Below are 143348 nucleotides of genomic sequence, written 5' to 3'. Positions count from 1 at the left end.
TATATTGGTGAGATTTTTACTGTTAAAATTCTTCATATGGATGGTTTCACACTTTGCAGCAGAACAATGACAAAAAAATTGGATTGAAGCATACCTGGAGTTTTTCATCACCAAAAAGTGGAATTGTTTGATTGACCAAATCAGTCCCCACTTAAACCTCACTGAGCACCACCACAATGCATCACTATGAAAAATATCCCATCTCTGGTGAATGCCTAGACTTTAGGTTCTGATGGATTATGAACAAACATGATGGTTTAATTGACTCAGTATGGATGGAAAAATAATATCTTTAGCAACTAAGGCATTCATTAAATTTAATTTATGTTCCATTATTTAAAGATCACCCTATACCAATGGCAGTCACATTTGTTTCGCTTTAGTTGGTTAATAACTTTAAAATAACAGACCAGTTAAGCAAGCAAATGATGTAATGAAGTTTTGAAGGGGAACCTGGTGGTTAGAAAGTGGATTTATAGTGTGAAAACACCAGTTGTGGTCACGACATAGCAGGGGTGACAGACACTGGTGGGTGAGTCATGAGACATTGGCTGATAGTGTTCTGATGACATTTGCTCCCTCTTGTTTAGAATTGTTGTGAAGTGTTGGCTGCTGAATCCTAACAGGGCCTTGGTCAAAATCCCATGTTCCTGCCTTTGCTTTTTTTCTAGTCTACTCTAAACCCGAGGTTTACATTGAAATATTTGTGATAGATGTAGTGATTATGGGGTTAGTCTTTGGTAGGTGCTGTATTTTCATTATTCCTGTACAAAGTTGTGCTGCACTGATGTCACAGGGGCACACTGCAAGTACAATATAATGTTGTTTATTAGCAGACATTTCAACATTACCAAACATATGAGATCAACATTACCAAACCAGTTTTCATGGCTAGCTTCTTTTCTTACTCACCATTTCCTGGTGACATATTGGCTGGGTGACAAGCATGATGGCATTCAGGTTTTTATTAGCAAGACAGATGAAGCTTTGGTTGATCTGTTTGTGCAGAGTGTACATATGAGGAGATGAGAAAGTCTAAAGTACTGCTTCATTGGACTTTTAAAGTGGAGATGATTTCTTATTGGCACCATCATCAGCAAACAGCATTGTCAGTGATGTAGGAAACTGTTAGCCAAAGTGAAAATATATAAACTTCTCAATGAAAGAAGTTTAAACCAAAAAGAATTAACTCAGAATTTGATGTTTAGTCTTTAGCGTAGTTGAAGAACATATATTATATTTACATGTAGATGTGTTTATTAATTTAGAACTGGTACTAAAAACCAGATATCAAAATGGTCAGACAAGAAAAACAATAGGGGTTGATGATAGAAACATTGTAAAAGGTGTAAAAACCAGTCAGTGACAATTATCAACTGCCTCCACAGTGAATGGGTGAAGGTATCTAAATCTACCATTTGAAGAATGTTTAAAGAGCAGAAATATAAAGGCCATACCAAAGATGCAGACTGGAATTAGCAAAGAATTACTGATGTGTTGTAAAAGTTCTAGAACAAAGAATAACCTCTACCGAAGTGATGGAAAGTCCAAAGTGTGGAGAAAGAAAAGATCTGCTCATGATCCAAAACAATCTCATTAGTCAAGAAAGGCAGGGGTAATGTCATGGCTTGGGTTTGCATGGCTGCTTCTGGAACATGCTCACTAGTTATTATTGCTTATGTAACCCCTGATGGTAGCAGCAGAATGAACTCTGAAAATGAAAAATTCTGTCTGCCAATCTACAGAGAAATGTATCCAATATAATTGTGTGGGACTTCATCAGCAAGACAGTGATCCAAAACACACTGCCAACAAAACAAAGGAAAGAGATAAAAATAGAAGGATTTAGACTGACTAACTCAACTGGGCATGCATTTCACCCCTTGAGGCTGAAGGCAGAAACCACCGCAATAAACAATAGACAAATAGTAAGTGTTAATTACTTTTGACTTAAACATCTTTTCCAATATTTTTGCTCACCTAAAAATTGGTCTGCATGTTGTAAGAAAGCTGAAAATCTGATCATCACATTCATATACATCTTTGGTCTTAACCTAAATGTCTTCAGTGTACTTAAGGACTGTATATTGATTATAAACACTGACATGCAAGTTAACCAGAGTGGATATTTTCTTATAATTTCCTAAATAATAAAAGGATAAATTATTATTTATATTATATTAATGCTAATGCATTAAAATATTATTAGCTCCTGACTGAGATAAGATTCTAGATTCTGAACCTTAATACATTTTTATGATGGTGTGTGAGACGAGAATGATGTTTTTTGGCTCCACCATTCAAAAGTAATACCTAATTGAAGCCATTATTTAATTGGAAGCTACTGTTTGTATGATTTGTCATCAGTAACTGTGAAATTATTGCTCACATAAGATCTTTTCTCTAACTTATACATATTTTCTTTTTTTTTGTATCCCACACAAATGAGTAACTCCCACTTTTGTACTCACACTTCACTGTCTCTCTTTCTTGTTATGTCTCCTTTTTGTCTCTCTGTTTTACTGTTTGTTTTATACTCTTTTTAAAGATTTGAAGCTCTCATTGCTGTAGTGTTTGGCCTTTACAGGAAAAGGCCTTTGCACTGGAGTTATGTTAACCACCTGTTAGTAATCCAGGGGCATTAATCGATGAGTGGAAGTTGCGTGTGCCGCCTGTGGTTCAGACATTCCCCAGCTACGTATGGACACCCTCTCTCCAGGCAGTAAAACTGAGACAGCCATCAGCCATGGAGACATGCCTAGGCCTGTCCTGCTGGAGAAATTAAAATGTCAGGATTAAACACACACACACACACTTTTCTCTTACATCTCCTCATACCACGCGTGGTATGGTCTAGAGTTGTTAAATTCTGTGGCTTCATCTATCCATTAATTCAGGTGGAAATGGGTACTTGCTTCTGCGCTGAGATTTGAACGTTTCCTTGAAGGCTCAGATGATCTGGGTGGGGTCACAAAATGTCCTGCAATTAGCCATTATCAGTCATTAGTTTGTACACTACTGTTAAACCATTTCCTGAAAGGTTTTCTCTTTAAACTCCCTGTGTGAAGTGCATGTGGGGGCCCACATCAGCTGACCCTCAACTTTTATGTGAACACACGAGAACACATTTGTGAAACTTAAGGCTGGGTGCAATGATGGGTTTGGTAGGATAAGTGGTTACAGCATGGACTCTTTGTAAATTCAACATCTCCTTTGGGACTGACTTGATGCTATGAGAAATCTGTACAGGAAAAAACAAACACAAGAAAAGATACATCATGACAGCAAAAAAGCCTTTACTGAGACAAACCCAAGATTAAAAGCTTCTGCTCAAACATCTCGTAGCTGAGTCTTGAGTTGCCAGGTGACTGGAGCGAGGCCTTCTAGAGGGCTGCCCATCCCTAAATAAACGAAGATGGTATGAAATCAGTAGCTGTGTGTCTGTATAGGGCTGTAAACTGGAGCCTGCTGTCTTTGCCCTAACCACAGGTTTTAACCACAGCACATACAGCAGGCAGTTGAGGTTGAGGCTTCAGCAGGCAGCTCTTCTGTGGAACCTGGAAAGGTTAAATAAAAAACAAGACAGCTAGAAAATTATGAGGAAGGGTTGGTGGAGAGTTAAATGTACAATTGGGGATCATTCAGTGCTTTTTAACAGTTTACATTTATTTTATATTTTCGATTACTTTTAATTGTTTTACCATACTTTGGGAGTTATTCATTTTTAAGCAGAAAATAACAATACACCTGCCAAGATTTCTTTGGAATTTTCCACAATTTTGCAAATTCTTTAGTAATAAGACAAATTTTGGAACTGTAGAAGGCACTCAAAACAAGTTTAACTCCTTGTGATCCATTTTAGATCAAATCCTCCGGAGTGTCATCTGAACACATGCTTTACTAGAAAAGATTAGACACTGTGGAAAATATGACCACGTGTACGAAGCAGTTAACATGGTCAATATCATGATTTTCTGTCATTTCAGACTTTTTGACTCCACAGTATGTACAACTCTTTGTATGTGACAACATGAACTCTACTCAGATTGAACTATTTGACAATGTTCAAGATTCAAATTATATTCTACTTCTAGTTTTCTACTTCAGGCTGAATTTACATTGAAGTCTCTCTATTTTAATGCACTTTTTCATGAATAGACATGGCAAAAATGTTTGTTTATCATTATTGTTAATGTACCATGGGAGAAAGAAATGCAAACAATTCATTTCTAAACCATAAAAGAGCATATTTCTCTTGGACATGACATAGGCTTTGTGTGTATGCCACTGAGTGTGTTGTAATATTTAACATTAGGTCATAAAATCCGGAGAAATAGCATAGAGCATAAGGGAAAATTTGAAAGCATCTTAAGGATTCTTTACTGTTGCCCTGTAAGGCCATGGCAGGGTGTCAGAGGAGGAGCCTCCTGGTATGATGTGGAAGGTGTTAGTCACGGATTGTTGTCTCTCACTTCGCACGGCATCGCTGTTTATGATGGTTGTTAGGGCTGAGTGCAGAGATGACATCACTTGCCAAATACAGATCCTTACATGAGCTGTCCAACACCCAGACACATGTGAGCTGTGGGTGTTTGTTTTTCAGCTCTATGTTTGCAGGTCAATGAGTTTATCACTCTCTCCTCATCACTCTTTGCCTATTTGGTATATCTGTACAGCTTTCATTTTGTGTGCTCGTGTGTTTGTGTGTTAGCATTATTAGAGATATACAATGCAGTGGTATGTGCATGTGGATGTGTTTGCGTGTGTGGATGTGGGTGTGTGTGTGTGTGTGTTTGTGTCATCAAGTCTGAGGAAGGATTAGATTTACCTGTTGGTTTGCATGTCATTAAGACTTTTTACAGTAGCCTGGATAAACCCTTCTTTCAAAATGTGTCACACCCTGCACACACCATGACAAACTCTTAACCTACAATTACCATCAAATGTCAGATTCTTTTTGTAAACACTCAGATTTGCAGTGTTTCTCTTGTATTCCTGACACAAAGTCTTCGAACACTCCATACTCTCTGACACAAATCACGGACATAATTAAACTGAAGAAAATAATACATCGTGCGGGAGATCATTACATCACCCAGGGCTTACTGTATAATCATTAACATTGTTGGGTTGATCTGTTATTTTAATGACACACGCCATCATTTCAAGATAACAGCTTATCAATGAAGGCTTTTTAATGAGCAGGATATGGCTGGACTTTGGCTGAAATGAGCCTTGTCATGATTATGGATATGTTATAGACAAGCAGGTGATTACTGTTAGGCCATTATTGTTATTATTTATTGTAAAATAATAAATTAAGAAAGGTGTCATTTTTAATGTTGTTTAAGATATCAAAATCTTATGCCAAGGATGTCTGCTGTATTGTACATAAAATTCAGAAATGGCAATACCATAGCACAATGGTGTCACAGGGGAAAATATCAAATGAATTTCACACATAGTTATATGATTTTATCATGTAATATAGGAGCGATATGTGATTACATGTGATTACAATAAAATTGACATCTTGTGAACAAAATGTGACAAAATAAAAGCATTTAAAAATAAATTTAAAATGGGAAAAAATCATTCATGTGACTCTTCTGTAAGGATATTTTTAATGGGTCATTTGCAGAAACAGCTGCTTTCAAATCTTTTAATGTAAGTTGAGCTTTTGCATAGTTTGCAAAACAATTAAAATTCCAATTCCATGTATCATAGTGTTGTTAACAGTGAATATGAAGTTTCCTCTATTTAGTTTTAGTCCTTTTCACTCTTTTTAATGCTTGACTTGTATAGTGCTAACTGCTCACAGCTAAGAAAGAAGCTCTATTTATGTGTCTTTGTGTCATATAAATAGAGCCTCTTTCTTAACCGTGAAAATAGATTGCAGAAACTGCTATAAACACCATCGTATGGCAACAAATCTGCCAACATGTACAGACTGATTAATAGCTCTCATAAAAATACTGATGTTTTAGGGCAAAATTGAGTGAGCAGCAAGCAAGTCTGGAAAATCAGGTAGAACAAATGATTTAAATGGGTGGAATAAAACAACAGACAGGAGTGCTGGTGGAGAGTTTAGCAGGGCTAACCTAGGCCACTGTATTGGCTCCACCCATGTCAAAGTCTAACACACATGCCAGAAGAAAAGCTTAGTAATGTTTGTTTCTGTTTCGTTTCTGTTGGCAGTGTGCTTAATTGCTGTTGACTGGAGACTCCCTGTCTGATAATGAGATACTGAAATGGCAGCAGATATATAAATAGATCTGTTATCTGAAAATGTCCTTATAACACATGCCTGTTTTGAACTGTAAAAGGCATTGTGCACGCAATGCCTGAGATCATAAACTGAGATTATACAGTGGAAGGTTTCACACAAATATCCTTCATCAGGTGTGTAAGTGTTTACATTTGTATACGTAAAAAGCCTAAGCCTAAGTTAAATAATAATAATAATAATAGAATAATCTCTCCACACGTTGCTTGCTTTCCTTTTTTAAAATGCTCTAATGGCGTATTCGACAAGGTGACTTTTCTTAAAGGTGTAAATAATAGAACAAAGCCGTCTCTGGGCCTGCCTCAACTTTATACGTCCTGCACAACAGGTTTTATACAACAATGTGTAGAAAAAAAGACTATATTTTTTTCCCCATTACAATATAGCTACAATATGGTGTCTGTATATCAGTTTGAGGACAGTACTATCTTTTGCAGACTGACAGGAGAATAGATTGATTACCTGTTAAATACTCCAGGAATGTGAAAAGCCTCTTTAAGATATTGTGACAGCAACACATAGTTCTTTTTATCACCCATAGCAGAACATACTAAACCTTCAACCGAGACAAATCAGAACAAATAAAAAAACAGTAATTCAGCTTAGCAGTTTTATACAAAAGGTGACATGCATATGATTTCAATGCTCTTTGCTTATCAATGCATAAATTTTTGATTGTATTTGTAAGTACAACGTCAAAAAGCATTATGTACATTTAAAGAGCATATGAAGTGAAGTATATTAAATAACTAAAAACAAATGTGGCCAAATGCTTATTTCCCCTCGTAGCTGTATATGTGAAGAGAAAAGATTCTTCAGCTCATCCATAGCCTTCTTAGAAAGAAGGATTGCCTGGTGCTCACTAAGCCTGCACTAAGAATTCTTAATAGGCATTACGTAGTGCCAAAGTGTGGTCTGTGGCTTCAGCTCCAGGTTTCAGCCTCAGAGCCATGATGTGGAAATAAAACATGAGCATTTGCCAGTGCTAAATATGTCTAGTAATAGCCAAGACAGACTGAAAATAGAACGGGTAGGCTATCATTAACATTAATGGTGTATAAATTTGTCGTTTGCTTCATGTCAGAATATAGAGCATTTTAGGTGTTCCAGTGACTTACAAAGGGTAACTGCAGCATGAGCCACAGAGCTTCTTAAATGACAAGGATCTTTTTCAGATTTGTGATTTACTTCCATAAACTGCCCTGCTTATTCACTGCAATAATTGCCGACAAGCATAGTTACCACTTAGTTATGCCCTACTTAATGAATCAATGCTTAGTTAATCCTGCTGTTTTAAAAATGTGGCCTTTAAGAATTCATACCTAAGTTCTCTTTGCAGTCTTACTCCTTTTGCACCAAAGAATTGAAAAGTCAGTGCTAATGTCCTTCAGGACCAAAATGGTTGCCATGACTGCTTGATGACCAGTCAACAAACATGAAATATTCTGTGGAAGCATTCTCTGTCATTTTGTCTTTTTCGTGTAAGTTTCCAACCACCCCACCCTTTTTCAGTGCCACCCTCAAATGGAGAACCAAAGTAAGATGTGAGATGAATGCGAGCATGAGAGCAATTGCTCGCAGAATACAGCTGCTGTAAACCGTAATGGCTTGTACAAGGAGTCCCCCATATGACTTTAAAGTATTTCTCAAGTCATCATGGTAATTTCTGTGTGGCATATTTTAGTAAGAGCTGAACTCTGAACAACTTTTATGTGATTTTCACTTTTCACTTTCATTCATAAAATCATGCATGAGTGATAGTATCATAATAAACAAATCATGAGGCTTGGCAGGGTATTATTTAACTTTATTTAACATATATTATTAAATAATAGGACTGTAATTCTATTTTTTACATTGTCTTTGATTTTAGACCCAATGATGCAAAATCATCCCCCTGTGTTGAATTAACACCTACAATGTTTATATTTGTCTAGGCGTTATGAACACTCCATGGTTTTGTTTTGAACAAACTGCAAGTGAAAAAGTCAGATCACGATATTAAAGATTTAGTGTAATTTGATGACTGCTGATGTAGGAGATAACCAGAAGAGCAACGCCATTGGAAAAATGGGTAGTTTAAGAATAAATACATGATCACTGTAAAAGGGTAATGATTTAAAATCCAATACTAGGAGTCTTCCATATATCAGCCATTATCAGCCATATATACACCTGACTGAAATACACAGGTTTAGGCCTTAAAGCCAACACACAAAAAAGAGAGACATGAAATATATTACATTTACACAACCCAAACAACACTCAAAATAAAATAAAGTTCTTCAAATTTAAAGAGAGTTTACAAACCACAGCACCATCTTGCAATGAATTCGAGTAAATAATTTTTTTTTTCTACACACACATTAAACATTTCCATAGTGACTCTAGGCAATATGTTTTTCAAGTTAAATTTTATTGCTACATAAAATAACATCCCCATTATTTTAACAGATTACTCACATTCCAGAAGTAAGTTGTAAAAAAGTAATAGTTCTGTCTTTCATAATTGTAACCAACCAACTTCATTTAATGACACAGTCTAGTGACTTTGAAATACAGTATATATTGAAATATATATATTTAAAAAAATGTTTTGTCTGTCTGTAAAGAATCTGTCTGTATGTATTTTAAGGAAACCATGCCAAAAGCATAGTAATTCATATTTAAATACAAAATGTACAAACAATCATTTGTAATATAGTACTATATAACTAGCACATATTCCCTTTTTTGTCCTCACACCATAGTTACATGATCTATTTTTTTTATCACCTTAGCTATTTTCTTTACAAAAGGTTACAGAAGTTATGTTGTTTATATGTTCTTTCCATGGCCCTCCACTTTTCTCATAACAGTACACTGTGAATTTGATGACAAACCTAGTAATGCATTAATCATTGGAAAGGAGATGTGGTTAGAAATAGTACAGTAAGATTAGGTGTCTTAAACTCCTGGGTCATTTTTGCCTTGTTTCCTATGAGGTGAATAAACAACATGCTCTACCAAAACACAGCTGATGGTCATTTTTAATTACAACAAAATAGGCATGTCAAATAGGCAAAAATTTGACAACATGTTCCAGGAAAACCATATTGTTTTCACTGGTATAATAAACTACTTGCTCATCCTATTCATGTTTATTTGAGTTTTGGATTTTATAGGGTACAATAAACAAACTTATCTGTCCCCAATTAGGTTACCTGTTGCCCAGTGCCTTGTTAAAGCCATAAAGATATAAAAAGATGTCTTTAGACCTTGGTCCAGCACAAAAAGCATTACACTGACAGCCAGTGAATGTTATATATCAGCTATAAACCTGAATCATGATGTTGGAAAGTTTCTCTGTCTCAGGTGACTTTTCTGAGCTATTCTTTAAAAGAGCAGCAAAAGAGAGATTTTGTGTGTGTGTGTGTGTGCTGGCTGAGCTGGGTGGGTGAGTGGAGAGTACAGTGTGCGTACTTGGGTGTGTAAATGTGTATCATGCACGCAATGTTGATATATGCTCTCCATAAAAACTGCCTATCTTGGAATAAACAGGCATAAAGTCAATGTGACAGACATTTAGATGTAATTACTACTAAATTAGTGGCTTTATTGCTACTCTCATTACATAAAATTTGCTGCTCTGGTCTGCAGATAAAGTAAAGTATGCAGTAAAGTTATACAATAGTGTAGAATATAATTATAAGGCATATTAAATTGTAGGTATGACAGAAATTACAACCAGCATTGCAGATTTAGGGACAAGAAAGAAAGAAAGAAAGAAAGAAAGAAAGAAAGAAAGAAAGAAAGAAAGAAAGAAAGAAAGAAAGAAAGAAAGAAAGAAAGAAAGAAAGAAAGAAAGAAAGAAAGAAAGAAAGAAAGAAAGAAAGAAAGAAAGAAAGAAAGAAAGAAAGAAAGAAAGAAAAACACTAATTACCTGTAAAGCAAAATGCTCTATTATTGATTTCTTTGTAACCAAAATGTCACAGTCAAGTCTGAAACAATTGTCAGCATTATCATCAATATGAAATAACTAACATACCATATGTATGTAATGAATGTTGAATTTTGTACTTAAACATGTAGGTACACTGTATACTTTTATTAGAACACAATATTGTTCACACAAATGATTACTAAGTATTATTAAGACAAAATGGTGTTTTCTGCAATGTTTGTGGTAGTTTTTCTTACTGAAATATCAATCTATGGCCAAGTACTAACCTCTTGGCAGAGGTAACTAGACTAACAGTTGAAATGCCCTGGTACTTGGCAATTTATAGATCAGTTAGGAAGCCATTGCAAGTATTTGCTAAAGTAAAATCAATATAAAGTGTCTTACTATGGTTAGGAACACCATTAGCTGTCAGAAAAGCTGTCCTTGGGTATGAATTCTACAAATTTCTGAAACTATATTTGAGAGATGACCACAAATCTTCTGAACTGGTGTTTTGATAATCATGGTGAAGAATGTTGTTCAACACATTGGTCCAAAATATCCAATAGAATAGAACAGCGGCACTTTAAAATATTTTATTAAGGACAACAATTCCTGAAATGCATAATTTAAACATTTCAGTGTTCTAATTGTTTATGAAGGAATGGACTGCTAATCAGTAATTTTACTGTCTTCTACAAATTCAGACATGGAATTTATCTCATTTAAAAAAACAAACAAACAATCAAACAAACAACATTTAGGCCACTTATACATTTGAATGTTGTTTAGTCTGCACTGAGCCCAGACTCTGATCTGACTCTATCTCTCTTCCTAAGCAGTAGCCCAGAAGAAGCAGATAGTTAAAAAGTGGTCATTTCATTTGCTTTTCTTTCATTTTTTATTATTGTCTTATGTGAAAAGGTGCACAAGCAACAGTCTAAAAGTCATTTCATTTAGAACCTGGTCAAATTACAGGAACAGTTCACTGTTGCAGGCCAAGACTCTCTTTGCAGTGCAACAGTCATAGCATGTTAGACATAATCATGGGATAGCGAGCTATCAAAAAGAGTCTAATGACATCTTCTTTCTGTCCTGCTTCTCCAGCAATAAGCCGCCCCTCTCTTGTCATGATGATAATCCAGGATTCTGGTGTACCTGCATATCTTTGAGGGCCTCGTCCTCACCATTTGGCTGCCCATTCTTACTGGAGAGGCCCAGCTGGGCCAGTGTGGGCTATATTTTGTTGTGCGAGAGCCAGCTGGATTATGTGACCGTTTAAAGATCCATGCTCATTTCAATTCCATTTAATTTCTACAACACTTTTAACTATAGGCATTGTCACAAAAAACAGCAAATAGAAATATATAAATGACTTAATTCACAGTGTAAATTTAAATTTTATAATTCAACACCAGAGGCTCAGTGTGTGTCAGAATCATGGCACTGGTTGTAGGGACCAGCCATTCAAGTAGGTCCAAAGACCCCTTCATTTCTGCAGCCACTGGATGATATCTGACCCAGTGCAGCCAGAGATGATTGTAGAATGGAGTAATTCATCACCTACCATCCAGCTAGTCAACTTCAACCTCATATTGTTTCCCAGCTCTAGCTCAAAATTAGTCACCAAGTTTCAAGAGGTCTTTAAGATCACAGGGCGTTTTGGTGAAACTGAATATGAGGTATTGCAAATGGACTGGAGAAACACACAGCAGATGTGCCATATCAATGTCAAGTGGAGAGAGATGGCCCCCGTTACCCTGGAGAAGGCAGTTGCAGAGAGATGTGAGTTAGAACCATTCAGAAACATTTAATCCCACTCCTATTCCACTTGAAGACCACCTCTCACCATCCCAGAGAGCAATGAATACATAGTTGAAGCACTTGTTTTTTAGCCTGCCTGGGAGACTGACCCCATAGAGCACCACACTAAGATTCCTGTAGTGTGGTTGTGTGCAGCCACTCACATCACTTTCCTCAACACAAAAAAAACGTTTTTGAGGAGTAATTTGGAAAATTGCTAGTGATGGCAACAATACTGGATTCCCATAGCCTTACTGTACACAATTTTTTGTGTAAACTTATGCAAGGCAGTTGCTCTTTAAAAATTTGCTGTGTATACAGCCTAGATTTAGCTGGGTGAAGCTCATTTTTAATTGACCCAGGATTTGACCAAGGGCTGTTGGCAGATTCCCTTATCACCGTAGTCCAAGTACAAAAGGGGATGTCTTCAAACTGATCAGTTTACACCAATTTGTGATGGTTCTGATTTAGCTTTTTGGGGCACAGGCACCATTTCAATGACTATACTCCTGCTCAAACATGCATATGCTGCTTACTCGGATGTCACAATAACACTTGTCAGTATCATGCTGTATGTCTGGGCAGTCCTAAGCCTTTAATATGTGCTGGCCTCACATTCAATCCTGTGAAGTCCTGGGGCTGTTACTATGTTACTATGTATCCATGCAGACACAAAAGTAACACAAAGTACACTCAGTGAATACAATCTCAGGCCTCCGATGTGTGTAATGCACATAGTTAGCCAGGATGTCTCCATTACTATATGCTTCCGTTACATTTAATAAGAAGGGTAAGTCTTGTGGAGGCAGCAAGAAATAAAAAAGTGCTTAAAAAGAGACTCATATTTCGCACTGAATATACGTTTCAAGTTAGCATGCATCTGGTCACTGGGGATTTTTTTTCTCTGTAGTGGAGATGGAGAAAACTAATCTAATTCCAACTAATCCAACATCCCACTGACATTTCAAAGATAAATGCTATGTTGTCAATGGTTGTCTAACAAAGCTTGACTTGCCCAGTCCTGTTTAGTCATAACTCCAAAAACAGGCTTTCAAGGTTCTGTCTCCACACTATTCTATAATGTGTATTGAAATAGAATATCAAAAAGGAATCAACTATGTCCATGTGTCAGAACCATCACAGTGATGCCAGCTCCACATTTATCTCAATACTGAGACTCAAGACACAAGAATTTAACCTGTGTCAATGTTGTCCCTACACCAATCATAGAAATGTTGGATGTTTTTAGGGGTCTAGCTTCCTAAAAGTGTTTTCTTGGAACGCTGAAATTCTACATTGTTTATCATCTTGTATAAGATTTTCCATGGATGCTACATGGATCCTTCTAAGAATCTATCACCAGGTTGATTGCTGTATGATTATTTCAGATTGCATGTCCTCTATGAAGCACTTCTGAGAGGTTAAAAGAGTTTAATTTTGTTTTCTGTATATGTTTTCTGTATAAAGCAAATAGTCTTTTTTGTGTTTATTGCTTTAATAGTAAATCTAATTTATTAACTTACTAAATACATCAGATTTCTATTTTGTCTTTTCATGCCATCATATTTTATACATTACAATGCTTTCATGGTAAAGTAACATTTCTTTTTCAAACAATGCATTAATTAAAAAATAAAAGAATAAGTAATAAAAAAACATTAATTATACTCTTTTAATTGAAGTATGAGTGGAGAAGCAGCAAGAAAATGAAGAGATACCAGAAAATAAAATATTTTACACATAACTAAGAAAAGACCCCCCCCTACACTAAACACACACACACACACACACACACACACACATGCACACACACTTCTCCATGTGGCTCCAGTCAGACTGCTGTTACTGCTTTAATTAAATTACTGAGGGTTTATGAGCTGCCCTCGAACCCACTGAAAAAGGCCCTCAATAAACACTAATGCCATCACTTTCATCTAACTGCTCTCTGGAATATTCTTGCCCTGGGCATTAGCATGACTCCCATGCTTTGGGACTTATGTCTGTCTCTCATTTAGGCCTTAGACCCAAGGTTAAAACCTACAGCTGGCAGTAAAATCTTCTTTCTCTGATTTTTGTGAGGTATATTTTGGAGAAATAAATATGTTTTGGATGATTAAATGTCAGTCCCATGGAGGGAGCTCTGTGGACAACTTCCTGTTGTTGTTGTTGCCGGGCAAGCAGCATCCCTGCAGACATAGGAAATGACAGTTTTATGACGTGTTTTTGTTTAGGTTGATCTATGTTTTTGTCATAGCAGTGGTTTTCTTTTCTGCTCTCTTTGTCTCCATCTTCCTCCTTTGGTTATTTGTTTTGATGCAGACCCCATGAAGTCCCTTCAGTTGACATATTTATATTTTGGATGTTATTTTCAAAGGCTGGCATTTTTAGTTACTTCTGGTTATGGTATCTTGGTTTTCTCTATGTCTGTAAATAGTTCCTGTTATTAAGCCAGTCATCATGTCATCACCAGAGAAAGAGTATGCAAAATCATATTCAGGGTAAATACTGATAGTAAATGTTTGTGTGTGCAATTTTTGTATTGGGTTTTGATGATCATTCACTAAACCATATGTTCAGCAGGTAGACTATATCCAATAAACTTTATAGGCCTGTTACTTGTATATAACCATATCATATATCTATTAGATTGATCAGAACAGGGGAAATTCACTGTGTTGTAATAGGGTTACGTAAGAGGAAAGAAATGTGAATAGCAAAAACGAAACTGTATTGTGTTTCAAGTCAGTCTGCCAGAGAGTTGCTTGGTCATGTGGTAGAGGGAGAGTGTAGAAAAAACAATCCAGCACTTCTTGTTGTTTAGGGGGAGTCTGATATGTGAGGTTTATTGCTTTCCAAAGGTTGTGCATGGCCCCTTTAGAAGAATGAAAGCAAGTGGCCATCCGTCACAGCCATTATTCCTCAGTCCATTCAAACTAGAGTAAACAAAGACATCAATGTGAACCCGCCTAATTGTGTTGACCAACAGCCTGTTACAACTGTTGGTACTCTGAATGTTGTTTGTATAGTACTGAAATTGTATCTATCTTGTGCTTTTGTTTTCACTATTGCTTTAGTGGCGGATATTATATGATAGCAAGATAATAGCCTGATCTCCTGCAATAGCAATTCTCCTGAAAGTTCTTCCAAATGTACCAGATGATTGGCCTGTTGTATCTGTTAGATATCATATCCTATGTTATGTAGTGTCACAGAGAAAGCAATCTGAAACAGTTCTTGAGTGATGTCTGTTAAGGAGTCTCCAGTCTTGCTTGAATAATTGGTGAGGACTTGTAGAATAGAGTAAGTAAAGAGAGCATAAATGAAGGGGAGAGTGTTGATTTAGCAGGGAAGTAGCTAGGTAAAATTCAAATTCATGGTTTCCATGAGATGAGCTCAAGGTTTCTCTATTGTGTTGGAGGCTACTGGCAATATGCCTAAGGGATTTTTTTTCTCCCTCGTCTTCCCTTAATCTCTCTCATAATGAGTGCACTTCACTATTTGCCAATGCCAAGACATTCCTTGAGTTGGTAGTATTTTTGCTCCTCTGGCAGCCAACCCCATGTTCTTCTACTCTATGAAAAGGGAGACTGTGGTTTCATATATCTGCTCTCTATTCAGAGACATTCATCTTTTTTCCTGGCTGGGCAGCAGTGAGAAACCACCTCCCCCCTTTTACACTGTGAATCCTGCGTTGAGGACATGAATGATATTAGGTACACCACCCTGGGCTGAACCATAATTACAGTTGTTATCAAGCCAGCCCACAGATAAGACGGATTTTAGATAGGAATGTCTTTGTCATTCTAACAGACAACCTAGGTTTTCAGAATTAATGCTGTCTGATAAATAATTCTTTATGCAGTATGACTACACTCTCCTCTCTTCCAAAAGAGGGCAGCATTTTGGTGTCTCATATTCTGAATTTGGCCGCAGATTATATTGTTAAATATGTAATATTTCACAGTCAAAATACTCTCAACATTCTTTTGGGTCAAATACATGTCTCACACATATCAGGTGGAACATTACTTTAGTTTTGTGGGTTAAATTAGATGTTTGGTAACTGCTGTCTTTGTTCACTGTTTTTCCCCTAATCTTGATCAAAATGAAGAAGGGACAGTCCACCCATTATCACTTTGTCCAGATTTAGTTTCGTAATAAGTAAAACAGAGGCTACAGCTCCAAATAAAATCCCCCACTGACAACATGAGGAATTAACCATGAAAGGAGAAAGACACACAAGGGAACAGATCCTATTCTGAGTGACACCCAATAACTGGATTACAAATCATAATCATATACATAACAGATGTTCCACTAGCATATTGTGAATAGGTGTCAGAAATTATTAGAGCAATTAGAGTCTTTATGATTAGAGCAACAGGTTCATATGTACAAATATACAGTATCCAGGTAAGATTCTTCATTAAATGGATGGTAAGGTTTGGACATAAAACGCAGTCTTTATTCTATCTATGTGGGAGTGCCTACAGCAGCCATAAAAGTAAATAACAAGTGCAGAATCACCAAGCAGGAGAGCTATCAGAATGAATTTGGCAGGTCCAGAGGGTGCCACAGCAATAGAAGTGTGTCTGGCACTAGCAACTGGCATCCCATCAGGCAGCAGGAATACAGACAGCTTTGACAGTGAGATACGAGAGAGAGAGAGAGAGAGAGAGAGAGAGAGGGAGAGAGTGAATGAAACTCATTCACTGAAAATGATCACATTATGTTTGGTAGTTGAATATTTGAGTAAAGAGTAAAACAGCCTGCATTCTGTGAAAAGTGTAATCAGCACTAAATATCTGTCAAATCATAATATTGAACAGGTGGATATTTGCATCAGTATTATTGCAGAACTTTAGCATGCTGCATTGCTTTATAATCTGCTTTCATTTTGTGCAATCTCTCAAAATGAAACATGTAGTCAGTGAAGTCTCTGTTGTTAAAAAAAAACAACCATGCCCCATGAACATGATTTATGCATCTTTTATTTAAATTGCCCTTAGATACACTCGAGAACTTCCAAAAGGTTTAATAGTTTCCCACCCATTAAATTGTAGTAATTCAGCACAATGTATGTTTGTATATGTAATATATTTTGAATAGTATATGAATGTATATATTTCAACAGGTTAAAAGTTATGTAATGCTACCAAAAGAAAAATAAATAGTGTAGTTGATAGAGAAAGCCAGATGAAAATATTGCTGATTCATTTGACTTGAAGAGTGCCTGCACACGTACCAGAGAAGTGGAAAATGTGGTGCAACTGGTCCAGTTAGTTTTACTGTGTTTATTTTGTCATTGTGCCAATGTGATATTACTATTGTGGTGTGTTGTCAAGAGGTTAAATTTGTAGGCTTGCACTTAGAGTTACGTCAACATGATGAATATCAGTTCCTCCTGTTGTGTAGGAGTTGTTTGCATCAGAATGTGTCCAATATATTAATTTCACCAGAATGACCATGATATATAAGGTCATGGTCTTTGGGGCTCTACCTTTATTTAAAGTAACATATTCATGGACTTTGTGTGTGAGTGTGTATTCTTAAGCATATCACCATTTCCCCTTTCTCTATCGGTGGTTTATTTTAGTCAACTTATATGATTGCTGGGGTCATATTACAATGCAAGGGCAGAAAATGGATTTTTTTTTTATCTGAATAGCATCTTTGTTTTTTTATATGTCATTGGGGATTTGAGCTATACCCATGAAAGATACCCATCTTTAGTGGATGAAATTCCAGATTGCACCATTTTTGTCAGTGATTCCAACTTATATGTTCCTAATATTTATTTCTATGTCTTCAGAAAGGCTGGACTGTACTTTACTTGTAAAATTGCCATTATGCTGATGCACTGGCTTGTTTTTATTTAAAAAGAACCGTTAATCGTGTGATCTGGGTGTGAACTGTGGCTTTGCAGCCCCAGACATAAAACATGGTTTCGGTTAGATGTAGGTGTTTGCTCTGCATAGTCTGTCTCCATCTGTGGCCACTGTGGGCGTGGTGCCTCTATGTGATACAGAGAGATGTCTCTGCTGTCTCCTCTCTCTCTCTCTCTCTCTCTCTCTCTCTCTCTTTGTGTGTGGTTTAATGGGGTGATAGATTTAGCAGACAAAGCAAATACATAAACTTGTTCACTGGCTTAACTAGTTAATGTTATTAGAATCACATCTTAATTTTAATTCTGGATAGATTAAAACAGGACTGATCTACTGTTTGGTTGGTTAAAGGGTTTAGTTGGTGTGATACTGAAGTTACCAATTTGCCTTATTTGCAGCTCTCCAGGTCAGTGTAGGTGGCATGTTTGCTGGTGCATGCATCTTGCAAATTGTGCAGACAGAAACCAAGTTATAAAGAACGTGGGATCTGACTATTTCTAAGAAGAAAGGTCAAAGCATAGCAGTATAAATGTTGTTCTAGATTACCATAAAAACCCATAAATATATTAATGGTTAAAAATTTCATCTCACTGACTTTGAGCATTGCATGATTGTTGGGTTGGTTTGATATTACAGAAACTGCTGATCTTTTGGGATTTTCACTCACTTTTCTTTAGAATTTCAGTAGAAACACCCAAATGAGATTTTTTACTGTTTTACAGAAAAATACCTTGTTGTTGAGAAACATCAGAGGAGAATAAACTAGTTTTGAGCTTTCTGGAAGGCTCAAATATCCACTCTTTATAACCAAAATGAGCTATTCATTTTATTATATGATTCATCATATAATTATTTCCTTATATAATTCATTCATTCATCTGCAATAACTGCTTAATCCTGGTCAGGGTTGTGGTGGATCAGAAACCCAGGAACACACCCTGGATTGGACATCAGGAGAGATTTTGTGTAGCCAGTACACCTGTTTTTAGGAGGTGTAACGAGAACCCAGAGGAAATGTACACAGACAAAGAAGAATGTGAAACGCAACACAGACAGTAACCCAAGCACAAGATCAGATGCTACACAGCTTTGTCAACATGATATATATACACCGATCAGCCATAACAGCTCTTGTGGGGTGTTCCCAGTCTACAGTGGTCAGCATCTATCAAAATGGTCCAAGGAAGGAACAGTGGTGAACCAGCAACAGGGTCATGGGCGGCCATCCAACAAACAAACTACTGTTGCTCAAATTGCTATAAAAGTTAATGCTGGTTCTGATAGGTGTCAGAATACACAGTGCATCGCAGTTTGTTGCGTATGGGGCTGCACAGCTGCAGACCAGCCAGGGTGCCTATGCTGACCCCTGTGCACTGCCATATGTGGCAACAGTGGGCGTGTAAGCATCAGAACTGGACCACAGAGCAATGGAAGAAAGTAGCCTGGTCTGATGAATCACGTTTTCTTTTACATCACATGGATGGCTAGGTGCGTGTGTGTCACTTAACTGGGGAACACATGGCACTAGGATGCACTATGGGAAGAAGGCAAGCCGGTGGAGACAGTGTCATGCTTTGGGCAATGTTCCGCTGGGAATCCTTGTGTCCTGCCATCCATGTGGATGTTATTTTAATATGTACCACCTACCTAAGCAATGTTGCAGACCATGTACACCCCTTCATGGAAACTATATTTCCTGATGGCTGTGGCCACTTTCAGCAGAATCATTTTTGCCACAAAGCAAAAATGGTTCAGGAATAGTTTGATGAGCACAACAATGAGTTTGAGGTGTTGAGTTGACCTCCAAATTCCCCAGATCTCAATCCAATCGAGCATCTGTGGGACGTGCTTGACAAACAAGTCCGATCCATGGAGGCCCCACCTTACAGTACTTAAAGGATCTGCTGTATGTATATATAAATATAATATATATATACTGTTATTATATATATATATATATATATATATATATATATATAGTTTTTTTTATATATCTTTTTTTTTGCATCGTATGCGGAAAGGTCATTTGCCATGTTTCTGGGCCAAGTGGTATTCTGTGGACTGAAAAGAACAGAGAATTGGAACATTCAATCTTAAAATATATTTCAGTTGAGGTTTGGGGTTGAAGTTAATCATAATAAAGTGCACATAATCTGGTGCAAAAAAAAACAGCAAAAAGGGTATTGTAGATGTTCCTGTTGTTCCCAGACCACATTAAATGCCTCTTGCTATGTGAAACACTGAAATGTTATTTCTGTCAATAAAGCTAAATGACCATTGATACTTAAACCATGTGCATTTCACACTGTCTTTTGTTGAGTCTAATGATGTCTTTTGACATAAGCACTAAACATCTTGCTAATTAGCTAGCTAGTAAATTATTATCTTCACTTATGATCCTGCCTTAAATATCTACACAATAAAGTAGCTAGACTTTATTATAATTGTCAATATAATCATATAAACTACAACTTTAGTTTACTTTACTTGGAACACAACCTAATGAAGGGAAAAAGAGTAATTAATTAGTATTTATTTATTTATTTAACCTTTAATTTAACCAAGCAAATTATTCTTATTTGTTTCCCCTTCAAGTGGTATATTGCAAAGCCACTTAAAGAGGATGGAAACAAAAAGTGGAAGGAAAAAGAAAAAAAAAAAAACTACAGAGAACAAACGTACAACAAAAGGGTGAATAAAAGACAAAAACAAAGGCACTGTAGCAAGTCTATAAACATGCTTTGTAGGAAAGAATACAAGTACATTTTCCCTATTTCTAGAATGCAGAGTAAATATTTTTAATGGTTTTGTAGCATGTCCCAATAAATTGCTGCAGCAACCTGAAACTATGAGAAACAAAATGAAGTATTAGATTTAAGAAACTATTTAGCCTAGTGATATACTTAACAGACACTGGATTTAAGAGGAGACATAATTAAGCAAGGGACTGAGCAAGAAGAAACTTATGAACCAGTGAATATGGTGACCATGAAGCAGTTACATTTGTCTAGGAAGTATATAGAGGAATGATGTGTTTTGCAAACAATATAGAGGAATGGCTGTCATGCCTTTGTAATGCACTTTACATGCATATCTATAGGCCTGGTCACGATAGTCAAATAGAGGAATTATTGCCATTTTAACAATAGTATGTTTAGCCGCAGATGTGAAAGAGGAACGATTTCTATACATCCCTTCATTGTGGTGTGATGATGTTTAACTTTGAGGTGTTTAATTTAGAGTGTTTTGAAATCTAGAGAATATGGGGGATTTAATATAGACCCCTGAGGGACATCTTTAGTGGAAATCAAAAGACACAGAAACAGCTCAGCATTGAAAATATTCCCTATTCAAAATCATTACATTATGAATTCTTTTTCATTCATACATACAAAATAATATGATTGGGATTAAGGTGCCTGATGCCCCTAAATTTTCAGAATGCCCAATTACACACTCACCTTGCCTTTTTTTCCACACACACAACACACCTGTAAGCTGCATTGTTCCTTTACAGCTATCACCATCTCCATCAACAAATCATAATCAAACACATTATCACACTCAGTGCTGACATGTTTCTGATTACAAGGCTAACTTATTTTGATCACGTCCAAGGAATGCACTTGTGGGTGCAGCCTCAGTCTTTGCTCCTAGAATAAAAATTGTTAAAACTAGAGGGTAATACTACAGAATCTTGTCACCTGGGCAGTAAGGGCTCTCTTTTATATGTTTAGTTTGAAGTATGTTACTGCATATTAAAAGCTGCATAATTGTACTGTAATGGTACAAAATCTACCTGAATAGTACCATTTGTAATAGAAAACACTGTTTTCTTTCTTTTCTTTCACAAGTGTAAGAGAGCAGAGCTTTGGATGCCAGAGGCTTTGAAGCAGCACAATAAAACTTTGCCTTCTAAACACTCCATCAAGCACATCAGTGATGTAGCAAGTTAGCAAATTTAGAGATTTACACAAATATTTAACCAAATTTAAAATCTAAATGTTGCTGAAAATTACACACATACTTCACATACATCTTATTTTGTTTCTTTAAAAAGTAAAACTACTATTTTAAACATTTCTTAAATGAAAGGTTAAAAACTAGCTGTGTTTAGTGGGAGTGGATCTGATATACATCCCATGTCATTAGAACACACACTGTCAATTTGGATGAAATTATGGTATGGCTCGTAACAGGATGGCATTAATAGGATAATACCTGTAATTTCAGTAATGTCAGTTCAGCCTTTGTAATTTATCTCTGATAGTTTTTGATATTTTCTATATTTCTATGACATTTTAATCACTATTATGTTATCATTTATTTTCTACTTGTGAACAAAGAAATCAGAACTGCATTATACAAGGGGCTTGTCTATATGATCTTGAAACTTGTTTGCAATTAGCAGGAGCATGGCATCTTCAGACCATGATCCTGCACACCCCTACACACTTATAATGCCATCAAAGATAAGGAGTAAGTTGAAAGAATGAATCGGTGTAGTTAGAACAGAGTAGGAGTCAGAATGGGAACATTCATTACATCATCAACAGATTTCATGGTCAACAGAATTGACCATGAAAGCGCAACACACGGAACAATCCAAAATCAGACATACATCTGGGGTACACAGCAAGATAAGAGGTCCAATGGCAAAGGGCTGTTTAAATCATTTGTTTGTGCAGGTTAGGGGGAAAATAAGCACAAGTACCAGCCAGAGTTGGTTACGCTCCATGCCTGGTGCAGGTTTCTTGTGGAGCTGAGGGGCAGCCAGGGCACATGACTCTTGGGCAGACAGACATGGAAAATAAAATGCTTTATACAGTCTCATAAAAATCACTCATTAATGACAAAAAACATGAGATGTTGCAGATCCAAAATAATACAGGCATTTGCAAATGTTTCTTTCCCTGTGGGAAAGCCAAATATGACATCATGTTTGGATCTGCACAAAATAGCTAATAATAGGCCCAGCTGTAAACATTTTCCGTTTTTTCTGATCACTTTTTTTCATTGTCTGCCATACTATTAAATTAGCAGTCTCCTAATTGAGGAAATGTTGTGTTACTATCACTGAGTCTTCACTGTTATGTTAGTGTGTTTCTGCCCCCAGTCAAGCAGCAGTTCTCATAGACTATTTCCTTTTTGGGCCTAGAATTTTTTGAGCATTCTAATAGAGTAACACAAAAGAGGTTAGCAAAGGTGAATGAATGAACACTGTCCTCTATCTTTTCTGAGATCATATCTGGCAGGGTATGTTGTAGTTGATAGAGCTCTGTGGCATGAAGTGCTGAAGTGCTGGAACTGAAGTAACTAAAGGTGAAATGTAAAAAAAAAAAGCACTGTTCCTATTGTAGATGATCATATGAGTTGGGTATGATTTCACGTCTTTACATTAAGAGCAGGCATTGTTTATTTTTCAGACTGTACCATTTTGTGAAAATTATTCTAAAACACCGTTAACCCACAGTGGCTTAAAACTAATTTAAGAAGATATGATTTATGCTATAGGCTTCTATAGTGAATTTTTAGAGTCAAGACAACATCATGCAGTCATCTAGTCAAGTAGTTTGTTTTGAAAGGTTTTTAGATGAAACTTTGTTCAACTGTATTCCATAAATCAGGTGTGTTTCCCATTGCCAAAGAGGGGCACACAGAAGAGCCCAACTACACAAAAACTACACCACAGTCCCAAACTACCTAAAATTGTTCAGGCCTTGGAATATGAAGACACATTTTTCCTAATCTTTGTGTGCAAAACAAGGTCACTGTGATGCTCACACATTTTTGATGATTAAACATTAGCTCTTTCTTCATCATTGCAGTATTAATTTAAAAGAAAAATGGTTCTGTACATCATATATCATATTAAATGTATATCTGAATATAATCTACCAATCAAGTATTTTAAGCTAGTCCAATCTGGAGTAGAAAAATGTGATCTAGTTAAGAACATTTTTGACTTTTGCTCTGCTCTTGAGCATGGGACAACGTGATCCCTGCCCAATGAGCCTCTATTACTGCTTGTTGTAGTTTATATTTTGGACCACTAGGTGCAAGAATAACTTCAAAGTGGGGGCGTGTTGCACTGAGCACTCTTCCTTGCAATTGCACAAATACTATAGTAAAGTTAAACAAATCTACAGAACATTCTAACAAACAGTTTATTTTAAAAAATGTTAGTCAGTCAAAAGAGGTAATAGCATCTAAATGGAATTTTAAAATTAATGGAGTTTTAGAAAATTCACATTTGTAGTAAAAAATAAAAAAAAGTGTGCAAAATGTGTAACTTGCCCCTATAGAGAAATCACCACTACTTTAACAATTTATCTAATAAGACCATTTTAACTGTGTTCCAATGAACTGGGCCCTGATGACAGGTTGCTTGGCATCATCTGAATTTTTGAGTAGATATTAAATGCATTTTGATCCTAATTCAGATCCTAGGCCAAACATCTGTTGTGATTATTAGCCAAAATATCTTCTTGTGTAGAGTATAGACATAATAGATACCATCTGAACAGTCATGGCCACTACTATGTGCTAATATCAGCCAGGTTTGCTTTCAACCAGATGTAGAGCATTGATCACTCTTTAAAACATCCTGATACTAAAAAAAAATCATCCTGGGTTTCCAGTTAAATCAGGTTTAGCAAACAAATGTGACCCCATTTTAAGCTGAGCAGTGAGACAGCTAACGTGACCTACTGAACCCTAAGCTCACTGACAAATACTTTCAACTCCTGCACAAATACTGATACTGATATACTGATACTGAGGTGTTCGCCCTGATTGCCCCATTGCTCAGATTATAGAGATCTGTAAATCGACTGACTTTGAATTACTTAAGTTAACTTTTATTTGAAATAAATGTATTACCTTATACCTATTTGAATACACTGTACTAACATTTTTCCACACTAAACCTGTCTAAAATTTGAATATATGTTAACAAATACATATTCATGCCAAGGAGTGTATGAAAGTATGTTCATGTTTTTCACCTAGCTTTATTAAAGAGATGCTTACATTTCTCACACTGTGCTGAAAGGTTAATCCAAACCGTCCACAGACATATCTTTTGAAGGTGGGAGTAAATTGACATAAAAATCAGGATTGTGAGCTGCAACACTACCTGCTGCACCACCAACTATTTATATTATTATTAGAATTAATTTCATCACAAGGGCCATTTCACCGTCCATGTATCCTGACTAATGATATAAAGTACATGGTCACTGTATGGGAAGCTACAAATATCTCCAGCAAAAATAGGCAGTAGTAGAATTCGGTATCTGTATTGTGTGTACTGTACTGATCGAGACTTTAACCCGTTTAGTGAAACTCCTTCGTATTGATGGCTTTGGTATATCATGTAGGAAGTTGAGGTGATGATGCGCAAAATGAATTTAAAAACGACCTCCTGCGTTCTTTGTGCAACTTTTGTACACGCTTCAATACAGACTATTTTTACATTTGCTGCTGGTCTCACCGCGAGCTTTTTTATTTCATCAAGCTGCAGATAGCCTGGGGCTTTAAGCGCTCATTCTGTGTGTCAACCACTGCTGGTTTTGCAAGCGTCAGCAAAAAAAAACCCTCCATAAATCTAGCCAATGGTGCTGGGTTCGGGACCGTGCTTTAGCGGAAAGGACATCCTGTACCGACTCGCACGCTCCGGCGGCAAACCCGCAGCACAGGCGAGCTCAGTGGCTGCCGCCAGTGGTGTGCTTTCCTTAAACCCGGTCTGATTGGGCGAACCAAATGTCAGTATCCTATCTATTTTTTTTCCCTCCTTCTTCTTTTTCATGGGACGTGTCCTTGTTTTTCTCAATCGAGGCAGGCAGGGTGAGGGCAGGTTCCTGCGCGCGCTCCGAATGGCGCCTGGAGTAGGCTGTGCACACAGCGAAACACTTCATTGTGTTTCCATTCACCCTTCAGTTTTTCGCATATAAAATATATTTTCGGCGCGTTTAAAGCGCAGTAGTGGGCTTTAAAAGCCGAGCTTCTAACCAAAGGTCAGGGCGCAGAATCACCTACGGGCTTCCTGCGTCCAGTTCAAGTTCAAAGCTGCCTATAACCGGGAGCACACACACATGATCGCGTCTTTGGGCTATAGTGTAACTTATGAACAAGTATTTTTTAAAGGATGATAGCATGCAATCTGAATTTATTACTGTTTAAAGCATATACATGTATAGCTCCATACCCACAGGTAACTGTAGGTGTTCATACCCTTTAATTATTCTGGATGCAGGTAAATGCAAATGTAGACATATACTGTTATTGAGATGGTTTCCAATGTCCTTACACTGAAAAATATCCACCTGTATAACAAGAAAACACCCTTCCCAAGTAAAAAGGGTGTAACCATTTGAAGCTTCATTATATTACAGGTGTATAAAATATAAAATATACAAAACATGATGATGCTTTGCTTACAGTAAAAAAAAATCAACAAAAAAAATTCAAGGGATTATATTTAAGCAGCATATTTTTTTATTGTCAAATGTTGTGTATTAATCATCAATTATCTCGAACAATAGGGAAAAAAGGGATTTACTGAATTAATTCAATTTTTTTTTAAATGTAAACCCTTACATTTTGTCATGCATATTGTGTATACAAAATCGAATCAAATGTTGAGTGTTTGTCATTTTTTTATTAATCATCTCTTTAAACGAGCAATACAAAATCCACATCAAAATTTAATATAGGCTCAGTTTGCAACCTTGCACAAATTCTTTCCAAAATTTGAAAATAAACTTTTCAGTTAAAAAAAAAAGAGTAGTTTAAAAATAACACAAATGCCACTTTGGATAGTCATAAACAACAACAACAAAAAAAAGCTTGACATAAATAAGTTAGTATAATGTCCTCAGTGTTTTTACAAGCAATATACACAGGTACACTTCAGAATTTTACACATGCAGTGTAACGTCTAGTTTTTATTTTTTGTATTTTTTTTTTTTTGGGGGGGGTAGTGGAACATCATGTTCAACATGAATACCATGTGTGATGGCAAAGGACTGGATTTGTGGACTATTTAATAAAAAAAAATAAAAAAAAACACAACTTGGACCAGTGTTTAAAAAAATATAATCTAAAAGTCTGCAGCACAGCAATGTAAGAGAAAAAAAATAGGTGACTGAAGAAAATTTGCTGTTAATTTTTAGTTTCTTTGTAAAATTATTATTTACTCAGTAGGTTTTGTCATTCATAAGCAACTTACAAAACATAATCTAAGGGGGAAACTAGTGGAATATCCCAGGGATATAATAATACTGTGAAACACTGTCAAAACCATAAAACCACACCCTTAAAAAAGGAATATCCCTGCCTGAATGTGTTGCGACTTTGGCAGATTTTAAATAAACTTCACATAATTAAGTACCATACACACTTCTATGGTATCACAAACAATACCTTAAAAAAAACAAAAAAAACACCCACATTTAAGTACTGGTGTCTCAGATGGTTGGTTCTCTTTAACCATGAACATATTTTTCCTATGGGGAATAATTTCAATGATTTCTTTAAATTGATCCGACTTATAATGTGTTATACCCTGACAATATTGATATCTGTTAATAAATCTTAATATTTTGTTTTTTAATCTGGGAAGATTATTGGGGGTTGTTTTGAAAACTGCACAGCAATTCTTCAAGTCATTCACACTATAAGATTTTTTTCTCATCATAATGTTATATTTTAATATGCTACATATAATTATGTACATAGGTAGTAAAGACAAAAGCAAAAAGGGAAAAAAACCATTTGCACACTGCTACATTGTCTGCTTTTGAGGCAAATGTCTTTTTGAGTGCCAAAACTTTAGTGTAAAAAAAATAATACAAAATTTAAAAAAAAAAAAAAAAAAAAAAAAAATCAGTGCTTCTACTGCCTTGCACATCCTTAGAAAAGGAAATGCATTTTTTTCCATTCGTTGTTGTCCCTGTTTACTTCATAAAGCTCTTTGATGGAGAAATGCACATTCTTCTTCTCTCTGCAAGAAACAGAATAACAAAGTCTATTTAGCGCCAAAAAGAAGGATCAGCAAAACAATATACACAGAAATAAATGGTGATCACAAATGTATGCACTGCACAAAACCTGCATCGTCACTACACATATCAGCATAGGTTTTTTTTTAACTGGGCTCACAAGCCTCTTTAGCAAATGAAAATGTCTTTTACAAAAGGTTATCAAGGACCACGTTAATAAGCGACAGTCAATGCATGGATGGATGTATGTGTACACTGTTGCACACACACACACACACACACACACCCATACACACGCCACAGTGTCGATGACGTGTTACTACACTGTAGTACTGCAGTCCAAAGGCGTTTGTTTACAACACCAAAGTTCCTTTTGCAATGAAACACAGGCTTCCTGTGAGAACCTTCCACGTGCACGACATGTTTGACCAAATTTACATTTTAAGCTATTTTCCCCCAATGCACAAGTAACAGTAGCAAAGTGGTAAGCTTTCTAATATGTTCTTTGTAAATCTACTGAAACCCACCTTTGCCTGCAGGTCTCGTTGTTTTACGTGCTGGCATCTGATTTTCTGGGTGTCTGCTCTGCTCTTTCTTGACTGCTGCTGTCTTCCTCTCCACGGTTCACTCTTTTACTTTGCCGTGCACAATCTGCGTTTGAAAGGGAAGACGCGGTTAGACGCGTGTGTGTGTGTGTGTGTGTCTGCGCCACTATCATTTCAAATGCACTCTTTCGGTATATATTTTTTTTCTTCGTCTCGAAATAGCACTACTTCCTGGTGTTCTTCTACATAAATCTTAATGCAACAAAGGATTTAAAGGCAATAGCAAAAGCCAACAGCAAAGGCTGCAGCAAAAAAACATATATATATATATATATATATATATATATATATATATATATATATATATATATATATATAGATTACGCAGGAACTATAAATGCAACGATGTTACGGTACGGTCGCTCTTCAAACAAAAGGCAGCGCGAGCGTCGAAATGTCAAAACAACTCAGCCAGATGTTTAAGAGCTCGTGCGCGCTGCAAACCGACAATGTCACCGAACGTCAAGAAAATAAGGAATACAATTTCAGAAGCGGAACACTCCTACATCCCACTGCATTTACCCGCGTCCTCCAGGGAAGGTCTTTTCTTCGCGGCGCTTTGCGCTTTTTGGCAGTCCGTCTGACTCCCGTTAAGATCCACCCGTTTGGTTTTGCGCGGCGGCCTGCTGTAAACCTCGGGCGCGTCTCTGGCGTCCACAATCTCCCACTCGTATCTGCCGGGCTCAAGCGGCGTGTCCTTCACAAAGTCGTAGTTATATTTCTCCCTGTACGCTGCTTCCGACTCCTTCAACTCTTTCCGAAACGCTTCGTTTACATCCCCCGGGTCCGGCGATCCGAACAGGTTCCTGCACACCGAGGGCTTGGTGTGTCCCTCCGGTCTCGCGTCCACGCGCTCCAGCGGCGGACTTCCATTAGAAAGACGCACGTCCGACATTTTGCCACATGAAACTCGGTACGAAAACAAACAAAGTAGCTGCTGTCGAGATTACACGTCAGATCACAAACACGGAATGATTATTCCCGTAATAAAAAAAAAACGATCAGACAACGAACAAGCATGAGGGCAGGCATGCCAAAAATAAAAATTAAAACCCGCAAAAAAAAGCAACGCAGTCAGTGTGGCATAAGTAACAAGTGATTGCATGAAAGTGTGCAGCTCTGAAGAAGTCACTCCCGTCTACTCCCGTCTCGTAGTAATTCCTAAAGAAAAAAAACACCAAGTCATCCGAGCAACCAATATGGCGATTGCAAGCAAAAGCAACTGAGGGGGAGAGAGCTAATGACGAGGGCTATTTAAACACAAGGAAGCTTTCATTGGTTGAACAGTACGAACCGCCCATTTCTGTAAGAGAACCAGAAGCTGAAGGGATCAGCTCGGAGTGAGACGAGTGCAGCGCACATTGTATAGTCTTATCCGCTTCGGGCTTTCATCGCCATACAGCTACGTGCGAAACGCGCTCTAACGTCGCGTCAAAGTGCCACGCAATCCAAATGATAACAACAGCAGAATGCACACTGTACAGTAGTGCGTAATTTACACATCATCAAAAGTATTACTAGATGTTAGAATATAACATTTGTGATCATTAATAACAAAACATCCGAAAGGGCTTATATGAACTGGAAGGTGGTAAACAAATTAAACCAAATAGAGCCCAGTCTAAAACAATATTATGGGCCACAAGATCCATTACGCAACACGAGAATTGGTTTTTATAATGCGGTGGCCTCCATATTACTCATCCCTATCCTTTAATAGTAACACCATGTGTTACATTATAACACATAATATACAGTGTGACATATTTTTATATTTTTACACACACACACACACACAATATCCATTATGCAACACAATGCAGTGGTTTATATTATACACGTTACTCAACTAAAGTAATACAGTGTGTTACAAAAAAACCCAACAAATTCACTTGCTAATATTAAATAGCAGATGGTTATTTAAGCACACTCTAAAACAATCAAGTAAGATTTCACCTTAGAAGAAATTGTAAAAAATAAATAAGTAAATAAAGAGGAAAGTTACTTTATCCAAATTTTGGTGAATATAACATGTCTTGATGTTTGTTAGGTTTGAGACTTGTGTAATTTACTTAATCAAATCGAGTTATTTAACCATATAGGATGAGAAATTAAAAACCTTATAATGTCATTATTTGCATTTACATAATTATTATTTTTTGTTATTTATTTTTCAGTCATTTTTGTGAGTGTAGCTGATTTTTTCCCCCCCAGTACTCTAGATTCAGTTTCATCTATTGTGTATTTGGTGTATTGGTGTACAGTGTGGTGTATTAAAACGGCACTTCTTTTAAATGTAATGTAATGAATTATCGTGTTAACTCTTATAGACCAGACTACTATCCTCTAACTTACTGTGCTTTTTCACTGTGTTAAATCTTTTTTGTGCCAGGTCTGAGGTCATAGTTGGCAGCGAGCTTATCATGGTCAGACTTTGTCACTATCAGAAGTAGTTCGGATCACTGAGTCCTATCAGTTGTCCTTCAGTGCTGAATTTTTTTTTTTCAAGCTACACTAATTTCAGAAGGTCACAGTGTTGAAATGTTTTGATATTTGTATGAGAGTATGCTACATTAATTTATTCATTGCTGTTATGTGGATTGTGTTTTTGTGGGGTTAATTAGAAAAAATGGCAGAAAGGGTTAAAAGAAATAAGGCTCCAATTAATGCAACCTTTTAAATGATCAACAAAACCACAACAAAAAGCTTATGCAAATAATGTCAGTACTACAGCCTCTTGAGTGTAAACACTGCATTAGTAGTTTTTATGAGGTTTTTCCAAAATAGATATCTTGAAACCGTGTCCATTTCATATATTTAATTACATTTAATTATGTTTTTGAGGCCATGAGGAGAAAGTGGGCCCTGGTGACTCATTTAAAGTCGATGTTGTTGGATGTTGTGTCTCTTTGTAAGAAGTGCATTTAGACATTAGCAAAGAATCCCAAAGTCCTTTGCACCCAAAGCGAAGCTGGAAACAAGAAACAAATCCAAACAACTTAAACCTTATATCTGTGCTTTTTTTTAAAGATGCTTTTCGATCACGACACCATTTTCTTTCCTTTGTATTCTGTAAATAGGAGTTTCTGTACCCGTCTCCACTGCTGCAAAGTGAGGTCAAGTTTTCGGTCACGAAAGAGTGAACACAAATGCTTCTACTGACAACTACTGGTCAAAACAGAACATTGACTAAGAAATGATCACTGCTGGCTTGTGTTTATTGTTTTGCATTTTCAGGTATGATAAAAACCGTGACACATGAGATGAAATCTCACAAATTACTATCTGCAGTATGGTCAAAATGCACCTGAGAACACTACTATTTGAATAGCATCAATGATAGCAAAACAGTACATCATTTGTAAATATGAAGCCCATTTGACTCAGCACAACTGCACTGTGTTGCTGCATTGCACTCTGGGCTCCAGCATTTTCTATTACCATTATATATACATACGATGTTCAACATTATATATAATTCTCATGGCACTCAATTTTACATGAAACAGAGCAATTAATTTCTAATAACAAGTTTTATTACTATGCAATACACAGGTTATCTGATAGTAGCCTCTTAAGTAATGGGATCATTTCAAAGTATCCTCTGCTGTATGTTCTCATAGTCAGCACTTGTAACACCATGTTTCATGCAGTAACAACAGAGTCCATCCTGCATTTCCTTTGTTTACTGTTTGTGAATTTCAGATGTGTTCTGCATGTTGCTAAAGCATACTGTCACTTCCTGTGGCATCCTCAATGTAAATCCAGGACAATTCACTGTTACAATTTCTGAAATTAGGATTCATGAATCAAATCAGGCTCTTGAATTCCTATGAAGCATCCCCTTATCAGCAGATTCCTTTTTTTTGTGAGAAAGAAATCAGTGTTTAGTCCATATGCAAAAACATATTTAGTTCAGTAAACAGGGCAGGGTTCACAACAACAAAAAACTCCATAGTCCATAAGCATGTCTCAGTGTCTCCGCTTGATGTTAACTTTTCTGAGCTGTTTTTTTCTTAGCTATTTCTATTTGAATCTGCTCCGGAAACTGCTCCAAGTTTTTCCTCACACATGGTAAGCAGAAGCGCTTGGTGTAGAAGATGCTGCAGTCCTGAATAAAACATACAAACATGCAAAAATATCAATGTGTCTTTCTGAATAAATGCCAATAATGAGATGAGGTTTTTCATACAGTGCTGCAACAAATCATTAAAACAGTTGTGGTAATTATAAACCCTCTTAATGCAACACAATTTGAACAGACATAACAAATTCAGTGTACTAGCTAACCATGCCAATGAAAGAAGTTATTTTGAGCATACCGTGCCAACACATACAGTCTTCTTACACAAACTGCACTTGGAGCCCAATATAAGGAATTTGTCCTTGTTTGGAGTGAAAGGATCACGCATGCCATAGCAGTCTTCCAAAAACCTGAAGAAAAAGGGCGTAGGCAAACATTTAACAAGGGCACAGACATGTACAATGGGTTATGTGTTTACATGGTACACCTACTTTGCAAAGACCATCATTGGTTATTTTATTAGTTGCCATTTGTATAAAATAAATGACTGCATTTCATCTGTTGCACAGTAGCACAGCTGTATGTACAGTTTGCCAAAGATCCCTGAAAATGTGAGTTGGCCTAATGCACAGAAAACAAGCTCCAAAAACATGCATTATACTACTATCATACCTCAGACCATTTAAAATTATCTGCAATTATTTTACAAGTTTAATATTATTCTTAAAATATTGTTAGTTGATTTATTAAATATATTATTTATTATTGTCAGTACAAAATATCATTGCTATTATTTCTTAAATATCATTCTACTCCATTTAACAGACCCTGAACTAGATCCAGCACTAACAGGTGAAGTGAATAACACTGATTATGTCCTCATCATGGCACCTGTTAGTGGGTGGGATATATTAGGCAGCAAGTGAACATTTTGTCCTCAAAGTTGTTGTGTTAGAAGCAGGAAAAATGGGCAAAAGTAAGGAGTTGTACGAGTTTGACAAGGACCAAATTGTGATGGCTAGACCACTGGATCAGAGCATCTCCAAAACCGCAGCTCTTATGGGCTGTTCCCGGTCTGCAGTGGTCAGGCCTATCTATCAAAAGTATCCTTTAAGTCCTGTAAATATCCTTTAAATCCTGTAAGTGGCTCTTAGAGGCCCCACCTCACAACTTACTGGATCTAATGGATCTAGTGCTTACATCATGGTGCCACATACCATAGCACACCTTCAGGGATCTAGTGGAGTCCATGCCTCGACAGGTCAAGGCTATTTTGGTAGCAAAAGGGGGAGCAACACAATATTAGGCATGTGTTCATGAACACCAAGAACAATTCCTAATACATGTAAGAATATACAGCAAATGAAATTATTCTGATACAGCCTGAAACAGTCAGAGTCAATGCTGGTTAGCTGGAGAACAGTCCACCATCCACATAATATCTTTTAAACCATGGCTGCATGGAGTTTTGCATGTTCTCCTTATATCTATCTCCATCTAGGGTTCTTTGGTGTCCTCCATCTTTAAAAACAGTACACTAACTTGCTCCTAAGAGTGAATGAGTGTGTAAGTGTGTGTGTTTGTATCGTGCCCTGACTGGAGTGGTGTCAAATTAAGTAAAGTGTAATCCTGCCTGGCATCCAGAGTTTCTGAGCCGGCTATGAGTCCACCACAACCCTGATCAGGATAAAGTGCTTAGTGAAGAGGAATAGATGCAGGTATGTTGACAGAGATAATAGCAAAACATGTATGTGTTTATGATTTGAACTTCATACATGGATGGGTTAAAATCTGATCACACCAAATTGTAAATCAAATGTTTTATAATGGAATAAAGGAGATGAATACAATGTTTGTGATACAAGTAACATTTAAAAATACAACAAACTATTAAACAACAGGACAGTTAATATTTAGACCATGAAAAAATGTTTTTACATAAGGCTGCCTTTAGGGTTTTATGTATGAGTGAATGCCATTTTCCTTAATGAGAATTATTCTTGAATTAAAATGCTCCACATGGATTAGACCCTTTGATTAGTCTATTTTTACATACTACATCAGAGTATGAGACAAAGACAAGATAATCAAGTTGTGTTAACTTTATACTCACCCGATGGCTCTGGTGTTTGGGGGTTTCCTCCCGTAAAAGGTGTATTCAGTGGATAACTCGCACAACTCGCATGTAAACGTTCCTGTCTGAGCTTCCTCAGTGTCCTCCATGTTAGTGGCGGTGAGTGCACTTCTGCCCCCTGCTGGTGAGTAAACACATGTGCGTGGTCGTTAAAAGCGGGAACTCGTATTTCGACTCAATGGCTCTCAAAACGGTATGAAGACGTTTTCAGTCGTTTGAAATTGTTTTTTTTTCCAGTTGTGTCACTGTTCCTGTTTTTAATAATAGCTTAAATGAAGTAGCACAAGGACTTTTGCGTTGAAAGGTTCAAACCGGAAGCAGGGAACGAGTTCCGGCTTCACATCGCTATGGATGCCATTGGTAAGGAGGGAACTTCACACTTTGCATGTTTTCCTTTGGCAATAGAGTACGTTTATCAACATTGCGTTAGCGATACAGGGCTTGCGTGTGAAATCTGGGATTTTTAACGGAGTCGGCGACTGGAGATAATTTATCCTGTTCACAATTATTGGATTTTTTTATGCATAGTGGATGATTCGGCCTTGAGGTTAGCATTAGCACTAGCTAGCAGATAGAGACGATATGGGCAGAGATGTCCGTTCGTAAATTACAAAATTATTTTTCGTCTCTTATAAGAGTATGGTGGCGTGTAATGTTATTTAAATCATGGCTCAGGATAACATAGCTACGATTTACGTACTTACCGTGTTCTGCTGGTTGTTAGCTAGCTAGGTATTCTACGTTACAGACGTGTTTGGGCGTGGCCACTGTACTGCGCTAACCATGAGGCGTCTGTAAACCACGCCCCCTTTATCGCCCCGCCCGCACCGTGCAGTTTGTTTGTTTGTTTATTTATTTATTTATTTACTTACTTACTTGCAGCATTTTACAGTGATCAAGGATGATCCTCATACTACACTGCACGAGCTCCTTGCTTCTTGTTTCTAAAACCTATATGATCAAATATGGGGCTACAGATCAACCGTGTTTAGACATTAGATTCACAGGAAACTCTACTCTGAAACATTAAATATGTTTGTATTGAACTGTTTGTGAAGTAATTAATGGGGTCTCGTGCAGTTATACTAGCTGATGCTATATTTTCGTGTACTTCCTGTGGGGAGTAAGAGGTTGAATCCCATGCTCACATCACAGGGGAACATTGCTGGTTCAGTTACAGTAGCATTTAATAGGATGACAAAAATGAGCATCTCAAATCTAAGCGACAACGGTCACAATTTGTATTACCAAAGAGCTTCTTTTCCCCACAAACCAGCAAACAGCAAATGCTGAACTCTAAGAACAGCAGACACTCAACTTGGCTGTTTAGTCATCTGAATGATAATAAACTGATTGAATCTTTCAGGAAAAGCACTTGCTGATTATAAAAATTGAATATGCAAGTCATTCAGGGTGGATTTGTCGTTTAACGCTAATTTAGCAAATAGTTTACGAGTGCACATTAGCTTTAACAGGTATCTAGTAGGTCCTCAACAAAATTTATTGTGAAATGCAAAGACAGCAGCGTGTATCGTACAACTTACTATGTTTAAACCTATATATGATTTTAAAACCAGTCTCAACTGACCAATTTTTTTTATTTGCAGACAGTGACATGCAGGGAACAGAGGGGGCATTAGGAGGTCCTGATGTCAGAAGGAGGATACCCATCAAGCTTCTCCCTAAACAGGCTAGAAGTAAGGGTTTTCATATTTCGTTCGTAGACACACACAAGCCTTCCACTCATTCCCCATTGCAATTCGGATTATGCATAATGTTTGGAATAGTAATTGTCACATTGTGTTTCGCTTAACAGAAAGCTTTGCCTACAAGCAGGAGGAGAGGTTTGACTGTGGGGTAAAGGCTGGAGATGCTTATGCTAGCCAACGGCGGTATCCCCAGCCATTGTTTTGGGATTATAAGGTTCAAGATCTATGTCTGTTTCTTTATGAATTAATCCATCAATTAATTTAAACATAAATAATTGGTTTCAGTTTAATTAACAGCATACCACTACTTTCTGTGTTAATTTGGTTTATTTTTCCAGCTTAATCTGATTGGTGAAAAAGATGAAACTCCTGTCCATTTTTGTGACAAGTGTGGTCTCCCCATTAAGACTTATGGACGCATGGTGAGCTTTGTGTATACATAAATATACCCAATAGTACTGGTTAATTCATTTACAACTGCCATTATGGACTGTTTTTTTTTTCCCTTCGCAGATTCCATGTAAACATGTTTTCTGCTATGAATGTGCAGTACTTCATGAAAGGAAAGGTGATAAAATGTGTCCAGGGTAAGTTTGGAGGAAATTTTTCTACTAAAAATTTGTAGTAAAAACAAAATAAATCAGAAGCAACATTAATCAATATTTCATCCTCGTTATCCTTTCAGTTTGACACTGTACAGCTGTACAGACCCAGTTCAGCGGATTGAGCAGTGCCAGCGTGGTTCTCTCTTCATGTGCAGCATCGTTCAGGGCTGTAAACGTACGTACCTCTCACAGAGAGACTTGCAGGCCCACATCAACCACCGCCACATGAGGGTGAGCAAGACTTCAGCCGGCCGCTCTGATCCTCACCACCTTCCCAGCTCTGAAGTTTCAGAGCGTTTCCGTGTGCCCCCTACTCACATGCCCAAACCCCATGTGCTCATCCCTCCACCTCTGCCACATGCCACTCACGACCCCTACACTCAGCCACCTCCCACCTCTCACGATGACCTCCGGCCCCCTCCTGGCCAGGCTCCTACACCCGACATGGGCCCTCCTCGCTCTCTCGGTCAAGAGACGTTCCGAATTACTACGGTGACCACACGGAAGCACAGCAACCTCATTACGGTCCCCATTCAGGATGATTCGGCAAGCTCTTCCTCCCGTGATCCTGTGAATGCCCCACCACATCACCACCCAGGAGAATATCCAGGGCAGCCTGTAGTTTCCCATCCACACCACATGATGGCTCCACCCCAGCAGCGCTACGGGCCTCCACCTCCTCCACCCCCAATCAGTCATCCAATGCAGCATCCAGCACAGGTTTTCAGCCAAGCTCCTCCTCCACCTTTATCCTCAGTTCCTCCTCCCATCACCCCTCCTCCTGGACACCTCATGAGTCAGCTGCCACCGTACATGAACCATCCTCCACCTGGCCCTCCTCCTCAACACGGTGGTCCAGTAAATGCCCCACCACCTCACCATTACAATCCTCAGTTCTCTGAGGATAAAGGTACCCTCAGCCCACCATTCAACCAACCAGGAGGACTCAGTCCTGGGATGTGGCCAGCTCCCAGAGGACCTCCCCCACCCAGAATGCAAGGTCCTCCACCGCAGGGACAGATGCCTGGTCCTCATCACCCAGACCAGGGCCGATACAGACCCTATTACCAGTAGAATGATTTTTTTGGTAGCTTTGAACATTGCTCTCATAAGTGAGTCTGTAGTAGGAGTTTGGAGGTTGATATTTGTATAGTTGAGTTAGAGTCTAAAAACGAATAGGTCTGCATATGTTTGAAGAATTTGCCATTCATTTCTGATGTTAGAATATATACTGTTAATTATGGCAATATTTTGGATTTAAAAATGTATTTGGCAAAATTTTTAATAATTTGTCGAATGTGTTGCTTCTTGAATGTACTGATAATTAAATACTCTTTGAGGATTGATTTTATTATCAGTGTTTTTCTACCTTCTGGGTTTTTTTTTTTTTTTTAAGTTTGGCTGAGCCATTAAAATTTGCTAGCAAATGGTGTTGCCCTTGATTTCAGTGAAAGGTATCTACTGGATATAACCTAACCTAAGAAAAACAATAAGCCACCCTTTTATTTGGGATAACACATAAATCTTCCTGTTAAACTTGTACTCTTCAACTACAAATTAACTTAAACAGATTCTTCTGCTTTATTCACTCCTGAGTCACCAAATACAGTGAGGTGACCATGTGTAATCCTACAGCACCCTGAAGTCTATAGCATCTATCAGTGTAAGAGGTTTCTGTAGGTCTTTTTTAGAAGAAATGACAGTACAGTGGGGACAGAATTTTGGAATAACATTTATTAAAAAAAAAAAAAATGTGTTTGATTGGGTTAAACTTTCCTCAATCATGATTAAATTCGCTTTTTCGATTGTCAAACTGCGTTCGTGAGCAATGTGTACTAGTGATGTGTCATTCTCAAGCAAGCCATAATCTGAAAATTCATCAGCATTCTGTATTCTTGAGTTTCAAATGCCTTTAATCATATATTGAATCCTATCATATGTGCATATGAGCTGATTGTTAATGTTGGAATGTTTGCTGAAAGGCAAACATCCTTGTTAGTTTTACACTAGGTCTTATAGACCTTAAACTGTTAAATTATAAACTCTAAAACAATTCAAGCAATAGATTTGTGAAACTGGCAAGATGCCATTATGGTGGCTCTTATCGGTGAACTGTGACAAGTGACTCACTAAAAACGGCTGGAATTTCCATCACTATAGTGTAAAAATTCATGAAGAATTCTTTTTATTGGACAACACTCACTGTGTTTTTGCACACTACTGCCTAATATTCTTGTTTTTGTGTTATAAATGTGGGGCTTTTTTAGTTTTTGACTTTGATGGTCACAAACACCTAACACTCAACGTAGTAATAAACATCTGAAACAATAAAATTTTATGACATACATGTTCATTGTGTGTTCTCTGTATTTTTAGTATTTATATAAAAATATCTATAGACTTGTAATTCTTGCATTTTCAGTTTTCCGTTGATGTAATCCACTAGCCTGGACATTTGACACTTTGAAGTAGGTTTCCTGTAAATATAAGCACACAGGACAGCCATAGGTCAGTGTTTATATCATGAGTCTAGTGTTTTCAATTGACATTTGGTACTCACAATAAAAAACCATGAACTTATTTAATGTTTAATCTGTAACGCATCAGACAGTCTTTAAACTGTTGAAGTCATTTGAAATGGGAGTTTAATTTAACATGATTTGGACATTGCTTATATTCCTGTACCTTCTCCTGTAGATTATCTGGGTGCTTCTTCAGAATGTGCAACACGGCATCATGAAGAGTGGGAAAGAACATGGACGTCTTGATTTCATCGTCAAAAAACATGCAGTTGTGAAGTTTCTCCAAGATGTACACTACAAAAACAGTCCTCATGAGGTTAGTGTTTGACAAGGGACCACTAAAAATGTAATATCAAAATGAAAAGTATAATTACCATCACATGAAACAATGTAGATTTCCACATCCACTCGAATGAATTCCTTTAAAATCTGTAGAAAGGAAGATCCCATTTGGGCCCAGCAAAAAATGCTAAGTTAGCAGAATTTTTTTTTTTATGAATGTTACTGTCTGGGTGTTCAGAAAACGTCTTGTATAATATGTAAACGTTCCTGTTAATATTACATATACAAAGTTTGCAGCAATATTGAACAGCTGCTTATATATTATATGTATATATTCTTGCAATCTTTGTACATGTAATATCAACACAAACATTTTCACAATGTTATGTCTAGCATAGCCTGTGAGGACTTTCTATTAAGTTTGTGAAGCAAACCTTGATTAGCTAGCAGAAGTTTTAACAATATTGCAGGAATGTCACAGCCCAGCCTTCTTAGAGTGAGTTCTAAACTTAACACTTTTTACCTAAGGTCAAAAAAAGGAATTTTGTTTGGTTGTGTCCATTTTCAGCACTGCATTTCTTTGCCATGTCACGCTCTCTAGTGGTGGTTAGTGACACTCAGCGTTTAAGAATTTGTAGTTTGTTCGAAGTATTTCTGTTTTACTTAGCCTAGCAGGGGCAATATATTCATTATCCATTCATTACCCATTTCTGCTCTCTGTGATGCCACAAGTGCTTGTTCATAAGCATTAATAAAATTGAAGGCATTATATTTAACACTAAAATTCTGTGTAAGGTTATTCAATTATAGATAAAAATGTCTCACACTTTAAGCTAACAGTATCATGACTCATGACTCTAAGCTAACAGTATCAGACTTACAGTGTTCAAATAATTCACTTGTTTATACTGATTGAAAAATTCAGATAAGTCAACTTTCATTCCACTGGCAGATTGGAATATCAGTGTGCTGGTAAAAATGGTTAATGAACATTTTTTGTTCACTGGGTAGATATACCCGAATACCCAGTAGATTTTTTATTTTATTTTTTAAAATAGATTTATAATTTTTTCTTTGGTAAAACTTTGATAATATAGAATTTTCCTTTGGTAGCTTAACAAGCATTTAAATTACAGGTAAATATTTAGCAAGACAAATCACCATTTTAAGGCCTTTAAGTGCTGAGAGGTCAAGGAAGGAAACAGCAGAGAAGTCCAAGATGAGACTGTGAATGTTCACTTGAGGAACGGTGATGTTGGCAGGTAACTCTGCTTTCCAGTTCACTTGAATAGGAAGGTCTGAGAAGTCTATTGGTTGATCTAAGCTCTCCATGTTGCTCTCATCCTCTGACATCTCATTAGTTGAGCACCCAATAAGCTCGAAGCCTCTCTGAGTCGGACAATATCAAGAGGGAAGAAAGAATATTACAGTTCAAGAGGGCAGTGTTTGTATATCTTTACAGAAAAACTGCACACATTTTACATGATCATAACTTTGTTTGTGATCACATGATGAAAATGGAAAAATGTTTCATTTCAGTATGTAGTGCTTTGAATCTGCACATTTGAACTCAAGTAAACATGTGACATCATGAGAACAGTGTGATCTGAAAATGGTAAGGTTCTATCTAAATGGAAGTTAAAAAATTAAAATAAGAAATCTTGCTAAACAATACAGCACAAATATTATATTATTAGAATAACTAGCTATTTAGGACTCAGTACTTACAGGTGATATATGCAACTCTCCATTTTTTATCATTTTTCTTATAATTCGCAATGCTTTATTCCTCTTTCTCAAAACTCTGAGTGGACTGAATCCCACCTGAAAACAAAACAGGGAAGTAAAAATGTGAATGTGTGAAACTGCTTTAACTGAGATTGAATTCACTCTTCCATGATGTTTGCCTCCACCCAGTTTGAGACTTTATGTCTCAATCTTGACTTGGACTTGGCCATATGTAAAAATGTATCTTAAATAAATTTTCCTTCAACTCTGTCCTATGGTGCAGTCTTCTGTTTAGTTTCTGCTTAGTGCAGAAATATCACCATCTTTGTTTATAGTGGTATTTGCATTGTGGACGTCTTGACACAGTAGCACAAAGAAAAGAAAAGCAGGGTTATTTACTAGACAAACACAAAAAACCTCTGCAGAAATGTCTAAATGTGATAACTAACTAATTGCTATCTCGTTTTGTTTAGATACAAAGATCTTTGATCTTGGTCTTGTTTTTAAAATTTGGCCTTGTCTTAACAATTAAGTCTTGATCTCAAACAAATACAACATATGGACCACTTACTGCTTGAGTTACTTTGTCCCTGAAGAACTCGATGTTTGCAAAAAATAGTGGTGAGGGGATTCTGAATATTTTAACTCCATGAGGTTCATAAATCTGCAAATGAAGAGAAAAAATGTACAGCATTTTATTTTACTGACAGTGAGAGTGTTGGCATATTGGATAAATAATGAGCAGAAACTCACAGAGGTGTAGTCTTTGCGGTCTCTATAGAGATCTGTGCCTGTGATGTTGGCCAGTACAGAACAACGTGGACTGGGATAAAAATAAACATGCAATATTGGTGCTCAAATAATGCTTCATTTATTTTGGCCTTCATGTTGCTAGAACACTGCATATATAAATATCCAAACTTACAACTGAGTACGGAAAACAACTGTTAACAGCTCCACACCAAGACCAACAGCTAGTCCCAGGTCTAGGCTCAGAATAATAGAGGCTGCACATGTTGCAACCCAGGTAACCTGAAACAGGAAAGATTATAGAGCAGAATACAGTCAAAATAGAGAAATCATAGTATATAAAGCCCAAGGTTACAGATTTTTATTTTTTCTTGGATGGATGGATTGATGGATGGATTGATGGATGAATGGCACATAATCCAACTAATGCTTTGGCAAAAAAGTGGAAAATTCAATATTTGGAAAAATAATAATTGGTTAACTGGATGGGGAAAAAGGGGCAAGATTGAAGTGTTTGGGTGACTGTGATTTAGCTTGGCTCTACCCTGCGAGGGTGGTGCAAGCGCCAATAAAAATACACACATACGCTCTTACACTGGGCCATTTGTGTTCTCTGAGATTATTGCCATGGGAAATTGTGCAAATATTTTTTATACTGTTATAGATCTTGAAGTGGATTTAAAAAGAAACAAAGAGACTGCTCACAAAATCGGCTTTGTCCTTTTTCCAAATGGATGGAACCTCTCTGAACTGCATCAACATGCCTTTCAGGTTCACAATCACAAGAGCTCCCAAAACAGACTAGAAAAACAAGTAAGACAGTGTAGAATAAATATGCAAGAATGTTTAATTGTTTCTAAATTTATGTAGGGTGGAGGTAGTGCATCTCTTATGTCCTCTATGCTTGTAATAAAACAAGCATTTACATTTTATATTATTTTTATATGATGATATTTTTATAACTTTGAAATATACTTGACAACTATAAACTTTGATAACTATATAAAAAAAGTGAGTAAAAAAAGATGACAGTATAAAAATGTGGACAATATCTGTTGAGAATTTCCATGGTGCTTTTTATAGTTTTCCTTTTCACTCACCCTGGGCAATGGCTCAAGCAGGAATCCTATTCCAACTGTCACGATGAGCACTATAATTGCAGAGATTAGACCTGCTATCTGTTAAAAAAGAGTTAATGTTTCATCTCTAGTTCTCATATGAGCAATAAATCTCACAAATGATAAACAGAACCCTTTATAAACTTTAATGACAGTGACCCTCATAAACTATAAAAGCATGTCTTAAGTGTACAACAAGCCTAAGATGTAAATTGAATAATGCAATAGTGCCAACATGAACCTTTGATACATCCGGAGTCTTTCACACCTTAACTACCAGGTTCAAAGACAGTGACTGGTGTAGTAAAAGCATCAGTAGAAGCATGTACCTGTGTTTTCCCCCCTGTGCTTTCTTGTACCGCTGTCCTTGAAAGTGCAGTGCTGGCTGCAAAGGATCGAAAAGTTGCTCCGAAAATATTACTTGCTCCAAAAGCAATGAGCTCCTGGTAACATGAAAAAAACATTGGTTTATTTGGCACAATGGAAAGCACAGTCACGGTTTTTTTTTTTTTAAATTAGTCCTATCTTGGATCTTTTTTGGATTTTGGATTTCTTACCTGATTTCCATTAATAACATAGTCATGCTTGACAGAATAGACTTTAGCCACAGAGAAGGCCACAGCAAAGCCCACTATAGCTATAGGGAATGCATCTACTACAGTTTGTTTCATCACTTCTGTATTTGGAGCAAATGGAGCTTCAAATCTAAATATAAATGGCATATAAATATAAATAGATATAAATGGCAAAACTTAATGCCTTGTATATGCAGAGTTCTCCATTCCATACAATGCCACTACTACACACAGTATATATGAAATCCTTACATGCTCCTGGATCACTCATTAGAGGGTAACTTTGATCAATATTAACATATTACAGATTTTTGTCAAGTAAATGTGATACATCCTTACCCGTCCACCATCTCTCCTATCACAGTCACGTTAAATCTTGTTTCAAAATTAAATCCATAAGAGCATCCACAAGCAATGATAGTCTAATGGAGACAGTATAGTAAACATTAGGGCTTCTAAAATCTCATTTGTTATCTGGGAAATGCTACAATGTTAAAATGTTGTCTCTCAAGCAATACCCACCATAATGATTTCAATTGGAATGGGCACAGGTAGCTTGAATTTGTCATTTAGCTCCTTTACTATATACACCACTACCATGATTATAATAGAGGTCAATAAATCAGCCATATTTGTCATATAGAGCTGTGTAAAAACTTTCTCCAAAGTCTGAAATAAAAAGAAAATTACATTATACAAGTATTATTCAAACCATTCTTTCAGTTTAACTAGTCAGATGTTTTAATATACTAAACCTAGCCCTCAATTAGTAAAGTAAAAGAAAGGCCAGAACATGTTTTTCCTGCCACTAGACCTTCACCCACAACTGAATAGCAGTGCAAACTATATTTATGCACCGTGAGGAGAATACTAAACAGCCACCTTTGCTAACCAGACATCCAGTTTGTATGTTAAATAACGACAGGAATATATAGCCCACTGTCTCTCCTTTACCAACAGAAATAAGATTAACAGAATACTCTGGGATATGAAATGGTCACTTACATTTAAACATGTACATTACATGTACAGCTTCACATTTAAAAAAAAGGCAGATTGAAAAACATATTACTATGTTATTCAACATCAATTTGAACAGAACATGCCAGATTTATGACTATCTTTTTAATTCAATTTCTACTCACAAAGAATATGTTGAATGCTCCACTTTTGCCTGGTACATTCAACCCGAGCACGAACTTAAGCTGTGACACCAGGATGTGTACTGCAGCAGCAGTAGTGAACCCGGATACCAGGGTATCAGACAGGTAAATGACTATGAAGCCAATCTGCAGTATCCCCATGGCAAGCTGAGGAAAATGATTTATATTTAAATTGAGAAATCAATATATTTAAATATTCATTCAATGTATTTTAACTGTTAAATGTTATATTATTATATTAGATTATTATTCCAATGTATTTAGTGTTTCCCTGTATATGTTTTTTCTTTTAATACTTTTGTAGGCTAGCAATTTGTTCTAATTATATTAGTAAAGGATTCTTCATGTCATCTGTATATTGTGATAATATGTAGTTGAAGTACTATTTATATAGGCTACCTGGAAAACGCCCATAAGAAATGTGATAGAAGAGGCAACTATAACTCGTTGTTGTTCCATGGTCAGTCCCTCAAATCCAGGAATGTTCAGAGGGTCACCTTCATCAGGTACAAACCTCTCTACAACACTGCCAACCATCAGACTCAGAACGGGAAAAGGACCTGAGAGAGTCAGATAGAAAAGCTTAAGTTTTGCAGATAGAAAAGCTATGAGTTGCTGAGATGTTGTCAATTCTACATCAGAGGTTGCACACCTACGGACAGGTGTCTGGATGTGCCCAAGAAGAAGTATATCAATACAGGAAAGAATGCAGAGTATAGTCCATATCCTGGTGGTAAGGCAGCCAGCAAGGAAAATGCAAGTCCTGGAGAAATATAATAAATGTTATTATTATCTGTGAGAATTTTCTACACTATATTCTCACTTTCACTATGAAGAGCACTTCCTATTCAATTCCTATTTAAAATTTCACACAGAACTAAATATACCCTGGATAGAAACTTTTTCTTGCAATTATTCTATCAGCCAGTCATGTGACAGGCACACATTGCATACAATCATACAGATACAAGCCAGCAGCTTTGGATTATGTTCACATTAAACCTTCTGCTTGGGAAAAAATGTGAGCTCAGTGACTTTGACTGTGACATGGTCTTAATACCAAATACTTATTACCAGTATCTTAAATCCTAGTTTGAGTATTTCAGACAGAAAAAGGACTCTGAGCTAACAGTTGGCAGAAGCTCACAAAAATGAGAAAAAAACTGAAGATTGGAAAATGAAAGCAATGGTTTTACTCTGAAATTTCTGAAGTCTGAAATTCTGAAATTTTATTCTTTCATGCTCACCGCAGTAATAAAAAGTGATTATTCGAGCAGGTGTACAGGTGATCCTAATAAACGTGTTTTATAGATGCACAGTTGTTTGGCATATGATATGGTAGATGATATATGTAAGAATACTTCCAGGCCCCACTGTATTAGTGTGGCATAATTAGTACTGGTAAAATAGGAACTATTTTCCTTTATTTTATGTCCTTCCACCCACTAGTCCATCAGGCAGGCATGCATTAACAAACAATACAGTGAATATGCATCATAGGTGATAAGACTAACAGGATAAGCAGCAGTGTTTGACGTTTTTACACCTACAATTATTAGAGAGGTAAAATGTGAGACATGCCAAGTTTTTTTCATTAATTTTACTTTGCTAAGTGTCAAGTTGCCAAAAGTCTGAAAAGGCCCAGACTTTTATCAGCCACAGATTCCTGTCTATTTCCATACTCATGCCTCATAACCCTAGACATTCCCAAACTAAGTATGAGGTATAATCTGTACAGCAGGTTATGGTTAGCCTCTAGATTCTTTCTGGTGGGACACTTTCATGGGGTCTTGCTTTTTTCTGACCTCTCCCCTTAGCTCTGTTCATCAAAGATGGAGTATAAATCTCTCTGTGACATAACTCCAAGGTTCACTAAAGTACACAAGCTCTTAGTCCATGAAAGGGATATGCCAGAGATTTGTTTATTTATTTATTTATTTTTTATTAAAAAAAGACCCATTCAGAGAACAGCCTCAAACTGCATATTGTACATAGAATTCTTTATATTCTTGCTTTAAATGTCTAACTTTAGAAATAAGATCTTTCTAAAATGATCAGTATCTGTTTCATGATACTTGCCTTGGTATTATTGATCTAAAGGAAAATTTGTGCTGCCACCCATCCCCACCTACAGTATTAACCAGAACACTTCTCACTTGCTAAGAAAGGAAGTGAGAAAAAGAATAAAATACTACCTTGCAGTACAGCCACGAGTCCTGTGCTGACTCCAGATATTAGGTCGCTTGGCAGCCATTGTTTAAATTTGTATGTTTTCATCCATCCAATGATGGGGAGCAAAGACAATGCTGCATTCTTTACACGTTCTGAATCACATCTAATATAAAGCACAAACATATACTTATCAATTCTAGCTCTATTCACTGAAATAATGAAACTATATTAATTCCTTGTAAGTCCTTGTATATTATTCCTTGTGACAAACACAACTGAAAAGAAATATATTCAAATATACACAAATATAGTCAAAAATAAGCACTTTAATATTTAATGTTTTCTGAAAGATGGAAAATAACACATTTGTGGTGATTTTTTGCAGCTTTTAGATTGAATTGTTCTTACGTGAAGAATTCTCTAACATGATCTAGTAGACTCTTGTGTCTCCTTATGGTCTTTTCATGTTCTTGTGAAAAAGAATCTTCAGAGAACACCCGTCTTTCCACCAGATAATGTCCATCCACTAGTTCTGCCTCTTTTCCCATTTGTCTTCGCAAAATCCAGGTAAGATAAAAAAAACAAAACAAAAAAAAAAACAGGAGGGGTTACTGCATCTCTTGTGCGTATTTTTAGGACTCAGCTTGGGGAATATATGCATCTGCTTTTACTTTGCAGACTCTTTAATCATTTACAGATGTAAATCAGGTTGCCATCACAACATGATAATCTAAGTCATCCTTCCTTGTGTGTATGCTGATACAAGATTAAGGAGGTTCATATGCCACATATCTCCAGGGAGGAGCTAATCATTTATTTCAGGATTACAGAACAAATATCCCTCATCCATTTCTCATCAAATACATTGTTGACACATTTTATATTGAACTTCCTACCAGTTTTCTCTCTAGTTTCCTTAAGCATGTTTCAATTCTTAAAGATCAAAAGATCAATCTGAGGTCTCATGTAATTCTGACTTGCAAAACTCTGATGGGAACATATGATAAGATAGAACACAAGAATGTCCAGCCCAATTCTTGAAAGAGAGGGAGGGAGAGAGGGAGAGAGAGAGAGTGAGAGAGAGAGAGAGAGAGAGAGAGATGGTATGCTGTGTAATGTAATAAAAACAAAACCTTTTTTTTGAGATTTCACAATTTTACTTTAGGTATTATATTTACAGTAAATGTACTGTTGCTTTTTATTTCTTCTTTCAGTTTATGTACTTTTCAGTGATACCTATGGTCTGGCTCGTCAAAACATTTCTGCATTGCATGCTGGTTGGCGTGTGGTCCAAGCTGACCTTCACTCCCAAGAGCTTTCAGCTCTCAAGAGACCATGATTTGTTCCTATATTTTTTTATTTTACTTTATTTTTTAATATATTATTTATGGCCATTTTCTGAGCACTTTGTATTTTAATGGTCATAGTAAATTTATTTGGCTGTACTTGCAACTTACCAATTTCACCACATTAGGAGGCCAAAGTAAAACCAATGCTACCTGTTTGGCAGTTTCCCAAACAGGTTTTCTCAGCCACACAATGCACTTTTGCACCTATAAGAGACTGATGGCAGGACTTTAAATTGTGAATGGTGAATCAGTCCTGTGTTTGCATGGCATGAATAAGATGTGATAGCATTAACAAGGAAAGGGGAAGGCTTTTAAATACCTAGTTCAGGATTCTCAATTCTAGGACCAGACTGAATTCACTGTCCTACTATATAAAGAAGTGTAGTATGTCGGTGTAGGCCTGCTATTTCCAGTGTTTACTAAAATGAAGTTTTAGAGAAGGACATGTTATGGACATGAAAAACCTCTACTAAAACAAATGTGCTACTAGCGTGTAGCTACAGGCCCAGCACTCTTCAGAAAACACAGGGTTTGGAAGCTGGGGTCTTGTGTTAGCAGCTGTAAATTAGTGTCAGGTCTAATGAAACTTTGAACTCCAGTTGTCAACATGCACCATGGCCTACAAATATAGATGCATTAGACTCCATTTCTCACAATGCAAGATCATGTCCTTAATCACAGTCACATGACCTCTGGTAAAACACACCTATAATCATGCTAGGACTCTTTAAAAGACGTTCATTCACAATAGCGCTGTGAAGTATAAACTCAGTTACACTCCAGACTGATGATACCAAGCCTTATGGTTTTGACATTTTTTTTAACTCTATACATATGTTTTTGCCTAGCCCAGAGTACACTGTTCATACATCATTTGTATCACCTGACATATGCCTGTTTCCTGACATTAAGAAGGAATTTGTTTGCCGAACTTTCATTTAAGCTGACTCACCTGCACTTGCATCTATCCAAGCTTCTTTCCTTTGACAACTAACTATAAACAGCATATTAACATGCTAGCATAATTGAATAAACAGCAGTCAGAGCAGAGATGTTAAGGATAGAGCCTGGTGGGGAGAATAAGGGCTTGTGTGGTGGATATATCATACCCTGGCAATTAATCCCATTTATTTTTCTTGCAATTTTCTTCAATGTAGCCAGTAAGTTGCATTTGTCTTTTATATATGACTTGCATCACTTTATAAAATGCCTAAGGAACAATGCGTCATGGTATCATTTTGAGTCTCTATCTATCTATCTATCTATCTATCTATCTATCTATCTATCTATCTATCTATCTATCTATCTATCTATCTATCTATCTACATGTAATAGAACATAATAATATAATAAAAATGTAATAATAAATAAGTAAATAAATAAATAAATAAATAAATAAATAAATAAAAAGTAATAATAATAATAATAATAATAATAAAAAGTATAATAAATAACATAATAATAAACAACAAAAGGAAAACAAAATATGTGAAATATTGTCAGTCATTTTATTGTTAATAATTATGCTTTGCACAAATCTCAAATAATTTATTTATTACATTTATATAGGGTGTATACATGTATACATATTTCTCCAATGATTCAGACACAAGACATGATTAGATGATTATGATCTAAATCTGGGGTCTCCAACCTTTTTAATCCTGAAAGCTACTTTGACAAAATTTAAGTGGCCAAGAGCTACTCGTGTTATTATTAGTAATATTTATTTACATAGCTCATTGCCATAAACCAAACCAGCTGAATAACCTAGTTTTGTGTGATATTTTTTTTAAATCAGTTATTATTTTCAGATCTCGTTCATTCACATCGATTCTGTTATTGAGCAGCAAATATTGTTGGAGAGCCCTGCTTTTAAATGCATCATTTCTATAAAAAAGTACAAATTTGTTCCAAATATTTTATACTATCTTCTTCTTCTTCTTCTTCTTCTTCTTCTTCTTCTTCTTCTTCTTCTTTCGGCTTTACCCTTCAGGGGTTGCCACAGCGAATCATCTCTCTCCACCTATCCCTATACAGAATAGATTTCCAGTCGATTTAATTAACAATTCATAAGTTCAAATGCATCAAACAGCAGATTCTGTCTTGGTTTCTCCAGCACACTTCAGAGACTCTGAGACAGTGTGTATTAAATCCTGGTCTCTGAATTCATATCCTGCAAGATAAAAATTAAAAATCCCCCTGTGTAAATGTAGGAATCATCAAAAAGTGTAGCTACAAAAGTTAAAAGCCAAGTGGGCTTATTCAGTTTTTTCTCTGGTGCGCAAGCTGTAATTTCCATAATTCAGCTCGTCATTTACATTGTTATATACCTATATGGGCACATTAATGGGTTAAAGAGAGTGAACTGCTCATGTTATACAGCCAAACATGGGACATGGTACCTTTGTTTTTCTTTTCCTCACTCTTTCACTAATGCTGCGGGGCGAATGGAGATCAAGAATGTGCAGCATCGCATCATGGAGGGTCAGAAAGAAGATGGATGTTGTAATCTCATCATCAAAGAATTTGCAGCTTGAGCTGCTCTATGATGTAAGCTGAGCAGAGCATTTCAAAGGTTAGTGGTAGATAATGTCTCACAGTTTTAAGGCAATGGCAAGATAATTGTGTCAGTTTATATGCCACAATAAAGTAACTTACGATCACAGGCCACAATGTAGACCTCAACGTCAATGCGGATAAACTCTTTCAAAGCCTGGAAATTTTATAGCACAGTGTTATCATATTACTAAAGTGACAGACGTCCATTATGCATGCCACAGTGTCAGATATGCAATTTGAGTACATGTTGCAATTTGCATTTTTTTGCTTTTTTAAAAGTGATGTTCATTTACATGATTATACAGTAAACAGAGTAGGATACAGTTGCCATACTGTTTTCAGGCCTTTGAGCGCTGATATATCAAAGAAGGAGACAGTAGAGAAGTCAAGCACAAGACTATGGATGTCTACCGGAGGAACGGAGATGTTGGCAGGAAGCTTTGCTCTCCAATTCACCTGAAAAGGAAGGCCCGAGAAGTCTACTGGCTGATCTAAGTCCTCCATATTGTTCTCATCCTCTGACTCTTCAATTGGCAGAGAGCATGTGGCAAGTAATGATCTTCTCAGCATTGAAAGTTTAAACAAGATTCTGTAATTTATAACATTCCAGAGGGCTACAAATAAGAGTCTGCTGTTATCCAAATGTACAGACTCTGAACCTCTTAATATCTGTCTCTAGATTCAAGGTACAAGCAAGTGGGCCAGACCATGCTCCTACCTCACCAGGTACTGGACTTAGATTTGTGACTGTGAGTTCCCCATTCTCAATTAGCTTCTTCATTTTTTTCAGAGCTTTTTTTCTCTTTCTCAGTACCCTCAATGGATTGAAGCCCACCTGTAACAGAGGAAAAAGTAAGTATATACATTTAAAACAAGATGTGTTGACCAAAGAACTGTAATCTGCTTTAGACAATAACATGCAGATATACAAAAATACATAATGGGAGGAGCTTGTATCTGTTTTTCTTTACTGATCCGGACCAGACAGTTATGATATGCTGTATATGCATTGTGATATATATGAATGTGTTTTTTCTTCGTCCTGAACTATATCCGGCTGCTCACTTGTATCTGCATGAAAATAAAAACAGATTTCATTCATGCAAACCTTTCTGTGGCATGCCAGTGCACACCTTTAGCTCTAGCAATTGTGGAGCAATCGTTCCATAATCGGCAATGAAGAAGTAAATCATTATATGAATTGAGGCCACTATAGGTAGGTTTGAGTCTTTATTACTACAACAGAACAACAATGCAAAGTGTGTTATTTCTCCTGGATGACTTTTTTCTGAGCCAGATCAGTGTGTAAGCCTCTATTGTATATTACACTGACCAGGGCAAAGTTTGAGCAGGTCCTTGTTGTTACAGAACTCTAGTGAAGTTCTAATTTCATAAATACTTACAGCATCAATCAGTTTGCGTCTGAAGAAATCAATATTTGCAAATAATATTGGTGAAAGAATTCTGAAAATCTTCACTCCCTCTGGTTCATATATCTGTAAAAGGTTAAGAATGAGAAAAAAAAAGTACCACATGGGCCAATATATATGAAACATTTTATGTGCATTAACAGTCCTACTAAACTACAGTAAACCATGTCAGATTTAGGTTTCCAATTTTATTGCCATTAGTGGGGGGGTTGTGGAATATTGTAATCAGTATGTGGCTAATAACTTACTGTGACTTACACTGACATAGTCCTTGCGGTTCCTGTAAATATCAGTGCCAGAGATGTTTGCTAGGACACAGCAGTGTGGACTAAACATAGAGAAGATACTCTTTTCAGTAATTAAACAAAACTCTGAGGGTTCTGTAGTTATTTTATTCTTAAGTTTATACTAGAAATTTCTTAAAGTTTATACACCCTTTATAAATATTTAGTGTCTCATTCTGTTTTTGTCAAACAACGAAATTTAGTCAGACTCACAACTGAGTCCTAAAGACAACAGCAATCATCTGTGCTCCAAGTCCCACAGCAAGGCCAAGAGTCAGCCCCAGCAAGATAGAGGCCACAAAGGTCACAATCCAAACAACCTGAGTGGAGGGAGTTAATGGATTCATAATTACAAAAGCCATTGCAGGAGTCTATTCAGTAAATTATTATAAAATGCAGTACAATTAATTAATCACCAACAATTCCCTCAGTGGTCTAAATACATTAGTACTGTTATTATCACTATTACCCAACTAACATTTTCTGAATATTACGCTTCTCAGAATCTTTAGTCATATTTTTTTGTAAAGGCTGCATCCTGGTGGACGGATCTTTGAGTAGTAAAGCTGAGTAGATATCATTTTATATACTAGTCATCTAGCATAATTTCTGAAGATTATACGCTTTTTGATTTAAAGATTTCCTGAAAGATCCTGTCAGTTTAGTTAATATCGGTTAGCTATCTATCAAAATACAGACAGGTGAAAAATGTTTTTATATAATGTTGCTTTTTTCATGTTAGGCATAGAAGAACATTTGTATATTGTTAGGTACATTATATTATGTTATACATCATGCTTCAGCTATATTCTGATTATCTGACAGATGGCTAATATAATTTATTCATTAGGAAATTTCACTGGCTGATGGAAGGAGTTAAACATAGAGGTCTCTTACGCAGTCAGGCCGATCCTTCCTCCAGAGGTATGGGACTTCACACACCTGCATCAGCATCCCTTTCAGATTCACCAGGGCAAGGTTTCGAGCAGGGCCTTGTTGTTACAGAATTTTTCATAAATACTTACAGCATCAATCAGTTTGCTTCTGAAGAAATCAATATTTGCAAAGAATATTGGTGAAGGAATTCTGAAAATCTTCACTCCCTCTGGTTCATATATCTGTGTAAGGTTAAGAATAAGAAATGTTTAAAAAGGGGATTATATTTTACATGAAAAATATCTGTCAGCTACAATTTACAATTTTTCTATGTAATATTTTAATACTGTAATCAGTATGTGGCTAATGACTGTGACTTACATTGACATAGTCCTTGCGGTTCCTGTAAATGTCAGTGCCAGAGATGTTTGCTAGGACACAGCAGTGTGGACTAAAAATAGAGGAGATATATTGTTACTCTTTTCAGGAATTTAACAAAATTTGTAGGGTTCTGTAGTTATTTTATCATTAGGATTATACTAGAAAATATATATAAATATTTAGTGTCTCATTCCCTTCTTTGTCAAATAACAGCATTAAGTCAGACTCACAACTGAGTCCTGAAGACAACAGCAATCATCTCTACTCCAAGTCCCACAGCCAGGCCAAGATCCAGCCCCAGCAAGATAGAGGCCACACAGGTCACAACCCAAACAACCTGAATGGAGGTACAATTAAATAATCACCAGCAATTCTCTCAGTAAAATAAATACATAAGTGCTGTTATTATCACTATTACCTAGATAACATTTTCTAAATATTACACTTATTCTGTGAAGGATCTTTCTTCAGACTCCATCCTGGAGGACAGATCTTTGAGTAGTAAAACTGAGTAAGTATAATTTTATAAACTGTTTTCTGAAATATCCTGTCACTTTAGTGTATAGCATCAGTTCAGAAGATTATACACTATCTGATTTGAAGATTTCCTCATAAATCCGGTAAATTTATCTAATATTGGTTGGCTATCTATCAAAATACAGACATGTAACAAACATGTGTATATTGTTTCTTAGTCTGGAAATGTTACAATACATGCTTCAGCTATATTCTGATTATCTGACAGATGGCTAATATAATTTATTCATTAGGAAATTTCACTGGCTGTTGGAAGGAGTTAAACATAGAGGTCTCTTACGCAGTCAGGCCGATCCTTCCTCCAGAGGTATGGAACTTCACACACCTGCATCAGCATCCCTTTCAGATTCACTATTACCACTGCACCCAGCACTGACTACAAAGCACACATCATATGACATACTTATGGATCTCTGAGGCATTAACTAAAACTCAGAACAATAAACTATGATTCATGATGTAAGAAAGGTCAAATTCAGAAGGTACATATTAAACATTGCAAATTAAGAACTGTACCTTTGGCAGTGGCTCTAGCAAGAACCCTAGGGCCAGAGTTACTATCAGGACAATGAGTGCGGAAAGAAGACCAGCAACCTGGAACCAGCAACAGTTTGTTTATGTTTAGGTAGAACAGAGGTCAAATGTTTAATGTTAACTGTAGTCTGCTGTCTTTACTGCACAATAGAGCGCAAATAAAATGGGTCAACAGATCATCTGGCAAAAGGTAAAATAGGACTTTTTAAAGGCAGCTTATTGTAGGTCAGACTTTTTATAGGCTGTATGTGTCAATATAAATTTAACCCTTAACCCCTTTAAACACAGAATGTTTATTCCTGTAATTACATGTCTTTCATGTGAGCTTTATTGTGGTGCTTTACTGTGGAATTGTACATACCTTACCTCTACCCTAGAGGGCAGTATTTCTGTTTACATATTTGGATTTCTGTTTAAATCATTCTGTTTAAATGATAATGCAATACAGACACAGGCATACTACTATGTTTATTTAAGGCTGTACCTGTGTTTTTCCTCCTGTGCTCTCCTGTACTGCACTCCTTGAGAAAGCTGCGCTAGCTGCCAGGGATTTGAACGCTCCACCAAAGATGTTACTTGCACCAAAAGCTATAAGTTCCTGTAGATATGTAAGATTTGCATGACAATCAAATTACCTGGAGATATTATGCAGATCTCTGCAGCATCATTTGTTGTCCATTTTCTTTAAAGCTACATGACAGTGAAGCTCACCTGGTTTCCATCAATAACATAGTCATGTTTGACAGCATAGACTTTAGCCACAGCAAAAGCCACAGTAAAACCCACTATCGACATAATAAAAGCATCCAGTGCTGTTTCCTTAAGGATTATAAAATTAAGAGCAAGTGGTGGCTCAAATCTAGTGGAAGGAGAAAATATGTTGTAGTCATACTTCTCATTCTTCTCTGTGCTCACTGAAATAATTCATGATTTTTTTGCTAACCTATCTGGTATTTTCCCTACAACATCCACTCCATAATTGTCCCTGAAATTGTATGCATAGGATATGCCACATGCAATGATAGTCTGCATAACAAGGAAAAATGTTGAGTTATTATTCATCCTCAAGGAAAGTCAGAATTATGAATGCAAATTTAATTATTAATTGCAACATTTTTTAATTGATTGGTAAAGTTGTGTTGCTATTCACATCAGTGAAAGAGTGAAAACATTTAAAAGATGAAAAGTTTCACTTGTAGTAAAGCAGATAAGTGGTGCATGATAAAAATGATTAACAAAAAAGTCAAGCTTGCATGAAACGGAAGCATCTTACCACCTTATCTTTGCAGCACATCGAGTACTAATTAAAAAGATTTTGCTGGCTATAGTCTGGAATTCCAGTTCGATGATGCTTAAAAAAAATGATCAATTTTTATCAGAACAGTCTTTTATTGGAAATTCTACTTCTTTTATGAGAACTGTGAATGTCGTTAAAGTACTGCTTATTTTGGGTGTTGATTAACACTGATATCATGGAAATGTGATTAGATGAAGTTTGTATTTCCTTCCTCTTGGCTTAACTAAATATAACAAGTTGGGCAGACTTTGTTTTCATTTTGATTGTTAGTTCTATCATCTGTATGCTATTATATATATATATATATATATATATATATATATATATATATATATATATATATATATATATAAATATATTTATATTTATATTTATATTTATATTTATATTTATATTTATATTTATATTTATATTTATATTTATATTTAATTTATTTATTTATTTATTTATTTTTTCAAATTATAGTTTCTGATTTAAACTCTGCATAAAACAAAGCTGAGCGTTTGGTATCTCTGGTACACTTTTCTCAATTTTAAGAATTGCATGTAAAAAAATTAAAAAACTTTTTTTTTTTTCTTCACTTGTTTTGTGTCCCACAAATAAACAGTCCCATAGCAAACAATGGCTAGGGACTTAACTAGCCTTGATAATCTGTAACCTTTATCTTTCTGCATGTATGATTTTTAGAGCTTTGTGCATGATGGCAATAAACAGCAGGTAAATTTGCAAAAAGCCAAAGGTAATATTTGTCAGAATAATCAATTAATAAAAAACAGTAATTCGTTGCACTCATAAATCAGCAGTAATTTATTTGTAGGTTGATGCAAGATGACAACACTGATGAGAACATGCGTTCTGATTCGCCAGATATACTCACCATCATGACTTCTATTGGGATGGGCAGCGGAAGGTTTTTCTTGAATCTTTTGTTGACCTCTTTCACAATGAACCCAACAACCATTACCACAATGGATGTCACCAAATCATGGAGGTTTGTGGATGTTATCTGCCTAAAGGTTTCCACCAGATTCTAGAATGTAAAACATTATGTATCAATGGAGTGAACATATGATCACATATGCACACATGCAAACATTCTGTGACTATTATGCTTCAGTAACAAACCAAGATTAAGTGTCTATGATGTGTTTGTTAAAATTAAAATTAATCTGGAATATGAAATGTGCCCTTTGATATGTATACTTCACATTTGGTAAAGCAGTTTAAAAACATATTGATATGTTGTTTCCCATCACTTTTACAGAGCATATTAGAGTTACATTTATCTTTTAAATTCAATTTCTACTCACAAAGAATATGCTGAATGCTCCACTTTTGACTGGTACATTCAACCCGAGCACAAACTTAAGCTGTGACACCAGGATGTGTATTGCAGCAGCAGTAGTAAACCCGGATACCAGAGTATCAGACAGGTAAATGGCTATGAAGCCAATCTGCAGTAGCCCCATGGCAAGCTGAGGAAAATTATTTTATTAAAAGTGAGAAATCAATATATTTAAATATTCATTCAATGTATTTTAACTGTTAATGTTATATTTTAATTTAAATGTATTCTTAGTATTTTCCCTCATATGTATATATTTTTTCTTTTAATGATTTTGTAGGCTAGCAATTTGTTCTAATTATATTAGTAAAGGATGATGTTTTCTTCATGTCATCTGAACATTGTGATAATATGTAGTTGAAGTACTATTTATATAGGCTACCTGGAAAATGCCTATAAGAAATGTGATAGAAGAGACAACTATAACTCGTTGTTGTTCCATGGTCAGTCCCTCAAATCCAGGAATGTTCAGAGGGTCACCTTTATCAGTTACAAACCTCTCTACAACACTGCCAACCATTAGACTCAGAATGGGAAAAGGACCTGAGAGAGTCAGATAGAAAAACTTAAGATCTGCAGATAGAAAAGCTTAAAATCTGCATGAGTTGCTGAGACGTTGTCAATTCTGCATCAGAGGTTGCGCACCTACGGACAGGTGTCTGGATGTGCCCAAGAAGAAGTATATCAATACAGGAAAGAATGCAGAGTATAGTCCATATAGTCCGCAGCCAGCAAGGAAAATGCAAGTCCTGGAGAAGTATAATAAATGTTATTATTATCTGTGACAATTTTCCACACTATATTCTCACCTTCACCTGCACTTCCTATTCAATTTCTATTTAAAATTTCTTACTAAATATACCTGGCCACTTTATTAGGAACTTTATTCACCCTCTCATTTATGCAATAATTAGTTTTGAGGCCCAACTGTGATAGCATAGCATAATTAGTCTTAGTAATAATGGTTTGTCAATACTGGAGAACATATTGATATATCAATATGTCAATATACACATACACATCAATATACACATAATATACATCAGCCCTCAAAGTTGAATTGTTAGAAGCAGGAAAAATGGACATAAGGATTTGAGTGAGTATAACAAGGGCCAAATTGTGAGGGCTTGACGACTGGATCAGAGCATCTCCAAGACTGCAGCTCTTGTGGGGTGTTCCTGGTCTGCAGTGGTCAGTACCTATCAAAAGTGGTCCAAGGAAGGAACAGTTGTAAACCAGTGACAGGGTCATGAACAGCCACGGCATATTTGATGCATATGGGGAGCGAAGACTGGCCCGTGTGATCCAATCCAACAGATGAACTACTGTTGCTCAAATTGCTGAAGAAGTTAATGCTGGTTCTGATAGAAAGATGTCAGAATACACAGTGCACCGCAGTTTGTTGCTTATGAGGCTGCATAGCTGCAGACCAGTCAGGATGCCCATGCTGACCCCTGTGCACCACAGAAAGCACCAACAATGGACATGTGAGCATCAGAAATAGACCAGAGAGCAATGGAAGAAGGTGGCCTGGTCTGATGAATCATGTTTACTTATATTGCGTGGCTGGCCAGGTGCATGTGTGTCGCTTACCTAGGGAACACATGGCACCAGGATGCACTATGGCAATAGGCAGTGTCATGCTTTGGACAATGTTCTGCTAGAAATCCTTGGGGCCTGCCATTCATGTGAATGTTACTTTGAAACGTGCCACCTACCTAAGCATTGTTGCATGTACACCCTTTCATGTATTCCAGCAGGATAATGTGCTGTGCCACAAAGCAAAAATGGTTCAGGAATGGTTTGATGAGCACAACAAAAAGTTTGAGGTGTTGACTTTGAAATTCCCTAGATCTCAATCTGTGGGATGTGCTGAACAAACAAGTCTGACCCATGGAGGCCCCACCTCACAAATTAGAGGACTTAAAGGATCTGCTGCTAACATCTTGATGCCAGATACCACAGCACACCTTCAGGGATCTAGTGGAGTCCATGCCTTGACAGGTCAAGGCTGTTTTGGCAGCAAAAGGGGGATCAACACAATATTAGGCATGTGATCATAATGTTATGGCTGATCGGTGTAACTACTGTCTTCTACTTCTACTTATTATTATTATTAGTTTTAGTTTTATCTAGTTTCTCTAGCTGGAGCTGAACAGGAGACATCTTGAACCACCTCAACTGGCTCATCAAAGTTGCCAACTGCAATGTCAAACTGTCTGACTTTTTTTCTACAGCTTTGTGCATTTTCTTGGATTTTTGAAACTTTTTTGGGGGGGTGGGGGGTGGGGGGGCAATTAAGCTCAATTAAGTTCACTGAAGCTTTACCATGACAAGCTCTTAGTCCATGAAAGGGATATGTCAGAGGTTTTTTTTTTTTTTGTTAAAAAGGACCCAAAGAATAGAGCCTCAGGTTGCACATTGCACATAAAATTCTTCATATTCTTGCTAAAAATGTCTCTTTTTAGAAATTGCAGATTTCCTGTTGTTTCTATTCACAAGACCTTTCTAAAATGATCAGTATCTGTTGCAGGATACTTGTCTTGCTATTAGTGAAATAAAGGAAAATTTGTGCTATCACCCATCCCCACCTACAGTATTAACTCAGTTAACAGTATTAACAGAGAGAAAGAACAAAATACTACCTTGCAGTACAGCCACGAGTCCTGTGCTGACTCCAGATATTAGGTCACTTGGCAGCCATTGTTTAAATTTTGTATGTTTTCATCCATCCAATGATGGGGAGAAAAGACAATCCTGCATTCTTTGCACATTTTGAATCACATCTAATATAAAGCACAAACATACATTTTCATCATTTCTATCTGTTTTTGCTAAAATAAATAAACCATATTAAAATTCCCCATGACTTAACACAACGGAAAAGAGATACTTTTAAATATACAAAAATATAGTAAAAAAAAATAGGCAAATTCTTTAATATTAAATGTTTTTTTGTTAAGCTACACTTAAATGAATTGTCCTTACTTGAAGAATTCTATAACATGATCTAGTAGACCCTTGTGTCTCCTTATGGTCTTTTCATGCGCTTGTGTAAAAAAATCTTCAGAGAATACCTGTCTTTCCACCAAATAATGTACATCCACTAGTTCTGCCTCCATTTGTCTTTGCAAAATCCAGGTAAAATAAACAACAGGAGGAGTTACTGCATCTCTTGTGTGTGTTTTTAGGACTCAGCTTGGGGAATACATGCATCTCCTTTTATTTTGCAGACTCTTTAATCATTTACAGAAGTAATTTGGGTGGCCATCACAACATGATAATCTTAGTCATCCTTCCTCATGTATATGCTGATACAAGATTAATAAGGTTCATAAGACATATATCATTAGAGTGAAGCTAATCATTCATTTCTGGATTACAGAACAAATATCCCTCAACCATTTCTCATCAAAATATTGTTGACACATTTAATCTTGAACTTCCTTCCAGTTAGTTTTCCCTCTCTTTCCTTAAATAGGTTTGGTTTCTTTAAAGGTCACTCTCGCTGGTCTCTGGTTACTTCATGTGCATCAGTGAGCCTTGGCCAACCCATGACCCTGTCGCCGGTTCACCACTGTTCCTTCCTTGGACCACTTTTGATAGATACTGACCACTGCAGACCGGGAACACCCCACAAGAGCTGCAGTTTTGAAGATGCTCTGATCCAATCATCACAATACATATATACAGTTGTGCTCAAAAGTTTGCTCACCCTGAAAGAAATTGTTAAACATTGCCATTTATTTGGAAAATATGACTGATAATGCAAAAGATTTTTTTCTTCTTTGAGGATAGTGGTCACGTGAAGTCATTAATTATCACATAGTTGTTTGACTCCGTTTTGAAACATTGGCCACATTATGACACACAGGTTGACACACAGAGGTTTAAATGGCTATTAAAGGTAAAGTTTCCACACCTGTGACTCATTGTAATTGTAATTAGTGTCTGCATAAATAGTCAGTAAATTTCTCAGCTCATGAGGTGATCCACTGACTTGGCTGGATACTGCACCATAGGAAGATTAAAAAAAAAAAAAACTGCCAATGGACCTGCATAATAAGGATGTTGAACTATATAAAGTGGGAAACAATATAAAAAATATCTGAACACTTGAAAATGCCAGTCAGTACAATTCAAACTCTGATAAAGAGGTGGAAAATAAGAGGTTCTGTTGATACTAAGCCACAGTCAGGTAGCCCAAGAAGGATTTCACCCACTACTGTCAGAAGAATAGTTCAGGATACAAAGAAAAACCCACAAACAACTTTGAGAGAGAATACTTTATAGTCACAACCATAAACGATATTTTCGGAGGCCTAAGGATGAAAAGTACACCATCCCCACTGTAAAGCTGTTATGTTTTGGGGCTGTGTGAGTCAAAACTGATGGCAAGATGAATGCAGCATGTTATCAGACAATACTGTCAGACAATTTGCATACTACAGCACGAAAGCTGCGTTTGGATGTTGTTGGTTGTTCCAACATGACAATCATCCAAAGCACAAGCACAAGGTGACCCTCTAATAGCTACAGCAAAAAAAGGTGAAGGTTCTGGAGTGGCCATCACAGTCTCCTGATCTCAATATCATTGCGCCAATTTGGGGAGATCTCAAAAAAATTTGCATTTTGCCAAGAAGAATATGCAGCTATACCACCCGAGAGAATTAGAGACCTCATGCACAATTATTACAAAAGACTGCATGCCATCATGCATTGATGCTAAAAGGTTATTAAAGGATATTAACAACTAAAGCTATGCAAAACTTTGAACAGGGATTATTTATTTATTATTCATTTTCTTTATTGTCATATTTTGTTTGATGATTGTGCCATTCTGTTATGCCTTACATATGAACTATAAGAAATAAAATAAATTTGTTTTGCCTTTCACTCATTCACTCACTCATGTTTTCATGATGTTATGCATATGGTATGCACCTTGCAAATTATCCCAAGATATGCAAACTTTTGAGAACTACTATACTCAATGTATGATATATATATATATATATATATATATATATATACATAATAATAAAGACCAGAAAGGAGGAAAAATGTGAGAAATAAGGCCAGTCAATTTTATTTTTAAATAATAATACTGTGTACAAATGTAAAATAATATATTTTTTAGATTTTTCTATATAAAAAATATTTTACACATGCAAAAGTGACAAAGTTATAATATATATATCCGTATTTCTCCAGTAAACATCTGGATACAATGTCTCTAAATGTATCATTTCTTTTTGTAAATAACCATTATACAGTACAGAATAGATTTCCAATCGATTTCCAGAAAGGATCCATTTATAAATTATATTAACAATTCATGAGTTGCAATGCATCCAACAGTCAATTGTCTTGATTTCCACAGCATAATGAAGAGACACTGAGACAGTGTGCATTAAAACCTGGTCTCTGGTTGCTTGTCCTGCAAAAAAAAAAATATATATTTTTTTTTCTACTGTATAAATGTATAAATCATCATTACAATGTGTTAAAAAATGTAGCTACAAAAGCTTAAGAAATTTGTGTGTTTACTCACGTTTTTTTCTCTGTTACGCAAGTTGGAATTTATATTATTCAGCTTGTCATTTATGTTATTATATACCTATATGGGCACATTAATAGGTTAGAGTGAATTATTCATGTTGAATAGCCAAACATGGGACATGGTACCTTTATTTTTTTCTTTTACTCACCTTTTCACTAATGCTGAGTGGGGTATGTACATTAAGAATGTGCAGCATCGCATCATGGAGGGTCAGAAAGAAGATGGATGTTGTAATCTCATCATCAAAGAATTTGCAGCTCTTGAGCTTCTCTATGATGTAAGCTGAGCAGAGCATTTCAGAGGTTAGTGGTAGATAATGTCTCACAGTTTTAAGGCAATGGCAAGATAATTGTGTCAGTTTATATGCCACAATAAAGTAACTTACGATCACAGGCCACAATGTAGACCTCAACGTCAATGCGAATAAACTCTTTCAATGCCTGGAAATTTTATAGCACAGTGTTATCATATGACTAAAGTGACGGACGTCCATTATGCATGCCACAGTGTCAGATTTGAGATATGTTGCTTGTTTTTTGCTGTCTACATAACAACAATATTCATTTCTATGATTATACAGTAGGCAGATTAGGATACAATTGCGATACCATTTTAAAGCCTTTGGGTGCTGAGAAACTTTATAGCAGTGTTATCATATTTCTAAGTCTCTAATAATCTCATTCTCAGATATGTAATTTGCATATATGTTGGATTTTTTACTGTCTATATAACAACAATATTCATTTCTATGATTATACAGTAATCAGAGTAGGATAGAGTTGCCATACCGTTTTAAGGCCTTTGAGCGCTGATATATCAAGGAAGGAGACAGCAGAGAAGTCAAGCACAAGACTGTGGATGTCTACCGGAGGAACGGAGATGTTAGCAGGAAGCTCTGCTCTCCAGTTCACCTGAATAGGAAGGCCCGAGAAGTCTACTGGCTGATCTAAGTCCTCCATATTGTTCTCATCCTCTGACTCTTCAATTGGCAGAGAGCATGTGGCATGTAATCCATTCTGTGGATAAAGTAATGATCTTCTCAGCACTGAAAGTTTAAACAAGATTCTGTAATTTATAACATTCCAGAGGGCTACAAATAAGAGTCTGCTGTTATCCAAATGTACAGACTCTGAACCCCTTAATATCTGTCTCTAGATTCAAGGTACAAGGAAGTGGGCCAGACCATGCTCCTACCTCACCAGGTACTGGACTTACATTTGTGACTGTGAGTTCCCCATTCTTAATTAGCTTTTTAATTTTTCTCAGGGCTTTATTTCTCTTTCTCAGTACTCTCAATGGACTGAAGCCCACCTGTAACAGAGGAAAAAGAAAGTATATACATTTAAAACAACATGTGTTGACCAAAGAACTGTACTCTGCTTTAGACAATAACATGCAGATATATATAACAATATAAAAAAAGGGGGGGGGTAGGAGTTAGGAAGATTGTGGGATTACCATAGTAAAGCTCTCGGTACCTGAACCTGTATCTGTTTATTGATCCTGAAAATGTTATGATTGCTGTATATGTATTGTGCATGTAAATGGATGTCTTCTTTTGTCCTGAACTTTCTGAAATCTGACTGCTCACTTGCATCTGCATGAAAATAACAACCTCTCATTCGTGCAAACCTTTCTGTGGCATGCCCGTGCACACCTCTAGCCTCACCGAGGTGCCCTGGTTGAAGATGCATTGGAACAAAATGTGCCTCACTATGGTCTTGGCATAGCAACAGGAAAACAAATATCTTTTAGTTATATCCAGGGTCAAGGAACAGTCAGGAGTAACTGATAGGAGGGCTTTAAAGGTCTAGAAGCTGTGTGTGTAATGCATAACCACAATGCAAGAGGATGTCTCTTCATTTAGTGTGTATATACATAAACATAACTTAATTAGAATACATGCAACATATTTAATGCTGTACAGAACTATATGTATAACTTTTGAGTCTGGTTCCTCCTTTTTTTTTGGTGATCAGAATTCCTGAACTAGTTGTGGACATGTTGCAAACATGTAAGAAAGATAGCATACAACTAAAATATTTTAAAGAGGAATGGAAAAAAGGAAAACACTTTACAGTTTGTGAATTACTATGGAGCAATCGTCCCATAATTGGCAACAAAGAAGTAAATCATTGTATGAACTGAGGCACTATATAAAGGTGTGAGTCTTTATTTCCACACCAGCTGTGTTATTTCTCCTGGATTCATTTTTTTCTGAGCCATATCATTGTGTAAGCCACCATTGTATATTACACTGACCAGGGCAAGGTTTCGAGCAGGGCCTTGTTGTTACAGAATTTTTCATAAATACTTACAGCATCAATCAGTTTGCTTCTGAAGAAATCAATATTTGCAAAGAATATTGGTGAAGGAATTCTGAAAATCTTCACTCCTTCTGGTTCATATATCTGTGTAAGGTTAAGAATAAGAAATGTTTAAAAAGGGGATTATATTTTACATGAAAAATATCTGTCAGCTACAATTTACAATTTTTACTATGTAATATTTTAATACTGTAATCAGTATGTGGCTAATGACTGTGACTTACATTGACATAGTCCTTGCGGTTCCTGTAAATGTCAGTGCCAGAGATGTTTGCTAGGACACAGCAGTGTGGACTAAAAATAGAGGAGATATATTGTTACTCTTTTCAGTAATTTAACAAAATTTGTAGGGTTCTGTAGTTATTTTATTATTAGGATTATACTAGAAAATGCACTCTATACAAATATTTAGTGTCTCATTCCCTTCTTTGTCAAATAACAGCATTAAGTCAGACTCACAACTGAGTCCTGAAGACAACAGCAATCATCTCTACTCCAAGTCCCACAGCCAGGCCAAGATCCAGCCCCAGCAAGATAGAGGCCACACAGGTCACAACCCAAACAACCTGAATGGAGGTACAATTAAATAATCTCCAGCAATTTTCTCAGTAAAATAAATACATAAGTGCTGTTATTATCACTATTACCTAGATAACATTTTCTAAATATTACACTTATTCTGTGAAGGATCTTTCTTCAGACTCCATCCTGGAGGACAGATCTTTGAGTAGTAAAACTGAGTAAGTATAATTTTATAAACTGTTTTCTGAAATATCCTGTCACTTTAGTGTATAGCATCAGTTCAGAAGATTATACACTATCTGATTTGAAGATTTCCTCATAAATCCGGTAAATTTATCTAATATTGGTTGGCTATCTATCAAAATACAGACATGTAACAAACATGTGTATATTGTTTCTTAGTCTGGAAATGTTACAATACATGCTTCAGCTATATTCTGATTATCTGACAGATGGCTAATATAATTTATTCATTAGGAAATTTCACTGGCTGTTGGAAGGAGTTAAACATAGAGGTCTCTTACGCAGTCAGGCCGATCCTTCCTCCAGAGGTATGGAACTTCACACACCTGCATCAGCATCCCTTTCAGATTCACTATTACCACTGCACCCAGCACTGACTACAAAGCACACATCATATGACATACTTATGGATCTCTGAGGCATTAACTAAAACTCAGAACAATAAACTATGATTCATGATGTAAGTGAGGTCAAATTCAGCAGATACATATTAAACATTGCAAATTGTAGATTAAACTTGATGATTACCTTTGGCAGTGGCTCTAGCAAGAACCCTATGGCCAGAGTTACTATCAGGACAATGATTGCAGAAAGAAGACCAGCAACCTGGAAAATGACAAAAGTTTGTTTATTTTAAGGTAGAACAGAGGTCAAATGTTTAATGTTAACTGTAGTCTGCTGTCTTTACTGCACAATAGAGCACAAATAAAATGGGTCAACAGATCATCTGGCAAAAGGTGAAATAGGACTTTTTAAAGGCAGCTTATTGTAGGTCAGACTTTTTATAGGCTGTATGTGTCAATATAAATTTAATCCTTAACCCCTTTAAACATAGAATGTTTATTCCTGTAATTACATGTCTTTCATGTGAGCTTTATTGTAGTGCTTTACTGTGGAATTGTACATACCTTACCTCTACCCTAGAGGGCAGTATTTCTGTTTACATATTTGGATTTTTACTTTGGAAAGAATTCTACTGCAATGGTAGTGGATATATTTATGTGCTCTTTATTATGGTTGTTCATGTTTTGATATATTTCTGTTGTTCAAATGACAACACAATACAGACACGGGCATAGCACTTAAAAATTACAGATAAATGCTTAACTGATAAACATGGCATATGTTTATTAATGTTTATTACCTGTGTTTTTCCTCCTGTGCTCTCCTGTACCGCACTCCTGGAGAGAGCTGTGCTAGCTGCCAGGGATTTGAACGCTCCACCAAAGATGTTACTTGCACCAAAAGCTATAAGCTCCTGTAGATATGTAAGATTTGCATGACAATCAAATTACCTGGAGATATACTGCAGATCTCTCCAGTATTATTTGTTGTCCATTTTCTTTAAAGCTACATGACAGTGGAGCTCACCTGGTTTCCATCGATAACATAGTCATGTTTGACAGCATAGACTTTAGCCACAGCAAAGGCCACAGCAAAACCCACTATAGAAATAGGAAAAGCATCCACTGCTGTTTCCTGAAAGATCTGAACATTAGGAGCAAGTGGTGGCTCAAATCTGTTGGGAGGAGAAAATATGTTGTGGTCATACTTCTCATTCTTCCTTGTGCTCAATTAAATATAAAATAATTAATGATTTTGTTGCTTACCCATCTGGTATTTTTCCTACAACATCCACTCCATAATTGTCTCTGAAATTGAATGCATAGGATATGCCACATGCAATGATAGTCTGCATAACAAGGAAAAATTTTGAGTTAATACTCGTCCTCAGGGAAATCGTAAATATCAACACAAATTCAATTATTAACTGTAACAATTTCTTAATTGTTTTTTTAACATTGTAATCACATCAGTGAGGCTGAAAACATTTCAAAGGTTTTACATGTGGTGAAGCAGATAAGTGGTGCATGATAAAGATGGTTAACCGTGCCAAGCTTGCATGACACGGAAGCATCTTACCTCCTTATCTTTGCAGCACATAGAGTACTAATTAAAAAGGTTTTGCTGGCTGTAGTCTGGAATTCCATTTTGATGATGCTTTTCCAAAAACTATTTTATCTACTTTTATCAGAACAGTCTTTTATTTTGAAGGCCACATTTGAACCTGGGATATAGGAGGTGGGGAAATTCTACTTCTTTCATGAGAGTTGTGAATGTGGTTAAAGCACTGTTTATTTTGTGTGTTGATTAACACTGATATCATGGAAATGTGATTAGATGAAGTTTGTATTTCCGTCCTCTTGGCTTAACCAAATATACCAGGATGGGCAGACATTATGTTTTCATTTTGATTGTTAATTTTGTCATGTGTATGCTATGATTTATGTTTTCTTCAAATTATAGTTTCTGATACAAGCTCTGTTTGTCATTCACAACTCTGATTTAGCTTTATCCCCTCTGTTTAGACATAAATTTAACACATGCATGTAAAAATGGGATGAGTAAATCTCACAATGTCTCACAAATAAAAAAAATCTCATAGCCAACAATGGAAGACCAACTGGTTTAACCGTGTACCAGTATTGTGCCAAGTAAATCCCTTAAATTGGTGAAAGGATAACTAGGTTGTAACCTTTATCTTTCTTCATGTATGGTTTAAAGAGTTTACGCAAGATGGCAATAAAAGACTTTCTACAGCAGGTAACTTTGCAAAAAGTAACGTTTGTCCGATTAATCAATTAATCAAAAACAGTAATTAGTTGCACTCATAAATCAATAACAATAACTCATTCTTAGATTAATATGAGATGACAACACTACTGTTCTCTTTTATGTGTACTGATTCACCAGATATACTCACCATGATGACTTCTATTGGGATGGGTACCGGAAGCTTTTTCTTGAATCTTTCATTGAGCTCTTTCACAATGAACACAACAACCATTACCACGATAGACGTCACCAAATCATGGATGTTTGTGGATGTGATCTGCCCAAAGGTTTTCTCCAGAATCTAGCATTTAAAAAATTATGTAAGAATGAAGTGAATGTATGATGACATATGCACAGATACATTCTGGAACATTATGTTTTTCTAACAAACTGCGATAAGGTGTCTATGACGTGTTGTGATATTCTTCATGTATAGTCATTTACCTTTAATTTTAAACATATATATAGTACACAAAAGTAACACAAAAAACTGTTGAACTTACTTTTATAATGGCGAGTGGTCCACTGAAGCCTGCTACCTTCAGCCCAAAAATAAATTTGAGTTGTGACACCAGGATGTGTACTGCAGCAGCAGTAGTGAACCCGGACACCAGAGTATCAGACAGATAAATGACTATGAAGCCAATCTGCAGTAGCCCCATGCCAAGCTGGGTGTTAGAGGACAGAAGAGATATCACATTAGCATGACAACTATTCTTCATAAATAGTTAAAAAGTCTCTGAAGTAAGTTGTCTTAGTGTTAACAATACATTATTCTCAATTTCAGTTATAAGTACTCCAGTTCAGCTTATGTCAGGTACTTTCTTCTATAAATAGGTAACACAGCAAAAGCTGAAGATTATGACATGATGAAGCATACCTGGAAAATACCAATGAGAAAGGTAAGCGAGGCAGACACCATGGCTCTTTGCTGGTCCATCGTAAGCCCATCAAAGCCTGTGATGTTGACCGGAGGGCCCTCATCAGGTACCAGCCTCGTCACTACAGACCCTACCATGAGACTCAGAACTGGGAATGCTCCTGACATGGAAACATGCAGTTGGAGGAAACTGTTATTTTTTTATATTATTATTATTATTATTATTATTATTATATAGTAGGTAGTTACTGTACCGTTAAATAAAGTTCTCAGATAAAGCAATTAGTTATTGCATATTTTCAGAAACGCAAAAACAACTAAATTTGGTAGAATCTGAAATTATATGTTATTGGACATGCATCTGTTATTGGACATTTTCTTTTCCTTTAATAATCTCACATTCTTGATATGTGTAACATTTTCTTCGTATTTTATAGCCACATTGCAAATCACAGAAGACAGAGGTTGTGAAAGTGCCTCTTGTTTTATGTTGTTGGTATAATAGACAAAGGTTATCTTCAGGTTTGTTTGTACATTTATACCCAGTACAACACCTAAGTATAACACCATTTAATGATACTGTACTACAAGTCCCACTGTTATGAATTATTCTACTTTAGGTCATGCATAGCATTTGCATTACTAAAAATGGTAACTCACCCACAGAAATGTGTCGAGAAGTGCCAAAGAAAAAGTAGATGATCACAGGGAAAAAAGCAGCATACAATCCATACCAGGCAGGAAGAGATGCTAGTAAGCTGTAGGCCAGTCCTTAGAAAAGGAGCAAACCTAATATGTTAAACTTTAGTATATGAACCACTGTTTCACATTCATCAGCTTTCCTGAATAGTTGATTTGCTGTGCATTGAATGTAAAGGGTCTCAAAACTTATTTTGCATTCTGTGTAGTGATTTTAATATAATATTATAATGTATAATTCAGGAACAGTTAAACTGTTTTACCTTGTAGGACAGCCACCAGTCCAGTGCTCACTCCAGATACAATATCACCCAGTACCCATTCTTTGACATTGTATATTTTCATCCATCCAATGATGGGCAGCAAAGACAAAGCTGCATTCTTGGCACGTTTTGAATTGCAACTGTATCACCACACACACGCACACACAAACAAACATACAAAGCATATCAAAATTATACCAGTCTCAACTTTGTTCTGTGAAACACATATTATACCAAATTAAGTCCAGTAATGTAGCACATAAGACCAAAATTCATCTACTTTCAGTAGATCAGTGTAATACAAAATAAAAAATTTCAGGCTTACGTGAAGTATTCTTTAACATGGTTCCGCATGGTCTTGTGTTGCCGACAGACTTTCTCATGCTCATCTGTAAAGTCATCTTCTGTGTAAAGTGGTCTGGACACCACATACTGCACCATTGTGTGTCTTTCAAAAGTGTTGGGAGGTGAATCCCACTGCAATTCTTCTGTGATTCTGTTTTGGGAAAGGATTTCTTTTAATTGGACAACAAAGCTGAGCACCACAAACTCTGTAGAAGCTCTGTATGGTTACTGAAGGCTGTTATCTGTTCTGGCCATATCAGCATGTTTAATTAAATTTACCTCAGCATGAGTAAACAAAAAAAACTGTGTCTGAGCATCTTTTCTCAAGATGTACATATATCTTCTGTGGTTATGTGAACCACAGCATGAGAGAGCTTCTAGATTTTGTTTTTTGTCTATTTTATGCTTTTGTGCTCTAATAGAACACATGTATATATGCATATACATATATATATATATATATATATATATATATATATATATATATATATATATATATATATATATATATATATATATATATATATGTGTGTGTGTGTGTGTGTGTGTGTGTATATATATATATATATATATATATGATTATGATTATGATGATGATTATGCTTCATAATTAGGATAGACAGGGTCTGTCCTCACATCACCTTTAGAAAAACAGGACATCCAAAAGCACTTCTGCTAACCATCAGTCTCAGTTGATTTTCCCTTTAATCCTAGAGTCCTTTGATAAACAGTGAGCACAACAAAGACGTAACCTTGTCGTAGGGTTCTTTAACTACATTATGTGTATTATGTATTATGTCTGGTCTGTAATATATATGTGTTATGTTTGTTCTCTCATAGCAAGTGCTAGTGCTTTTTCAAAAAGTGTGTTTCTTTGACCACTTCAACCACAAAAAAAGATAGAACAGTCAATGTTCAGTACAAACTATACAGCACAGAACAATATGTACAGTTTTTTAAACTTTTGTTTATAAATAGTTAGCCCTAGCCAAGCCTAAAGTCAACTACATGAAAAATCAAGATATCAAAGTATTTCTCTAGCATCCCTAGATGGTGAATAAAGCCAACCAAATGGTGCATAAAGCCAACCTAAAATATTCTGATGCTGCTTACAATAGGTAGAAACCTTAAATTGACCCTCAGGAGGACTCCTGAAAATGTCCATGTAGAATCTATGAAAAGAGCATATCTATCAAAAATGGGTCCAAGTGGAACCTTTTTTTGAACTCTATGAACACAATTATTCAATACACCCTTAAAATCCGTGAAGAACCCTTTATAAGAGCGTACCTGAAATACTTTGAAATCCTACTTCTATATTATAGTCTCTGGTATCCAGTACTCGTTCCCCTTCGTTACAGCTCCATCCTGGAAGAAAGATCTGGGATAAACTGAGATCATCCTAAACACTCCCATACTTAAACCTCTTCCAATGTCTGTAATTATTAACAATTGGTCTTTCTTTATCTTTATATCCCCTTGACCATTGCTCTTTCAGATAAAGCCCCTTAAAGCAGGCGGTACATTTTTTTGGGACACCACTCACACTTCATCCACTCATTTGATCAGGGCATCTCTGGTTGGTACAGAGCAGGTATGACAAGAATAATGATAGTTGTGAGTGTGTAATGAAGGTGTAATCTTGTAATATCACTGTTTATTACTTTTAAACCCAGTTCTCAAGCCCACAGCCTTGTTTCTGCATTATTTTGTTGTTTCCAAAACCTCTGAACCACATAACCAGTGTTCTTATTCTGGCTCAGCTGAAGAGAGCCAGAATAAGGAATAAAGAAATTGCAGGAATTGTTTTACCTTATACATAGCTACATACAGAACCATGACAATGGATTTAGACCTTCAATTTGGTTAATCTTTATGTTGTAACAGCACCAGAGCTATCTTTTAGACTGGTAATAATTGTCTTGATTCAGTTCTTTAGGTCCTACCGACAACTGATAATATGTATCCATAACTGCATGATAAACATACCTATCTAAAAAGGAAAGTGAGAGGGAAATCCCAAATATTCTCTCTTTGACTTGACTCATCAGCAATCCCCAATGGTATTTACATGTCCAGGACTGAATTTTTTTTTTCTTTACATTTCATTCTCTGTATCTTTCTCCCATCTTGTGTCTTTGTTCTCAGGGGCCAGTGGGATCAAAACTGACACCTCTTATATCACAAGACTGGAGAGTGAGGTAGAGGTAACGTCATTTCAGTGTGATTATAAAAGGGTGTTATAAAATCGAGCATAGCGGCAAGGCTTAAAAGTTACCCAGTTTCCATTTGGCAATATTTTCCATCACTTATAAATATTCAAGGTCTTAATGTGTAACAGACTGTAGTTGCAGGGCATAACCCTAAAAATGAAACACTTTTGTGCACAAATATAATAGATATTTTATTTCATTATAATATTAGTAACATTTTTTTAATTCTAAATATATTAAAAACTCTTTTTTCAAACTTATTTCAGAATTTTAAATATACTAATAATTGATCAACATTCAATCTATAGTTATAAGAGATTTACATTTTCACCTACTGTAAAAATGCTCTATAAAATCTTTACTATGTTTACAGCCCAATTAGTGAATACAAATCATTAGGACGTCCACAATCCACAATCTTCAAATAATTTCCTCTTCGAATTGTACTAAATCCTGATCAATTCCGGACAAAATACAATGATTTAAAAGTGTGGAACCTTTTTATGTACCTTAACTATAAATATTTAACTGTAATGAGATGCAACTTATTTTATTTGGCTACAGAAGATAGCATTTTACACCCGGCTATAAACAACCGACTATAATGACAGAGCTATATTCTTTATCTGCCTGCTGGTGATAATCAGATAAAGTTGAGAATCAGAAGTTGAGCTAATCATAAACAGTTGAGTATTCATATTTACAGCATCCTTACTTCAGTGTAGAGCTTAGTCTGAACAATAATTATAGTACTATTAATAGTGAATCATTATGTATAGCTCACACCCTAATAATTCACACATCTAGCTATCAACACTTTAGGAGACCTATCAGGAGACTTATTATATAACTGCATGACTGCTGTAATGACGCTTGGAAAAGGTGAATCTGTATGTAAAATGGTACAGACTGTAGGACCAGAGAATAATTCTTCAAATCTGAAACAGCTTTAAATAGTTTTATGTGTTCAGCAGGTAGCTCTAACCAACCTATTGCTATGTTCATTTACAACGATTCAATATTATAATATTACAACTGTGACTTACCTTATACCAAGAGTCATGCAGTGAAGTTGGGCCAGGTGTATTTAAAAGTATACCTGGTGTAACGTCAAAGTATTTGTGTGTGTGTGTGTGTGTGTGAGTGTGTGTGTGTGAGAGAGAGAGAGAGAGAGAGAGAGAGAGAGCAAACGATAGCTCATGTTTGTTTGCTTGTGTGATTAATGCTTTAAGTGACTTTTACTTTTCACAGGAGACCTTCAGAGTAACCAACAGAAGAATGTCAAAAGGAACACAAGTGCTTTATTGTAGCAGAGTTTAGTCCACATATGTTCAAAAACTACTATACTAGTTCTGTCTGATAATCTAGATCAAAACAGAGGATATAATGTACAAAACATGTATTTGTCAAGCATCCTTTACTTTATGTGGATATTTATACATATAATTATACTTTATACGTTATACTTTTAAAACAAAATGGGCAATTTAGTTAAATGAATGGTTTTCTTACTTGTAACACTGCCTCACTGGTTACTTTTATGGCATACACTAGAACCCCCAGTGTAAAATAAATGTAGCTAACATGAAGCGTGGACAAACAATGATTCTTTGTATGTAAAATTATTATATCAGGAATTTTACGAAAGCAATTCGTAATACTGTGAACGTCAGTGACAATATGTACAGTACAGTGGTGACATTTCATTCTCCAACACCTTCCAAAAGCACACAGAGGACAGCATACCATGACAACTTAACAATTGACATTTAATCTTTATTAACAAATTCAACAATCTTAATCACTAAAGTTCTATGTGGCTAAAAAATGTGTCCCATTCTTACATTATTAAAGGCTTTGTACTGTGTGGTTACACAGAGAAATGGCCTAGTCACATCTCCTGGGATCATTTAAGGTCCTCAGTCCATCGCTTCACCTTGGGTCAGTAGTCAGTAGAAATACACCTTCTTTATCAGTGAGTCCAACAACTCAATCAATTTGCTCAAACTCAGACTGAGAGTTCATGAATAGCCTGTGGTGAAGGAGAGAAATTTGATTAATAGTTTGTCGAAGACAGTGAAATAAGATTATAACAAAAGCTCACCAGGTGCTGGTTGTCATAGGTCTCAATCTGGTTTTCATCTTCAGTGAACGGTGGAGGTGCCTTGTCATCCTGCATCTGTGATATCTAGACATAGGGTCAAAAAATCTTAGAAATAACCCAGGCAAGCACAGCTTAAGTATAGCGATAAATATAAATCAAGATGCCAAAGTAGCACTGTAATAGTTCAGTGCTGAAGGCTTGTTTAAAAACATTCCTAAAACACTATATAAAAATGCTTAACAATATTTTAGTTTTCACAAAAGCTCATAGCATTTATCCTTTCAGTGAGTTAGTGCTAAATGGTCTAAGACAGTGATTCATAAAGTGTAGGCCAGGAGGTCTGTGATTTTTAATATAACTAGAAAAGTAAAATCACAACCTACCATTTTCAAAAAATATTACAATATGTCAATAATTGAAACCCGCATTAAAAACCAAAATGCATATGAATTAGATTTACTTAGACCTAATGTTTTATATTATTGGAAAGTTAGAAATAGAATATAATTTTTTTAAAAAGCATTAATTCATTTATCATCACCAAGTGCTGTATTGTGATAAAGGTTATGGTGAATCCAAAGAAAATCAGCAGATGGGTGGGAGAATTCATCCTAGATGGGACACAGGGCACAATTCAAAAACTACTTCCACACCTAGAGGCCATTTAGCATAGCCAGACAATATTATGAGCTCAGACAGTAGTCTAAGCTCAAGTTCATGAAATTCTATACTGAGGGAGTCTGTGGAATCTATTTTACAGTTAAAGCAGTCCTTGGCTGCAAAAAAATCGAGAAACCCTGACCTAAGGTGATCTCTTACAGTCCTAATTTATGTATGCTTAATGTGAGCTTTCAGCCCTCCTGCATGTTGCAAACCCAAGCACTGTTTCACCTCGACTAACCTATACGCTAATTACAGCATACCTTATCTGCTATTGGGTCTGATATAGTCCCAGTTGAGGTTTCCAGCTTGATAAAGAGGATGGCATCATGCACAGAAAGGAAGAGTAGGTCTCTGGTCACCACCTCATCAAAGAAACACAGGGACTCCATTCTCCTGACAGTATCATCTGTAACACCAAATACTTGTTTCAAAACTACAAAAACAATTCTGACTGCATACATTCCATTGATAAATGGTGAAATGATCTATTGTTAATTATTAGTGCTATATGGGCAATAAACAACACGCAAAGGTAATTATGTAAAGTTATGTTATGCTTATCTACAGTGTTGTGTGATTTGACTCAAGTCACACCATCACAGCCGGCAATATAGACGTTGACGCCAATACGAATAAATTCCTTTATGACCTGTGAAGGACAAAGAGATGATTAATCACTGACCAATGTGAGACCTATCAATAAATGCACAAAGTTCATGATGAATGATATGGTTGTTATCTGATAACATTCTATACACCAATACAGTGTTGCTTACAATGCTGTACTGTCTAACTTTGACATTTATTGATGCTAACGTACAAGTGCAAATTTTTTTGTGGCAATTCAATTGTGTGGAAATCCTCTTTTGTATAAAGATTTTACCAACACACTGTTGAATTCCTGATGATTTATCTTCTACAATAGCACTGCTTGCGTTATATTAATGTACCTGTTCTAATTGTTGATGTTTCTAAAGTAACTTATACACAGGCTTGTTTAATGGATGCTGTACATGAACAGATTAAGAACATGGTAATTGTTTATATAAGTCTTCTGTGAGAAGACATTTATTTAGAATTTTTGGAAGGAGTCTCCAGTGTTAGGTCATGTTAACATTCGAAGGTAATGTTGTTTCATTAGGCTTTCTGACACGTGAAAGTCTTAAGGACAAACTTGATTTTTTTGTCTTAGTAATTTCAACAGCGAGAAAGAAAGGCTGGAGCAACTGTTTACTGTTGTTATACCATAAGCAATAAAAGAAACATGTTCCTCTTTCTCCTTATATAAGAATAAGTACAAACTATGGCATTTCAAAACCAACCAGTTTGAGTGACTTTGCGGCCATCACATCCAGGAAGGAGACTGCAGTGAAGTCCAATACCAAGCTGTGGATGTTGACTTTAGGGACTGTGACATTTACTGGCAGTGCAGCCGTCCAGTCCACTTGCACCTCCACGTCCACATCTCTTCGAGTTTCATCATCCACTTCCTGAGGTCCACTTTCCACCTGCTCGGGATCTTTCTCACTCTCAAACCCCTCATTAACCACACCTAGAGGGTCTATTGACACCAAGCCACTCTGCAACATTAGATTGAAATAGGAAGTTAGATTTCACCAGATTTGGAGGTTATATCAAATAAAATTTATTTTAATTCGTTTGTCAGGAAAACTGGATCTTAAGTACGTTTCCTTAAACTTGTATAAATATTAACTGAAATAATTAAATGCAATAAAACCTATCTATAGTATCCATATCCTTTTATGTTTGTGTACCTCTGTGACTTTCAGACTCCCCTTTTTAACTAGTTTGTGTATCTTCTTTAATGCTTTGTTTCTCTTCTTGAAGACTTGCACAGCATCAAATCCCACCTACCATGCATTAACATGGACATACATTATTACACATAAATTATTATTGTCTGTTAAAGCAAAGATAATGTATATCAGAAGGTATTACCAATTAAATTCTGTAATTTATAAAACCATTCAACTTACAGTATCTCGTATCTGCTCTTTGAAGTAGTCAATGTTGGCGAAATATATGGGTGAGTTGCATTTGAAAATCTTTATTCCAGCAATCCCATTAATCTAGGAGGAAAGCATACATTTTTAAATGGAACTTTGATTTATGCATTAAACTAGAATTTAAAATATTATTCCACTTAGTATTTTCTTACATTTTTGTAGTCTTTCATATTCCTGTAAATGTCAGTGCCTGGTATATTCCCAAGGGTTGAACAGGAAGGGCTAAATGACAGTATATTGCAAAAACTTCAGAAGCACAATGCAAAATATTTATTTAAATAGCAGTTTGGTGCTCTTCAGTCTACTCATTTCAGTTATGGCATTCATAATGATGAGTGGGATACATAAAGATACACCTTTTAATTTGATTTTCATATCCACGTTACTTACAACTGTGTCCTGACCACCACGGTTCCCAGCTCAAACACTATGCCAGTCAGCAAACCCACATCCAACCCCAACACGATGCAGACAATGCATGTAAACACCCAAATATACTGTTAAAAAGTAAAAAAAAAAAGAAAAAAAAAAACATTAACCATTAATTTGAATGTTTCTATAGTAATTTTAACACCAGTTTAGTCACATTCCTATCAGAAGTCTCCTCAATATCAGATATGCAATATAGAATCTCAGATAGCAGAATAGTATAATCTATAATTAATAAATGTAGACACTAGAAATACTAATAATTTATAAACTGTTGGATTTGCAAAAACCTTTTGAAGGCTAATTATACGATATATATCAAGGTATAATGAAACCATGAATTTCTTTGTTACTTTATTTACTGGCATTTTTTTTTTATATTTCAGATTCCTGTTTATATTTTTCATTTCATTTCATTGTCTGTACCGCTTTATCCAATCTATACTCGGGTCACAGGGAGCCTGTGCTTATCTCAGGAGTCATCGGGCATCAAGGCAGGATACACCCTGGACGGAGTGCCAACCCATCGCAGGGCACACACACACACACACACTCATTCACTCACGCAATCACACACTATGGGCAATTTAGAGACTATCAGCCTAGATGCATGTCTTTGGACTGTGGGAGGAAACCGGAGCACAAGCCTGGGGAGAACATGCAAACTCCACACACACAGTGAGCGGCAGCGAGACTGGAACCCAGGATGCTGGAGGTGTGAGGCGATGTTTATATTATGGCGATGTTTATATTATGACTCATAAATTAGCTTTACCCTAGAACAAAATAGACTTTTTCAATCGTGCAGCTTTGCTAAAATTACAACTCAGCAAGCATACATACTTATACCAGAGTGAGTGGTGTCCATTATGGGAAGTAAAAAGAGTGTCAGTGTTTTAGTTTATTAATACTTCATTAAACAGAGGTCTTTAATATGTGTACGTTCACCACAAATGAATTACTTACACAGTCTGTCCTATTCTGCCTCCACAATATGGGCACATCGGTGAGTTGCATGAACATGCCCTTCAGGTTAGCAATGACTATACCAGCCAACACTGACTGAAAGCCAGAAATGAAGAATAGTCATGTCTAACAGCATTATTGTAAGTAAAACAATGTCCTTAATGTCCTTCTAAATGAACTTTCAGTATTCTAATAATATCTTAGCATAGATATGCATGCAATATGTCCTCAGATTGTATGCCCATCATACCTTCTGCAGTGGTTGCAGTAGAGGCCCTAGGCCCATAATTACTATAAGCATCATCAGAGCTGAGATCAACCCTGCCACCTGCAACATACAGATGAAACTATCAGAGAAGGGGGAGAGAGAGAGAGAGAGAGAGAGAGAGAGAGAGAATACCTGAGTCTTGCCCCCTGTGCCCTCCTGTATTGCTGTACGTGAGAGTGCAGTGGTAGCCACAAAGCCTGAGAAACAGCCACAGAAAATATTGCTGATTCCAAAGGCTATCAATTCCTGTTGGAAAAAATTGCAAAGGTTAGATCTACATTCCAGGACATGAGAGTAATAAGACTTCTTGATCTCTGCCAGCCTTTTATCTCTGTTCTAGCAAGTTATTGTGACCCATGGAAGATCTGGGTCTGGTCTATCTCATACTGCATGAAGTTTTTTTCATCATGTTTTAAGGGCCCCTGTTTAATTGCTTCCTGTCTGATTACATTTCTTAAACATTTTTTTCTTACACACACACACACGTGTGCTTTGGTTAAAGTCATTTCATTTCTCAAACGTCAAATGCAAACATTTTTTTTTTTTTTTTTTTACACTACTGGAGCTTTTAACACATACCTGATTACCATCTATTTTATAATCATGCTTTGTTGCATAGACCTTAGCCACTGATACTGATACTGCATATCCCACCACTGCAGTAGAAAAACTGGAGCCCACAATATCCCCAATGAGCTCTATATTTGGAAAGCGTGCTGGAACAAACCTGTTGACACAAACATGCATATGAGGTCTATCCTTAGACTTACCCCACTATTGTGGATATAATATTATTGAATTAATTTCACCTTCTCTATGAATATTTCTTTTTTATTTATTATATTAATGTTTCACTATTAGTGACACCTGCTGAAAAATTTAATGGAATGTCAATACAAATATTTTGTATGTTATTATTGCTCTGCACAGAAGCTATGATGTGGAAATGTGGAAATATCACAGAAACTGCACTGACCCTCTTGGAATACTGTCAACAATATGGGCACCATAGTGGGATTTTAGATCCACTGCATATGAGATTCCTGTAGCAATCACTGTCTGCAAGAGAGATGGTTTTACATGGTGTCCAAGAGAACATTATTAATATAGGAACCAGAGCTAAATTACTAATAATATTAAAAAATATAATATGATACAACATAGCTCTGTATTATTGTTTTCAGCTCATAACATTATCAGCTAACTTTAAATACAGGAAGGAAAACAATCAATGACAAACTACAAGGTGTAAGGCTTGTGAACACCTGAACATCACACTCACTCTTTTCACTAGATTTTGGAGCATGTGCAGATTTGCTCACAGTCACAAGAGCATTTGTAATGTCAAGTATTGTCAGATGACAGTTTGTGGAAGACCTATATGTGAGTGTGATCATCTGGTATCCACAAACTTTTGACCATATAGTATATTATATTATGAGAGCAATGTAATAATTATTCCATTTAAATTCCCAAAAACTGTCTGTGGGCCTAGTACCTACAAACCTTTTCTAGTTTCACTGTATCTTAAAACCGTTCATTATTACTTAATATTTTAACTATTTACAATAATAATAAAAAAAATTATGCAGAGAAAGTAACATTTATGTCAGAAAATGCAGATACACACCACAATCACTTCAATGGGGACTGGCACTGGAATCCTATGCTGGAATTTAGTGTTGACCTCTTTCACTACCACCACTATAATTATGGCCAGTAAACCAGCAACCAGGTCAGCTATATTGGTTTGCTTAATATTGAGAAACACATCACTGAGTGTCTAGAGAAATAACGGGAAAAGCATTAATTTTACAAGTAGCACATGACAAATATATTACATTCTGAACATTCTTGACTGTTTTATTTAAAGTCTTAATGGTTAGTTAATTGCATCACTTTTGTGATATTTGTGTCAGTTGTTTTATAGAGACTAAACAGAAGCAGCATCCAACTGAAGTATGGTTAAGAAACTGGAAATTATTTAAAGCAACTACTATGTGATTTCTAAGATCCTGAAGTGCCAACTGCTGAAAGAAAGCCACTTACATAGGCAATTGAGAAGAAGCCATGGTGGCTGTGGGTGGGAACAGATACAACCATTTTAAGTTGAGAGATGAACACATGGAAAGCAGCTGCTGTGGTGAAGCCTCCTACCAGTGGATCAGACAGGTAGCGCACCAAGAAGCCCACATGGAGCATTCCCATTGCCAACTGGAATAAATAAAAAATACCCAAGACTTTATTATAACTTTGCATAATGTTGAAAGTGATTTAAATAACATATGGTAAAAAATATCAGTGATGTGGGTTATAAAAGCTAAGGGTTTTAATAAAGCTGTTAAAAGCCACTCCATTATAAAACACATTTCAACCTTGCTGATTTCTCTAATTACTGTCCAACATAACTTTCATATTTTATCTGAAATATCTAAGATGTTGTCACCCTCCCTGCTTTGCTAAGAATTACAGACATGAATAGGAGTATACTTCCTGACAAACAGTAATAATAATGTTGGGTACTAACTCTGCCCACAACAAGACTGCAGATTTTAGTCTAAAGCTTGTCACAGATTTTTTGTAAAACCAAAATCAAAAAGAATCTTATAACTCTAGATGCTGGTTTATCATGTGGCTCTTATGTAATCTCTAAAACTGTTGATTATCATATGCTAACTGTAAAAGACACTGATGTCCATGCTTTTACATATTCTAGTCTGAACTACTGTAATGTATTGTAATGATGGCTGGTTCCATGCTGCCACCTTATGGAAACTTGAAAACATAGAATGCAGCAGTCTGTGTCCTTACCAGGAAATAGAAATCGAAGTACATTTTTTCAGTCTTATTCAGGCTACACTGCCTGCCGATTAAGTTCCACACTGACTACAAAGTCCTTCTCATAATGCTTAAAACTCTGAGCAGTTTAGCTCTGACATAGCTGTCTGAGCTCCTGAAACAGTATAGCTGGGGCAGGCCTACTGTTTAATCCAGAGGATCACTTACAGCTCAGCAGGTGGAGGGTTTTCTTACATTATGTGTAAAGTCTGGTATAATCTTTCGAGGACTCTAAGTAGACCAGATCAGTGGGGGGTAAACACAGATTAAAACATACTTATTTTATCCTATTCTTGATTTTTGGAATTATTTTGTTAAACATACTGTTAACAATTCATAGTAACGGTAATGTGCTACCATATAATAACCTCTTTGCCCATCCATTCTTTGGTATTTAAAGATTTGTTTGTATTTAAAAATGTCTTTTAAGCAGCTGATATTTCACATCTTATTTGGACATCTTTTCGATTTCTGGACAAAGTTAAAGCCCTACCTGGAACAATCCAACTAGTACAGTCATAGTCGAGGCTATTACAATTCTTTGGGCTTCCATTGCATCAACATCCACTTCCTCTGTGCCCACCCATGACCCATTTACAGTGCTCCCATTCCCAGGATGAATGAACTGCTCCTCAGGAGCAAGAGTCAAAACCACAGAGCCCACCATCAGGCAGGTAACTGGAAATGGACCTGTCAGAGGAAAGAAATACAGGAATCAACCATCTACACAAGACAGCTATACAGATATTTTTTATAATAAGAACTCACTCAGATTTATTTTACACAAATGGCTATATAGTGTAGCTTCATAAAACAGAACAGTGACAATGTTATACTTGTATTATTATATATTATTTTTGAGAGTAAACCCTACCCACTGATATATGTCGAGAGGTTCCCAGAAAAAAGTAGGTCAGGATTGGAAAGAAAGCAGCATAGAGTCCATATACAGGACTAACAGACACCAGCAATGCATAAGCCAAGCCTACAGGGAACAAAAACACTAAACTAAAGTTTACAAAAAACAATATTGTTCGGTTTAGATTGCAATGACAAAGAGATACTTACCTTGTAAACAGCACACTAATCCTGTGCTGGCTCCTGATATGATATCACTAGCAAGCCACAGCTTTACTGGATATTTGAGCAGCCAGTCCAGGACTGGGAAAAGTCCCTTAAGAACAGGTTTGACCTGGCTACTAGAGCATCTGTAAGGTTTATGCATCAAAAGTCACGTGTACAATAAGACATACACACTGACCAGTTGAATGCTAAACATGGTAAAAGTAGTGGTTCTCAAAGTGGGGCACATGACTTGGGGCTGTTACTATCAAGTTATTAAATTAGTTATTATAGTATAAATCTAATGTCAACTTGAGTGTAACTGCATTTTTTACTAAAACATTTAATTAACTGACATAATAATATATATTTACCTAGTGCTTAATATAAGAATAGTTGGGTTATGTTAATAAAATTAATGTCTAAGAGGTCCAGAAAAGTTTTAACACACAGTTCAGTTAAAAAGTAAGCCATAGTCTAGCATTTTGCATTATGAAACAGCAGAAGCAGATTTTACCTGCAGGAAGTGGTGAATTTCTCCTTGAAGGTCCTGCTTTCCAGCATCTGTCTCTCATGTTCCTCATCAAAGGCTCGTTTGGAGTAGATGGGCCGTGAAATGAAGTAGGGGTTGGCAGGAGAAGAAAGGCCAATCATCATGTACTGTAAACCATGTAGATGCAAATATAGAGGGTAAGTTTATAGATAGATAGATAGATAGATAGATAGATAGATAGATAGATAGATAGATAGATAGATAGATAGATAGATAGATAGATAGATAGATAGATAGATAGATAAATAAATAAATAAATAAATGACAGTTTAAAACTCACTTTATGAAATGCTTTCATTGTAACATGTTTCCCTCAGCTAAGTTTTGTTAGATGTGTGTTATTTGCACTTATGAAAACAATGTGCCTTTGGCTAATGCTTTAAATGCAAAACCCAAACCGACAGACTAGCAATATCTAAATGGTCTGGCCACAGCAAAAAGATATTTTTAAAAAGGTTGTTATAATAACATTTTGAGAACATTTTGTTGAAACACTCATTATCTTAAAGAATAGTCCATAATGCTATTTAGGTGACATTTTAGTTAGGAGAATTATACTGTCTATACAGAATTATATGTGTTGAAAAAACATAAGACAACCTACCTATTTCCGAAAATATCTATCCTACTTCTCTCTTTACTAGGGTTTTGGCTTTAGTTCATGATTTATTATATTACTTTTTATTTATGTGCTAATGATTTTTGCATGTTCAAAGTTCATTTGGATTTGAACCTGAAAGCATAGTTAAGAAAAAGTAAAATATGATAAATCATTATAGATTTACTTTATACAGAGACAAAGAGCAGGTGTATGTTGTGTTGTTCAGGGGTTTTAGGCTGCAACAGCTGAAGGCAAATAAAAGAGAAAAGAGCAATGACCTAAGGCCAAGCTTTGCCAAGCACAGTCCCATATGATTAGACAGTTTCAAAAGACAACCCAATGCACTCAGCCCACCACTATCCACCTCTCCTTGGTTACTCTGAAAAAAATAAAAAATAAACCCTGCTCGTTCCTTAGTCAATCCCTCCCTACTTAATAGGCAGCCACTCTCCCAGAGTTCTAATGAGTAAACTGCACCTATTGATATTAGAAACCCCTCTGAGCCGTGGTAAACAAAGAAGGCGGAGAGCACAAAGCACTGGCCTGAATAAGGAGGTTTGTATCCAGAGTAAAGCGAGTACCCTTCATCTCATCAGGGCTAAGTTCAAAAGTCACCAGATCAGAACCCTAAGTTCCCTAATGAACACACAATTAAACTCATTGTCTTCACACATGGTAGACTACTAGTGCAACATATGCACCTAAGTACCTGAGCTTACTTATTTTTAGAAGCTGTATTTGTTTATTTTTATTTATTCTTGCTTTTTTCATACATAATTTCCAATATAGTAATTGCTACCTCAGCTTGAACACATTTTGAAATGATTAGATCCAGCCTTACCTGTAAGTTTAAATGTCTGGTATCAGTCAGAAACAGAAGGAAATAAAATCAGACTACCCATCCTTTAACTTTTTCCCTCACACAGTCCATGCTATAAAGATAGATGAAATCGAAGGCCCATTCCCTCTGACCTTTTCTGCCTTGGTTTCTCAGAGAGTGAGAGTCATCCTTTTTTTGGGCGTTTATAAACGGAGTTGGGTAGTGGGAGGTGTAGCAGGGCTGAGGAGATGGTGGAAGCTGGAAAGGATTACATCAGAGAGAGACACACAGTATGCACTCTGCCAATGATAGACGTTGCTCAGCATTAAGTGAGAGTGTTTGTGTCTTTTACTCAGAAAAGTATGTGTGTGTGCTGGGGACACAGAATCTGATCTGCCAATGGCAGTCTCAGGCGTTTTGTGTGTGTGTGTGTATGTGTGTTTGTCTGTGTGAGAGAAGACAGACAGAGAGAGAGAGAGAGAGGGAGAGAGAGAGAGAGACAGAAAGCAAAAAAGTTAGACAAAGTGTGTGTGTGTGTGTGTCTGGGGGTTGCTTTGGGTTTTTTTTTTTTTGAGTGGGGGCATGTGGGTAGGGTATTCTTTAGATTTTACTAAACACTGCTACAATTCATGAATTGTGTCAGCTTATGCAGTATTCTTTTTCTGAAACTGACCACCTTTTAACCTACTTGGTTTCTTTAGGGCTCCCCTTACAAATGTCGCATCAGAAAAGCCCAAAAAAAATAGGTCAGAGACCTATGTGTTTTATAATCTATGTGTCTGGCAAAACTAAGCAATTCCCTGCCTGTAAGAGAGAAACACAGAGTGGCTGCAGGTATGGATAAGATCAAATATATGAGATTTACATTGCATATACTATGTGTTTCAAGGCTATGTGTTAATATGTTTTTATTATTTAATACACACAAAAGCAGGACAAACACTCTACACATTAATCTGACAATTCATGAGATGGGGCACCAGAAAAACATTGTCAGATAGAAAACAGTAGACTTTAGTAGATTAATGTCAGACTTCTTAAAACCAGTTGATTAATACATAACCAGTCACATTTGCAACAATATGTAATACATTTACAAATCAGTCACATTTGTAAAATAAATTTGCAACTTAATTTGAAATAGGACAATTCGACCACGATTTAGCCTTTAAGTCTGATGTTGAGTCTGATCTGTCACATATTAATGTCTGTGCCATGACATGTATAATCTATAACGCTCAACTGGCATTAGATTGGATATTCCATGATCTAAAACAGACGAGAACAAATGTGACCAGAGCACACAAACTGTCTTATAGCTCTTTGTACATCATACACGTGATTTGTTACATAACTTGTTAATAGATGCTCTTTTTAAAACGAAATGTGAGTATTTGATCACCAATAAGTATCAGCCAGTACTTATGTATATTTTAGAATACATCTCCCAACATTAACATTTAGCAAGTCAATTCTAACAGTTTCCTGTCTTTTTGACAATACTTACATAATGTTGTAACAAGTCTTAGAAGAATTTAGAAGATAAATGATCTGGGATTCTCTGGTCCAGTTGGCCAGGACAAGCAGACTGAACTATTAGGGTTTTTTGGTTTAATTTGTTTTTTTTTCCAGTAATCATATAATCACTGTAGTAATCAGGGTCACAAGTGTTTTTTCTTTGTTCATCCAATGACCAGAGAAAGAAAAACAAACACTTCTTTTAGATCTCTGTCAAAGATTTGTATTTGTATCATTTTTTGTAAACATTAAAAAACTTTGTCTCCCTCTAGGGGAATAGTTGAATTTAAAACTGGATTAAAAAATGATTGATCAGATTGCTGCAAGTTCACCAGATTGCTGGAATTGCACCAGAGCACAGATGCAGCATAGCATGAGGTTTGGGTTGGCCACATTCTTGAACGTCACTACTTCTGAAAAGTTTCAAACATCTGGAGGCCAAATAGAATTAACAATAAACAAATAAAAATTCATTTTTCTGTCTCAGTTTCTCAAAACCAAATCTGAACATGAATGTTGCATGTTCCATGAACATGTACTACAACATTTAACAGTAGAATTTCCTAAAACTGTAGAGTATTTGGAAAACCATGCACCTTTCAATTTTATACACATGTATCAAGGCTTCATAGAGGTATTTATTAAATATTGTAAGTATGAATCACAGCAGTATAAGTATTATTATCCTGAAAGGGCCTTTTGAATAATTACCCATGCTTGTTTTTCAAGACATATCTAGCCATTTTATTTTGCTCAAATAGGCCTATTGTATATGTCACTAGATCCCCACCAGTTTCAGACTCCCAGTAACCTCCATCCCACCCTGTGTAACAGAAGCGGACACATTAGTATAAATTTTCTCATTGACTTAGCTCCCATCAACAGTTACATCAGTATCTAATTGCCAGTTAATCCTCTTGCCAAAGCTCCCTATGTCACTGGTAATGGCCAAGCTGTTTGGAAAGTTTTTATGTTCTACAGCATACCTGAACACAGGGATCTAGACCAGGGGACTCTCAGGGTGAGTCTCAAATCTTTTAAAAACCTTTTGAAACCACTTAAACATTAATATCACCCTTATGTCTAGTTACAACTTAAGTCTAAATATGCAAATGGTTTATTATGATTGTCCACAATGGATCAAAAACCTTGGATCATAAATCAAGAACATATTCCACATTGTTCACTGGATGAAGTATCTTAGCTTGTATCATCCTCTGTAATTTATAGAATTTCACCCACCTTTAATGTTTCTCTATCAAGTAACTCCTCCACCATTGAATGTTGGTGGCTCCCAAATTTACTTTAAGAGCTTTGCTGGATCCTTGATGCCAAGATTGACAAATATTTTACCAGGTTGACTATTTGGGATTAAAACTGGAGCAAAGGTCATGGGACCCAGCTGAGGACATTTTGGACCCCTTGTTAATCACAAACTACTCAGGACAACCTAAGATGACCTGCTCCAAAATCTTTGCGCCTGAGTTGCCAATCCACAGCAGGGTTCTCTCACATACGATTCTAGCTCTGAATGCTTGTGCTGTTGAAATCCCAGTTGAAATCCAGATGGTCAGGATGACACACTCACACAAATGAGACACAAGAATTCAAAAAATTGCTTGTGTGATGATGGCCAATCCTACACAAGTATAATTAGCATGCAAATCTACAGTGTTCCAATCAATCAATGAATCTTGAAATCTTTGTAGTATGTGGCAATGGGTAGAGTTTAAAAAAGCTAGGAAAAATCCTATTTTAACACAAATAATTGTGCTTTTTTTCATCATAAATATTCTTTCTTCCTAAATCATTCTTTTTTCCTTCGAAATATTTTCTTTCTACACAGATTAAACGTGGAAATAGTGAATATTGGATGGCTAGACTAATTTGGGGAATTTGTATTTAGGATTGCAATAACAAAAAAAAAAAGAATACATTGATATTATATGGATGATAAAATAATTATAACAAAGACAAGAGAAGCAGAACTATACAAGATGTAAAATAAATGCTTTTGTGGATAACATTTTTGTAAGTTTACATAGTGCAGAAAAAATATAATGTAATAATAGCAAAATGAGTAAGAATGTATTAAAACAGAAAGGTAAATGCCTGAGAAGTTTACTAGATGCAGAAATGAACTTATTAGTACTTAACTTATTATTATTATCTTATCCTATTATGGCTGATGGCAATTAAAATCTAGAAAAGGTATAGCAGAATGATATTACAATATCAAATAGTGTGACATGCTTGGTAGTCCAAAAAAACATTATAAGGGAAGAGCAGGGTATTAACTGAATGTTGCATGTTATGCAGTATAAAGGAAAGAGAGTGGGGGTGAAAATAAAAAAGTGCTGTAAATACCTTAAAGTGTCTGATGCAGTGTGTCATTGTATTGTCCAAAACATTTTCTTAAATATTAAACAGTACCAACTGCATGATTAACAGCCTCAGGTATAGTTGAAATTTCAGTACACATCAGAAGAGTGCTTACATAAATAGTAATATATAAAAAAAAAACATTACCTATTGTTACATTAAGACTCATTAACACTCCTAACCCCCTTACACTCCCAGGACATAAAGTATATGGGTCTACCATTTATATACACATTCTTTATATCATTTTCACTGTAGTTATGTAATAATAATTTAAAGGAATTGTATATATATTGAATAATATGCTTTACGACAAATAAATGACAATTTAAAGGGTTAATTGTGATTCATCCCAGAAAGTCCTTTTTAACCAGATATAAAATTGTAGCGGTAAATACTTTGCGGATGAATAACAAGCATATTCAATCTTGTAATCTGTCGTCTGAAACTATTTCTTATATTCTCTTGGTTGTAAGACCCTATTGGTGTTTTTTCTAGGTTCAGTATAATCATCAGTTCAGGCTTAGCCTGAGAGGTTGTGGATAGCCTGTAGATATAGAAAGAGTTATTTGTAATAATATTATATAATCCAAAACCTATATAGTATGTTACAATGATTTCAGTAAACATCAAAATTTATTGCATGATCTACTTAATTGATTTATTTAATCCTGTAACTATGAATTGAGGTACTCACCCTGTGCTGGTTGTCATAGGTCTCAATCATGTCTTCATCTTCAGTGTAAGGTTCTTTGTCTTCCTGTAGCTGTGAAATCTGGACATTGTAAGAGAATGAGGCAATCAATTTAAGCATAAAACATTAACTTATAAATATATTATATATTTAATATTGTGAAATAGGTTTTGTCCTATAGAAATATATAGAATGTTGTTTGGGGTATTCATTAACTAAAGCTGTTACTGGGGGGTCTAACTGTTATTTCAGGTATGTTCCACCATGTCTGCTTTTATTGTTCAATGGGTTGAGCAGAAATAGTGCATCTTACTGACTAGAACTAATCACAAATCCTGCATGACAAACATGACGCATAAAGCATGACAATGTTTAATCATGTTACTATTGAAAGAATGTATGGCCATGGAAATTAGAATTCTGTCATTCTATCACTATCAAGTTTGCAGAAATATTCCCTCTTTTTCAATTTAAGCAGCTTTTTAAACTACAATTACAAGATCTCAGAAGAATTTCGATTTAGCTTTAACTCTTGGCACTTAGCAGTGTTTAGTTTATTATTACTTTTGTTGTCCAGTAGAAAAAAACACTCCTTGGTAGTTAATTTTTTGGCATCATTTATAAATCCAACTAAATTTTTTCCAGATTTTGCATTTTGCTTTAACTCAAACCAAACCTGTCATGAATACACACCTTCTCTATCATCGGGTCATCTGTGATATCACTAGCAGTTTCCATCTTGATGTACAGAATAGCATCATGGACAGTGAGGAAGAGCATGCCTCTGTGCACCATTGCATCAAAGAAGCCCATTGACTCCATCTTCATGACAATCTCATCTATAACATGCATTTAAGAAAAATTAAATAATTAAGTCAGATTAGCAATATTATCTTTGAGGATACAGATTTTCTAAGAGCATAATATGCCAGAAGTTTGTTTGTTATACATCACTAGTACATACCATCACAGCCGGCAATATATACATTGACTCCAATGCGCAAAAACTCCTTTATTATCTGTAAAGAATAAAGAAACTTAATGAACTGTTGACTGGTATAAAAATCGTAATGAACAACTTTTACATTTTTAGGTTCCATAAAGCACAGTAAAATAGCATATTTACTGTATGTTATAAACCAGTAATGGCATAAATTTTACTTTAACTAAACTAATACATTTTCTATTAGGAATGTGGTTTTCAGGGTTATAACTGGATGTACCTCATTAATTGATTTGCACGAACTGGCTTAAAGGAGCATTATTTAAGTATAGTCACTAATGGAGCTCTAGCTGAGCACACCTACCAGTTTGAGGCACTTTGCAGCCATTACATCCAAGAAGGAGACTGCAGTGAAGTCCATCACCAAGCTGTGGATGTCGACTTTGGGGACTGTGACATTTACAGGCAGCGTAGCTGTCCAGTCTACAACCACCTCCACATCTTTTTGAGCTACAATCTCCACTTCCTGTGGTCTACCTTCCACCTGCTGCTCATTCTCATACCCCTCATTGATCACACCCAGCTGTTCCACTGACACCAGGCCATTCTGTAACAAAAGGGAGACAGGTCAAGCGATCTAGCTTATGCACATGACATCACTAAAATACCCATATCTAAAAAAATAATATACCCGTGTCTATGTCATTGAAATACTCAAACCACACTCATCTGGCAACAACAATGCCGTGATTTCAGCAAATCACAACAATGACGCTTTTTCCCCATTCTGATGTTTGATGTAAAGTTTAACTTAATCTCTTTACCTATACCTGCATGATTTTATGCTGCTTTAATGCATTCCATAGGTAGTCCTAATACAGTGAATGTTGTGTACGTGTGTAATGTTTTTATTTAGCTATTTTCTTCTTTCTGTCATTGCTAGTATGTCTTTATTTCTGTTTATTTGACACTCTAAATATAAAAGGTTCTATATAATTATTATTATTATTATTATTATTATTATTATTACTAGTAGTAGTAGTGTGCCACCAGTTTGACTTGATAATGCTTGTAAATATTATATCCAGTGTGTTCAGTTTTGCTTGAATACCTCTGTGACTTTGAGCTTCCCCTTCTTGATTTGATTGTGAATCTGTTTTAAGGCTTTGTTCCTTTTCTTAAAGACTTGCACTGCATCAAATCCCACCTGGCCATGAACAGTTAACATGTTAGCAATCCAGAAAGAATGCTTACATCAGAAATATCAAGCAAAAAAAAAAAAAACACGCAAACACGTGCACATCTTACTATCTTCTTTATCCGGTCTTTCAGATACTCAATATTGGCAAAATATATTGGTGCAGAACACTTGAAAATCTTCGTTCCAGGACATGCAACGATCTGTGATAAACATTTATGACCAAACAAAGATAATTAGATCAACATTTTATGTTAATAAAGAGATGAATAAAATGTTTAAGTGAAGTGGAATTAGTTAAAACAATACATGAAATATTTGATTTCTTACATTTTTATAGTCTTTCATATTCTTGTAGATGTCTGTGCTGGGTATATTTCCAAGTGTTGGGGTGGATGGGCTGACATAAAAATGACAAAGATTTATTCCACATATGTTCATTCATAACAATAATTTTATATTATTTAAAATACTGAATCTTAGGAAAGATTTTTATAACATGTCTAAATGGCAATAATTATGGGCCAAGTCTACTTACAACTGTGTCCTGAGAACCACAGTGACAAGCTCAAACACTAGGCCAGCCAGCAAACCAATATCCAGCCCAAGAAAGATGCAGGCAACGAATGTAAACACCCAAATAAGCTGTGTGAATGTAAATATATATTCATTATTCATTCATAATGTTTTATCTACTGTATTTTAAACAGCTGTTCAAATGAATAAGGGGAGTGTTATTTGTCTTATTCATACTGATTACTAGATTCCAAAAGCATATATACATGATTTGATTTTTTAACTGTTCAGATTTCTATGCCTAAAATGTTTGATAAGATCCTAAGCTCAGGTCACTGTCTGTGCAGTGTTTCTACATGTCTAAGTGGGTTTCTTCGATTTTTTTATATGTATTCCTACCTCATACCTGGTATTTCTGGATCTACCCCTACCCTGAGCAGAATAATGAAGTTACTGGTGATGAATGAATGAATGAATGAATGAATTTATGTCAGTGGCCAGTGTTTCTGTTTCACTTGTGTAAGTTATGTTTATACTTTTTGTGGAATTTGATCTCATGAGAATTCTTCAAGTGGTTGGATTTATTTGCTACACAAATAAAGTTGTTCAGAATGATATGAAGGATGGCCTTTGTTGGCCTTGCATGTGTATCACTATGATTACTTACGCAATCGGTCCTATTCTTCCTCCATAATATGGGCACATCATGCACCTGCATAAACATGCTTTTCAGGTTGGCAACAACAATGGCCCCCAGCACTGACTGTAAGTTTAAGAAGGAGAACAGAAGAGTAAATTGTTAGAGGCAATCTTTAGTTAGTTTTCAATGTGTGGTTGTTCGTGTAATTTGTTTTTGCAGATGTGGGCAGATTCAGCATGTCTCTTCAGGTGGCTGGTTATCCAGCAGTACACTATGTATATTTATTGTTGAGATGTGTTAATAGACTTATACAGACTTTAGTTGAACATCACTGACCTTAAATATTGTGAAAGACATCTGTTCTCCAGTCTTATTATACTGTATGTTCTTTGACATACCTTTTGAAGAGGCTGAAGTAGAGGCCCAAGAGCCACGATCACAATCAGCACTAGCAGAGCCGAAATTATTGATGCCACCTGCATTTCAACACAGTCACAAAAAAACCAATTTGTGTCTATGCATTGTGTTAAATTTGCATGCAGTGTTTGTGTGTGTGTGTGTGTGTGTGTGTGTTTAAATTGAAGAAACACAGTGTAGAGCCCATTTGTCCTGGATATATGTTTTGTGGATTATGATTGATGAGGGTAGAGGTGATTGTGTGACAGTGGGTCAGATATGTGAGAGTGTCATAGCACAAAATGCAAATTGTCTCCTGCTTTGTAGGACACAAAGACACCAGACTATATAGGAGCAGATAACTCCTAACTAACTAAACTAACTAACTAACATTCCAAATAGTGACAGGTATCCCTTGAAAAACTTTCTTATTTTTAATTACTGGTATTAAGGTTATGTTTAGATGTTGGCATCATGTGAATTAGATGTATTATGCCAATGGAAGGTCCTCTTGAGCACAGCACTGTAAGACAAATGTGTATGTCTGTGTGTGTGTGTGTGTGTGTGTGTCGGGGGGGTGTATACCTGAGTTTTGCCACCTGTACTCTCCTGTATTGCTGTACGTGAGAGTGCAGTGGTGGCCACAAAGCCACCAAAACAGCCACAGAAAATGTTGCTGATTCCAAAGGCTATCAATTCCTGATGAGGGAAAAAGGGAAAATAAATCTTTTCAGAGTCTGTGAGTAATAGGACAGAATGTTCACCTCCAGTTGCTTATCTCTGTTCTAGAAAGTGATAGTGATCATCTGGTTACACACACACACACAGACACACACACGCACACACGCACACACACATACACACACACACAAACATACCTGATCTGCATCAACAACAAGGTCATGTTTTGCTGCGTAAACTTTAGCCACTGATATTGCTATTGCATAAGACACCACAGCTGTGGAAAAGCCTGGGCCCACAAAACTGTTGAAGAGTGATACATCTGGGGATTGAGGTGGAACAAATCTATTGAAACACACACACACACACACACCAAATATGGTATTAAGATTTATATTTTGCACCAGCAATAAAAAAAAGATGTATTTTTTATTACAAAATATTCACATTTTTCATCTCTAGTATGTTCTATTTTACAGGAAGTTCTATTCTTACCCTCTTGGGATATTTAGAATGATGCCTGAACCATAATTGTTGCGAAGGTCCAGTGCATACGAAACTCCTGAATCAATAATTGTCTAATAAAGAACATTATAAGAGACAGAGTAGAGATGAAGATTGAGAAACACAAATGTACTATTGGCATTCTTTAAGAAAAAAAGGTTTACTGGAGAAGAAAAGTATATTTTTGAAAAGATAAATAAAGGAGATACCTACCACTACTACTTCAATGGGAATCGGCACTGGAAGTTTTTTCTGATATTTGGCGTTGAACTCTTTTACAAGCATAACCACAATAATAGTCACTACTCCAGCAATCAGGTCAACCATGTTGGCTTTCTTAATGTTTTTAAATATGTCCCCAATAGTCTAACAACAAATTATGAATAGAAAAACATTCAGTTTATACATCTTTTCAAAAGTGGAAATGTGGTATGTATCATGTTTTTATTAAATTGGACATGGGAAAATGTTAATGTCACTAACAATTTACATTATACAATAAAGGTAGTTCAGTGGAATGGAAATCTGTCCTAATTTAAAATACTGCAAATTAAACATGATAAGTCTAATTTAAATAAACCGAAAAGCATTTAAAGCATGTAATGTTATTCACTCGTAATGAACAAAGATGGAGATGTTTGTTGTGTTACATACTTACATAAAAAAAGGACAGGACATTGTCGTAGTTTCCAGTGGGAACATTAAAAATCAGTTTAAGCTGAGAGACTACTACATGAAATGCTGCTGCTGTAGTAAAGCCTCCTACCAGCGGGTCAGACAGATAACGCACCAGGTATCCCACCTGGGCCACACCCATGCCCACCTGGAAAACATAAATAGTAAACATCAAGCAAAGACAGACAGTGCTTTAGAAGCACCTAAGTACCCAATTTCATTGTGCCTTACTTTCTCTAATCAGGTCTATGTATTTTTAGAGGAAATATTTGACATTGCAAACAGCCAGAAACACTTATTACTAACTGCTTCAAACAACACTGAATCGTTTTTTTAAAATAATAATGATGTGAATTTTTTTTTTATTCCAAGCACACAAGTACAGTTTGCCAATCAAACAATTGTGGATTATGAAGCATTTGATCAGAAAACTGTACAAAATATATCATATTATATAACTTTACCAAATATATCAGACACAGGTCAGTGTATTTGGAGATGTGTTTGAGACTGAGAATAATGGCAGCAAGTTTTCTTTTTTTTGCACAACTGTACCTGGAACAGTCCAATCAGTACAGTCATAGAGATAGATATTGCCAGTCTCTTCGCATCTCTTGCTTGAACATTCAGAACCATTGCTGCTGTCCCATTCACGGTTGTCTCATTCCCTGGCACCATGAACTGGCTATCAGGAGTAAGATTCAGCACCACCGATCCCATCATCAGACAGGTGACTGGAAATGGGCCTGCACAGAATCAGACAGGGAATGTACTGTTAGATCATAATTAATCAGCTACAGTATTATTAAAGACAGACACAGGCCTGTGTGTGTGTGTGTGTGTGCTTTCTTCCTAAAGCATCCAGCATTATTCAGTGTGGTACAGAACCTACCCACAGATAGATGTCTAGAAGTGCCCAGAATGAAGTACGGGAGAATTGGGAAGAAAGCAGCAAACAGTCCATATACAGGACCAACATTAACCAGCAGTGAGTAGGCCAGTCCTAAGAGAAAAAATATGTAAGGCCATTGTGCTACACAATAAAAAGTAAAGTAATTATTTACTCAGAGAAAATCTTACCTTGCAGAGCACACACCATTCCAGTTGTGATTCCTGCTACAATTTCACCAGGAAGCCATTGCCTGAGCTGATATTGCGGGAGCCATTCAAGGATTGGGAAAAACCCCTTGATCAGCCGCACAACCCGTTTACCAGAGCAACTGCAATGAGTCAATTACACAAGTGTGCTAAGGCAAGGCATGAATTGTCATGGTAGTAAACCCTACACATAATAAAGAGTTTTTTACACATTCACTGAGAATTTAAAACACACTAACCTGCAGGAATTAGTGAGCCTTTCTCTGATGGTCTTTTTCTCTCTGGCTTGCTTTTCATTAACATGTTCAAAGGCACGTGTGGAGTAGATGGGCCGAGATACATTATATAGGTTCTGGCTGTCCATCTTGAAGCTAACCTGTTTTTCAAAGGTAGAATTTTTTGTTCATAATGCCCACTTTTGAAATCTTTTCTCAAACTCAGCTTTTTCAACCAAATGAAAGAATATCTGCTGATGACAGCCTTGTTTATTGTGGCCTAGTTTATTTTAATATACTCTGTCATGTAGTTATGTTAATATCCCCATGTCAAAAGTTTAGGAAATCCAAAAAGGATTTTTATACAAAAAAAGTTTTGTATAAAAAATTAAACAAACTTGGTTAACCTTGCCTAGAAATCACAGAACCCAAATCCCAATTTTAAAAGCTTTATACCATGATGCTGATACTCAAATCTGATCTGCTCAAATCTTATTAATTATATCTGAAAAAAATGTTGATTCATTTTCTGTAACAGCAGCCCTGAAGCTGCAAGCTACAAGGTTTATATTAATTCATTAAAATTAATTTGCTATTCTTTCTTTCTTTCACAGGTATTTGCATGGTGGACACTTTTATATTGTAAGCTAGATTTGAACAAAAACAAATAAAACTGTAATCATTTATATGTTGAAACATTCTGTAATGAAAGTAAAGCTTTTTCTTTATGTTTTCCTCTTTGTGGTTTCTTGGTAACATGACAAAATGCACTTGTATTATTAACATTGTATTATTAACATTAATAGAAAGGTTGATGAGGGAATCATTATATTTGCTGTAATAACATCAGTGGTAATAGGAACTTGTTCTGCATCATTAAACCTGAATGCAAAAGATTAAGTGAACAACATGTATTTCATTAATATTTAAAAAAAAAAAAAAAAAAAAAGGAAAAAAAAAGAAATGAATAATTCTCAAATAGTTGTAGTCCAAGAGGAATGAGAACATGAGGCTAAAGAAAAATATGCGGTGGTAATTATTTTCCTATTGCAGTGCATCCCAAGTGTATAATTCCTTATAAATTGTATGCTACTTTCAGATTAACTTACATTAATCACTTTATACCAGCTTCAGTCACTAATATGATTGCAAAAATATGCAAACACATTTTGTCAGTAGAATGTATATTTTATAAACCTTACCTTTCAATTCAAATCTGATCTTCTTTCATGTGATTGACAAATTGTTAATTATCCATGACGATATAAATTCACTTTAATATGTGCACAAGGTCATGTGCAGATCCCATATTTTCATTAAATGTAGCTTCACTCTCCTGTTCTTATTAATGTTCTTCTTTTTAATTATCTTATTTTATTATATAATATTTCTCTCTCTCCCTGACACTAATTTGACTTCTTGGTCTATCTATTCACCTGTAACTCTGTCTTTTATGTTTATTTATAAGGGATGTTGGGTGGTGGGAGGTGCCAATGCAAAAGGAGGCGATAAAGGTCAATCTATTTTCTGAAATCAGTTTTTAAAACTATTTATTAATAACTTATAATAATAATAATAATAATAATAATAATAATAATAATAATAATAATTATTATTATTATTATTATTATTATTATTATTATTATTATTATTATCTAGGCTGTCATATAAGGTTTGTGTCATTCATAGGCATCATACATATAAAGCATATTCATAGGCATCATACATATAGAGCAGAATTTAATTATATGAAACTTTAGGTACTATTTTGTAGTTTAATGGTAGTGTCATGTAATAATGAATCTTCATTTTCAAGTCCTGGAGTCTTGATGACTAGCATTCTGTTTTGTTTCCTAGTAGGGATCTTTGTGTTCTTTCTCTACATGTGGTGGTTTCCTAGTATGTGCATTCTATGCCATTCTATTTGCAGAGCTTTTCATGTTTGTGGGTAAGCTGTTCCATTGAGGAAATGCTTATACAATAATACTGGTATAAGTTATAATAATACAACATTTTTTCCACTATCTAAATCTATATCAAACAGTACTAAATTGGATCAATCCAATGTCACACATATTTATTATTTATAACTATGTCCAGCAGTCAATTGGTTCTGGATGTCAATTTTTTTGTTTCAAACAACAAAGGAGTTGGGGGTATTTTAATCATTAACTTAAGGGGTATTCTATGTATCATATAGCTGCTGCCTCACAGTTTCAAGGCCCCTTTTTCAATCCTGAGCTCAGGTTACTGTTTATGTGTTCTCCCCATTACCATGTGGGTTTCCTCCAGGTCCTTTGATTTACTTCCACCTCCAAAAACATGCCCGTAGGTGGAATGGCTAAATTAGCAAAATTTCCTGTAGGTGTGAATGAGTGTGTGAATGTGTGTGCAGAGTGACATTTAATGGGCTAGTGTCCCAGCTAGAGTGTATTCCTACCTTGTTCCCAGCGTTCCTGGAATAGACTCTGCATCCACTGCAACCCTGACCAAGAGATTGGTCAATGAAGATGAATAAAAAGATTTTCTAGTATGATATGTGAAAGGGTGACATGTCCTAAACGGTGCCAATCAAACAGATTAACTTTTGAATTTATATATTGAAATGATACACTTCACAGATTTACATTGTAAATTTATATCTTCTTTATTCATAGTGCATACACTTCAACATTTCAGTGTTTCCCTCAATATACACTGATCAGCCGTAACATTATGACCACTGAAAGGTGCCGTGAATAACACTGATTATCTCCATATCATGGCACCTGTTAGTGGGTGGGATTTATTAGGCAGCAAGTGAACATTTTGTCCTTAAAGTTAATGTGTTAGAAGTAGAACAAATGGGCAACCGTAAGGATTTGAGCAAATTGTGATGGCTAGACCTTTGGAGCATCTCCAAAACTGCAGCTCCTGTGGGGTGTTCCTGGTCTGTAGTGGTCAATATCTATCAAAAGGTCCAAGGGAGGTGTTCCAAGGAAGGAACAGTGGTGAACCGATGAGATGGTCATGGACAGCCAAGGCTCATTGATGCACGTGGGGAGTGAAGGCTGGCCCATGTGATCCGATCCAACAGACGAGCTACTGTTGCTCAAATTCCTGAAGAAGTTAATGCTGGTTTTGATTGCAAAAAAAACTGTCTGAATACACAGTGCATTATGGGTCAGGGCTGTTTTGGCAGCAAAAGGGGGACCAACACAATATTATGCAGGTGGTCATAATGGTATGCCTATTGGGTGTAGCTACTGTATATGTACAGTGGTTTCTGGTTATGAAGAATGACAACCAACAATACTGAAAAAACAATTTCTAAACAACTTGTCAGATTTTCCTTTTTAGCAGACAAAGGTGTTGGAGCTGAATTGCTTTCAGATGTGTTTGTATAAATCAGGATATTAGATAATGTCATTTAGATACAAGGTTAAGTAATAGGTACATCATGAAGAAACAAATTGAAATTGAAGGAATAGCTTGGGTTAAAAATTAGGGTTGTTTGTGTCCTTATTACTTAACTACAGGCTAAAATGTAACCTTTCTTCATTGGTTGATGCATTTAGATTTGGATAATGTTCTTACTTAATGGTTTAACTGACATATGAAGAAAAAAAGCATTTTAGTTAGTTATTTATTAAAAGTTATTCATAATTTGTGCATTTGACTTAACGTGCATGATTACTGGAGTTTGTTTAAGGAACAGATTCTAAAGATCCCTTTACTGGCAACTTTCATAAATATTTCTGTGAAATTAGTGAACACCAAATAAAAAATGTGGTACTAATGTTCCAAACAAGTCCAGTACTTAGCATGCTGCATAACATGTTAAACTGTCAACAAAACACAAGAGAGTGTGGGTATTACAGGTTCCTAGTACTTGTGCTTTGCTTTCTATAGCCATATTATTTTTACCACAAACCATACATGGAATGAATCTGTGTTACTGGGTGCTATAGTCATAAAAAGCAGGAATTGCTGTTATATTAGCACTATTTAGTTGTCAGTCTTAAATATATGAATACAAGAATTATTTCTTCAGAATTGCCACAAATAAAAGTGTTTGTATTCTGTAATTAAGTTCAACAGAATGCAATAGGTTTGTACAGTAGTAACACATATTAACAGTATTATCAATCAAGTATAATTTTTTTAGTTCAGTCTAATGTGTTTTTTTAGTTCAGTCTTCAGTGGTTTCATATGCTTAAGTTTCAGTGGTTTCATATGCTTAGGTTTTCATCGCTTTGTGCATTTCATTTCAAATTGGAAAAATTACATAGAAACAGTGATTCAACGAAAATACCACCTGCATGGAGAAATTCTTTCAAAGAAACGGTGACATATATTGCTAGGAAGAATATTAACCAGGTTAAACCAACTCAAATATTTCAGTGTTTCATGTGATTGCATTTCCACAATGTCTGGTCCAGAGAGACTTTTTGCAAATATTACACTTGAATAAATTAGTTATGATCCCTAAATAACAATAGATAAAAAATAACAAATAAAAAATAACAAATTAATAACAAATAGTCTAAAAGATAATTAGAATTAGACTTAGAATTGCTATTGGAAATAGATGTGTACATAGTAAGCCTGTGATTTTAGGTGATTTGTAACAAAAACAAAATTAAAACTAGCTGTCCTAAATATTATCATTCACTTATCAGTCACAGTTTTCATTTGTTTTCCCTTTTTTTTAAAAAAACATTATTTACACTTTATATCAGGGATGTCCAATCTTATCAGTAAAGGGCTAATGTGTAGACATGATTTCATTCCAAATCAAGCAAGAACTACAGCTGATTTCACCTGTTTAATCAGTTAATTTTGTCTTTCAATAGACTTGGATTTGGTTTCTGCTTGATTGGAATGAAAGCCTTCAGCCACAAAGACTGGCCCTTTTTAGATAAGACTGAACCAAAATTAAACAAATCCAACTTGTAAGGCAAAATTGTCAAATGTCAGACATTGTGCAAAAAGACTCTTTACAGGCAAAACCACAAAGCAAAAACCAGAGACATACACCCATGGACAAAATTGTTGGTGGATATTGAAAACTGAATACTGAATATTGACTAATGAATTTGAATTGTGGTTCAACATGGACCACAGAAAGATAAGGAAAGTGTTGTCTCAGGAGATTAGAAGGAAAATTATAGACATGCATGTTAAAGGTAAAGGTTATAAGCATCTTGATGTTCTTGTGACTGCAGTTGCACATATTATTCAAAGTCCACAGGACTGTAGTCAAAAACTGATGACAAATTGAAGAGACAGACAATACGAATGGTTATCAAAGAGCCCAGAACAACTTCCAAAAAGATTAGAGGTGAACTCCACAGTCAACAAGATAATGACCCAAAACATGCAGCTAAAATACCCAAGAATGGCTAAGAACAAAACGCTGGACTTTTCCAAAGTGGCCTTTTATGAGTCCTGATCTAAATCCTATAGAACATCTGTGGAAAGGGCTAAAACATGCAGCCTGGAGAAGGCAGCCTTCAAACCTGAGACAGCTGGAGCAGTTTGCACATAAAGAATGGGCCGATATACCTGTTGACAGGTGCAGAAGAGTTACAGAAATCACCTGATTGCACTGATTGCCTCAAAAGGCTGTGCAACTAAATATTAAGTTAAGGGTACCATCATTTTTGACCAGGCCAATTTCACTAGTTTGTTTTTTTTTAATGCTTCTGTCGAACCACAATTCAAAAGCAACGTCTGATTTTCATTTGTCAATTTTCAGTATTTTTTTATGTATTATTACTTTTGTGAGTTTCAAGTTATTTCAGTGACCATTGTGGGTTTTCCTTTCTTTAATGAAAGGGTACCAACAATTTTGTCCATGTGTGTAATACATGAGGCTTGGTAAAGTCAGGTACAACACATGTTTACTTCACAGTGAATTTGTGTGAGTCCTTTATGTAGGGACTGCTGTGATTTGTGACAGGTATGCATGATTAAAAGTCTGGTGACTGTGAACATGACAGTGTTCATCTGTATGCCACAGTGTGCTCTAGAAGTTCTCCAGGATACAGGATACAGGAGATGGCCTGATACAAATCTGTTATGTACTGTATATGTATTGCATATAATCCTTAGGGATGTAATGGGCCATAGAAGTAGTGATCTTTATTATATTTAATAATAATAAAAAGAAATCAGCTTCTGTTTTAGATCACACTCAGATTTCAATTAAATCCAAATACATATACAGATACCTAAATGTAACTGGAAATTTCACTGCAGTCTAAATAAAAATTGCAAGTAAATATACACTATATTGCAATAAAAAAAATGTGAACAGTTGACCATCAAGCCCATATGTGCTCTTTGACCATTCCATTTAAGATTTAGCCCCTCAGCTATTGTTACAATAACCTTTATTCCACTCTTCTTTGATACTTTGAGGGGAAAAAATCCTAATGAAAACAAATTTGCCCATATATAACTGTACTACAATATTATGTGGTATTTAAAACATTTACAATTAGGCATTTGCTTTAATACTCCTGTCTGGTTGTATGTTAGTACACTGTCAAGTTGTTTGTGTTATAGCACCATCTACTGCCTTTCTGCATTGCACTGATTAAACCAGAAGTATTCAAACTCTGGGGTACTTTCGGCCTTGGCCTGCACAACAGCTGTTCCTGTAGCCAACTGGGGCACTGGCTTGGCCAGCTTCACCTTACACAACATGACTCTTCACCTACAATGAGGTGCTGTTGTTTGGGGCCTCAGTTTTGCCCTTGGCATGTTGCAGCCTAAGATGTTGTGTGCACCAGTTGGTCCACTGTGGCAACCCCTCACCACTGCTGTAGGGAGCAGCCGAAAGATCAACAACAACATGTTGCAGCCTAAGGCAAGGAGCTGTTACTGCAAACAGTTGGGCTATTATCTGTTCATCAAGCACATCTTGATGTGATTCTGAGATGTGAGGTGTTGGAGGTACTGTATGTTTATTATTGTGTGGAAATTATGTATATTGTATCTTCTGTGAATTACGAACACAAGTAGACAAAATAAATGACAATTTTATCATACACAAATACAGTGCATAGATTATAATTCCTTTTAAACTTCCAGATACAGTTTACTGAGGAACCCAAATCCTATTCCTCCCTTCATAAAATAAGCCACAAGCTGTGGCAGGTAAACCTGTCTAAAGTATGTTTGGGCAATAAAGTCAGTATTAATTTAAAAAATACATTAGGCCCAGAGAATTTAATCCAGGCTAATGCAGCATTAAACAGTATTAACACAACAAGCAGAGCAAGACATTTGTTTACTCAAATTTGTTCCACTCTTTAAAGCAGACTGGACTTTGACCATTAAGTAATCCACCCACTTTTTGCTCAGCCAGTGACAAATGCTGATTATAATCCACAAACTGTGATTGTGTAGCAGTCATAGGCTGAATATAAAAGAAAATGGCTTCCTAATCCGTATAGAAAGTACAGTGTATAGGACACAATGCTGGAGACTGCAAAGGAAACCCACACAGACACTGAAGGAGTATGTTCAGACAGGATCCTGAGCTCAGAATCAAGCCAAGGACCCTAAAACTGTGAGATGGCAAAGCTGCTCCTTTCCAAGTGTGCAATTTTTAATTACACTGCAATGTAAAATATGCCTTTGGTGCAGAAGTATAGCACAAGAAGAGATGGCCTACATGTCATTTCCACTTTCATAGAAATGCTGAACACCACAAATTTCCATAATGCTTTATAGACAGTAGAGACGTATGATTGTGTTCCTGCAGCATCTGCTTTATTTTAGAAAAGTCAAATTTGGAGTAGCTTATTGCCTACACTGCAAAATGTAAATATGAGCTATGATTCATTTATGAGATTTGTGAAGCAGATGCAGTCTACAAAAGCTTTATGAGAAATCAGATTGTCAGATCGATGTCAACATCCAGAAGAAAGTACTCTGATAGTTTGCATCCCACTCTTTTTTTTTCCAGACTGTCGTTATTAATGTCCTCCTTTAACACAGAACTCTATGGCTACACCCTATGCAAGTGGCATATACATATGTGTTTTGTGTCTTTTAGTCTACGATTTTATGTGTTTAAAAGTAAGTAAAGTAAATAACAGCTTCTGATGACTGTTACCTATAATTTACTGTCTGACTGCTTCATAGCGCAAATTGGCAAGGCATCTATTACAGGCTTGCTCTGGTTCTAAACATCTCAATCTGGCAACCCTGCAAAGCGCCTGCGCGGTGCGGTTTCTGAAACGTGTTAGAGCACTTCACGGCGCTAAAAACCGCCCTGGATTTATTCCCTTTAACTGCAGAATGGTCACTGAGTGATCCGAGGCGACATGGATCTAAAATCTGAGCTGCTCAAGTCCATCTGGTACGCGTTCACCTCGCTGGAGGCCGAGGGCAGCGGCAAAGTATCCAAGTCCCAGTTGAAGGTAAGAGACCACCTCGGTGTACTTTTTGCCATAGGGGTTAAAACACACAAAAAGCCCTTAACGTTATCAAGGACTGTAAATATGGTTCGCCTGATAATGATCCCTGCCCACATACTTCATACTACATCATTCTTGACTAAACATCCAAAACTGCATTCTAGAGTACTGTAGAGAACAGTCTCAGAAATAAAGATAGTAAACTGCACTGTTCCTGGTTTGGTGGGTTTGTGCAGTGAAGGGTGTTTGCTCTGTGGCTTTATCTTACTTAGGAAAGTGCATATGGTGTACCTTTAATTAGGCACAATATATGCATAGTAAAGTTACAAAAAACGTCCCATTAATAGCACCACCCCAACAAGGAAAAGTACAGTTATATCTGACAATGTATGCAATAATTGTTTACCACTTTTTTTCTGCTCTCTTGCTTGGATTACAAATATGGCCATGTAGGTTTATTTGATTTGAGCAACAAGTTGTAAATGTGTATTCTATACAGTGCATGCCCATATAGTGCACACACATACTGCACCAAAGTATCTAGTCCAATAGGATAATGTCTTAATTCAGCATGTGTATGTGTTAAATGTGTTTGTTTGTTTTTTTAAAACCATTGTTATCCTATCAAAATCCACATAAAAGTACTTAATACACAAATACAAATAAACGGCTATACAAAAGCACTGAACGATGGTCATCCCAGCGGTGTCTGTGGAATCTTTCATGTTGGAACACATCCTTATATAACCCCATGCTTAGAAAATGAAGCAACAACAGGCAGCTGTCCTGACACGCTGTTTGCAAAGCAAAGATCACTTTTTCTCTTAACAGACATAGGGAAGAGAATTCCACTTCTCATTCCTCTCATTTCAGCAATGTGCTTGTCAGCTGATTGTTTTGCACACCTTTGCTCCTCGGTGTAATATCTCTATTTCAACTGTATTATGATCCCATGAATAGACCAGATTATTGTCTCAGCCTGTCTCTACAAATAGTCCAAAAAAAGGAAACAGAATGATTGATCAATTTAATGCTCTTTTCCTTTTTGTGTATGTCACAGGTGCTGTCTCACAATTTATACACAGCTCTGAACATTCCTCATGACCCTGTTGCCTTAGAGGAACATTTCAAGGATAATGACAATGGACCTGTCTCTGATAATGGCTATATGCCTTACCTCAACAAGTACATTCTGGCAAAGGTAACCACCCACCCACCCACCTGTCTGTCTGTCTGTCTGTCTGTCTGTCTGTCTGTCTGTCTGTCTGTCCATATATATATATATATATATATATATATATATATATATATATATATATATATATATATATATATATATATATATATATATATGACTGTAATTTCCTGTTTACCAAGTTGGTGCCTGTACTTAAGAGTTGCAACAATTTGTGGTTGTTAAGCTGATAATCTACTTACATACATGCATAAAATGTCCTTTTGAGTGGAATTTGCGAAAGAAAATACTTGACTGTATTTGGCTTTTGTTAATGTTTAGGCAACTGAGGGTACGTTTAATAAGGAGACGTTTGATGAGCTGTGCTGGATGATGACAGCCAAGAAAAACTTCAAGCCCAGCATTCAGCAGGGGGTGTGTTCCCAAAGAGACTGCTTCAAGCTCTTCTGTCTTTTTAACCTTCTCTCAGAGAATCGTTATCCTCTTGTCATCATCCAACCTGAGGTAGGTGCTATATAGTATACAGAGGAAAACCACAAGTGATAAAATGCTAATAATCACAGGTGATTATTATAAGAAGTTAAATGATATAGGATCAGCTTCCGTCAGTCCATGCAATTATGTTTACTAGACGTAGAATCTGGAAACACTGTTCTTAGATCCTAGATGTGTGGGGGTTTTATCTCTTAAATATAAAATAATAAAAATTATATCTGGAAAGTGTAAGGTGCAATGTAATAAGATCCAGTGAATGACAGTGCATGAGTGACTTATGGGCCTGATGTGTAACTCATTTGAATCTTCTGCAACATTATTGTCAGGAAGGAAGTTGAAGAGGAGTAAAAACAGAAGCACAGTCATAAGGCTTCCTGATGATTACACATGTATCTATGCTTGCAATCTACCAAAACCCTCAACTTTCATGTTGTGCAAAAAAGGCCATGATGTGCAAAAACATTTAATTAGAATTTTAAAGAAAATTGCAAAACCTCAACCTCGATTTGTAAACGGTTGCATTAGAGTGATTTCATATGTCTTGCTATATTTGCAGTAGCAATTAAATGGCACATTTATCTATCTATCTATCTATCTATCTATCTATCTATCTATCTATCTATCTATCTATCTATCTATCTATCTATCTATATGAATGATGTTTGTTTATATATATATATATATATATATATATATATATATATATATATATATATATATATATACACTATATTGCCAAAAGTATTCGCTCACCCATCCAAATAATCAGAATCAGGTGTTCCAATCACTTCCATGGTCACAGGTGTATAAAATCAAGCACCTAGGCATGCAGACTGTTTTTACAAACATTTGTGAAAGAATGGGTCGCTCTCAGGAGCTCAGTGAATTCCAGCGTGGAACTGTGATAGGATGCCACCTGTGCAACAAATCCAGTCATGAAATTTCCTCGCTCCTAAATATTCCACAGTCAACTGTCAGCTGTATTATAAGAACGTGGAAGTGTTTGGGAACGACAGCAACTCAGCCACGAAGTGGTAGGCCACGTAAACTGACGGGGCGGGGTCAGCGGATGCTGAGGCGCATAGTGCGAAGAGATCGCCAACTTTCTGCAGAGTCAATCGCTACAGACCTCCAAACTTCATGTGGCCTTCAGATTAGCTCAAGAACAGTGCGCAGAGAGCTTCATGGAATGGGTTTCCATGGCCGAGCAGCTGCATCCAAGCCATACATCACCAAGTGCAATGCAAAGCGTCGGATGCAGTGGTGTAAAGCACGCCGCAACTGGACTCTAGAGCAGTGGAGACGCGTTCTCTGGAGTGACGAATCGCGCTTCTCCATCTGGCGATCTGATGGACGAGTCTGGGTTTGGCAGTTGCCAGGAGAACGGTACTTGTCTGACTGCATTGTGCCAAGTGTAAAGTTTGGTGGAGGGGGGATTATGGTGTGGGGTTGTTTTTCAGGAGCTGGGCTTGGCCCCTTAGTTCCAGTGAAAGGAACTCTGAATGCTTCAGCATACCAAGACATTTTGGACAATTCCATGCTCTCAACTTTGTGGGAACAGTTTGGAGCTGGCCCCTTCCTCTTCCAACATGACTGTGCACCAGTGCACAAAGCAAGGTCCATAAAGACATGGATGACAGAGTCTGGTGTGGATGAACTTGACTGGCCTGCACAGAGTCCTGACCTCAACCCGATAGAACACCTTTGGGATGAATTAGAGCGGAGACTGAGAGCCAGGCCTTCTCGTCCAACATCAGTGTGTGACCTCACAAATGCGCTTCTGGAAGAATGGTCAAAAATTCCCATAAACACACTCCTAAACCTTGTGGACAGCCTTCCCAGAAGAGTTGAAGCTGTTATAGCTGCAAAGGGTGGACCGACGTCATATTGAACCCTATGGATTAGGAATGGGATGTCACTTAAGTTCATATGCGAGTCAAGGCAGGTGAGCGAATACTTTTGGCAATATAGTGTATGAATGATGTTTATGCCCTCAGCTGGAGTATCTGCTGAAGAAGATCTCTACTGCTATGAGCCAGGAGTGGGACGGGAAGAGACTGGAGGATCTGCTATCCCAGGATCCTTCTTTACAGGATGGCATGATTGTGTGGATGTTTTTGGAGCATCTCAGTGCAGGGAACCTTATGAGGGTGGATTGTAAGGAGGCCTTTAGCCTGGCACTGGATGACATCTTCATGGAGATGTACCACAATGTGCTGAAGAAGGTGAACATCTAATTAGGAAGGCTTACACGATTGTTACTAAACAGTGATAATGAGAATGAGAACAAAATGCAAGTTTATTAGTTTTTTATTACAACACAGAATTTTTAATGAGATTGGTCAGAAGCTGTTGATTAATTTTCTATAATATTAGCTCTGCCAGTGGTTTCAGCTGTATTTCGTATGACAGGTTTATGCCAATAAGCAAATTTCAATTGATTTCTATAGTTATGGCTCATTCATAGGGACTTATATGAGGGGAACTTCACATAATATAAGACTAATAATAAACATTTTTAAAAGCTGTTGTTAATCAATGAAGAATACCTTACAATCATTAATATGTTTGTTTTTTTGTAATTGGTTTTCTGTATAGAGAGGAGCAATAAAGCTGTTTCATTAAGTGAAGCACAGGGAAGTCATCAGGACAGTGCACTTTGTACTCTAATGTGTAAATGTACAATTAAAAGAGATAATAAAAAACTTTCACAATTATCTAATAAAAAATATGACCTGTAGTTCAATTAAATAAATAAGTAATTATTACTAATTTATTTCTAACATAATTTTAATGAAGTAAAAATAAATGAAGTTATTTTTAAGCTAAATTATGTTTTTTTTTTTTTGTTCTGAATTTTTTAGGAATTCTATAGTTTTGTTTTCCGTATCTCCTGTCTTATCTGAGATAAAGTAATATGGGTACTGACTGAAGTTTCTTATTTTCTCTTTCTTTTAGGGTTACATGCTGAAAAAGGGGCATGTACGTAGGAATTGGCATGAGCGCTGGTTTGTGCTTAAGCCAGGAAGCTTAACCTACTATATTAGTGAGGACCAGAAAGAAAAGAAGGGAGAGGTCCAGCTGGATGGAAGTTGCGTTGTAGAAGTGAGAGTCATGTGGCTCTGTTCTATTTCAAATCAGTTTATTTTTTTCCCACATATACCTTTGATAGTTAAGAGAACAAAATGATCAATGATGGGCTCAAGTTTTGTTTTGTTTTGTTCATTTGGACAAAATTTCAATAATGGTAGAAGATGAGATATAGTAAGTGAAACTTCTCTAGCTCTAGATCTTTTTTAAAAAGCTAATATTTTCATCTGTGAAAATTTTTAGGAGTATTTTACTTTGATGTCACAGTTATTTCTAGCAGTAACAGTGTCTGTTAATTTTTTAGAAATTCCTTATCATTTGTTAATGTAATTATAATGCAGATTTTTTAAAAATGTTGTTCATTTTCACTTTTGTGCACATTTGGGTCAAGCAGGAGAATATCTGTATGTTTGGGGTTTTTTTTCAGTGAACATTTCGTATTTCTAAATTATTTCACTTCTAATTTTTAGAAGTGTTTTAATGAATAAATCCACTTGGTGAGGAACCATTTTTGTAAAGATTCACAGCTCACAGACTGGCTACAAAGATTTCTACTGTCGATTTGTATAAAATTAAATGTGTTAAAATCACAGGGATAAATCTAGACAGCTAAGCATTATGTAGGGCTAATAATTGTTTGATGTTTCTGGCAGACCATACCCGATAAAGAAGGGAAACGCTGTTTATTCTGTATGAAGACTCCTGGCAGGACATATGAGATTAGTGCTTCAGATCAGAAACAGAGAGTGGAATGGATTCAAGGTGAGTGGTTACACCTAAGCCTTTCTGGCTAAATCTGTTTAAATATTTTCTAAAAATTGAATTTGTGGTTAAGAGAACACACAATAGTGTAAGTGAGACACAATTTTTCTAATATTTTTACAATCCAATGTTTGGATCAGTCTGCCTCACTCTGTGTTCTGTGTATGTGCACTAGCTGTTCAGACAGCCATCCGTTTGAAGACAGAGGGGAAGAGCTCAATGCATCAGGAGCTAAAGCTGCGTAGACGAGAGCAACGGGAGAACAGCCAGAACAGTCAGAGAAGCGAGAACCAGAGCAGCCAGAGTGAACATAGTGCTGAAGATGAGGAGCCCAGTTCTGTAACACAACACGGAGAAATAGAGAACAAGGAACCAGACATGGAAATTATAGACATCATCCAGGTAGAAGAGAGGGAATAAATAGACATAAGTGATACTGCTCAAGCTTTTGAGGTTACTAATTTAGTGTGTTTTAGCAACACCTGGAAATGGAGGTGCAGCGGAAAAAGGAGGATGCATGGGTGAAAGAGAAGCAGAAGGAGAGACAAGAAGAGCTGGAGAGACAGCTGAAAGAAGCAAACGAGGTAAGACACAGATCTGTTTTTTCACAGTTTTAGTACAGCATGTTGTTTTAAACAATTTCTCTTGCAACCAGAGAAGGAAATATGATATATTTTTGATAGCAATAATGTCTATTTACTTGAATGCATTTCTAAATGTTCTGGCTGATGGTGTGCTGGTTGCTGCCCAGGACAGAGAGAACATGGTGGCTGCATTGACTAAAATGGAAAGGGAGGTACAGCAGCAAAAGAAGAGGATCCAAGAGCTAGAACTCACACAACAGAAACTGGAGGAGGCTCTCAACACACAGATTCAGGCCCGCTTAGAGGATGAGAAAGTCCGACATGAGCTTGAGAGGTCAGTCACAGGCACTTCTTTTCTCCCAACACATCAAGCTGATGTTGAAATCAGGCCAACATGGCCTGTTCATGATCACCACCCATCATCTTAACATCTAAAAAAAAGCCTCAGGCTTTTTGTGAAATGTTGCACATACACCACAAATACCACAGATGATGACCAGCATCTTGCAACATAGCAAGAATGGCAATAGTTAGAGGTGGCAGTTGTCCAACTTGTATTTTATTCTAGTATATATTTCTATATATAATTTTTTTTTTTAACCAAATATATTCATTGTTATATTTCATTGTTTTTTGTATTATCTTGATCAAGCTTACATAAGAATTCTTAAGGTCTTTATTTATATTCAACCACAGAAATCAACTAGGCCTAGCATTACAGAAAAACAAAACTTTTCTAACAAATCCCATTTAATTATATTAAACAATTTTTCAATTTGGTATGCCACCTACCAGCTCTCAAGATAGGACATGATTTGACCTGTGTGTGCACCATTTGGTTCACACAGAAAGGCTAAGAAAAAGAAGGTAACTGTGTCTCACTTGTGCAATGCCTGAACCCACTGGGCTAGTTTTAAACTTTGTGGGGGATTTGAGTTATATTTGGGGTGGGAATTTTGCTGAAACCTGGCAACCCTGCTTGCAAACTTAAAACTGTTGCTTTCAAGCTTTTCATAAAAGTAAAAAACTCATGGTTGCACAACTTATTTGTTGTATCCTGAGGGGTGAAATACATTTTGCATGTTTACACCTAGTATCACTTTAAAGATTTTTAGTTAGCTTTCTAAAAAAAAAAAAAGCTATCTGTATCCATATTTATATTAGTTTAGAGCACATTATCTACTCATTCTGACTGATTTATTCTATACTCTTTTACATTCCTAGTGCATATACATGTGTTTGTGTGTCTCCCAGGCTATTGGAAGAAGAAAGGAAGAAGCTGATTGAATTGATGGACAGTCAGAGGCACTTGGAAACTCCTGATTATGCAATAACAACCCAGGAGAAAACACCTGAGCCCCAAAAAGATGAGGATAACCTACTCTCTCCTGCATCCCCTGTGATTCCTCCATCTTCAAGCCCCCAGTTAATAACGTGTACATCCCAGGCCCTTGCAGAAACAGTGGAGACACATCACCACAATGTGGAGGTATTTAAACAATGCTGAGTAAAGAGAAGGGATGGGAAATAAGTAGACTCTGCCTCTTTCAGGCAAGAACAAGTGTAATTTCTTAATTTCTCTCATTATGTAGAACGTTCCTGAGAATCTTTCTAAAGCACATATGAGACAATGGAATGTCCAGCTCAACTGCCTTATGAAGCCGATCACACCAGCAGGTAACAAATTCACACAGAGAACTGTAAGGCAGATATTTGAATTTCTGTTTCACTTAGACAAATATTGTATTTGTTGTTAGAATCTGCTGTACTCAGGAAGCCCACAGATTGTAAAGTATTAAATTGGAAATTTTGAGTAGAGAGGAAAACAAAAGGGATAATAAACAAGAAAATTGTCCAGGACAGGTGGCCCAGTGTATTAACTTATCACTGAGATCCTATTTGTTCGCTATTTGAACTCTCCCAGACTCAACACATGATTTAACTGTTAATGTTAAGTAAAATATGCTTTTTCCCCTCATCCATGTGTAGACAAGATGGAGCGTCTAACAGTGAGGTCAAACTATCCCAAACGTGGTCAGGCGCTCACCAGTACAGAGTTCATTGTGAAGTACCAATCAACCGTCACTGAAACAGAATCCTCCAACAGCCAGTTACGAAAGAGAGAAGAGGATGTGGGCACACAAGAACTAATCACTGCATGTCAAGTTGAGGAACCAAAGAAAACCAGAGAACAGGCTGAGCATAGCAATGACTTTGCATATTGACTCACTGACACAAGCCGAAAAAGTAAACTTTTTGTGACATTTGTTATTGTTTGTAGCAGCCTTACACATGAATATCAACTATACATGTAAATGTATTAAAATGTAGATGTACATACAATATATTATTTGCAAAAATGTTGGTAATCTACAGTTAATCTACAGTAAAGACTGTGTGTGTGTATGTGTGTTTGTGTGTGTGTTTAATGCAAATGGATAACACCAATAAATGGATAACACATAATGCAATGTTTTTATTTTATTATTTATTTCCCACCATACATTCTGTCCTGTTGACAATTCCAAACATTGTTATCTATAGTTATTTTACTAAACTCATGAAATGAATTTAAAAATAATATTTGTATGAAGCAATACAATGTGTAAATAATTAATTAAAAAAAACTATAAAATGACCACTGGTTTGCTCAAACATTGTCTTCCTTTAGCTATATTCTTGTGTGTACATAGTCTGGTGCATGTTGTATACTGCATATTTACTACACCAGCAGATATATCTATTTGAGCAAATTATACCGTTCTAGCTATACAGAACAATCTAACAGTGAGGACTGAACTCAGTTCTACTGCTTTCTCCCCCTGGTAAAGAATGTTATTAGCTTAAGAGAGGATGAGTATGACATATGACATAGAAGAAATAATAGATAATTGTGATTTAACGCACTGAATTCTTTGCTTGCTATTCATCTTTTATTTCTTCTGTTCTCTCTTCTATGCTTCTGTTTTGTTGTACCTTAGTTCCCTTTCCTAATTCTGTGGATGACCAGTAGAGGGGGAACTTGCTTTGAAAGTTCAGGCCTTGTGATATTCTAAGTCATTGTATACCTAAAACCTTGGTCCCTATTGTCCCTTATGTGCCATTCTACTCAAAATAAGTCCTTAAACCATTAGAGATTAAGTTAGATTAAGTTTCCACAGCTACTCGTTCACTTCAAAAGATCCAACGAAATAAAACAAGTGGGTTCCAAAATAGCAAAAAATATTTCCTAAGTCCTGTCAATTTCTTTGTGCTGCTGATTATGTGATGCTGATCATGACAACCACTCTCTCAAACAAACATTTCTTTAGTGCTGAACGTTGAAACTATTCATGCCGTCCATATTTGGTTCTGTGGATGCTGGCGACTGAGTGGAACTCAGTCTGCAAGACATCACTCCCAGCCACAAAGATGAATGATGGCCTTCTGTGCTGGTTTTGGGTAATAATCAATAGCATGACTGTAAATGATCTTTGTGAAACAGTCGTGGTTTGTGATTTTCCAAAATCTGATCTTTTCCCGTAGAGTTTGGAATCTTTCTGTTTATAAAGCTAAATCTTCTTGCAAATGTCTGTTACATGTGCTAGCTTTAACACCTGAGTTTTTCCATACATGCTTATAAACATTACTTACTGCTTTAGAAGATTTACAAGAATGCTGTAGAGTAGTAGATGTGTTACCCTCAGTCAGTGTTATAATTAGCATCAGACATTCGCATTTGTGGTAGCTCAAATATACAAGCTTCTAAAGATTACACGCGCATTACAATCCAATGCAGAGCCTTGACTGTGTCCAGAAAAACAAACATTCAATTTGGCCTTTTGAAAACTTAGATTCTTAAGGTAGCTCCAGAAATTCTTGCTATGAAGTGTATAGTTGTGGTAGACATAGACAACACTGAACTGATTCAATCTGTTGTTGTAAACATGCAACACTATCTGGGTGGGTCCCTTCATTTTGAGGCAAACAAGAGAGCATGTTTTAGAGCCAGACATCTCTAGTGACAGACTTGATTGCAAGTTGGCGACATGTAAGCTCGAATGTCACAGGCACTCTTCTGAGAAAAGGAGCAGTGACAGAATATAAACACAAGGATAATTGTTCCTTAGCAATCAGCCCTATATTACAATAGGATTCTAGAAAAAAAAAGTCTGGCATCCAGTCACACTCTAGTGAAACAGGGTCTAATGAAAAAGATGAATAAGCGATTAGGAGTTGTTTAGGCTGGAGATGGTTGGGAATGGGAAAGACAAAAGCCAGATGCAATTTTTCTAGAAAAGGGTGTTTGGCTCTTAAGAGGGCAACACCTAGAGCTGCTCTAGTTGTGCTGTGTAACAATGCCAGTAATAGATTATGTGCATGTGTGGGATTTTTTTTAAATAAGTGAATGACAACTGAATTTTACAAACTGGATTGTAATGACTTTTTACATTTTATTAACACTTTTTCATTCAGTCATTAAACTTAAGTTGCTGCTTTGTCTTGGTCAGGGCTGTGGTGGATGCAGAAACCATCATGGAAACATTAGGTGGAAATATACTCTAATTGGGCAGCCAGTCCATCACTAGTGACCATGCACACACACACATTTATATACACACACAGAAGTATTGAAACTTCTGAAACAAAATTACAATACTAAGAACAATCCATTGTAAGTCTTCCTTAAGTGAAGCGTATTAAGAAGGCTTATTAACCCACTACACTCTCATCAGCTAGAGTTAGCTATTATAGTATTTTAGATATATTTATCTGCTGTGCTCAGTAATCATTGATTTACCACATGTAATTCCCCTCTGCTCAGAGACACCAAATACAGATATGGTGAGTAGAACAGTTGCAGCTTTTCCATAAGCCATTAAGTAGTAGTAGTGCTTGTGCTTTGCTTCCTTTTCATGTGATCAGTGTGTCTATATTGGGGTTTGGTTGCTCTAGCACACCATTTGTGTATTAGCTCTGGGCCCACCCTAGCCATAGGATCACTGTCTGATATGCAACCACCTGTAATTATATTCTTTAGCCTCAACCAACTTCCTCTGGTGCATTTCCTAGGGCAGAAAAAAAATGAAATGGACCACAGACTAGTAAGCCACCGACCAAAAATACTCTAGCACTCATGAAAAATTTAAAAGTGAAAGATTCCCTTGTTGTTACAGCTGGGAGACTTATCCCCGCAGCGTTGTGAAAAATGGAACGATTGATCTTAAAGCCTTTTGAACACTTGATTTAGATCAGAGGTGACCAACTCTGGTCCTGGAGGAACAGAATCCAACACAGTTTGGTGATTTCTCTCCTCAAAGACACCTGATTCAACTCACCACTTAATTACCAGGTTCAGAAGGTGTCTCTGAGTGAAACGGCCAAACTGTACAGTTCTGCAGCCTCTCCTGGTTTAGATGAATGGGTATCAGATGGTCTGGTTTATGGTGCTGCTGATGTCATTCTTATAGAAGCATACTAAGAATGTTACATCACGAAGTGCTCCTGATATAAAACCTTTACTTAAAATTGTACTGTTTCAATGTGTACACAGCTGTAGAGATTCTGCTGGTGGCTGACCATTTTACTGAGCTGCAGCCAGCAGTTGTAACTATTTCTCATCAAGATACACTGAGTTGTCATTTTATCATGTAAACCAACCATGTAAGAGCACTTAAGGACTGTTTTCAGTCTAGTCCATCAGTAGAAAGGGATCATCACGGGACCACAACTCACCAGATATTTTGAGTTGTGGAAAACTCTTAACACAGCTATGATATCAACATGGAAATGGAAAGTTAGTGTGCATTTATGAGTTCACTGAGACTTTAATTTGTTAGAATCAGTATGGAAATGCTGTATTTCTTATAGATATGTGTAATTTGGTTTAATTTTCTTGGCTTACCCACAGTTTCTCCCCAGTTTGTTCATCTGGCAATTTCCACCCACCAGTCAATCTGACAAAATCATACAACAGTTATCAAGCAGGAATGGTGAAAGCTCTGAGACACATGAAGCTAGCCAAAGGCATCTTTTCGACCTGTTGCTCATGCAGCATCACAGCACAGTGTTAAACACTCGGAGGAAAGTGCTATCTGCCCTCTACCTCATACATGATTTCAAAGATTTCTATGATTGGCGAGAGTCACTGTGATTGACAGTGAATGTATGGCCAGTTTTGCCACAGGATTTGAGCTCAAAATCTCTCAATGATACGGCAGACACATTTTTTCATGAAATTCATGAAACTGACATTAAATGTAGAACACAGTTGCTACTATTCTTAACTGGTACAAAGTGAGGTCACTTTGTTGGAATTCACAATTGTGCAGATACATGCACGAAATAGTAAAGGTTTTTGTTAAATGTACTACATCCTTATTGGTGTACAGAGCCAGGCTTGGGCACATTTATGAACCTTTTATTCAGAAATATAAGCAAATCTAGCCATGAGGGTCACAGTACAATGACTTCTGTGCCAGTCTAAAGCCCACATAAATAGAGAGGGTTGCGTCAGGAAGGGCATCCGGCATAAAACATTGTTAAATTTAATCATGGGAATCGTCAGTACTGAATTTCATACCAGAGGCCCGGGTTAATAACGACCGCCATCGGCACCATTGACCTACGGGGTGCCGGTGGAAATTAAGCTACTGTTGGTTGAAGAAGTAGAGGAGGTAGGAGAGTGCATAAACAGAGAGAGAAGAGGAAAGGTAAGAGTGTAGGGCTGAGAATAGGAACTCTGAATGTTGGTACTATGACAGGGAAAGGTAGAGAGCTGGCTGATATGATGGAGAGAAGGAAGGTGGATATACTGTGTGTACAGGAGACCAGGTGGAAGGTTAGCAAGGCTCATAGTATAGGAGCAGGATTCAAGCTGTTTTATTATGATGTGGATAGTAAGAGAAATGGGGTAGGTGTGGTCGTGAAGGAGGAATGTTCTGAAGGTGAAGATAGTGTCAGACAGGGTGATGAGTCTGAAGTTAAAGATTGAAGAGGTGATATTGATTGTTGTTAGTGGTTATGCCCCACAGATAGGTTGTGAGTTAGAGGAGAAAGAGAGATTCTGGAGTGAATTAGATGAGGTGATAGAGAGTATTCCCACGGGTGAGAGAGTGGTAATAAGAGCAGATTTTAATGGACATCTTGGTGAGGGGAACACAGGTGATGAGGAGGTGATGGGCAAGTTTGGAGTTAAGGAAAGGAACCTTGAAGGACAAATGGTAGTGGACTTTGCTAAGAGGATGGACATGGCTGTGGTTAACACTTATTTTCAGAAGAGGGATGAGCATAGAGTGACTTACAAGAGTGAAGGTAGGAGCACACAGGTAGACTACATCCTATGTAGAAGAAGCAATCTGAAAGAGATTAGTGACTGTAAAGTGGTAGTGGGAGAGAGTGTAGCCAGACAGCATAGGACAGTGGTGTGTAGGATGACTTTGGTGGTCTGTAAGAAGAAGAGGTCAAAGATAGAGATAGAGAAGAAAACCAAGTGGTGGAAGCTGAAAAAGGAGGTATGTTGTGAGAGATTTAGACAGAAGTTGAGGCAGGCACTGGGTGGTCAGGTAGAGCTGCCAGATGACTGGTAAACTACAGCAGAAGTGATCAGAGAGACAGGAAGAAAGGTGCTGGGTGTGCCATCTAGAAGAAACAAAGAAGATAAGGAGACTTGGTGGTGGAATGAGGAAGTTTAGGATTCAGAGGAAGAGGTTAGCTAAGAAGACGTGGGACATGGACAGGAAGCAAATAGATAGGAATAGAAGGAGTTACAGCACAGAGTGAAGAGGGAGGCAGAAGGTTAGACACTAAAGAAGGAGAAAAGGCCTTGCACAGGTTAGCTAGGCAGAGGGATCAAGATGGGAAGGATGTGCAGCAAGTTATTAAGGCGTCATTAAGGATAGAGATGGAAAGGTGCTCACAAGTGAGGAGAGTGTACAGATGGAAGGAGTATTTTGAAGAGCTGATGAATGAGGAAAATGAGAGGGGAAAAAAGAGTAGAAGGGGTGAACTCTGTGGAACAGAAAGTAGATAAGCTTACAAAAGATGAAGTCAGGAACGCTTTGAAGAGGATGAAAAGTGGAAAGGCAGTTGGTCCTGACGACATCCCGGTGGAGGTCTGGAAGTGTCTAGGAGAGGAAGCAGTGGAATGTTTAACTAGTTTGTTTAACAGGGTTTTAGAGAGTGAGAAGATGCCTGAGAAATGGAGAAAAAGTGTATTAGTGCCGATCTCTAAGAATAAGGGTGACATGCAGTGTTGCAGCAACTATAGGGGGATAAAGTTGATGATACAATGAAGCTATGGGAAAGAGTAGTGGAAGCCTGGTTAAGGAAAGTAGTGGAAATTTGTGAGCAGCAGTATGGCTTCATGCCCAGAAAGAGCACAACAGATGCCATTTTTGCTTTGAGAATTTTGATATAATGATGTATAGGGATGGTCAGAGAGAGTTGCACTGTGTGTTTGTAAACTTAGAGAAAGCGTATGACAGGGTGCCAAGAGAAGAGCTGTGGTACTGTATGAGAAAGTCAGGAGTAACAGAGAAGTATGTCAGAGTGGTGCAGGACATGTATGAGAGGAGAAGGACAGTCGTGAGGTGTGCTGACAGAGGTGGGCAGACAGTGTAGGTGGGACTGCATCAGGGATCCCTTCCTGATTGCTAAGGAGGCCATGCTGTATGGTTTAGAGGCAGTGTCACTGAGGAAGAGACAGGAGTCAGAGCTGGAGGTAGCAGAGCTGAAGATGTTGAGGTCCTCTTTGGGATGTGACACGGTTGGACCGGATTAGGAACGAGTACATCAGAGGGACAGCTCATGTTGGACGTTTGGTGGACAAAGTTAGGGAGGCCAAATTAAGATGGTTTGGACATGTTCAGGGGAGGGAGAGTGAGTATATTGGTAGGAGAATGTTGGACATGGAGCTGCCAGGCAGGAGGCAAAGAGGAAGGCCAAAGAGGAGGTATATGGATGTAATAAATGAGGATATGAAGCTAGTGGGTGCAAGTGTTGAGGATGCAGAAGATAGGTGGAGAGAGATGATTCGCTGTGTTGACCCCTGAAGGGAAAAGCCGAAAGAAGAAGATTCAGAAATATAACAAGATAATGTTAAAAATAAAAATAAAATAAATAAATAAAAATAATTCCATGCAATTTATAAATGGAAATGTATACACTTTACATTCTTGTAAACATTAAACAGCTTAGGTTTTGTCAATAATGATGCATTTTCAATCTGCAATATAGCTAGGACCAAACCACTTTTTAAAAACTAAAAGTACATGTGATTTTGTTTTTCTGTACTGGACTGCACTGGGAAGTCACATATAACCTCCAGCAACAATGGTGCAAACTTTCTACTTTCTACTTTTCTTATCTATCCAAGCAAAGGGCTTCCTTGTCACAGGGACTGTGCTCCGAGCAGGTGTAAGCAGGTTTAAAAGTAAAATTCATTTAAATCAAATAAATTAAAATAAAAAAGCCCTGAAACAATTGTTATGCCTGTTAATTAAAACAGGAGAATTCGAGAACAGAAAATCACGAATTTAATAAAAAATAAAATAACATAAAGTCGTTGACGTGTCTCTTAATTTTTAAGTCAACTCAATTGGTGCTCTCGTGCCGAGAAGCCAAAACCATCAGTTTTCCGCTGCCACGAGCACGCGCGTCTTGGACTTTAATTTTGAAACGCTTCAGCTTGGTGCTGCGGTCTTCACTGTTGTGTTAGTAACAGCACGCTGAGCTTAAACTCCGTGATGGATGAAATATGTGTGGATAGACTGACTGTGGAGCATCTGTCCTTATTACAGAGTGTAACGAAGGCTTTGAGAGATGAGCAGTTCAGGTGCGAAAATACTTTTATCCAGACAAAATGGGAAAGTGACCGGTCACCTCCAGTCCCATCTGTTATAGCTAGCTTAGCTAACGTCAGTGCTTTGTGATGTTAATGATGGCAATAACAAAGTTATCTATCTATCTATCTATCTATCTATCTATCTATCTATCTATCTATCTATACACTGATCAGGCATAACATTATGACCTCCTGCCTAATATTGTGTTGGTCTCCCTTTTACTGCCCTGACCCATCATGCACTGTGTATTCTGACACCTTTCTATCAGAACCAGCATTAACTTCTTCAGCAAACAGTAGCTCGTCTGTTGGATCGGATCACACGGGCCAGCCTTCGCTCCTCACGTGCATCAATGTGCCTTGGTTGCCCATGACCCTGTCGTCGGTTCACCACTGTTCCTTCCTTGGACCACTTTTGATAGATACTGACCACTGCAGACCGGGAACACCCCACAAGAGCTGCAGTTTTGGAGATGCTCTGATCCAGTGGTCTAGCCATCACAATTTGGCCCTTGTCAAACTCGCTCAAATCCTTACTCTTGCCCATTTTTTTCTGCTTCTAACACATCAACTTTGAGGACAAAATGTTCACTTGCTGTCTAATATATCCCACCCACTAACAGGTGCCACTTCACCTGTCAGTGGTCATAATGTTATGCCTCTGTCTGTCTGTCTGTCTGTCTGTCTGTCTGTCTATCTATCTATCTATCTATCTATCTAAAACAAAGATCATTGAACAATAACAAGGAATAGTGCGAAGGTCATGTTGATCATGATCATGTCTTGTGCAGTGACTGATACGAGTCATAAGCCTGTGCCATGTTTAGTGCAACCGTGGCTTTAAAAAAATCCTACTTCATCACAGACTGTTGTGCTTATGTGTGATGCGGTCCTTTTACATTGCGGTACTATATTTGTTTTGCCAGGTGTGGTGTGCAGCCTGAGGTCCTGCACAGTCTTTCTGCACTTTTACTGAGACTCTCTACTAAGCTCCAAGAGGATCCTGATGCACAGACATCACCACTGTGTCTCCAGCTCGCAACCGAGTGCTTCCGGGCCCAGAGGAATGCCTGTGTGCAGTGTCCTCGCAACCAGTGCATTCTACGGTAACCTAACTTACATATTAATGGTGGGATTATTAAAGACTGCACCACATCTGCTCAGGCTTGAGCATACACTGATCTTTCATCAAACCAGACACTGTATACATATAGCATTGAGCAGACATACAGTCAGATTCTAGACCATTTATATGGGAACACATTTGATTGTTAGCTAGTAAGATGTCATATTTACACTTACAGGGATTGCTAGAGATCTAAGCATGTTCCCCAAACAATAAAAAAAAATGTGTAAATTTATAAATAAGGAGACTCACTAATGTGAACCTTGATTGATCAGATTTAAATCATATAATTGACATTTACTGCAATTTTATGTACATATTACATTGTCAAGTTTACACTGCACCGTTATTCCAATTGCACAAGGAAATTATGTGACACTCAACTTCTTGCAAATTAATGATTTGAACAAAAGTAATTAAAAAGAAATACGTTTATTAAGAAAATAAGGAATAACTATTCAATATTAGAAGAAATGGCACCATATAAAGAAGGAAGAGTTAGTGTGTGTGTGTGTTGTAGCTGACGAGCTGCAGTGGCCTAGCTGCATTATTGGAAGATATAGTACATGCTGTGTTAAGGCACTCCTTTCACCATTTAGTCATCGTTTGATCTTTTTCAGCTTTTAGTGCTTTGTTTTTTATGGACTTTTTTGACTCGCTAAATGAAAATCAGTTTGCTTGGTAATTTACATTTGCTTGGCAACTAGTAACATACACCCATGTTTCTGCAGAAAATCCGTGTTACTGGATCTTTTGTAAATCTAATTTTAAATTTTTGTGTTAACTTGAGCACACAGCTTTACTGAAAAACTGATAAATGAGGCTAAATACTATCACTGTAAATAAATACTTCAGGAGAGGCAAAGTCTTGCTTCATTTTACGTCTTCAGCTTCTCAAGTCTTTGTTTGTGACATCTGCTATCACATTTTCATGCTATCTGTGGTTATTATTATTATTACTACTGTTATTATTATTACTTTGTATATGACTGTCAGTACATACTATATAATTTAATTCGTTTCCAGATTTCATGGTCTGAAAAGTTTCTTTTCTTGCTTGTTTTGATCTGTTGGTAGCATCATGTCTGTGACAGTTAGCTGTCAGTCAGGCATTAGTGGCAGATTGCAGTTTTGCTTAGTAACGTTTAGCATTAATATACACAGCTATGACTTTTTTTTTTGCTTTTTTTATCCATTCATTCATACATGCATGAAACCATCTGTTCGTTCGTTCATTCATTCATTCATTCATTCATTCATTCATTCATTCATTCATTCATTCATTCATTCATTCATTCATTCATTCATCTTTGTTAACCACTGTACACACATTCATTTGCTTATTCACACATAGGGGCAAATATGCATAGCCAATCCACCTTACTAACATGTTTTGGGAGGTGATAAGAACGAGGAGAACCCAGAGAAAACACCATTTTGCCATAGGTGTATAGCACCTGACTAAGAGTGATGCTGTGTTAGTTAAGACCTGTTTTGCAGACCTGGGTATTAGTAACATTATTGTCAGGTGTGCATGAAGTCTCTTTGTTGCCTTTTCTCAGCATTCTTGATGCCTTGTGCGGCAGGACATATATCCAGCCATTTCCCACAAGTTATCAATGTGCTTTAGAAACCTCTAACAAAAGAAGTGTCACATTTAACTTTTTCACCCAATAGGGATCAGGGTTGTATCCAGGTATCACTAGGGATTCTAGGAAAGTTGCTTAGGCTTACATCAGGAGCATCTGATCATCGTCTCGATGGTAAGTCTGTTTAATGTGCCAAATGATATTTAAAACCTAGCTGCATTTTGCTTATAATGGTCCTGTCTTATACCTGACTAGTTCAACACAATGCTGTATGATCATGTGACATTTCTGTATAGTACATTTGCATTCTTGAATGACTGTTGTATTGTAGTTTGACATTGCAGCAGATCCAATATCTTGTTTTGGCAGCACTTCGATGTGGAATTCAGTTTCTCGGCAATGCCGCAGTTGGGAACCAGCTATGCAAAGATGACATTTGGGCCTGTGGTTTTCCACACATGTTTTTGTAAGCGAATTTACATCACCCAAACCAACCCTGCATTTTTCATTATGCAGGTCCCCTTAATAGTGAGACTGGTTCCATACGTATTGTGCCAGGAATGCATCTGAATCAGGCCTTTTGTCTTCAGGGATCTACTGGAACTGGATGATGAGAAATCTGTGGCGTATACATGCATGGTCATATACACCTGTTTGGATACAGAGAAGACAGAGCAGCTGGGCTTGGATCCGATCAAGCTGAAAGTGGCACTGAAGATCACTGAGCTGTGTCGGACTCTGCCTGACATCGACTGGACGTATGTCGTGTTTATCTGTTTACTATACTTTCAGCTCAGCTGTTATGTCTATATATGGAAATATGTATAAAATATGAGGTAAAGTAAGTGTGGTTTGGTTTTGTAGAGTTCTGATTGTCACACAACATTTCTTCAAATCCTCTGAGCTCATCGAGAAGATGTATGCAGAGATGAATGACCATGAAAGGTAGAGAAACCTTTTATTAGCTGCCGTTTTATACCGGTGTTTTAGTAAAAAGATTAATTTCCTTTAATATTGATACGCTTCTTGCCATGCTGCCTTGTAGCTGTATTCGCTAGCTACGTCATGGGACAAAATTCAGAGTGTATTGTTGCTATGCTCAGGTGTATGTTAGGTAACGTATCATGACAGATTTTGTTTCCCTATGAAACACTGTAAGATCCTTTACCTGGCTGGACATAATGATCCAGCAGTCATCTATGAAATGCTTTGGGGTACTCTCCAGACTGAAATGCTTCCAGTCTTCAGAAGCCTGTAGAAAAATTTGCATTTTTTCCATCAGTTATTTTGCTGTCATTGTGATGTTATCCTTCTGAATTTATATCTCTGTGCGTATGATTATTACGTGTAGATTGCTGGCTAACTGCATGTGCCCTAAACAGGAGAGGAACAGAATACAAGATTTGATTTTGTGGTGCTACTTGCTTTGAACCTGTTGATATATTTGCTAAAATCTGTGCATTTAGACATAATAAACGTACATTCATTTGTTTTGTTGATTAAGTGCATAATCACATGTTAAAACACATGTATTATACTTACAATATATTCGTACTTGCATTCCAAAAGGCTTACTTTACTGGAGCTGGTGTCAGCCCAGCTTGGAGAAGTTAAAGAGGAAGACTGTGCGATTCCTCTGAGAACAGCTCAGTTCTTTGCATTGTCCTTCCAGCACAGCTGCAAGGCTGTTCTCTCTCTCAGCTCCGTCTCATCAGCTGATGAGCAGGTAATTATCTCCTCAAGCTTCATCATATGATAATACAGATCTGAAATTACTGGAGGCGACTGATATCTTAATTGGTTTTTATGAATAAGGCCTTGGCAGTGATCAGGCTCCTGGATATTCTCTGTGATATGACGTCTGGGCAGAGAAAATTTATGGCTCTGCAGGATCACCCAGACCTTCTCCAGACAACAATTGGTAAATACATTGTGGTTGGTCATCTTACCGGGTTTGTTTTTTTATGTGTTACGGTATTTCCCTTAACTCACATCCAAAAAAAAGTTAATTATACACTGCACAGCTTGTAAGAGATTATAAGAACAGACAGCCAGTCTTACAAATTTAACATCAGGTTTTTACTTTACTTTGTCTTTTTTCCATGCCAGCTTTCCACTGAAGATTTTCATAGAGGATTCCATATTTGCAGTTTGTGCTGAATTTAATTGCTGCTCTATGGGCAATAAATATATTTCCAGAAAATTTAAGAAAACAAGTATATTTTCCCAAAATGATATAAAAATATTTCATTTACATGGGGTAAAATGAGTTAGTCTGCTTGAAGAAAACTAAAAGCTGGTCCTGTGTGATTTTATCATACAATAAATATGCTTTGCTTTTGAATCAAAACACACTGAAGTTGTTAAATAGTGTGGTAGTGCATTAGACATAAGTTAATTAATTCTCACTTAAAGCTTTTTGTCAGTTTCACTCAAAATGTTTGTGATTGTCCTGCGCTGTGTCTGAATGGCATTCTGTAAAAGTGCTCTCTGTTTTTGCTTTAGTGCAGGCCAGATATCTGCTATAACTTGAAGATGAGATAAAGAAAATAAGAGCATGGGTCAGGAACATCTGTAATTTTCAAAACAATGAAATTCATTAAATGAAAGGAATTTCTCACACCACCACACCATATGCTTATATTTCTCTACTATATCACACTCCAAAACCTTTTTTCAAAAACTCAATACCACAAAAGTCTTTTATTTTCCAAAATTCGAACGTTTGAAAATATCAGAATGCCTCTAGTCAATCCACACTGTTAAAGGGAAAATAGGACATTGTAAAACTTTTAAGGGTTTCCCCAAATCCAAAAAGCAAAAGAACTCTTTATGGTATTGGGTTTAACTTGTGTGTGTGTGTGTGTGTGTGTGAGACAGAGAGAGAGAGAGAGATTAGATACTGTATAGTGTGTTGCTAGATCAGAATGCTTAAGATCCACTTTACACTCTCACACCACCAAATAAGTTGTTTCAACTACTATCTTGATTCCAAAAAATTCTATTGTAAAATTCTAGTGAAAGCCCAATTTTAGATCTAAAGCATTTGAATGGGCTATTCGTCAGATTCTGCGGTTATTTAAATGCCCCTGACTGGAAAGAGTCTATTTCTGGACAGTTTGTCTCATTCAGAAAACACATAAAGCAGTCGTCTTTCTTGTGTGCCACTGCTGGGAACTTACTCCACCACCAGGTCACACTCCATTACAGCTACACGCTACATTGTACCACAGTTAGAGACACAGGGGATGACCGTGCATGATTTATCTCTGCCTTTGCTCTGTCTTATGACTTTTCTTTTCTTGCTTAGTAGCTCTGTCATCCAGAATGTTTCCATATGAATATTTCACAAGGACAGTGTACAAATTTGATCACTGTTTCACCTTTAAAACCATTACCTTATCACAGGACATTGGTTTCAATAATGTTAAGGTGTGTGTTTCTGCCTTTCTTATACGCAAATACAAAATGACCTTTAAGTCATAGGTTTTTCTGCATATTATTGTTCGCCCTGACTATACTATCTTGATATCTTGTGTGTATTAGAGCTCCTGAAGGAAGTGCATTTTCTAGGGAAAGCCAATAAAAACGTGTTCAGTGCAGCGCAGGATTTCTCTCTCACGTCATCAGACGAAGCAGGCACACACCCTGCTCTCAGCTTTAAAGCCCACCTCATCCGGCTGATTGGAAACCTGTGCCACGGACACACAGCCAACCAGAACCAGGTACGGCACGAACCAGCCATGCAAACGCAGGAAAGAAGATGGCTATCAGTATACTGCTATCAGTAAATAAAAACAAGTGTGGATTAACATTATAGTATGTGTCATCAGATGTGAAATGAATAGATTGTACTTTATTATAATGACCTTTGTATGAGCCAGATGATTCTAGACAAAAAATGTATATTGAAATAATTTGCAGCATTCTGGTTTATGGATACATTGTCGATTTTTTTGGAAAGGAACAGTTGTCCAAAACCAGAATTCCTTTTCAGAAATCCTTGAAGGCTTGGTATTCATTCTTCAGATTTAGCACAGAAAGCAACCTGTAGTAAACTTGCTTCTTGTGGTTTGCACCCTTACTGACTATTAACTACTTGGGTTCAGTTTTTTTTTTTTGTCACTGAAGTTTCCCTCCTTGAAAACTAATCTAGGGATTAGCATGTACTGATAAAAGCTCCAGGAACTATCCAAATCTCTTTGCTTGTATCATCTCTTCTGCCCCTCCCCAAGCTGATTTTCACTTTGTTCCTTCTCTCTCTTTTTAATGAATTCCTTTGTGAGTACCCTCCTGTGATGGCAGCATTTGCACCCTTTCAGTTCACTCCCATTCAGTCAGCTAAGAGCAGAGACTTGCACCAGTCCTGTTAAATGGGGTCAAGGCACACAAGTAAAGGGTCAAAGGCCAAAAAACAATAGCGAGACATCCCGAGATTGTGGTCTCACTGATTGACCGTGTAATCCTTCGCTTGTTAAGGCTGCCACTCACCGCTGCGTTCTCATGGGTTTCCCCGCTTGGAGCATATTGCATCTGTGCCAGCACAAAAACATGCCGATCTTAATTGCCTTGTTAGAGGGGTTTTTTTGGAGCTTGTTTACCTCCCCCCACACTCTTCCACCTAGCTTAAACTTTAGTACAAAATGAACAGGTGTGTATTAAGAATTTCTCATGCCTCATTTTTTGTACCAAGGTGGCTGGATGACATTGAACTCTTTACATGTTATTTTTCTCAGAATTGCATTGTTACTACTCAAAATCTACATTCTGTAGTGTAGTATACCTTGTAAGCCTATATGTAAAATAAACCAGCCTAGCTAGAGCCCCATTCTTTTATATTGCTTAACAAATACATGGTAACATAATGGCAGCCATATTTGCTGATTATCATATGGGTGAATTCAGTTTTGTGCAGACTTTATTAGAATAGCCAAATTGAGTTTTTTTTCTGATTGATCAGCATGCTCCCTTGTTGGCTAGATAGAGCTGATCCTGTCTATCAATACTTGGAGCGAGTCAATGATAGGATAATTAGCCCTGGGGAAAAAATGATAATATTATAAAAAGAATTTTTTTTCCATGTGCACAATAAGGAAAAACATGCAGACAATTTGTTCAGTGTAGCAATGAGACACAAAATATGTGTCTTGCTGAAAAAGATGAAAGAAAAACATCCAAATGTGCATTATTGTCCTCTTTAGGACCTCTATTACCAAGTGTAGTTTTATTTTAAAAATCTGCTTATTTATTAAGTCTTAAGACTGTTTTCTTTAGATGAGAACATGTATCCTCCGAAACATGGCTATAGCCGTTCAAATTGAAAGCAGAAAAATTGCACACATTATAACTTCAAGATTTTTTTGTGGCTACGTAAAATTAAACCAAATGAAAAAATTATAGAATGCTTCTGAATCTTTTTTCTTATCCAGACCAGCTTACTCAGTAACCCAAGTATGAAGAACAGGGCCCAGAATTATTAATGTAGAAATTTATTCTGTGTTATACAGTCTAGCTTTTGATGCACAGAGTTTAAAGAACTACTGTGGATGTGTCTCCACATATAAAATGTCCTCACTGTTATTTTCATTTGCCTTTTTAGGTCAGAGAACTGGACGGTATAGCCCTCATCCTGGACAACTGCAATATAGACAGCAACAATCCCTGTATCCTTGGCTGTGACTCTTTCTACACCCCCTTAACTTTGTGTCAATTTGGTAACGGCTATGGTTCCGGTTTAACAGCCAGCTGTGCACCGAATAGCTCATAGAAAAAGCCCTTTAGCTTCCGTAACTAATGGATGGGTTTACCACACCACAAGATGGGAAATGAGCAATCACTTTTTCGGGGTTAAAGTGTAGATGTTTTTGGCTGAGGCCAGTGTTATGTAGCACAGTTTTCAGGTACTCCAAATAACAAAGCCCCAACTATATGAGGAATATCCTCTAGTGGTAAAAAGCTTGCCAGGCTTGATTATATGATAGTGTGTGTACGTATATATACACCATATAAATGTAATCATTCACTATACTTTATTCACTATATAGTGAATAATTACATTTACATTGTATCAAGAGAACGCCTGTTTTAGTTATGTCCAACAGTTAATGGAAAACCTGATTAAAGTCATGGGTAAAGTAGCTACTTATATTATGAGACATTTAACATTTTTATGATATTAACTTAAGGCCTGCCAAGCCAATTCAGCATTAACTGCCTTACTGAGAATGTGACACTCTGATCCGTCTCAGCTATGCTAGTCAGCTCTCACTCATTCATGTTGGCACTGTTGTCACTTGGGCATGATACAGCATGAGTGCCACATCCTGCTGCTTATTCCCTATAATCAGTTATGCTATGATTGAGTTTTTATAACTACGGCAGGATGGTCAGACTGACTGATTCAAATCAGCTCGTTACATTCAAATACCTACTTCCAGATTGTCCTTTTAAGTGGCAGTCCGATTTAAATATGTTGTAAATGTTTCCATCTACACTTAGATTGATGTGGATAATCTGCATCCAGATTTCATATAAGACACATCAAATGTCTCAGTGTAATAAACAGGGTCCAGAAATTTGAAATCTATTGTATTATATGAACAATTAGGTCATCAGCATCCAATTAATTTTTAAGGATTAAGCTGAATCTGAGCAGATAACATAGCCCTGTATATTTCCAAATTCATCCTACAGTGACGCATATAACCACTCTTTACAACAATAGTGAGCAGAAAAGTATCTCATAATACACAAAGGGTCAAACCTTGAGGTGGACTGTCTACAACAGCAAAAGACATCAGCCAACAACAGGGATCACAGTGGGCACAGGTTCACAGAAACTTGACATTGGAAGGTTAGAAGACCAGGTGACATTTTTATATTGTCAATTGTCTATTTTTGATGAGTCTGTACACACTGTTGTCTGTAAATCATGTCTTTGGCTTAATTAACTGATTCAGGTGTATTAGATTAACACCATGGAGGTTTCTTGATGACATGCTACATAGGCCAATGGTGCAAGCAGAGCTACCTTCATGGAGTTGTGTGTACCACAATACTATGCTGTCAATTTGTTTTCATAATAAACACTGAAAAAACTTTGGTCAAGGCAACAACAGCAACATCTCTCTCTCTCTCTCTCTCTCTCTCTCTCTCTCTCTCTATATATATATATATATATATATATATATATATATATATATATATATATATATATATATATATATATATATATATATATATATATATATACACACACACACACACACACACACACACACACACACACACACACACACACACACACACACACACACACATGGGTTTATTTATTTATTTTTGTTAATAAATGAAAGAAATTAGTGCTGTGTGTTTTATAACTTTCCTCTCCTTAACCATTGCTCCAGTCATAAGCCAGTGGGCTGTTTTTGCCATCCGGAACATTCTGGAGCACAATGTGGAGAACCAGAAGCTGGTACAGGGCTTAAGAAGACAAGGGGTGGCAGATGACTCCGTACTCAGAGAGTTGGGCTTCTGTGTACAAGAGAGAGATGGCAACCTGCTCCTCAGACCTCTCAAAAAGGAGAAAGAGCAAAGAGAGCACTAAACCTGGAGCGCCCATCTCATCCCATCCACTCCTCTGCACTCGACATCACATTCTGGAGACAGCTTAAGACACCCACAGAGACCGTTGTGCACACAGAAAACACAGAGGGCATTTTAATATCCAATCAGTATTGAGAACGCAAGGGGGCAGGGAAGCGGAGAGAAGGGGGGGTACTTTGCTTTGTACTCTTTGCATAAGAGGAACGCCAAGGGGCTTTTCTGCAGGGACTCATGCTGATGCCTGTGATGCATTTAGTGGCCTTTGATTCCAGCTCTCAGTGAATAGGATTCAAATCCTCTGAAACAAGGAGACCCATGTCTTCCTGGCTTTTCAGCCACCAAAGAAACTCTAGTGACCAGTGGGGAATAGAGGTTAATCTCTAATCCAGTGAGTTTTATGGAGACCTGGGGCCCCCTTGATCCGTTCACATGAGGGTTTCCTCTCAATAGCCGTGGGACTTGGGTCCCCACTTTTTTTGTGTTTTGTTTTGTGTTGGTTTTTGGCTATGTTTTCTGCTTTGGGAATGTCACATATACAGGGCCACACAGTCCCTGTACTGGTTTTCTCTTTAACAGTTAAATGAATACTCACTTAACTGGCTGTATAGAGTTTATTACAGATGAATGGGCTTTCACTCCAGTGGTTTAAAAGAATCTGTTTTCACCCAAAATGCCATCTCTTCCTGTGGCACTACTCGCATCTACACTGAGCGGCTCTGACTTATCAGGTACCCGATCAGCTTACTTCCTCTTTTAGCCCATCATGTCCTTGGACACAAGCTAAAGTCTGTTCTGGCCCAATCGTATTGCACTAAGGTCAATCAGACCAGTATTATTATGTTGCCGGATAGGATGACACCTCATCTCCCGCTCAGTCTGGCAGAATGAGCTAAGTGTTCCTGACACCTGCATAATACTCGGCTGCAGAGGCCTCTCTTCACCCCACGATGCCCTGTTTGCTCTGCCTCATATTTTTTAATGACAAAATGTTTGTGTGAAACAATTGAGGTTGACTTTTCTCCCAATCCAGGCTATAGTGTTAGGAGCTTATGTGGTTCCGGTAGCCAGCGGTTCAGACGGCTAACAAAACACAACTGCTTTACTTCTGCTCCGCTGGCTGCCTGTAATGCTTTTCACACAGGAAAAGAGCGCTGAGCGAGGGAATGAGGCGGTGTGGACAACTATTCAAATGCTTGCTGGGCAGGACTGGGCAGAGAGGAGGGTCCTGCCACGCCAGCAACAATCACACATCACTCAACTGTTCTCAATCTGGAAAATGCTACATGAACATGAGTTGATCTGATTTTATTTTTTTTCATATTTAAATAATGATTTCTTTAAATTCTATATCACACTGAATAGTCATGAACAATGTTCACTGAAATAAATTCATTTATTAACCTAGTAACATTTCTGCAATACTACACATATAACCAGGCTACAAAAGGATGAGATGGATTTATGTCAAGGAAGGGAAAAAATTGGGCTACTGTTGAAAAAAGAAACAGTGTATACATAATTAATTTGGGACACAATTCAGCAAAATTAATGATTCCAATCATATAGAAACAATGATAATATATAATAAGGAAAATAGTAATAATTACTCTTTTTCTGAATATACATGACATAAAGTGCCAGATTTGCTGTGTAAAAAAATATACTTTCTCAAATTTACCAGCCTTAAACCTTGCATAAACAATTTTGAATAAAAGAATGTCACTACCCATGAATCTTTTCAGCCCCCAGCTGTATGGTTAGGCAAATTCCATTGGCTCAGGAGGAATATAGTTGGCTGGGGGGGAGTTTGTGCAAGCTGGGCCAGTGATGTGGAATCCCATGTCTCTGGCATTTGTGAGAATGTTCTGTGCATAGTTTGGTCACCCAATTGCATTTCCATGAAGTATTTTACCAGCTCTCTTGCACTCCCATACTTTTTTTTTGCATGCACAAAATACACATTTATACACTGAGATGAACAGACAATGCATATCTCATAGCCACACTGTGGTGGTTTGATTCAGTATATCGTCGTTTTTTCAGCATTAACCATTCCCACAAAAGTATGCAATTTTTTGTGAGAGGCCCACAACAAAACAGAACATCACACATCCCACCACAGCAATCAGCAACACATTCAGTGACTCCATGACATCTTGTCCAGTTGGCTGTGGACAAAGCTGGCCTGTTTTCTATCAGTGAGCAGCAAAGAAAAGCAAGAGAAATAAATACTCATCTGCCAACTTTGAATCTGACACCTGGTTTCTGTGTGTTCTTATTATTATTATACAATGGTACAGAAATATTATGAGTTATGGCAATACAACAGCAACATATCAGTAGCAACCATTTTTCAAAATTGTAAAAGAAACATCTGCCTTAAGTCAGGACGAGAACTATGCAGTTAAGTTTTTTCTCTCTCCGAAAAGGGATGAAGAGAAAGTCAGTCTTTTTTTTTTTTCAGTGTTCGAACAGATACAGTGTGACTGAACATTTGAAGTAATCCAGCATGTTATGTCGAGGAAATCATGAGTCTTTTCTCCCATCCATCCACACATGTTGCCTTGAACAGCTCCAGTTTTTAGAATTGCTTCTTGTCTTTTTATCAGCTTATTTGTCTGACTTAATCATGCAACCATAGCCACTATCAGATCCTCAGAAAATTCCTCCAATGGCCTTAAACACTCTGAGCTATAAAATCCTTTCACTCTGTGTGGTCCCAGATATAGCATGAACTCATATGTCAGACTGCAGTCAGTGTACTTTTTTCCCCAAAAAAGACTCCTCTTTTATTTGTCCTTTTCTCTTACAAGTACCTGATGTGCAAAACGAAGCCATGACAAACTGAGTTTATTAACTTCACGCTTCAGTGCCCCTCTGCCTGTTTTCCGCTTGTTCTCATTTGCAAGTGAACACCTCTGTTTTTTCACTACAGGTGTTGCACTTGACGAAGCAGCACCACTGGAATTTGCAGTTACACTGCCACACGCGTGTATACTGGTGTGTGTCGTGACCGCGGCCGCAGCACATTAGGTTGCAGCCATCTGGATGGGGTGAGGTGTGGTTACAGAGACGGCCCCTCGTCCCTGTACTGCCCGTCAATGCGTCCTCCTCGCAGTAGTTAGGGGAGCGTTCCAAATATACCAGGTCCGTGTCAGTGGGCTTGATGTAGCCATGTGACTGCTTGAGGCGCAGGAAGGAGGGCTGGCGCAGGCGTGTGGCTCGCACTGCCTCCACCTGTACAGCAGCACCATACCGCTCTTTCAGCACATAGCCGATCTCACGGAACTTAGGTAGCGTCGTCCAGCATGTCTTCGTGGTACAGGAGCCTGAGACGCCATGGCACTTGCACTCCAGCTTCATCCTTTCTTCCAGAATCTGAGAGAGCAGGGACACAATGTATCATTGTAGGGCAACTCCAGGCCAGATCTCTGAAAGTCATGAATGCCCGACTATATCAAACCCATTTCAATCTATTAGCTAGTTATTACACTTTTCAGCAGTACTCAGAGCAGGAAAAATATCAAAATGTGCTAGATTCTTGGCTTCAAGTATAGGAAAGGCCCTTTTCATGCATCAAATGGAAATTCACAAAAGTTGCTATTTCAATGGGTTTTTTTTTTTTTTTTTTTTTTAAAGTTACACAAATAATATATTTTGCAGATATAATTTGCATGTGATATACTGATATATGTGATATACTGATTTTATGATAAATTTTTGGATGAAGTCAATGGCTTTTCATCTTTAAAATGTCTAAACAAAATGACAAGTGTATTTTTAAAGTGTATCTGGCCTTCAGATTCAAAAGAAATGTATAGATGAATAGTGTTATTATTAATCTCAAGGAACTTGACTTGAAACTAAAATTGCATCAGATTCGACATTTGTGGTATTAGCAAATTCATGCAGCTGAATGATGAAGGAAATGCTTGACATTCTGCTTTGACTCTTGCGGCAAAACAAACCAAACCTCATTATTCAATAAATTCTGTGCAATGCCCCAATAAGTATTGCCAGCTATATGTCAGATCTGGGAGGAAAAATTTGTTTTTTGCCAAAACATACCTTGTAATTTTCCCTACCTTCCAAAAAACCACATCAGAAGGCAAGAAAAAATGTCCACGACTCTCAAGTAACCATTTGTTTATACAGTTACGTTTGAGTTAAATGTGGATCTGTTTGTTTTTTTATTTAATATGTTACTGATATGTTTTACAGGCAGTTGACTTTAAACCATTTCATGAATGGCTGAGATTAGTTCTGAATTAAAGGTACTGGAGACGTTTCATCATTAATACTAAAATAATGTTACCACAATTTTCTTTTATTTGACCGGGTCTTTTTAATGAGTTTGCGCATCCATTTCACCTAACATTCATTTAATTTGAAAAAAATAATAAATTCAAAAATCAGCTGATAAGACTGATAATTATTTTGTCTTGTTTATGAAGGCCTTCACATGATGTGTTGGTAAAGCTAAGCAGGACCTGATTTGGCTGTGTATGAATAAAGAGAGTGAACGAAAGAGAGGAAGAGAAAGAGACTAGCAATAATATCCTGTATCCTGACTTAATGCTCTGTAATTCAATGAACGGACTGAGGGGCTGTGGCAGGCCTCCAACTGGCAGCCGCTGGTCGAGTTGGCCTTTGCATTCCTGTCACACACGAAGAAAGCCTCAACTCCATAACCACTCCATTAGGCACTGTAATTCTACTTATGGATGGGCTTTGTATGCCCAACAGCCCCCTTTTTTTGGCCTCTGAAGTGACAAATGAAACTAGGGTGCATGGCTCAGGTCAGGCTAGGCTAATCGGGAAGTGGAACATTTCCATAAAGCATGCCAACTTGCCTTAATTATGAATGTGTACCTGGAGACACTGTACAGTGCTGCAGAAAATTAACACTACATAATATTTTGCAGAAAACATAATATGTGTCAAGGAGTACAGGCCTCTGCTCCTGTGAATTATATTTCATGACGTGTTACATTTTGAAACGAGTCTTTTGGATTAGTCATTGCTTTTTTTGTCCCAGGCAAGTTATAATCATTTCTCAATAAATAAGCCAGTTTCCTCATTATAAAGTAGCACGATCAGTGTGTGGTGGTATATTATGGCCATACCTCCTGTGTCAAACAACAGAGGACAAGACTAAATGACTCTCATTGTCAGCCAATTAGCTGGAAAGTTACATATTATTCCTAATGCCAAAAACAATTTATGTTCTCATAGAATAGAATGTATATACTGTGTTTTTACTGACATTACATTACCTTCTCAAATCAGTTTTCTATCTATTACCTTTCTGCCTGCCTCGTTGTTGTGAAGGTTCATGAGTCTGCGGGCGTTTTTTTTAATCTCACGAGCATCCACAAAGCGACGGGAGAACTCAACTCCGTACTTGACATCAGCTGAACATCCACCCCATTTCCAGCCCTCCTCTTGGTTCTGGTAGCCCTGTTTCTCCCGGTCACAGCCACAGTGGCTCAGGTTGCCCTGACTGCAGGCTGCTGTGACTGCGTGCGCCACTCCAGCTGCAGTGATGGCGTAAGTAAACGCTGCCTCCTTGCTGCCTAGAGAGAGGAAAGAGACAGATGCCTGTCATGTTCTGATAAAAGAGTATTGCAGTACAATGGGAAATGAGGTCAGTTTCTGTCTCATCACCTGAGATAAAAGTCACGTGCCACACAAACAAGCTGACTTAGATAGAAAGGGGTTTTTTAGACATCTTCAGGCAAACTGACTGCTTTTACCACTGGGTTTTGTGGAGCTGGCTTCTTACATAACATGATCTTTGCAGGTAAACAACTAAGACATGATTCAAATATAAAATATACTTAATGTTTTTTAAAGAGGAGATGTACAAATGTATTACTGGAGGGAAAACACAAATTTGGTAAAAACCTAATTCATATGAATGTTTTCAGAATTCAGCCACAGCAATATCTAAAGGGTTTTCCCCAACCGCCTCACATATACACAAATTACGGAAAGGTACTTAGTCATTTGGTTGCATTCGGTCATATATGCCATGTGATCTCAGTTCAGTCTGAGCTCTCTGATGTGTTTGTCTGGTCGCCATCTATTCATCATTCACCATTTTTTCCACCAAGTGCACACATGAATGCTAATTAGGTTGTTGGAAATAGACATTCTGATGGAACACCGATTAAGCCTTCCAAGTATAAATCAGAAAGTAGTCTAATGCGTTTAGTATCAGACCTGAGGTGTGATTATTTTTTGAGCTGTGCTCGGTCACTTAGTTTGCATTTCCAGGGTGGAGCAGGGAGATGGAAATGCCCCCTGCTGGTGACATATTAACCACAAGGCTACAGGTGGTCTGAAGTTTCTATTTTAAGTTGGTGAGAAGCATCCTGTCTTCACATAATATGGGAAGCTGTGTCATTACAAACTTCAAATAAATAGTTCATTTATTCTTCCATTCATCCATATTAAGTGCTTTACCCTAGTCATAGAGTTGGTAGGGAAGACCTGGGTCTTGGGAAGACTGTAACCACAGTGGACTGTCTAAAAATTCAGTTGTGATTCATTACAGTTTTACAGTTATCCAGACAGTTTTACTTATTGCGTATACAGGTTAAAATGTCTATAAAGAACAGTCTAAAACTTCACTGCAATGCCATGCACCATCCGTTGTGATCTATAAGCATATTTAGACAGATCATGTGATTATTTTAGTCTGGTGTAGATGTCTTCTCATTTCAGATCATATTTACATCTCTCCCTGAAGAGACTTTTAGGTCTCTTAGGTCATCAAGATGCTATGAGAGAGAAACAAAATTCATAGATTTGATGTGTTTCATCCCAGCAGTTAACATGGTGCTACTTCCACAAATGAATGTGGTTGCATTGGGTAAAAGCTAAATGAAAATTGTGGTATTAACAGATTTATCTGAGATGACAGTTCAAACCCCTACAAAGTCAATTATGCTTCCATTCTCAATGGCGGGCAGAGTATTTTAGGAAAATGTGTTTTGGTCTGAAATCATGTGATCATATTGTGAGCCACCACAAACACAAAAGAGTATAATAGAGAAATGTGTTCAGATGAAGGAAAGCCTACCATGGAGAACACCACAGCAGAGAAACAGATACATTTAATTGAACAAAAGAAATAACTGCAGCCAGTTTCAAGTGAGCCAACACCCCACCCCCCAAAAAAGTGATTGTTACCAGGGCCACTGGATTAGACACTGCTTCCAACCACACTTTGACCAAAACAAAACATTTTTAACTGAGAGGCCATTTATATGAGCACTCGACATTTTAATCCCCGTTACAGCAAACTGTGCACCCCAGCAAACAGAGTCTGCTTCTTATGTTTGAGGTTTACTTGGAAAAACTAGAGTTATTTGTGCTTGTGAATCTGTGCGGTGTGTGTGTGTGTGTGTGTGCTTAATGCTGAAACATATTACAGTAATTTCATTGCTGTTGTAGTAATGAAAGTTGCTTTCAGTCAAAGTCCAAGTTTAGTCACCCACAACATTTCGGGAACAGATTACTGTACCTCCCCTCCTCTCGCTCCTTATCCCCATTCCCTGATTTCCATCTCATCTCTTGTTTTATAGACTGCACTGCCACAGTAAGAGTGCATTTGGCAGTTAAACTCAACCCTGCTTATAATCTTACAACAATAAATCTAGTGACACATGCAAACACACACACACACACACACACATCACTGAAATGTCACTGAAAGTCAGCATGCCAGGCTGAACTACTGACCCACTCTGAGCTCTTGGCCGAAGACGGTCCTCTCACCGAGGGCGGAGCAGTTCCATCGGCCATAACGGAACTGGTATTGACACTCATTGATACCCATCTGAGCACCCTCACCGATAACAATGATGGCGTCCGGGCGGCTTTGACAGATGGCGCGCTGTCTGGGGGCCAGTCCAGGGATTTTGTTGCAGATAATATTGGCACCCAGAGCCACCACTGAGGATAAGGCCCTATTTGGGAGAACAAAGCAGATCACACATAAATTAACAATACCTGTTTTTCTTTACGTTTATTATATACAAATCTCTCATTAATAATTGCAACTACACAACTAAGCCCTCTCATACAGGCAAGGGACTATATTTAGAGGACAAAAACCTACACAATGTCCAAACAAATTAGCAGACCAATGTATGTTCTTCTACAAACCAAGACAAGGAGTCAATTAAAACATCGCCACACATACAACTTAGACTATTCTTGTAATTTAAGCTTGTGTTAAGTGAATCTGGTTTTGGAAAAAGTTCCATGCAGACATTCGCTTGCACCAAATTTCTACGCAATATATCAGTTACCATACGAAACTCCACATGCAAACCAAATTTGCTTACAAACATATTAAAATTTCCTCTTAAAGGGAGAAGTCACCAATCCTATGCTATGCATTTTTATAGGCATTTGTCAAACATCTGAAGATCTTATCTCCCCATACAGATATGTAAAAGTTTAACAGTCAACAGTACAAACACATCAAACTACATATATATAGTAAAGAGAACAATGTTATAGCATTTAATAATCCTGTGCTCCAACCTTAACATAATAATGACCACTTCTGAAACAGTATCCATGCACTCTCATCTTATTTAAACCTCAAGTCTGTGGTCCAGTGGAAAGATTTAAATGTATGGCTTCTTAATTTCTCCATGGGCAGACAGTATTAAAACGCTACGGCTGAAACATCAGAGATCAGAGCACAGTGGAGGCATACATTACTCTCACTTGCTTTATGGAAACGGTTTGACAGATAATGTGATGATCTTTTGTGAAGTGCACTGGCCATAAGCACTGGGCATCGAGCAAGGCTGGTTGTGCCATTAGGAAAATAGAACAGTGGCCACTAATTGCCAATTGGAAAAACAGAACTCTTTGGGGTTACTGTTTTCCAGTGTTGGGTACACTGCTCGGCAGTTTAAATTTTGAAGATTCGACATCTCTGTTTGGTTCTGGACCAGTGCATAAAATATGGCATGAAATGATTAGTTACTCCGGTTATAATTATGCTTTCTCACAGCTGAGTGCCAAGGTTTGCATTCCCCATGGATTTTGGATGAATTTTACAAAAAAATTCAATTTGAGATAATAAATGGAAAATCTGAGGCTTTACCAAAAATAGTTGGGAAAAAAGTTACCAAATGAAAAAAAGTCAATGCCTTGATCATTATGATTGGAACCAACTCAAAGATGTGTAGAGTATAATCTGCTATTAGAAAAAGTTATAACAGATATGTTAAGAGTAGCCATTGGATATGACAAAATGAAAACAACAATGTGGTGAAATGGGGACATTTATAGGTAGGTGGACGTGCAGGTTAGGCTATTAAATAATATTAATATCACATTTAGAAAGGGAGATGCAAGGTTTTGCTATATAATATACACTATTTGAACATTTTTTGATAATGAAAGAATATCTGTGAAACCTGCCACGAAATGTCTGGTTGGAATAAAACAAACGTTTTGTCCTACGGGTATGCAAACTTTTGCACTCAACCGTATTCCCAGTTAAACAGACATTAAACAAATATTTTGTTCTTCTCTGTCTGGAGTAACTGGTGCACAGGTTCCAACGCCTGTTTTTCTTCATGCAGGTGCGTCCCATAATAAAGCTTCCAATAAAGCAACGAGAAAGCCGGTAAGAGCGTGCAAACACCTGTCACCCACAACGCTACACATCCACACGTCTACTCATCGCACTTAGCAGTAAACCGGTCTACCGAGCCGCAGCAGTGGAGAAGAGTGGAGTCAGTGATGAGAAACCCACAGGTAGCTGCCGCTGGTGAGGATGAGGAAGAGCTGAGAGTAGGAGACCGACAGAAGAGCGGCGCGCGGCGAAAGCACGCGCATGGTGGCATGGGACAGCAGGACGAGGCGCGTGCTTCGCTCGGGGATCCTTCCCGGGTTTCCGTAGCTTGCGGAGAGCCAAGAAGCGCTTCGGTGTTGCCCTTGTCGGTGGAGAGCAGTCCGTGACGCTCCTGCATCTCCTGCCTACGGGCTCGGTGTCTGTGTGTGTGTGCCTCTGTGCGTGCGCGCGCGAATGTGTATGTGTGTCTGTGCGTGTTTCAGTGCGAGCTGCCGGGGATCTACAGATTGCAGAAGGCAGATCACGCACGCACAACCCGGTCTTCTCTCATCGCTTTGCCATTGGCAGAGAAGGAGGTGGGGGACCCTTCCATCCGCCCACTTTTTGTGGTGCACAGGACAGCTGGGTGACTCTCCTCCTCCTTCTCTCTCAGCACGCTGATACAGATCTGTATGAAGGACAGCTTTCTCGGGTTATTAGCTGTCCCGATGAGTTGCTCTGGAGGGCAAATATCTGGACGGACTGGGATTTTGTATTAAGCAGTAGGACTAATTATATTTACTGTGTGGAGAAGTAGAACCTGACTAATTATATTCAAACTCAGCTGATTGCACTGTGTGATGATAATCACGTGCACTGCATGCATTAAACTGCAGTGGTGTATTCATTACTGCGCATAAATGTGTGCATACAAACTGTAGTGTTAATTAAATATGATGCTTTCGTTTTGTTAATAACTTTGCATGCCCGTATGCCAAACTATGTACGTGTGGCGTCTGTCATTAGCAAGGAACTTGTTTAATAATGAATAAACGGACTGATAATTCCAAGAGGTGGATTCTACACATAATAATAACGACATTGTTTTCTTTCTTAAATTTGGCCCCATGCAGTTTGAAACTGCAAACTAACAATCTGTCACGGTAATCACATCACACACATCAATTGTTTGGACAATTTTCAGTAAAAGAACAAATATATTCTATGTCACGGTGTCGAAAGAGTACAGAGAAAGCAGCATCTTTGTGGCCATCATCACACCAAACTATATAAGCACTTCACTTATAATATTTCCCGATCCCACTCTTGCATCTGTATGTGAGACTGCTCCCCCTGGTGGTAGGACATGGCAGTTGCAACATCATAAACCTCCAGATCTGAGCTCATTCTCATAGTAAAAAAAGTAAACAGTTTTACTCAAGGTTCAGAATGCGTCCATGAGCAAACTGTAGCAAATATTGTGTTCTTTTTTTTCCAAAGTGAGGTGAAGGTTGAAGAATAAAAGTTAAATGCATTTAACATATCTTTTTAAGATGCTCTTTGCAAACACCAACTTGTTTGTTCTGAAACAAAGAGACCAGGAGGGAATATCATAAAGCTTCAAAGAGTGGACGAGTTTATGGGTTTTTTTTCTTTTTTCACTCTAACACTGAGATCAAAGTGCACTCGATAGTGAAGGTCACACACATATATTTTAGGGGTTTTCAATACA

General features: G+C 36.9%; 10 protein-coding genes and 1 pseudogene across 19 annotated transcripts; 3 read left to right on the top strand and 8 right to left on the bottom strand.

The window, feature by feature from the left end:
- Positions 1 to 26841: 26841 nt before the first annotated feature.
- On the bottom strand, positions 26842 to 29735 carry cdkn1ba (cyclin dependent kinase inhibitor 1Ba). Its single transcript, XM_058417609.1, has 3 exons — positions 29028 to 29735; positions 28428 to 28551; positions 26842 to 27902 (listed from the first exon to the last, which is right to left on the bottom strand). Exons 1-2 carry the CDS (start codon positions 29398 to 29400, stop codon positions 28451 to 28453), a joined length of 474 nt encoding a protein of 157 aa, XP_058273592.1. The 5' UTR covers positions 29401 to 29735; the 3' UTR covers positions 26842 to 27902; positions 28428 to 28450.
- Positions 29736 to 31705: 1970 nt separating this feature from the next.
- cdpf1 (cysteine rich DPF motif domain containing 1) lies at positions 31706 to 35464 on the bottom strand. 2 transcript variants are annotated; one of them, XM_058417467.1, is made up of 4 exons: positions 35368 to 35464; positions 34643 to 34784; positions 32828 to 32939; positions 31706 to 32616 (listed from the first exon to the last, which is right to left on the bottom strand). In XM_058417467.1, the coding sequence occupies exons 2-4, from the start codon at positions 34750 to 34752 to the stop codon at positions 32497 to 32499; spliced, it is 342 nt and encodes a 113-aa protein (XP_058273450.1). In that variant the 5' UTR covers positions 34753 to 34784; positions 35368 to 35464; the 3' UTR covers positions 31706 to 32496. The 2 variants fall into 2 exon arrangements, with proteins under 2 accessions (XP_058273450.1, XP_058273451.1); XM_058417468.1 differs by having other exon boundaries at positions 34643 to 34781; positions 35368 to 35432.
- cbll1 (Cbl proto-oncogene-like 1, E3 ubiquitin protein ligase) lies at positions 34892 to 38323 on the top strand. Of its 4 annotated transcripts, none has more exons than XM_058417464.1 (6): positions 34892 to 35023; positions 36271 to 36360; positions 36480 to 36586; positions 36711 to 36794; positions 36886 to 36959; positions 37058 to 38323. In XM_058417464.1, the coding sequence occupies exons 1-6, from the start codon at positions 35011 to 35013 to the stop codon at positions 38049 to 38051; spliced, it is 1362 nt and encodes a 453-aa protein (XP_058273447.1). In that variant the 5' UTR covers positions 34892 to 35010; the 3' UTR covers positions 38052 to 38323. The 4 variants fall into 4 exon arrangements, with proteins under 4 accessions (XP_058273447.1, XP_058273449.1, XP_058273448.1 ...); XM_058417466.1 differs by having other exon boundaries at positions 35015 to 35069; XM_058417465.1 differs by lacking the exon at positions 34892 to 35023 and adding an exon at positions 35030 to 35210.
- Positions 38324 to 39167: 844 nt separating this feature from the next.
- Positions 39168 to 47903, bottom strand: slc26a3.1 (solute carrier family 26 member 3). The gene is made up of 19 exons (XM_058417462.1): positions 47696 to 47903; positions 47311 to 47450; positions 45768 to 45878; positions 45515 to 45675; positions 45098 to 45262; positions 44475 to 44621; positions 44292 to 44374; positions 43935 to 44082; positions 43707 to 43820; positions 43360 to 43437; positions 42965 to 43060; positions 42435 to 42541; positions 42263 to 42332; positions 42081 to 42173; positions 41510 to 41605; positions 40943 to 41170; positions 39874 to 39928; positions 39663 to 39793; positions 39168 to 39454 (listed from the first exon to the last, which is right to left on the bottom strand). Exons 1-19 carry the CDS (start codon positions 47833 to 47835, stop codon positions 39371 to 39373), a joined length of 2247 nt encoding a protein of 748 aa, XP_058273445.1. The 5' UTR covers positions 47836 to 47903; the 3' UTR covers positions 39168 to 39370.
- A 2994-nt stretch (positions 47904 to 50897) lies between these two features.
- Positions 50898 to 61004, bottom strand: LOC131370471 (chloride anion exchanger-like; annotated as a pseudogene).
- A 1966-nt stretch (positions 61005 to 62970) lies between these two features.
- Positions 62971 to 73135, bottom strand: slc26a3.2 (solute carrier family 26 member 3, tandem duplicate 2). Of its 2 annotated transcripts, XM_058417349.1 has the most exons (21): positions 72631 to 73135; positions 71321 to 71491; positions 70996 to 71135; positions 70694 to 70804; positions 70034 to 70194; positions 69657 to 69821; positions 69302 to 69454; positions 68148 to 68230; positions 67909 to 68056; positions 67682 to 67795; positions 67066 to 67143; positions 66819 to 66914; positions 66232 to 66338; positions 65997 to 66066; positions 65764 to 65856; positions 64661 to 64756; positions 64234 to 64461; positions 63831 to 63885; positions 63594 to 63727; positions 63437 to 63502; positions 62971 to 63322 (listed from the first exon to the last, which is right to left on the bottom strand). In XM_058417349.1, the coding sequence occupies exons 2-21, from the start codon at positions 71434 to 71436 to the stop codon at positions 63296 to 63298; spliced, it is 2241 nt and encodes a 746-aa protein (XP_058273332.1). In that variant the 5' UTR covers positions 71437 to 71491; positions 72631 to 73135; the 3' UTR covers positions 62971 to 63295. The 2 variants fall into 2 exon arrangements, with proteins under 2 accessions (XP_058273332.1, XP_058273333.1); XM_058417350.1 differs by lacking the exon at positions 72631 to 73135 and having other exon boundaries at positions 71321 to 71582.
- A 1699-nt stretch (positions 73136 to 74834) lies between these two features.
- LOC131370178 (pendrin-like) lies at positions 74835 to 86128 on the bottom strand. 4 transcript variants are annotated; one of them, XM_058417345.1, is made up of 21 exons: positions 85906 to 86123; positions 84428 to 84570; positions 83917 to 84056; positions 83723 to 83833; positions 83342 to 83538; positions 82060 to 82224; positions 81641 to 81793; positions 80987 to 81069; positions 80590 to 80737; positions 80143 to 80256; positions 79993 to 80070; positions 79743 to 79838; positions 78738 to 78844; positions 78500 to 78569; positions 78318 to 78410; positions 78096 to 78191; positions 77643 to 77900; positions 76915 to 76969; positions 76581 to 76726; positions 75658 to 75741; positions 74835 to 75585 (listed from the first exon to the last, which is right to left on the bottom strand). In XM_058417345.1, exons 2-21 carry the CDS (start codon positions 84565 to 84567, stop codon positions 75562 to 75564), a joined length of 2358 nt encoding a protein of 785 aa, XP_058273328.1. In that variant the 5' UTR covers positions 84568 to 84570; positions 85906 to 86123; the 3' UTR covers positions 74835 to 75561. The 4 variants fall into 4 exon arrangements, with proteins under 4 accessions (XP_058273328.1, XP_058273327.1, XP_058273330.1 ...); XM_058417344.1 differs by having other exon boundaries at positions 74835 to 75741; XM_058417346.1 differs by lacking the exons at positions 74835 to 75585; positions 75658 to 75741 and having other exon boundaries at positions 76886 to 76969; positions 85906 to 86128.
- Positions 86129 to 89008: 2880 nt separating this feature from the next.
- Positions 89009 to 98761, bottom strand: LOC131370179 (pendrin-like). The gene is made up of 21 exons (XM_058417348.1): positions 98547 to 98761; positions 97369 to 97505; positions 97112 to 97251; positions 96924 to 97034; positions 96587 to 96777; positions 96015 to 96179; positions 95570 to 95722; positions 95348 to 95430; positions 95050 to 95197; positions 94757 to 94870; positions 94174 to 94251; positions 93803 to 93898; positions 93158 to 93264; positions 92950 to 93019; positions 92730 to 92822; positions 92533 to 92628; positions 91786 to 92028; positions 91443 to 91497; positions 91172 to 91317; positions 90482 to 90559; positions 89009 to 90331 (listed from the first exon to the last, which is right to left on the bottom strand). The coding sequence occupies exons 2-21, from the start codon at positions 97491 to 97493 to the stop codon at positions 90308 to 90310; spliced, it is 2316 nt and encodes a 771-aa protein (XP_058273331.1). The 5' UTR covers positions 97494 to 97505; positions 98547 to 98761; the 3' UTR covers positions 89009 to 90307.
- A 5990-nt stretch (positions 98762 to 104751) lies between these two features.
- Positions 104752 to 114423, top strand: def6c (DEF6 guanine nucleotide exchange factor c). 2 transcript variants are annotated; one of them, XM_058417672.1, is made up of 13 exons: positions 104752 to 104905; positions 105639 to 105761; positions 106819 to 106959; positions 107275 to 107457; positions 109446 to 109673; positions 110407 to 110553; positions 111192 to 111300; positions 111476 to 111702; positions 111777 to 111884; positions 112052 to 112218; positions 113139 to 113373; positions 113477 to 113561; positions 113874 to 114423. In XM_058417672.1, exons 2-13 carry the CDS (start codon positions 105666 to 105668, stop codon positions 114107 to 114109), a joined length of 1962 nt encoding a protein of 653 aa, XP_058273655.1. In that variant the 5' UTR covers positions 104752 to 104905; positions 105639 to 105665; the 3' UTR covers positions 114110 to 114423. The 2 variants fall into 2 exon arrangements, with proteins under 2 accessions (XP_058273655.1, XP_058273656.1); XM_058417673.1 differs by lacking the exon at positions 104752 to 104905 and adding an exon at positions 104915 to 104933.
- A 7131-nt stretch (positions 114424 to 121554) lies between these two features.
- atxn10 (ataxin 10) lies at positions 121555 to 134282 on the top strand. The gene is made up of 11 exons (XM_058417515.1): positions 121555 to 121698; positions 122634 to 122813; positions 124511 to 124596; positions 124792 to 124888; positions 125013 to 125180; positions 125287 to 125367; positions 125992 to 126148; positions 126238 to 126343; positions 127969 to 128147; positions 130022 to 130085; positions 131829 to 134282. Exons 1-11 carry the CDS (start codon positions 121610 to 121612, stop codon positions 132026 to 132028), a joined length of 1407 nt encoding a protein of 468 aa, XP_058273498.1. The 5' UTR covers positions 121555 to 121609; the 3' UTR covers positions 132029 to 134282.
- A 145-nt stretch (positions 134283 to 134427) lies between these two features.
- wnt7ba (wingless-type MMTV integration site family, member 7Ba) lies at positions 134428 to 142190 on the bottom strand. The gene is made up of 4 exons (XM_058417516.1): positions 141818 to 142190; positions 139777 to 140003; positions 137332 to 137603; positions 134428 to 135405 (listed from the first exon to the last, which is right to left on the bottom strand). Exons 1-4 carry the CDS (start codon positions 141898 to 141900, stop codon positions 134926 to 134928), a joined length of 1062 nt encoding a protein of 353 aa, XP_058273499.1. The 5' UTR covers positions 141901 to 142190; the 3' UTR covers positions 134428 to 134925.
- Positions 142191 to 143348: the final 1158 nt, after the last annotated feature.

This window comes from Hemibagrus wyckioides, linkage group LG19 (assembly GCF_019097595.1).
Source record: "Hemibagrus wyckioides isolate EC202008001 linkage group LG19, SWU_Hwy_1.0, whole genome shotgun sequence".
Lineage (NCBI taxonomy): Eukaryota > Metazoa > Chordata > Actinopteri > Siluriformes > Bagridae > Hemibagrus > Hemibagrus wyckioides.
Note: the sequence above shows the minus strand (reverse complement) of the source record. Positions and strands in the feature narration are given on the sequence as shown.

Excerpts from the sequence above, each read along its gene's own strand:
- cdkn1ba (XM_058417609.1), bottom strand. The coding sequence starts at position 29,400 with ATGTCGGACGTGCGTCTTTCTAATGGAAGTCCGCCGCTGGAGCGCGTG. Across the intron at positions 28,552-29,027 it reads ACCTTCCCTGGAGGACGCGG|ATTGTGCACGGCAAAGTAAA; the intron begins GTAAATGCAGTG and ends TTTCAAACGCAG.
- cdpf1 (XM_058417467.1), bottom strand. The coding sequence starts at position 34,752 with ATGGAGGACACTGAGGAAGCTCAGACAGGAACGTTTACATGCGAGTTG. Across the intron at positions 32,940-34,642 it reads CCAAACACCAGAGCCATCGG|GTTTTTGGAAGACTGCTATG; the intron begins GTGAGTATAAAG and ends CTTTTTCTTCAG. Across the intron at positions 32,617-32,827 it reads AGACTGTATGTGTTGGCACG|GACTGCAGCATCTTCTACAC; the intron begins GTATGCTCAAAA and ends TGTTTTATTCAG.
- cbll1 (XM_058417463.1), top strand. The coding sequence starts at position 36,174 with ATGCAAAGACAGCAGCGTGTATCGTACAACTTACTATGTTTAAACCTA. Across the intron at positions 36,361-36,479 it reads TCTCCCTAAACAGGCTAGAA|AAAGCTTTGCCTACAAGCAG; the intron begins GTAAGGGTTTTC and ends TTCGCTTAACAG. Across the intron at positions 36,587-36,710 it reads CATTGTTTTGGGATTATAAG|CTTAATCTGATTGGTGAAAA; the intron begins GTTCAAGATCTA and ends TTATTTTTCCAG.
- slc26a3.1 (XM_058417462.1), bottom strand. The coding sequence starts at position 47,835 with ATGGGAAAAGAGGCAGAACTAGTGGATGGACATTATCTGGTGGAAAGA. Across the intron at positions 42,333-42,434 it reads GTTGTTTTCCGTACTCAGTT|TCCACGTTGTTCTGTACTGG; the intron begins GTAAGTTTGGAT and ends TTTTTATCCCAG. Across the intron at positions 39,455-39,662 it reads CAGATAATCTACAGGAGAAG|GAAACCTACTTCAAAGTGTC; the intron begins GTACAGGAATAT and ends TTATATTTACAG.
- slc26a3.2 (XM_058417349.1), bottom strand. The coding sequence starts at position 71,436 with ATGGTGCAGTATGTGGTGTCCAGACCACTTTACACAGAAGATGACTTT. Across the intron at positions 67,796-67,908 it reads ATGTTATCGATGGAAACCAG|GAGCTTATAGCTTTTGGTGC; the intron begins GTGAGCTCCACT and ends ACATATCTACAG. Across the intron at positions 65,857-65,996 it reads ACCGCAAGGACTATGTCAAT|ATATATGAACCAGAAGGAGT; the intron begins GTAAGTCACAGT and ends AACCTTACACAG.
- LOC131370178 (XM_058417344.1), bottom strand. The coding sequence starts at position 84,567 with ATGATGATTGGCCTTTCTTCTCCTGCCAACCCCTACTTCATTTCACGG. Across the intron at positions 83,539-83,722 it reads CTCTCGACATATATCAGTGG|GTCCATTTCCAGTTACCTGC; the intron begins GTAGGGTTTACT and ends TTCCTCTGACAG. Across the intron at positions 75,742-76,580 it reads CAGACCCAATAGCAGATAAG|ATATCACAGATGCAGGATGA; the intron begins GTATGCTGTAAT and ends CCCTATGTCTAG.
- LOC131370179 (XM_058417348.1), bottom strand. The coding sequence starts at position 97,493 with ATGGACAGCCAGAACCTATATAATGTATCTCGGCCCATCTACTCCACA. Across the intron at positions 96,778-96,923 it reads TTCTAGACATCTATCTGTGG|GCCCATTTCCAGTCACCTGT; the intron begins GTAGGTTCTGTA and ends GATTCTGTGCAG. Across the intron at positions 93,265-93,802 it reads GGAAGAATAGGACCGATTGC|CTTATTTGGGTGTTTACATT; the intron begins GTAAGTAATCAT and ends ACATTCACACAG.
- def6c (XM_058417672.1), top strand. The coding sequence starts at position 105,666 with ATGGATCTAAAATCTGAGCTGCTCAAGTCCATCTGGTACGCGTTCACC. Across the intron at positions 111,301-111,475 it reads GAGAGTGGAATGGATTCAAG|CTGTTCAGACAGCCATCCGT; the intron begins GTGAGTGGTTAC and ends TATGTGCACTAG. Across the intron at positions 111,703-111,776 it reads AAATTATAGACATCATCCAG|CAACACCTGGAAATGGAGGT; the intron begins GTAGAAGAGAGG and ends AGTGTGTTTTAG.
- atxn10 (XM_058417515.1), top strand. The coding sequence starts at position 121,610 with ATGGATGAAATATGTGTGGATAGACTGACTGTGGAGCATCTGTCCTTA. Across the intron at positions 125,181-125,286 it reads CTGCCTGACATCGACTGGAC|AGTTCTGATTGTCACACAAC; the intron begins GTATGTCGTGTT and ends TTGGTTTTGTAG. Across the intron at positions 130,086-131,828 it reads TATAGACAGCAACAATCCCT|TCATAAGCCAGTGGGCTGTT; the intron begins GTATCCTTGGCT and ends CCATTGCTCCAG.
- wnt7ba (XM_058417516.1), bottom strand. The coding sequence starts at position 141,900 with ATGCGCGTGCTTTCGCCGCGCGCCGCTCTTCTGTCGGTCTCCTACTCT. Across the intron at positions 140,004-141,817 it reads CTCACCAGCGGCAGCTACCT|GGCCTTATCCTCAGTGGTGG; the intron begins GTGGGTTTCTCA and ends TCTCCCAAATAG. Across the intron at positions 137,604-139,776 it reads CGGCCAAGAGCTCAGAGTGG|GCAGCAAGGAGGCAGCGTTT; the intron begins GTCAGTAGTTCA and ends TCCTCTCTCTAG.